Source organism: Bufo gargarizans, chromosome 1 (assembly GCF_014858855.1).
Source record: "Bufo gargarizans isolate SCDJY-AF-19 chromosome 1, ASM1485885v1, whole genome shotgun sequence".
Taxonomy (NCBI): Eukaryota; Metazoa; Chordata; class Amphibia; order Anura; family Bufonidae; genus Bufo; species Bufo gargarizans.
The window spans coordinates 31,726,366-31,870,544 of record NC_058080.1 but is presented as its reverse complement, the minus strand read 5'-3'; the positions used below and the strand labels follow the sequence as shown (position 1 = coordinate 31,870,544).

The following is a 144,179-nucleotide window of genomic DNA, read 5'->3' as shown; positions in this document are numbered from 1 at the left end:
AGGCAGCAGGGGGCAGACCCCCCCCTGCCCAGTTTGAATATCATTGGTGGCCAGTGCGGCCCCCCCCCCCTTCCTCCCTCTATTGTAATTATTCATTGGTGGCACAGTGTGCGCCCCCCCTGCCCCCCCCCTTCCTCCCTCTATTGTAATTATTTGTTGGTGGCACAGTGTGCGCCCCCCATCAGCCCCCCTCCCTCTATAGCATTAACAACATTGGTGGCCAGTGTGCGGCCTCCCATCTCCCCCCCCCCCCCCGATCATTGGTGGCAGCGGAGTTCCGATCGGAGTCCCAGTTTAATCGCTGGGGCTCCGATCGGTAACCATGGCAACCAGGGCGCTACTGCAGCCCTGGTTGCCATGGTTACTTAGCAATAGTACAATAGTAGAAGATTCATACTTACCTGCTAGCTGCTGCGATGTCTGTGACCGGCCGGGAGCTCCTCCTACTGGTAAGTGACAGTTCATTAAGCAATGTGCCGCACAGACCTGTCACTTACCAGTAGGTGGAGCTCCCGGCCGGACACGAACATCGCAGCAGCCAGCAGATAAGTATGAATCTTCTACTATTGTACTATTGCTAAGTAACCATGGCAACCAGGGCTGCAGTAGCGCCCTGGTTGCCATGGCTACCGATCGGACCCCCAGCGATTAAACTGGGACTCCGATCGGAACTCCGCTGCCACCAATGATCGGGGGGGGCGGGGTAGATGGGAGGTCGCACACTGCCACCAATGTTGTTAATGCTATAGAGGGAGGGGGGCCGATGGGGGGCGCACACTGTGCCACCAACGAATAATTACAATAGAGGGAGGAAGGGGGGGGGCGCACACTGTGCCACCAACGAATAATTACAATAGAGGGAGGAGGGGGGGGCGGGGGGGCGCACACTGTGCCACCAACCTATTATTACAATAGAGGGAGGGAGGGGGGGGCCACACTGGCCACCAATGATATTCAAACTGGGGAGGGGGGGGTCTGCCCCCTGCTGCCTGGCAGCCCTGATCTCTTACAGGGGGATATGATAGTACAATTAACCCCTTCAGGTGCCGCACCTGATGGGGTTAATTGTACTATCATATCCCCCTGTAAGAGATCGGGTGGTGCCAGGCAGCAGGGGGCAGTCTTGTACACAGTTTGTAGTGTATTCTAACTAGAAGCGTCCCATCACCATGGGAACGCCTCTGTGTTAGAATATACTGTCGGATCTGAGTTTTCACGAAGTGAAAACTTAGATCTGAAAAAGCTTTTATGCAGACGGATCTTCGGATCCGTCTGTATGAAACTAACCTACGGCCACGGATCACGGACACGGATGCCAATCTTGTGTGCATCCGTGTTCTTTCACGGACCCATTGACTTGAATGGGTCCGTGAACCGTTGTCCGTCAAAAAATTAGGACAGGTCATATTTTTTTGATGGACAGGATACACGGATCATGGTCTCGGCTGCAAAACGGTGCACTTTCCGATTTTTCCACGGACCCATTGAAAGTCAATGGGTCCGTGAAAAAAAACGGAAAACGACACAACGGCCACGGATGCACACAACGGTCGTGTGCATGAGGCCTTAGATTGTGAAAAGCCTCTCAAATTCAGGCTTGGTTAATTTTTTTAAAAAGTGTTGTTTTGGAAACTGCTGGAGGACAATTTGGTCTGTTTGGATGTCACCGCGTCCCCTGCTGTGCTGACAACTTATTCAGGCCACTGTTTTGGTCTAGCTGCCCAGAAATCTATGGGGTCAGGGAAAAGAGTATGCGCCAGAAACTCGCCAGAGTGTAGGTAGGCCTGAACCTGGGCATTGAGGCAAGAGCTGTTTGTTTGCTGAGTGGCCTAAGCCTGGCGTGGCACATGGAAAAACTGCTCCATCATGTTGAGGAGACTAAACTGTCTGCTGCTACTGCTTCTGTGGCTTAAGCTGCTTGTGGCAGCAGGAGGGGGTGACTCTGTAGGGGGTGAGGAGAGACCTCCCTATCAGACATACTGGTGGCAGGCATCTGCTCGGTGAAAGCTGTGGCAAGCTGCTGACAAAGTGTTTCCGGGTAATAACGTCGTTTGGTCTCCCAAAAAATTGTATTCCTAGGAGACTGGAGTTTATACACCAATTTCCAGGGCAATTGGAGCCAATCTAGTTCCGCCCAAATCTGTTCAGGTCAGAATTTAACTTTTTGAAAAATGCGGTGAACCTGAACTGAACATTGACAGGTTCGCTCATCTCTGAACTCGCCTGCACCTGGACTGCACTTTGGGTCCCTTGTGAGAAAGCGCATTTTGTTATTTGCAGCTGTTGCTCGAACACTGCTGCTTGCTTTCTTGTATCCAGAGAACCCGAGTCCATGGTTTGTTATACCCAGTCTTGTTCTATTGTCCGCAGTGCATTACTTTACATCTATGAACACTAGTATTAGGCTAATTTCACACTAGCGTTAATGTTTTCCGGTATTGAGGTCCGTCATAGGGTCTTAATACTGGAAAAAAAACGCTTCAGTTTTGTCCTCATTCATTGTTAATGGGGACAAAATGTAACTGAATGAAACGGAATGCGTAAAAATGCTTTACGTTCCATTTGGTTCCGTTCTCATATCGGAGAGCAGCATACTGCGGTTTGCTTTCCATCATGTGATGCGGAGCAAGACGGATCCGTAATGACCCACAATGCAAGTCAATGGGGACGGATCCGTTTTCTCTGACACAAAAGAAAACGGACTTTCAATGGCGTTCATGACGGATCCGTCTTGGCAATGTTATGGATAATACAACCAGATCCCTTCATAACGGAGGCAGAGGGTTGTGTTATCAGTAACGGAAGCGTTTTTGCTGAACCCTGCCGGATCCAGTTAAAGGCGCTAGTGTGAAAGTAATTGCCAATATCTTCCCCCGGCTGCAGTTTATTGATATCTTTCTGTAATATTTGACAACTAAGCTGTTTTTTCAGTCTCCTACACAGTTTTGTGCCATCAGCATAGTCTAGCTGCAGTGTGTCACTGCTGTGCGCCATTGTCTAGGTATTATATCTGCGATTTTCCTGGCCATGATACGGTTTTTTATTTGTGTGTAGAGCTTTCATCCTTCCCTGTCATTCTATAAATCCCCAGGTTTCATCAGCCTCAGGTCAGACTCACCTTGCTGTAGCCATATAATTGTAAAACGTGTTCCATTTCAAAGGAATATCCCACAAATCCAGCAACTTCCTCATGTTTCCTACAGGAATAGTTTGGAGCGTCTATAAGCACACCAGACAGAATCTGTAGGACGCTTTGTGCAGATCTCATCTCATCCCCAGAAGCTTCAAACATATGATAACCCAGAGTGATATTCGGGAGAAGTTTTGGATCCTGATTAATTTTCCCAACAGCAAAATGAAAAGCCAATGCAGCAGCATAGCTCCTGAGAAGAGGCCTGTGAAAGCAGCACACACATGTTTCAGGTCAGTTATCACGTCTACAGTGGTCACTATTAGATAATGCAGCTTCCTCTGTAGAGATTAGCTGTTTACTTGGGGATCTGGACCTGCAGAACCAGAACCCCCAACATCCAGGAGCTGTAACATACTTGTCCGGTCCTGCACAGTTCATCAGTATGAATACATTCCCCCTCTACCCTCTTTAGATGTATGACCTTCAACAAGAATCAAACATAGACAACTGCCTTCTCAAAGACACCACAGCCTTCAAAACTGGAAGATCTAAAACTATAAGAAGATGAATTTATAGAGAATTTATAGGGATTTCATGCTTCCAGTGACAGCTCGGCAGATCCTCAGCTCTCCGGCCGCACTATATAGAGACCATCAGCACAGAGCTCCAGGTGCAGAGGAACGTCACCAGGATAATTCCAGATTCTCTTCTCTAATAATTCTCTTCTTCTCTTTATTTCAGGATCTTATTTTATTAAATTATGAAAATGGCAAAAATCCCTAAAAGAATTTAGAAGAAATCTGTTCATCCTGCTGTGTACCATCCATTGTGGCAGCTGACCCCCTCTTTATTGCTGTTAGCATTATTTGTTATGGTAATTAGTTGACAAGTGCCCTAAAGTAAAGAGTGGTCAGATCCTTAAGGCCCCTTTCACACGGGCAAGTTTTCCGTGCGGGTGCGATCCGTGCGGCGAACGTATGGCACCCGCACTAAATCCTGACCCATTCATTTCTATGGGGCTGTGCACATGAGCGTTGTTTTTAACGCATCACTTGTGCGTTCAGTTGAAATCGCAGCATGCTCTATATTGTCCGATTTCGACGTGACGCAGGCCCCATAGAAATGAATGGGGTGTGTGAAAATCGGATGGCATCCGCAAGCAAGTACGGATGCCATGCGATTTGCACGCACGGTTGCTAGGAGACGATCGGGATGGAGACCCGATCATTATTATTTTCCCTTATAACATGGTTATAAGGAAAAATAATAGCATTCTGAATACAGAATGCATAGTAAACCAGCGCTAGAGGGGTTAAAAAAAAATAAAAAAAATTTAACTCATCTTAGTCCACTTGCTCGCGAAGCCCGGCATCTCCTTGTGCCTCCTCTGCTGATGAACAGGACCTGGGGTGAGCTGCTCCATTAAATAGAGCTTAAGGACCTTCGATGACGTCACTCCGGTCATCACATGGTCTTTTACCATGGTGAATCACCATGGTAAAAGATCATGTGACGTACCATGTGATGACCGGAGTGACGTCATCGAAGGTCCTTAACCTGTATTTAATGGAACAGCTCACCCCAGGTCCTGTTCAACTTCAGCGCAGAGGAGACACAAGGAGATGCCGGTGTAGCGTTATACTACCCTACCTCGTGAGATTTCCCTACCCTCTGACTTCCTGTCGCATGAGCGATGACGTCGGGGGGCGTGTCTCACTTTTCTCCATCTGCGCATGCCCAAAAGGACACTCTAGTGAAAAGCTCAAGGCTGAACTTAGCAGCACGCCGGGAACCTGCGCATGCGTCTGGGAGCCGAGGTAGGGAAAAATCACGGGTCAGTGCGCAAGCGCAGTTAACTCATTAAAATCCACCCGATATACGCGCCTGCGCAATGTGATGGTAGGGAAAAATTACGTCCCAGTGCGCAAGCGCCGAGGGTAAGCATGAATATCCATGCCAAAAGCACTTTTAACCCTTTGCAGGAGCTATTCTCATATTGGTTCTTGACTGATTGTCCTCCTATATATAGGTTCTATTATATAGGGGGTCTGTCTGCACAGTATATGGGGGGGTCTGTCTGCGCAGTATATTTGGGGGGCTGTCTGCGCAGTATATTTGGGGGGCTGTCTGCGCAGTATATTTGGGGGGCTGTCTGCGCAGTATATTTGGGAGTCTGTCTGCGCAGTATATAGGGGGCTGTCTGCACATTAAATGGGGGGGCTGTCTGCGCATTAAATGGGGGGGCTGTCTGCGCAGTATATGGGGGGCTGTCTGCGCAGTATATGGGGGGGCTGTGTGCGCAGTATATGGGGGGGCTGTGTGCGCAGTATATGGGGGGGCTGTCTGCGCAGTATATGGGGGGCTGTCTGAGCAGTGTATTGGGGGGCTGTCGCACAGTATATGGGGGGGGTCTGTCGCACAGTATATGGGGGGCTGTCTGCGCAGTATATGGGGGGGCTGTCTGCGCAGTATATGGGGGGGCTGTCTGCGCAGTATATGGGGGGCTGTCTGCGCAGTGTATTGGGGGCTGTCGCACAGTATATGGGGGGGTCTGTCTGCGCATTATACGGGTGGTCTGTCTGTGCAGTATACGGGGGGTCTGTCTGCGCAGTATATGGGGGTCTGTCTGCGCAGTATATGGGGGGGCTGTCTGCGCATTAAATGGGGGGCTGTCTGCGCAGTATATGGGGGAGCTGTCTGCGCAGTATATGAGGTGCTGTCTGCGCATTATATGGGGGGGCTGTCTGCGCAGTATATGAGGTGCTGTCTGCGCAGTATATGGGGGGTCTGTCTGCGCAGTATATGTGGTGCTGTCTGCGCATTATAAGGGGGGGCTGTCTGCGCAGTATATGGGGGGGCTGTCTGCGCATTATATGGGGGGACTGTCTGCGTAGTATATGGGGGGGCTGTCTGCGTAGTATATGGGGGGGCTGTCTGCGTAGTATATGGGGGGCTGTCTGCGTAGTATATGGGGGGGCTGTCTGCTCAGTATATGGGGGGCTGTCTGCTCAGTATATGGGGGGCTGTCTGCACAGTATATGGGGGGCTGTCTGTGCAGTATATAGGGGGCTGTCTGCGTAGTATATGGGGGGGCTGTCTGCTCAGTATATGGGGGGCTGTCTGCTCAGTATATGGGGGGCTGTCTGCGCAGTATATGGGGGGGCTGTCTGTGCGGTACGGTATATTGGGGGATGTATGTGCAGCATATTTGGGGGGGCAGTGTATTATATTTGTGGCCTGTGTGTTAGATGTGTACAACCCTATTTTAACAAAAAAATAAATAAAAATTCCCTATATCTCCTATGCCATGGCATGTTTTTTGCTACGAAACTGCAGTCATCTCGTCACTTGGAGAAGGATGAGAAGCGGCCCCCCATCCAGAAGGACACACCTGCCACCAAATCCGTCTCTCACTGGATTCTGTAATCCCTGTCTGCTGTGTATATGTGCACTGTCCGTCTGCTGCACTGCGTCTGTTCTGCCATTTACTCTGACCAGCATGTTCTCCTATGGAACACAAAGTACCTGAAGTGGTAAGAAGAAGCCCATGTGTGAGGCCCGCACCCTGGCGGGAGCATTAAAGGGGCATCTGACACGTGACGAGCTGCTCCTGTGTACTGTGATCACCACGAGTTCAGAGGTCGGCACCCATAGGCTGTCCACATGCTGTGAATTACATCTCCCATCATGCTGGTAAAGTATTATAGGAGGTGTAGTCCAAAACATCTGGAATACCAAATGCGTATGAATGAAAAGCATGGTGTGTGACTGGTCAGTAACAAGGGTTGAAGCCTTGACGTGGCGTTACTGCTCACATGTGTATCCATGTGCCAATTCAACCAATGTGAGTGACTGTAATACTGGTTAGGTAACTATAAATACTGTGACAATGGATAATTAAACGACTGTATCTCCTACACACTGCTTACACTGTGACCGTATCTCCTACACACCGCTTACACCATGACCGTATCTCCTACACACTGCTTACACCGTGACCGTATCACCTACACACTGCTTACACCGTGACCGTATCTCCTACACACTGCTTACACCGTGACCGTATCACCTACACACTGCTTACACCGTGACCGTATCACCTACACACCGCTTACACCGTGACCGTATCTCCTACACACTGCTTACACCGTGACCGTATCTCCTACACACTGCTTACACCGTGACCGTATCACCTACACACTGCTTACACCGTGACCGTATCTCCTACACACTGCTTACACTGTGACCGTATCTCCTACACACCGCTTACACCGTGACCGTATCTCCTACACACTGCTTACACCGTGACCGTATCTCCTACACACTGCTTACACCGTGACCGTATCTCCTACACACTGCTTACACCGTGACCGTATCTCCTACACACTGCTTACACCGAGACCGTATATCCTACACACCCCTTACACTGTGACCGTATCTCCTGCACACCGCTTACACCGTGACCGTATCTCCTACACACTGCTTACACCGTGACCGTATCTCCTACACACTGCTTACACTGTGACCGTATCTCCTACACACTGCTTACACCGTGACCGTATCTCCTACACACTGCTTACACCGTGACCGTATCTCCTACACACTGCTTACACTGTGACCGTATCTCCTACACACTGCTTACACCGTGACCGTATCTCCTACACACTGCTTACACCGTGACCGTATCTCCTACACACCACTTACACCGTGACCGTATCTCCTACACACCGCTTACACCGTGACCGTATCTCCTACACACTGCTTACACTGTGACCGTATCTCCTACACACCGCTTACACCGTGACCGTATCTCCTACACACTGCTTACACAGTGACCGTATCTCCTACACACTGCTTACACTGTGACCGTATCTCCTACACACCGCTTACACCGTGACCGTATCTCCTACACACTGCTTACACAGTGACCGTATCTCCTACACACTGCTTACACCGTGACCGTATCTCCTACACACTGCTTACACTGTGACCGTATCTCCTACACACTGCTTACACTGTGACCGTATCTCCTACACACCGCTTACACTGTGACCGTATCACCTACACACTGCTTACACTGTGACCGTATCTCCTACACACTGCTTACACTGTGACCGTATCTCCTACACACTGCTTACACCGTGACCGTATCTCCTACACACTGCTTACACCGTGACCGTATCACCTACACACTGCTTACACCGTGACCGTATCTCCTACACACTGCTTACACCGTGACCGTATCTCCTACACACCGCTTACACCGTGACCGTATCACCTACACACTGCTTACACTGTGACCGTATCTCCTACACACTGCTTACACCGTGACCGTATCTCCTACACACCGCTTACACCGTGACCGTATCTCCTACACAATGCTTACACTGTGACCGTATCTCCTACACACCGCTTACACTGTGACCGTATCTCCTACACACCACTTACACCGTGACCGTATCTCCTACACACTGCTTACACCGTGACCGTATCTCCTACACACTGCTTACACCGTGACCGTATCTCCTACACACTGCTTACACCGTGACTGTATCTCCTACACACCGCTTACACCTGTGACCGTATCTCCTACACACTGCTTACACTGTGACCGTATCTCCTACACACTGCTTACGCCGTGACCGTATCACCTACACACCGCTTACACCGTGACCGTATCTCCTACACACTGCTTACACCGTGACCGTATCACTTACACACTGCTTACACCGTGACCGTATCTCCTACACACTGCTTACACCGTGACCGTATCTTCTACACACTGCTTACACCGTGACCGTATCTCCTACACACTGCTTACACCGTGACCGTATCACCTACACACTGCTTACACCGTGACCGTATCTCCTACACACTGCTTACACCGTGACCGTATCTCACCTTTTGGACTCTTGTACACGACTATATGCACTAAAACATGTATAGTGTTAGTTAACGGGCCATATTGATCATGCGTACAGGAGCACATGGCATCTTGATGTTGTTCATGTTGTGCCTCACAATGGGCTATTGTCCCGCATTCATATGATCTATTCTCTATTCGTGCTAAGCAATAGTCCCACCTGAAGCTCGACTTGCGCAGCATCATTGTAATCTAGGATTGTGTGTACTCCTGTTGGCACGATCAATGCCAGTGCGGGACATATGGCCCTCTTGTAGGGAATACAGTCGTGTGAAAGAGGCCTTAAAATGAGTTTTATCATCTCAGACAATAGGGGCATATCGCTTGGATATGCCCCCATTGTCTTATAGCTGCTGTTCCCCGCACCTATATTGAGAACTGGTCCCCGAAATTGGAGTATGGCGCAATGCGCATGCTCTGCCGCCCTCCATTCTTCTCTATGTGAGAGTTGTGGATTAGCAAACAGTGGTCGACGGACCCCATTAAATCTGGTGCCCTCCAGCCACAGCGCTACCTGCTCCGTTCTCAATATAGGTGCGTGTCCCATCGGTGGTACCCACACCTATCAGACAATGGTTGCATATTCAAGTGATATGCCACCATTGATTGGGATACCCCTTTAACAGCAGTTAGTCCCTTGTGTGTCCCTTGTGGTAATCACACTAGTTATGTCATAGCGTCATAGGGAAATCATTAATCAAACTGTTAAATTACAATTTATTAATGAATTCCTGATGATGCTGATGGACCGTGACTCCCACAAGGGCTCAAATGAAAAGGGGCAAGATTGAACAACGAACAAGCCCTTGCTGTTCATGTGCCAATCATAGGGTCTACGATCAATAAAGAGCCAACAGATCGCTCATTACTGATGGTATTGTTCATGGTTCACCTTTGGCAATAATGTCGTTTAGGGGAAAAAAAAATACCAAGGGCTTTTCAATAAACGTACAGTAGTGACCCTATGGTAGTTGTAATGTCACCACAGCGGTAGTGCCAAAGGGTACTGTTACCCTGTACCGGCCAATGAAAACACAAATACATCGAAGTTAACTATACATTTTTTTATTTTTGTATAAATTACAATATATCCATAAAAAAAATAATAATATGTGGTAGGCAATTAAAGAGTGCCGTGTTTGTGTGAGGGGAGGCGGGGCTTTAATTATTTAAACCTGGCTCTCCTGCCCCCACTTGTCGGTTCGAATGCTTTCGAATCGGCTCGTGGGTTGGTGCCAGAGAAGTGCGTGCGTCACTGGAGAATCGGATGGTCGGCTGCGTCGGGCTCGTCGCTTCGGTGATTAGGTAGGCAGGGTGGCTGCACACCCGTCTCGCTATGTATAACATGGGGGGCTGCCGAGCGTGCCGCCGGCCCCCAGCCACGCTGGCGACTGCCCGCACTCCCGATCGCTTCCGGCACCCCGCTCCAGGCACCCCGCTCCAGGCACCCCGATACAGGCACCCCGATCCGCTCCAGGCCCCGCGCCAAGCACCCCCGCTCCCACGTGCAGCGTCCCCCAGGCGGGCACCCCTCATCTGTGGCTCAGCAGCGACGGGTCACACGTCCTTCACATACCCAGAGCAGCGGTCACGCCGGCCGTCGGCTCCTCAGCGCAGCTCACTGGCTTGCTGCGCTCCAGCAGGCCCTGGCTTGATAGAGGGCGACACCTACAGGCCCATACTGGTACTGCAGTCCAGGTGCAGGGCTCCTTGCTCAGGCACAGTGGCTAGATACTAAGGCAGGACAAAAAAAATAAAAAAAATAAAAAATATATATATATTATATATTTCGGATATGTTTTAAGGATCAAATATAAAGAGGGCTCCAAAGAGGGGGGCTGGCCACGTCACTTTGCGCACGCAGCCGGGCCGCCCGCAAGCCCATACGGCGAGTCAGGGGGTTGGTTCGGGCGCAGTCGCAATAATCCGGTGGACAGCAAAGGAGCGGTGGCAGGAGTGGAGGGTCACCCAGCCACCGTGCGCTCACTCACATGTCTGTCCTTGTTTATTCAGGTCCACAGGCGGTTGGCTAACTTACGATACTGTGGGGTTTGTGGCTGTCATGGGCGCCAGGTGAGTCAGGTGTGGTGCAGGCGTGGGCCAACCCCCTCCTTTTCTCCTGCATAGGCTTGGGGGACGGGGGATGGTGGACTATTATGGCCAGGCCTCTGGCGCATCTCTTACAGGGTGGCGCCTACAGTCGTGCCTTTGGCGGGGGGGAAAGAATTAAAAAAAAAAAAAAAAAAAGGTATAGATAGGAATGTTGCTTTGCCAGGTCTGTCACGACTACAGACTCCTTATAAAGCCCTGCCACGACTGCAGGCAACAGTCTGTCACGACTACAGACCCGTTATAAAGCCCTGCCACGACTGCAGGCATCAGTCTGTCACGACTACAGACCCGTTATAAAGCCCTGCCACGACTGCAGGCATCAGTCTGTCACGACTACAGACTCGTTATAAAGTCCTGCCACGACTGCAGGCATCAGTCTGTCACGACTACAGACCCGTTATAAAGCCCTGCCACGACTGCAGGCATCAGTCTGTCACGACTACAGACCCGCTCTAAAGCCCTGCCACGACTGCAGGCACAAATCCGTTACGACTACAGACTCGTTATAAAGCCCTGCCACGACTGCAGGCATTAGTCTCATGTCAACAGACTCGTGAGGTAATACTACCACGTCTACAGGCGATGGTCCGTTACCGCTACTCCCGAGGTAGGGTCCCCTCACGACTACAGGGGCCAGTCGGTCACATCCACAGACTCGGTCGCACTCCCGTTGACTACAGGCACTGGGTGGGCATCTACAGGTAGTTGCGTCACGTCTACGCACGCGGGTCAGCCACGGCCTGGGGGGTCAGCCTTCACGGTCATAGGTAGGTCCGGTCAGGCCTCAGTCTCCCAGCGGGTTCCAGTCACAATAACCAGCCCCTAGGTGGGGGCACTCCCGCGCCGGCGCATAATGCCAGGGAGCTATGCGGCTCCCCACGCGGCACACGATTCAAACCGGCGGGGGCCGGGGCTCACGGTAAAGGAAGGGCTCCCTCTGATCCGGTGCACATTGCCAGGGAGCGGCGATGCTCCCCACGCGGTACGAGTGTCCAGCCGGCGGTGGGTCGGCCCTGGCTGAGGGGGGGGGGCTCCCCCGCACTGGTGCACTCTGCCAGGGAGCAGCGTGAGCTCCCCACGCGGCTGGGGGTAAAGGTGCAGGACACCGTTTCCCCGCTCCTCATCTTCAATAAAGTCTGGCACGGGCCGCCGTGCCGTTAGGTAGGCAGGGATCGGGGGAAGGAGTACCAGGCTCGGTCAGGGGGAGCAGATCATAGGCGGTGGCTGGCTTCCTGCTGCCGGCCGTACAGAAGGTTCCAAGGGGGTCATTTAGGCACAGGATGTTAGTTAGTCCGTGCAGGTGACCTGCGTTATACCATGCTCTTCGTGCTCGTACTCAGAGCTGTGCCCATACTGGAGCTGCGTAAGTGGTTTATAGTTTAAAAAAAAACAAAAAAAAAAACAACCACAATTAGAGTCTTTCACGCATGGCTTCTCCGTTTTAGGTGTACACATATGACTCCACCATTAGAGTCTCTCACACATGGCTTCTCCATTTTAGGTTTACACATATGACTCTGCCATTAGAGTCTTTCACGCATGGCTTCTCCGTTTTAGGTTTACACATATGACTCCGCCGTTAGAGGCTCTCACGCATGGCTTCTCCGTTTTAGGTTTACACATATGACTCCGCCGTTAGAGGCTCTCACGCATGGCTTCTCCATTTAGGTTACACATATGACTCCGCCATTAGAGTCTCTCATGCATGGCTTCTCCGTTTTAGGTGTACACATATGACTCCGCCATTAGAGTCTCTACGCATGGCTTCTCCGTTTTAGGTGTACACATATGACTCCACCATTAGAGTCTCTCACGCATGGCTTCTCCGTTTTAGGTGTACACATATGACTCCACCATTAGAGTCTCTCACACATGGCTTCTCCGTTTTAGGTTTACACATACGACTCCGCCATTAGAGTCTCTCACACATGGCTTCTCCATTTTAGGTTTACACATATGACTCTGCCATTAGAGTCTTTCACGCATGGCTTCTCCGTTTTAGGTTTACACATATGACTCCGCCGTTAGAGGCTCTCACGCATGGCTTCTCCGTTTAGGTTACACATATGACTCCGCCATTAGAGTCTCTCATGCATGGCTTCTCCGTTTTAGGTGTACACATATGACTCCACCATTAGAGTCTCTCACGCATGGCTTCTCCGTTTTAGGTTTACACATATGACTCCGCCATTAGAGTCTCTACGCATGGCTTCTCCGTTTTAGGTTTACACATATGACTCCGCCATTAGAGTCTCTCACGCATGGCTTCTCCGTTTTAGGTTTACACATACGACTCCTCCATTAGAGTCTCTCACGCATGGCTTCTCCGTTTTAGGTTTACACATATGACTCCGCCGTTAGAGGCTCTCACGCATGGCTTCTCCGTTTTAGGTTTACACATATGACTCTGCCACCTGAGTCTCACGCATGGCTTCTCCGTTTTAGTTTTACACATATGACTCCGCCATTAGAGTCTCTCGCGCATGGCTTCTCCGTTTTAGGTTTACACAGATGACTCTGCCATTAGAGTCTCTCACGCACGACTTCTCCGTTTAGGTTTACACATATGACTCCGCCATTAGTCTCTCATGCATGGCTTCTCCGTTTAGGTTACACATATGACTCCGCCATTAGAGTCTCTCGCGCATGGCTTCTCAGTTTTAGGTTTACACATATGACTCCGCAATTAGAGTCTCTCGCGCATAGCTCCGCAATTAGTCTATCGCGCATGGCTTCTCCGCGTTAGGTTTACACATATGACTCCGTCATTAGAGTCTCTCACGCACGACTTCTCCGTTTAGGTTTACACATATGACTCCGCCATTAGTCTCTCATGCATGGCTTCTCCGTTTAGGTTACACATATGACTCCGCCATTAGAGTCTCACGCACAAAAAATAATAATAATAATAATAATAATAAATAAATACATTTTTCCACTTTTTCTTTCAGGTTTGTCCAGGGGCAGATCGGTGTCCAATGCCAATTCCTCACCAGGCCCAGCTGCGCTGGGACTAGTCTCTCATCTCACCATAGCTAACAGACTGATGGCCAATTCCTTGGCCAGTAATACCCTGAGGGCTTACAAGACAGCGTGGCGCCTGTTTCAAATACACCTACCCGGCTGCTGGCCGGGGGGACTATCACTCACCTATTGGGCTTCGTCGGGTTTTTGACACTCTCAATTAAACCTGTCCTATAGCACTGTTAACTATACCTGGCAGGTATTCAGCACATTCGGGTTTAGTTAACAGGTTCAGGGGTCGATCCTCTCTCGATCACAGGACATTCCTTCCACAGGGGCTCAGCAGCTGCGGCGTCTATGCATAAGGTACCAGTACATGTAATCAAACGGTTGGGTCGTTGGAGTTCCGCGTGTTCCATGCGTTATATCCCAGATCCTTAATACAAAATGTCACTGGCTTTCTGAGTTTTGCTTTTGTAGTTTCTGTTATCAAAGTCTTTCAAAACTCCTATGCATGGTTCTTTTGGCCCCTTTAGGCTACCCTTCGATAAGCAGTTCCGGCATAACTCTGCTGCTTCTAGGTAGGGGGGGGGAGTATAGGCTTAGGTAGGGGACACTCTCGTAATGAGCCGATCCGAGCACAAGTGGTAGGCAATTAAAGAGTGCCGTGTTTGTGTGAGGGGAGGCGGGGCTTTAATTATTTAAACCTGGCTCTCCTGCCCCCACTTGTCGGTTCGAATGCTTTCGACCCACCCAGAAGCCCTCCCTTCTTCTCAGGGCTCATCATTGGTGTGGCCCCCTTTAGGCTACCCTTCGATAAGCAGTTCCGGCATAACTCTGCTGCTTCTAGGTAGGGGGGGGAGTATAGGCTTAGGTAGGGGACACTCTCGTAATGAGCCGATCCGAGCACAAATATATATATACATACTATACAAAAAATAAAATTTTTTAGTGGAGTAGGACTGTCGTGTAGGTGGTTTGAGGTTGGCAATGGTAGCCCCCCTGTCCTCTTTATTCTCTGAGCTAAAAATACAGTCCACAGGAAAGGATGCGGGTTGAAATTGTGGGTTGTATAAGGGTCTGAGGAGGATGGTACCCGAGCATGTGTAGAGGTGGTGGGGAAAATAGTGGGACGGAGAAGTAGAAAAGAGACAGAAGGGAACACATGCCCGGGGGCTGGGAATGGGAAGGTTGTCGGTAATGGTCACTGGTGTGGGATGGGGTTGTGGGGGCCGTGGCCAATTTCTGTGACACATTCTCTAAGCATGATATTAAACTCATGCAACTGCTCGGGCGTCATTGAGTCCACCAAATTGATTATGCTTACCCCATAATGGTAGTTAGGGCTGCATTGGATCGCCGACTCTGCTCCCTCCCAGCGGCGAATCAAGGCAGCACTAAACTCCTTCTGATGTTCGTCCAAACTTTCTACAGTGTTGGAAACAACCTCTACACGGTCCACATAATCATTTTGCTTTGGCCTACCGGATCTCTGCCTGCTCAGCAGGGCTCTTAAATTTTGATGTCAACCTAAGAGCCTCTGTTGAGCAGAGGGATCCGGTAGGGGACCCGGATTCTCCCGAGCAGATGCATGAGGGACAGGAGGTCTGGCGTTGGCGATCCATTCATTTTCCGCATCAGGAGGTTGTTCAGTCTCCAGAGCGCTGCTCTTAGTTCTGTATGAAAAAAATGAAATAAAAATTTACCTTTAAAAACACCATCCATGTCCGATGCTACGTCTACATTACACCATAAGTTGGCTGTCCAAAATAGGGTAGCCAAACGCTCTGCTGTTACAGACAGTCCCTTAAAGGGAACCTGTCACCGGGATTTTGTGTATAGAGCTGAGGGCATGGGCTGTTAGATGGCCGCTAGCACATCCTCAATACCCAGTCCCCATAGCTCTGTGTGCTTTTATTGTGTAAGAAAACAGATTTGATACATATGCAAATTAACCTGAGATGAGTCCTGTCCCTGACTCATCTCACATACAGGACTCATCTCAGGTTAATTTGCATATGTATCAAATTGATTTTTTTAAGCAATAAAAGCACACAGAGCTATGGGGACTGGGTATTGCGGATGTGCTAGCAGCCATCTAGCAACCCATGTCCTCAGCGCTATACCCCAAATCCCGGTGACAGGTTCCCTTTAAATTACATTTCATTTACATTTCTTTAAAAAAAAATATATAATTTACCTTCTTTGTGCCATTGTGCGTCGTCGTAAACCAAGGCCGCTGTATATGTACTCCCTGAGGTTGCGCCGGACCCAATCGGGACTGAACCTCCTTCTTATAGTCCATCCTGAAGCCGTCCTGGATAGATCAGCAACGCGTTGTGTAACCTGTTTAAATGTTGGAAAAAAAAAACATAACATGATGTAAGGTTAAGAACAATATGAATGTTTAAAAAAAAAAATTGCTGTTCTTACAACATATCTTCTGAGACACCGCATTTAAATCCCCCCAGGTCTCAGAAAGGTCCGAACATATGTCCCTCTATGGCCGTGTAAGCAGTGTGTAGGTGATACGGTCACGGTGTAAGCAGTGTGTAGGTGATACGGTCACGGTGTAAGCAGTGTGTAGGAGATACGGTCACGGTGTAAGCAGTGTGTAGGAGATACGGTCACGGTGTAAGCGGTGTGTAGGTGATACGGTCACGGTGTAAGCGGTGTGTAGGAGATACGGTCACGGTGTAAGCAGTGTGTAGGTGATACGGTCACGGTGTAAGCGGTGTGTAGGAGATACGGTCACGGTGTAAGCGGTGTGTAGGAGATACGGTCACGGTGTAAGCGGTGTGTAGGAGATACAGTCACAGTGTAAGCAGTGTGTAGGTGATACGGTCACGGTGTAAGCGGTGTGTAGGTGATACGGTCACAGTGTAAGCAGTGTGTAGGAGATACGGTCACGTTGTAAGCGGTGTGTAGGAGATACGGTCACGGTGTAAGCAGTGTGTAGGAGATACGGTCACGGTGTAAACGGTGTGTAGGAGATACGGTCACGGTGTAAGCAGTGTGTAGGTGATACGGTCACGGTGTAAGCGGTGTTTAGGTGATACGGTCACAGTGTAAGCGGTGTGTAGGAGATACGGTCACGGTGTAAGCAGTGTGTATGAGATATGGTCACGGTGTAAGCGGTGTGTAGGAGATACGGTCACAGTGTAAGCGGTGTGTAGGAGATACGGTCACAGTGTAAGCAGTGTGTAGGAGATACGGTCACGGTGTAAGCAGTGTGTATGAGATACGGTCACGGTGTAAGCGGTGTGTAGGAGATACGGTCACAGTGTAAGCAGTGTGTAGGAGATACGGTCACGGTGTAAGCAGTGTGTAGGTGATACGGTCACGGTGTAAGCGGTGTGTAGGAGATACGGTCACAGTGTAAGCAGTGTGTAGGAGATACGGTCACGGTGTAAGCAGTGTGTATGAGATACGGTCACGGTGTAAGCGGTGTGTAGGAGATACGGTCACAGTGTAAGCAGTGTGTAGGAGATACGGTCACGGTGTAAGCAGTGTGTAGGTGATACGGTCACGGTGTAAGCGGTGTGTAGGTGATACGGTCACAGTGTAAGCGGTGTGTAGGAGATACGGTCACGGTGTAAGCGGTGTGTAGGAGATACGGTCACAGTGTAAGCAGTGTGTAGGAGATACGGTCACGGTGTAAGCAGTGTGTAGGTGATACGGTCACGGTGTAAGCAGTGTGTAGGAGATACGGTCACGGTGTAAGCGGTGTGTAGGAGATACGGTCACGGTGTAAGCAGTGTGTAGGAGATACGGTCACGATGTAAGCAGTGTGTAGGTGATACGGTCACGGTGTAAGCAGTGTGTAGGAGATACGGTCACGGTGTAAGCGGTGTGTAGGTGATACGGTCACGGTGTAAGCGGTGTGTAGGTGATACGGTCACAGTGTAAGCAGTGTGTAGGAGATACGGTCACGGTGTAAGCGGTGTGTAGGAGATACGGTCACAGTGTAAGCAGTGTGTAGGAGATACGGTCACAGTGTAAGCAGTGTGTAGGAGATACGGTCACGTTGTAAGCGGTGTGTAGGAGATACGGTCACGGTGTAAGCAGTGTGTAGGAGATACGGTCACGGTGTAAACGGTGTGTAGGAGATACGGTCACGGTGTAAGCAGTGTGTAGGTGATACGGTCACGGTGTAAGCGGTGTGTAGGTGATACGGTCACAGTGTAAGCGGTGTGTAGGAGATACGGTCACGGTGTAAGCAGTGTGTAGGAGATACGGTGTAAGCAGTGTGTAGGTGATACGGTCACGGTGTAAGCGGTGTGTAGGTGATACGGTCACGGTGTAAGCGGTGTGTAGGAGATACGGTCACGGTGTAAGCGGTGTGTAGGAGATACAATCACGGTGTAAGCAGTGTGTAGGAGATACGGTCACGGTGTAAGCGGTGTGTAGGAGATACGGTCACAGTGTAAGCAGTGTGTAGGAGATACGGTCACGGTGTAAGCAGTGTGTAGGTGATACGGTCACGGTGTAAGCAGTGTGTAGGAGATACGGTCACGGTGTAAGCGGTGTGTAGGTGATACGGTCACGGTGTAAGCAGTGTGTAGGTGATACGGTCACAGTGTAAGCAGTGTGTAGGAGATACGGTCACAGTGTAAGCAGTGTGTAGGAGATACGGTGTAAGCAGTGTGTAGAAGATACATTCACAGTGTAAGCGGTGTGTAGGAGATACGGTCACGGTGTAAGCAGTGTGTAGAAGATACAGTCACAGTGTAAGCGGTGTGTAGGAGATACGGTCACAGTGTAAGCGGTGTGTAGGAGATACGGTCACGGTGTAAGCGGTGTGTAGGAGATACGGTCACGGTGTAAGCGGTGTGTAGGAGATACAGTCACGGTGTAAGCAGTGTGTAGGAGATACGGTCACGGTGTAAGCAGTGTGTAGGTGATACGGTCACGGTGTAAGCAGTGTGTAGGAGATACGGTCACGGTGTAAGCGGTGTGTAGGTGATACGGTCACGGTGTAAGCAGTGTGTAGGTGATACGGTCACAGTGTAAGCAGTGTGTAGGAGATACGGTCACACTGTGAGCAGTGTGTAGGAGATACGGTGTAAGCAGTGTGTAGAAGATACAGTCACAGTGTAAGCGGTGTGTAGGAGATACGGTCACGGTGTAAGCAGTGTGTAGAAGATACAGTCACAGTGTAAGCGGTGTGTAGGAGATACGGTCACAGTGTAAGCGGTGTGTAGGAGATACGGTCACGGTGTAAGCGGTGTGTAGGAGATACAGTCACGGTGTAAGCAGTGTGTAGGAGATACGGTCACGGTGTAAGCAGTGTGTAGGTGATACGGTCACGGTGTAAGCAGTGTGTAGGAGATACGGTCACAGTGTAAGCGGTGTGTAGGAGATACGGTCACGGTGTAAGCAGTGTGTAGGTGATACAGTCACAGTGTAAGCAGTGTGTAGGAGATACGGTCACAGTGTAAGCGGTGTGTAGGAGATACGGTCACGGTGTAAGCGGTGTGTAGGAGATACGGTCACGGTGTAAGCGGTGTGTAGGAGATACAGTCACGGTGTAAGCAGTGTGTAGGAGATACGGTCACGGTGTAATCAGTGTGTAGGTGATACGGTCACGGTGTAAGCAGTGTGTAGGAGATACGGTCACAGTGTAAGCAGTGTGTAGGTGATACGGTCACAGTGTAAGCAGTGTGTAGGAGATACGGTCACTGTGTAAGCAGTGTGTAGGAGATACGGTCACGGTGTAAGCAGTGTGTAGGAGATACGGTCACGGTGTAAGCAGTGTGTAGGAGATACGGTCACGGTGTAAGCGGTGTGTAGGAGATACGGTCACAGTGTAAGCAGTGTGTAGGTGATACAGTCACAGTGTAAGCAGTGTGTAGGAGATACGGTCACGGTGTAAGCGGTGTGTAGGAGATACGGTCACAGTGTAAGCAGTGTGTAGGTGATACGGTCACGGTGTAAGCAGTGTGTAGGAGATACGGTCACGGTGTAAGCAGTGTGTAGGTGATACGGTCACGGTGTAAGCAGTGTGTAGGAGATACGGTCACGGTGTAAGCGGTGTGTAGGAGATACGGTCACGGTGTAAGCGGTGTGTAGGAGATACTGTCACGGTGTAAGCAGTGTGTAGGAGATACGGTCACGGTGTAAGCAGTGTGTAGGTGATACGGTCACGGTGTAAGCAGTGTGTAGGTGATACGGTCACGGTGTAAGCAGTGTGTAGGAGATACGGTCACAGTGTAAGCAGTGTGTAGGTGATACGGTCACAGTGTAAGCAGTGTGTAGGAGATACGGTCACTGTGTAAGCGGTGTGTAGGAGATACGGTCACGGTGTAAGCAGTGTGTAGGTGATACGGTCACGGTGTAAGCAGTGTGTAGGTGATACGGTCACGGTGTAAGCAGTGTGTAGGAGATACGGTCACAGTGTAAGCAGTGTGTAGGTGATACGGTCACAGTGTAAGCAGTGTGTAGGAGATACGGTAACTGTGTAAGCAGTGTGTAGGAGATACGGTCACGGTGTAAGCAGTGTGTAGGTGATACGGTCACGGTGTAAGCAGTGTGTAGGAGATACGGTCACAGTGTAAGCAGTGTGTAGGAGATACAGTCTTTTAATTCTCCATTGTCACAGTATTTATAGTTACCTAATCAGTATTAGTTACAGTCACTCACATTGGTTGAATTGGCACATGGATACACATGTGAGCAGTAACGCCACGTCAAGGCTTCAACCCTTGTTACTGACCAGTCACACACCATGCTTTTCATTCATACGCATTTGGTATTCCAGATGTTTTGGACTACACCTCCCATAATACTTTACCAGCATGATGGGAGATGTAATTCACAGCATGTGGACGGCCTATGGGTGCCGACCTCTGAACTCGCGGTGATCACAGTACACAGGAGCAGCTCGTCACGTGTCAGATGCCCCTTCAATGCTCCCGCCAGGGCGCAGGCCTCAAACATGGGCTTCTTCATTCCACTTCAGGTACTTCGTGTTCCATAGGAGAACATGCTGGTCAGAGTTGTGACACAAAAAAATAAATTAAAATTGTTAGAGCAAATGGCAGAACAGACGCAGTGCAGCAGACGGACGGTGCACACATACACAGCAGACTGACGGTGCACACACATACACAGCAGACGGACGGTGCACACACATACACAGCAGACGGACGGTGCACACATACACAGCAGACTGACGGTGCACACACATACACAGCAGACTGACGGTGCACACACATACACAGCAGACTGACGGTGCACACACATACACAGCAGACTGACGGTGCACACATACACAGCAGGCTGACGGTGCACACACATACACAGCAGACTGACGGTGCACACACATACACAGCAGACGGACGGTGCACACACATACACAGCAGACTGACGGTGCACACATACACAGCAGACTGACGGTGCACACATACACAGCAGACTGACTGTGCACACATACACAGCAGACTGACGGTGCACACACATACACAGCAGACTGACGGTGCACACACATACACAGCAGACTGACGGTGCACACATACACAGCAGACTGACTGTGCACACATACACAGCAGACTGACGGTGCACACACATACACAGCAGACTGACGGTGCACACACATACACAGCAGACGGACGGTGCACACATACACAGCAGACTGACGGTGCACACACATGCACAGCAGACGGACGGTGCACACATACACAGCAGACTGACGGTGCACACACATACACAGCAGACGGACGGTGCACACATACACAGCAGACTGACGGTGCACACACATACACAGCAGACGGACGGTGCACACATACACAGCAGACTGACGGTGCACACACATACACAGCAGACTGACGGTGCACACACATACACAGCAGACGGACGGTGCACACATACACAGCAGACTGACGGTGCACACACATACACAGCAGACTGACGGTGCACACACATACACAGCAGACGGACGGTGCACACATACACAGCAGACGGACGGTGCACACACATACACAGCAGACGGACGGTGCACACATACACAGCAGACGGACGGTGCACACATACACAGCAGACTGACGGTGCACACACATACACAGCAGACGGACGGTGCACACATACACAGCAGACTGACGGCGCACACATACACAGCAGACTGACGGTGCACACATACACAGCAGACTGACGGTGCACACACATACACAGCAGACTGACGGTGCACACACATACACAGCAGACTGACGGTGCACACACATACACAGCAGACTGACGGTGCACACATACACAGCAGACTGACGGTGCACACATACACAGCAGACTGACGGTGCACACACATACACAGCAGACTGACGGTGCACACACATACACAGCAGACTGACGGTGCACACATACACAGCAGACTGACGGTGCACACATACACAGCAGACTGACGGTGCACACATACACAGGAGGCTGACGGTGCACACACATACACAGCAGACTGACGGTGCACACACATACACAGCAGACTGACGGTGCACACACATACACAGCAGACGGACGGTGCACACACATACACAGCAGACTGACGGTGCACACATACACAGCAAACTGACGGTGCACACACATACACAGCAGACTGACGGTGCACACATACACAGCAGACGGACGGTGCACACATACACAGCAGACTGACGGTGCACACATACACAGCAAACTGACGGTGCACACACATACACAGCAGACTGACGGTGCACACACATACACAGCAGACTGACGGTGCACACATACACAGCAGACTGACGGTGCACACATACACAGCAGACTGACGGTGCACACACATACACAGCAGACTGATGGTGCACACATACACAGCAGACTGACGGTGCACACACATACACAGCAGACGGACGGTGCACACATACACAGCAGACTGACGGTGCACACATACACAGCAGACTGACGGTGCACACATACACAGGAGGCTGACGGTGCGCACACATACACAGCAGACTGACGGTGCACACACATACACAGCAGACTGACGGTGCACACACATACACAGCAGACTGACGGTGCACACACATACACAGCAGACTGACGGTGCACACACATACACAGCAGACTGACGGTGCACACACATACACAGCAGACGGACGGTGCACACATACACAGCAGACTGACGGTGCACACATACACAGCAGACGGACGGTGCACACACATACACAGCAGACTGACGGTGCACACACATACACAGCAGACGGACGGTGCACACATACACAGCAGACTGACGGTGCACACACACACAGCAGACTGACGGTGCACACATATACACAGCAGACTGACGGTGCACACATACACAGCAGACTGACGGTGCACACATACACAGCAGACGTTGATTACAGAATCCAGTGAGCGACGGATCTGGTGGCAGATGTGTGCCTCTGGATGGGGGCCGCTTCTCATCCTTCTCCAAGTGACGAGATGGCTGCAGTTTTGTAGTATTTGTTAAATTAGGGTTGTACACATCTAACACACAGGCCACACGTGGTGCACAGCTCCACATCTAACGCACAGCCCACAAATATAATACACTGCCCCCACAAATATGCTGCACATACAGCCCCCAATATACTGTACCGCACAGACAGCCCCCCCATATACTGCGCAGACAGCCCCCCCATATACTGCGCAGACAGCCCCCCCATATACTGCGCAGACAGCCCCCCCATATACTGCGCAGACAGCCCCCCATATACTGCGCAGACAGCCCCCCAATACACTGCACAGACAGCCCCCCCATATACTGCGCAGACAGACCCCAATATACTGCGCAGACAGACCCCCCCATATACTGCGCAGACAGCCCCCCATATACTGCGCAGACAGCCCCCCCATATACTGCGCAGACAGCCCCCCCATATACTGCGCAGACAACCCCAATATACTGCGCAGACAGACCCCCCCATATACTGCGCAGACAGCTCCCCCATTTAATGCGCAGACAGACCCCCAAATATACTGTGCAGACAGACCCCCCCATATACTGCGCAGACAGCCCCCCAAATATACTGCGCAGACAGCCCCCTAAATATACTGCGCAGACAGCCCCCCAAATATACTGCGCAGACAGACCCCCCCATATACTGTGCAGACAGACCCCCTATATAATAGAACCTATATATAGGAGGACAATCAGTCAAGAACCAATATGAGAATAGCTCCTGCAAAGGGTTAAAAGTGCTTTTGGCATGGATATTCATGCTTACCCTCGGCGCTTGCGCACTGGGACGTAATTTTTCCCTACCATCACATTGCGCAGGCGCGTATATCGGGTGGATTTCAATGAGTTAACTGCGCTTGCGCACTGACCCGTGATTTTTCCCTACCTCGGCTCCCAGACGCATGCGCAGGTTCCCGGCGTGCTGCTAAGTTCAGCCTTGAGCTTTTCACTAGAGTGTCCTTTTGGGCATGCGCAGATGGAGAAAAGTGAGACACGCCCCCCGACGTCATCGCTCATGCGACAGGAAGTCAGAGGGTAGGGAAATCTCACGAGGTAGGGTAGTATAACGCTACACCGGGCTTCGCGAGCAAGTGGACTAAGGTGAGTTAAATTATTTTTTATTTTTTTTTAACCCCTCTAGCGCTATTGTACTAAGCATTCTGTATTCAGAATGCTATTATTTTCCCTTATAACCATGTTATAAGGGAAAATAATACAATCTTCAGAACATCAATCCCAAGCCCGAACTTCTATGAAGAAGTTCGGGTTTGGGTACCAAACATGCGCGATTTTTCTCACGCGAGTGCAACGCATGACAATGTTTTGCACTTGCGCAGAAAAAATCGCGCATTTTCCCGCAACGCACCCGGCTCTTATCCGGGCAAAAAAACTCACGCCCGTGTGAAAGAGGCCTAAAGCTGTATTAGACTGGCAGATAACTGGGCAGATCATCGCTAATGAGCGTTTGTAGGAATGCTCATTAGTAGAGTTGAACGGACACCTAGATGTTCGGGTTCGACGAGTTCGGCCAAACTTGCTTTATAGCCTGGCAACTATTCTGCAAACAAATGTGGATAGGGAAATGACTTAAAATAACATAAAATACAGAAAAATTAAAAATAACAATCTGGATCTAGGAGTAGCAGGTTGAGGAGGCGGTGGATGGGTGGATGTGGCGGTGTAGGTTGACGTGGTGGTGTAGGTGGAAGCGGCGGTGAAGGAGGAATCGGTAGCCAACACTGATTTGTGTTATTTTTTTTTTTTAAATTGGGGTATCCCCCAAAATATTGGGACATATAACAAAATAAAACAAAGAATAAGTGCACTTGAGTACAAGAATGGATGGCTGAGGCCGGTATAAATGTCTATTCTGCACAAGGTACAGACAAGTCCCGTGGGATCCATGCCTGGTTCATTTTAATAAACATGAGCTTGTCCACATTGGCTGCGGCCTGTGATAATGCTCTCTGCCGGCTAAACACACGTTCACACTATACACTGGCTGCAGGGCAGGTCAGCTCCTCCAAGGCTGACAAAGCTATCCCACATGTGGGCCATGCTAACCCTGCCTTCTCAGGTGCTGGCGGTGCCCCAGCTGCGTTGGCGACCTCTTCCTCCTCCTCTGCCTTCGCCTTGTGCTCCCACTGTGCCCCCGCTGTCAGGTGGGAATGCCATAAGCAGCGCGCGCTTGTAGTCACGCATCTTCCCATCAGTAACAGATGTTTTCACTAAATGTAGTTCCCTGTCAGCAATGCAGAGCCGGGGTTCATTCACGGCAAAAGGGGGTTCATGTCACCCAGCAATACAACAGAGGATTTTGAGAGATTTAGGCCCCTGTCACCCAGGCACAGCAGGGGTTTGTATACGCCATAAATGGTAAAATGTCACCCAACAATTGAAAATAAGATTTTTTTCAATTTAGGGCACTAAAATTTGCACTTTTTTGCATTAAAATGGCTCTAAAATAGTCCTTGAAAAGGCTAGAGGGATGTAAACGGCGGTAAAATGTGCTTTCGAGCCTGGCAACTGCTCTGCAAACAAATGTGGATAGTGAAATAACTTAAAATAAAGTAAAATAACTAAAAATTACAAATTATTAACCTGCAACTCAGAGAAGGATGTGGATATGGAGTCGGAGGTTGAGGAGGCGGTGAATGTGGTGTTGTAGGTGGAGGCAGAAATGGAGTTGTAGGAGGTCGCCAACAATGTTTTTTTTATTTTTTTTATTGGGGTAGGTAGCCCCCAAAATATTGGGACAAATAAAAATAAAAAAAATCAACGAATCATTGCACTTGACTTGGGTACAAGAATGTATGTTTGATGGTGGTATAAATGTCTATTCTGCACAAGGTACGGACAAGTCCTGTGGGGTCCATGCCTGGTCCATTTTAATGAACGTGAGCTTGTCCACATTGGCTGTGGACAGGCGGCTGCGCTTGTCTGTGATGACGCCCCCTGCCGTGCTAAACACACGTTCAGATAATACACTGGCTGCAGGGCAGGACGGCACCTCCAAGGCGTAAAGGGCAAGCTCTGGCCATGTGGACAATTTGGAGACCCAGAAGTTGAAGGGGGCAGACCCTTCATTCAGTATGTGTAGCCGTGTGCACACATACTGCTCCACCATGTTGCTGAAATGCTGCCTCCTGCTAAGACGTTCCATATCAGCTGGTGGTGCTGGTTGTTGTGCTGACAAAGCTTTTCCACATTTCGGCCTTGCTAACCCTGCCTTCTGAGGTGTCGGCGGTTCCCCAGCTGCGTTGGCGACCTCTTCCTCCTCCTCTGCCTTCGCCTTGTGCTTCCACTGTGCCCCTGATGAAAAATATTTTTAAACCTGGGGTGCCTCCCCACCAAAGAGAAAAAAGTAATTGAGAAAAAAAAAACACCCAAACTATAACTCCTGGAACCATTTCTACAATCTAGGCGCCATGTTTCCCTAAGGCCTTTTTCACACGGGCGTCGCGTGTGAGGGCCTGATAGGATGCATGTACGTTCAGGGAAAATGGTGCGAGTAGATATGCAATTGCAGTCAGTTTTGACTGCGATTGCGTGCCGTTGTTCAGTTTTTTTCCGCGCAAGTGCAATGCGTTTTGCACGCACGTGAGAAAAAACTGTATGTGGTACCAAAAACCCAAACTTCTTCACTGAAGTTCGGGTTTGGGATCGAAGGTGAGCGCGATGATGTCACCGAAGGTCCTTTTCTAGTCACGTACTGCAAGAACAAGAAAGAAAGAAGACGAGCCCCGCTGCGCGATCAAGTGAATGAGGTGAGTTACATTTTTATTTTTTTTTTTTAACCCCACAATGGACCTTGTACTAAGCATTCTGAATAAAAGAATGCTATTATTTTCTATTATAACCATGTTATAATGGAAAATAATAAAATACATGGGGTCCTGGGTAACTCATCCCTCGTCTCCATGCGTGAAAAATCACACTATATCTGCACTTGCTTGCGATTTTTACGCATCCCCATTCATTTCTATGGGGCCTGCGTTGCGTGAAAACCGCAGAATATAGAACATGCTGCAATTTTCACGCAACGCACAAATGATGCGTGACTTGATTTATAATCTAAGCTCTTGACATAACTTATGGATCTGATCCACCCTTAATTCCATAGGGGCATTTTGGGGTAACAACAATAAACACATATCGGTGAATGTATTTGTTAAATAACTTTCACGCAAGCCTTTTATTCTGATGTTGCTTTGTAACGCCCCAGAGGTGCATTACCACCTTTTACACCCCCTTTGCTATCTCATATGGTTAACTCCAGGTCATCACATGCACTTATTTCCAGATCCTGCAAAATGTGTATATTTATTTCTATGTAACTGTTGTGTTCATGTAATGTGCCTGGTTCACCAGCAGATGGCAGCGAGCTTGGCAGAGCTAGTTTACCTGGAATGGGGCCTTTCTTTCCATTCTAGCCCTCTTTAGAGAGGGAGGAGTTTTAGTAGATGAAGGTCAGATGAGAGTACCCCCTCTAAGGGGAAGGAAGCAGGCCCTCATCCCTGCTGGACGGACCCTGCTAAAGCCAGCAGAGCACCATCAGCTCTGCTGCACCTGGAGGCCCATGCTAGAAGCCTCAAGAAGCCAGGGAGAGACCGTTCCTTTGGATAAAGAAAGTTAGAGACAGACCAGATAACAAAGTTAAGTTGCAGCATACAGCAAAGGAAGAGTTCCTAATTAATCCTGTCAGCACAGCAGAGCCAGAGAGTAGCAGATGTAGTAGAGCCGAGTGTGTTTGCCTGCCAGGATTAAGCTAAAGCTTGCTGGTGACCAAGATAAAGTTGTAAGATTGTTGCCTGATGAAAGTTTATTCAAGTAAAGCTGTTGTCAAGTTCACCACAAGGTCTGGACTCCATTTATTTCATCATCTTCTTAATCAACTACCCCTTTTGCTGCAATGGACGGCCACGCCTGGGCTTCCAGTGTATCCAGGTAGGAGCACCATGACAAGTGCAACACCTTTAAGGGACATTAGGCCACCCTACACCACTTTGACATTCCTACACCTGTGGACCACCATATCACTAAAAGGGGGCCCTGTGCCCTCGTTGCTGCAATGCAACTGGCGTCACAACAAACACTTATACCAGGCATGGCCAACCTGCGGCTTTCCAGCTGTTGTAAAACTACAACACCCACCATGCCCTGCTGTAGGCTGCTAGCTGTAGGCAGTCTGGGCATGCTTAAAGTTGTAGTTTTGAAACAGCTGGAGAGCCTCAGGTTGGCCATCCCTGACTTATACCATCTTAAAAGGGACCCCTTGCGGACCGCGGTTGCTGCAGCTTCTCCTAGATCTGTTCTCAAGGTCTCCTGTTTTTATCCTGAATGACCTTATGACATCCCTCTGCCCTGCACGTTATACACTGTATATGTATGTAGAGTCTTGTGATAAAACAATTCATCTTTTTTAAATTTATTTGTATATTTGAAAATCCCTTACCCAGACAAAGAAAGACAATTACAAAGCCCCCGTAACCTCAAGGGACTGATATTTTTGGTCCGATGTCTTTGACTCCATGGCAGATGTATGACTTCATTAGCTATAGCAAGGAGCAGTAATTCCTGTGTATCTCCTACATATCAGCAGGTAGACATGGGGAGATCCTCTCCGTCTCCTCCTAATAAATGCACTGCTGAGACAATGTAATGATTGGAATCTAATTATATGTTATCATTTCTTTCTAGTATAAGATGATATCTACAAGTTGTTATTTCAGAGTTAATCACTATTATCGGGGTGACCATTTTGCCGTCAGTTCTTTCTTGTCCCCAGCAGGTCAGCTTTTCTGTTCATTTCAGATTTAAACAAAATGATAAAACATTTTGGGAAAAACACACAACCTAAAAGTCCAGCACTGGAAGCCATTACTGCAAATATCTCCACAGTCACCATGTTCTTTCCTCTGGTGCTCAGATAAGCCGGGATCATGGAGATCCAGACGCTGCAGAACACCAGCATGCTGAAGGTGATGTACTTGGCCTCATTAAAACTGTCCGGTAATGTCCTCACCATGAAAGCCAGAACAAGGCTCACAGCTGCCAGGAGCCCCAGATAACCCAACATGGAGTAGAACCAGATATCTGAGCCTTCATTACACTGAATGATGATCTTCCCAGGATAAGAGTCAGTGTCCAGGTCCTGGAATGGAGGAGAAATAGACAACCAGATAACACAGATTACAGCTTGAAAGGATGAACACAATGACACTATGGTATATGGTAGTTTCACACTGAGCCATTTTCTCCAAGGGCTTCCAGGCTTGGTGGACTTAAAAGCAACACAAACCATCACAGTCTTGGCGAGAAGTGAAGAGACGGCTATTGAGAAGAAAATTCCAAAACTGGTTTCACGTACTCTACAAGTCACATCATTGGGACGACCCAGAAACAAGAAGACAGAGAGGAAGCTGAGGATGATGGAGATCAGGAGGAGGTAACTCAGGTTCCGGTTATTGGCTTTAACAATAGGAGTGTCTCGATAGGAAATAAATATTCCAAATACGAAGCCGGTCACAAGACATCCGAAGACCGAGACACAGGAGAAGACAGAAGCAATGGTGTCATTCTGGTAAGAGATGAATTCCACTACTTTGGGCCGGCATTGGTCTCTCTTCTCATTAGGCCATTCATCACTTTGGCATTTAATGCAGCTGTCAGAATCTGTAGGAAAATGTCACAACATCTTATATCTATCTCCCCATCTCATACACAGTAGTAGCGATGCTAAACAGCACGGTTTATTACATCATCCACATAATATGCCTACGATGGTTGTTTAGTGACTCCTATTAACGTTATATTAGAAAACCAAAATTACTCAAATAGCAAATACAACTACATGGTGTCGTTTCTGAAGAAACCACCAGATGTTGGCTTAAAAATGCTAGAGATACTGTATAAGCAAAGTCTGTTTAACCTGGTTTATTAAAATTTGAACCCAAGTCACCCAATGACTGACTGTGCCAAATTTGAGAACGGCATTAACAGTCTAAGAGCGACGGCAATTTATATTTTCCCATATAAAACAAATTACTGAAATGTGATTGGCCTCTGGCTTTAAAACTTTGAGAATGGAAGTATTTGAAAGTTTGGCATTGAAGTCAATAGGTGAAATATGATTGTCTGTTTTAGGCTCCACCCACTTTTCCTAAATTTTGACCGCAGTCACCCAGTGAGTAATTGACACTTGGCATTTAAAGAGGACCTTTCATCGGTCCAAACATTGTGAACTAAGTATCATGATCTGTACAGTGGCTCTCAGGGATCTCACTGCACTTACTATTATCCCTGGGCGCAGCTCCGTTCTCCTGCTATGCCCTTCGGTCACTTGGTTATAGTAGGCGGAGTCTGCCCTTGTTCTCCTGGATGTGAGCTCTGCACTGCGATTGGCCAGCGCTACAGCCTGGGAGAAGAAGACACCCAGGAGAACAAGGGCAGACTCCGCCTACTATAACCAAGTGACCGAAGATACCGGAGGGCATAGCAGGAGAATAGAGCAGTGCCCAGGGATAATAGTAAGTGCAGTGAGATTCCTGGGCGCCGCTGAACAGATCATGATACTTAGTTCACAATGTTTGGATCGATGAAAAGTCCTCTTTAAACTGTGATAATAGCAGCAGTTTCTGTTTTTCATTAAGGTCAATGGATGAAATCTGATTGGATGTTGTTGCCCCGCCCCTTTCCCCCCCTAATTTTGAACCACAGTCACCCACTGATCAACACTTTAAGGTTTGGGAATTATGGCATTTAACGTGTAAAAATGGCAGCAGTTTTATTTTTTTCTATTGAAAAATCAATGAGTGAAATTTGATTGGTCGTTGGTTCCTCTGCCCACTTTTTCTAACTTTGAAGTGGAACCATTCAATGACCACTTTTGTGATATCTGGGGTCCATGACATCAATAATGTGAGAATTGCAGCATTTTTAATGTTTCCCATTTAAATCAATCAAATAAATATGATTTGTGGTTTGTGGCTCGGCCCACTTTTTGGAGTCTCCGAAATGTGACTCAGGTTGACCCCATGACTAAGTGACCCAAGTTTGGTGAGTTTAACTTCAAAGCTGTACGAGTGGCAAAAGTTTACAATTTTCCATTGAAAGTCTATGACAAAAAGTGGGGTCTTCAGGGGCCGCCCCAGGGGCCCAGAGGGTGGTATCGGTTAACAAACTACAAGCAATCTATTTGGGTATGTGCCGAACAAGTGTGCAAAATTTGGTAATTGTACTCCTACAACTGTGGGAGGAGTAGCGTATAGAAAATAGCTAAATTTTCATTGCCCGTTGCTAGCTCCGCCCACTTTGGGGTGTCCCCTCAAAAATTACCCTTTTATTCGGGTTGACACCAACAATATGTGGTCTGAGTTTGGGGAGTGTAGCTTCAAAACTGTGTGAGTGGGAGCGATTTGAAAATTTTCCCTGTCAAAGTCAATGGCAAAAAAGGGGTCTTCGGTGGTCCGCCGCAGGTGCCCGGAGGGTGGGATCGCTTATTAAAGCACAAGAAACTTACCTCACTATAGGTCGAAGAAGTGTGAAAAGTTTGGCGTATGCACCCCCAAAACTGTAGGAGGAGTAGCGTATAGAAAAAGGGGGGGCGGAGAAGAATAATAAGTAGATGGTGTCGTTTCTGAAGAAACTACAGGATGTTGGCTTGAAATCTGATTAGCTGTTTGTGGCTCCACCCACTTTTTAAAATTTGAACCCAAGTCACACAATGAATGACTGTGCCAAATTTGAGGACCCTGCCACTAACAGTCAAAGAGCGGCAGTAATTAAAATTTTCCGATATAAAACGAATGGCTGAAATGTGATTGGCTGTTAAAGGCTCCACCCACTTTTCCTAAATTCTAACCACACTCACCCAGTGACCCATAGTGCCAGTTTGGGGACTCTGGATTTTATATTGTAAGAATAACAGCTTTTTACATTTTCTCATTGAAGTCCATATGGAAAATGTGATTGGTTGTTGGTGGCTCCACCCACTTTTAAAATTCAAATTCCCATCACCCAGTAACCGAATGTACCAAGTTTGAAGACCCTGCCATAAACAGTGTAAGAATGGGAGCAATTTAAATATTCTCATCGAATAGCACAAGGTAATATTTGATCGGCAATTTTAAGCTACGCCCAGTTTTCCAAATTTTAAGCCCAGTCACCCAGTCATGGTCTGTGCCAAGATTGGGGTTGCTGGCTTTAAAACTGTGAGAATGGAAGGGGGCGGAGCTAGCGCCGGACTAAGATGGCAGCTTAGTTCCCTGCTCTGTGAATGTGACCGTCCCTAGCACTAGCAATCACTTGCCCATTTGAGCGAAAATGGTAAAAATCGGGAATCCCAAGTCTGCTGAATACGCTGGGACCCTCAAAAGCCAAATTCCGAGTGGCGACATGGACAAGTTCCTGAAAAAGGCAGCCGCTACAGTCGCGGCCCGGGAACCTAAGATGGCGCCGTCCGCATCACCCAAGACTATGAAGCGCGCCTCCATGCAATCTAAAGGAGACAGCGACTCAGACGACGATCAGCCCTGCTCTGACCTTCCGCTAACCTGCAGACAGGAGGTGAGACAAATCGGCGATCGGGTGGAATCACTTGAATCGCACCAGGCCGCTTCCATTGATCATCACACCGCGGTTGCCACTTCCCTCCACCGCTGCGCAAAATACTTAAATGAGCTGCACGACTCCCTGGAAGACCAGGAAAATAGGGGACGCCGCAACAATTTGAGATTTCGGGGCCTACCAGAGTCGATCTTGCCGTGCGACATCCCATCCACTATCATCTCGATCTGCAGCTCTCTGCTGGGCCCTGACAACCTGCAGGAAATAACTATCGAACGTGCACATAGGGCATTACGCCCCAAGCCCAAACCGACCGAACCTCCACGTGATGTCATATGCAGGTTCCTTAATTTTCCAGTTAAAGCGGCCATACTGGATGCCGCACGAAATAGGCCTGATTTGTCATATGAAGACGCCAAGCTGGAAGTTTACCAAGACCTTGCTCCTTCCACCCTTAAGAAGCGGAGAGCCCTGAAGCCCCTGACGGATTGGTTGAGGTCTCACAAAGTGCTTTATCGCTGGTCCTTCCCGTTTGGACTTTCGTTTTCAACATCTGGCAAGCGATACAACATCACCTCATTTGCAGACATCGCGCCCATCCTGGAGGAACTGGACATTCCTGCCCTGCGAGTCGAAAATTGGGATCTCTATCAAGACCTTGGAGATCTACCTGATCTCCCCAAGATCGTGCCGTTTGAACTTCAGCGCACTCCAAAATCTTCCAGATCCAAGAAAAAAGGACACCATCTCACGCCCAGGAGCCTTTCCCGTGACACATGAAGGGCCTAACGTATCTGCTCTATATATTTTTCTAATCTCCTTTGTTTTTTTTTGTCTTTCTTCAATATGCTCTCAATTATCCCTCTTTTCCTGTGCTATTTCTCTCTCTCTCCTTTTTTACCCTGCATCTTAATCGAGACAACTGTACTGTATTGTCGCTCATTACCCCCTAGCTTTATTTATGGTGCTATACGGTCACCATACAGGTCGCATGACCTATTACCCCCTCATGCAAATAGTGTACTCATGTATGCTTGTTTCTCACCTTTTTGTTCTTTTAAAAGTTAATGGTTTTGTTACCCTTTCCCCTCCACTTTCAAGGTACTCGTCACGCCTGTCAAAATACCACAAGTTCACTGCTTTTCTACCTCGCATCCGGATCCTGCCTGATGTTTCTTTGGAATGGGCCGCGTTCTCCTGGAGGAATCACCATTGCTCAAGAGGTACCCCAAACCACATAGCACAATATGGCTGACCTTTACATTGCCTCATATAATGTCAAAGGCTTTCAATCACCCTCAAAACGCAGCCAAATTTTCTCTATACTCGGGAAAGCCGGGGCTAATGTGGTGTTCCTCCAGGAGACGCACTTCCGTTTTAACTGCTACCCCAACATGCAATATTCCCACTATTCTCAGTGGTATCACTGCGGGGGAGGCTCCTCGGCATCCTGTGGAGTTAGCATTGGTTTCCAAAGAAAGACCCCCTTCTCATACACTTGTCACCTACAGGATCCGGATGGGAGATACATTCTAGTGAAGGGCACCATTGGCCAGCACACTTATACTTTCGTAAACCTATATGCCCCTAACCTCAATCAGTTTAGCTGGTATTTAAACATTCTCCCCATAATTGACTCCTTCAAAGAGGGAATAGTGGTCCTGGGAGGAGACCTGAATGTAGCTTTGCAGCCAGCACTAGACACTTCTGCTAAGAAGTCCCAACATTCCCCTAGTTCCCTTAAAAGTCTCAGGGATAGTCTCTGGAACCTCCACCTAGTTGATGCTTGGAGGCTACTCCATCCTAACACCCTAGATTATTCTTTCTTCTCCCCAGTACATGGTTCTTATCACCGCCTGGATTACCTCTTTATATCAAAGGAACATATTCAGTTATGCAATCAGGCGTCCATAGGTTCCATGCACCTCTCTGACCATGCCCCAATTTTTCTTTCTGTCCTAGCCCCTAATAGTACACCCTTATGTTTCAATTGGAGGCTGAATTAATCCTTACTGGGACATCAGCCCACGATTGATCTGGTCTCCAATCATATAAAGGAATACTTTTCAATAAACAAGAGTCCCGACCTTTCTGCTAATTCGCTCTGGGACGCTCATAAACCCTATATCAGGGGCCACTTCATTAGCATTGGCTCTCACCAAAAAAAGATGAGGGAAAAAGCCATAGACCATGCCTTAAAAAATATCCACAAGCTTGAAGCCCATCATAAAAGCAACCCCTCAGATGCCCTTCTCCAGGAACTTTCAAAAACAAGAGCTGAGCTCAAGACCCTCCTCCAGGCTAAATCGGCCAAATACTATTTGAACTCACAACATAAATTTTTCGCCCATGGCGACAAGGCCACTAAATTTTTAATGTCCAGGATTAAAAACAGGAGAGCTGCAAATTATATCCACCAACTTAACTCCCCGGAGGGCAAGCCCACTTTCTCGGCTACCCAGATTGCCGACCAATTTCGAACTTTTTATGAAAACCTCTATAATCTTCCTTCTAAGGCTACCCCTGAAACTCAAACCACCCTTATATCTTCCTTCCTCAACTCCTCCAAGGTTCCCACCATAACGCTGGAACAAAAAATGCTCCTAGAAGCTCCTTTTACCCTAGTAGAACTTAATAAAGCTCTAAATCAAATGCCAAAAGGTAAGAGCCCTGGTCCAGACGGCCTGCCTGTACAGTACTATAAGACCTTTAGAGAGACCCTCTTACCATACCTTCTTGAGGTTTGTAACCTTGCCCTTAAAGGGGTCCCATTGTCTAGAGACATGACAACTGCTCACATTTCGCTTATACCTAAAGAGGGTAAAGACCCCAAACAGTGCTCTAATTACAGGCCTATCTCCCTCCTGAACATAGACCTCAAACTCCTGGCCAAAATGCTGGCCAACAGACTAGCCGCTCTTTTTCCCTCTATTGTTCATAGGGATCAGGTGGGCTTTATCTGCAACAGGGAGGGTAAGGATAACACTGCTAGAGTGATCAATGCTCTTTGCCATGCCAACCGCTACTCCTCTCCCCTGCTTCTTCTCAGCACAGATGCCGAGAAGGCATTTGACAGGGTTAACTGGTTATATTTAAGACATGCCTTGACCAGATTTGGCCTCCCTGATCCCTTTGTTCAAGCTACCTTCGCCATGTATGATCAAGCATCTGCTCGAGTCATGGTTAATGGGAATCTCTCCCCCTCCTTTGCCATAAAGAACGGGACAAGGCAGGGATGCCCTCTGTCTCCACTCTTGTTCATATTGGCCCTGGAACCGCTATTGTCTACCATCAGGCTGGACAGGAGAATTGAGGGTCTGTGTTTGGGAGGCAGAGAACAAAAACTTGCTGCATTTGCAGATGATGTGTTGATGATGACGGTTAACCCCTCAGTCGCTCTCCCTTGTATTCAGTCACATCTCAACCTTTATAGCGAGGTCTCTGACTTCAAGATCAATGCCAGCAAGTCCCTAGTTCTTTGCTCAGGTATCAGCTCTGCTACTAAACGGCGCCTCGAGGAAAACTCACCCTTTAATTGGTCCTCTCCCACCATCTCCTATTTAGGGGTGACACTCAGTTCCAATATAAAAGACTTATTCTCTCTCAATTATGTCCCTCTTAGAGCCTCAATCTTCAAATCCATTGATAGTCTAGCTCAATCCAACCCTACTTTGTCCTGGTTCGGCCGAAAAAATTTACTTTCTTCCTTATTCCTCCCACGCCTAACTTACCTACAACAGGTCCTCCCAATCCCTGTACCGAAACAATATTATACAGCTTTTCATAAAAAGTTTAGAGCCTTTATCTGGAACGGGAGGAAGGCCAGACTTGCTTTCTCCCTTCTCACTAGGTCTAAGGAAGATGGGGGTATTGGCTTGCCTAACCCAGAACTATATGGCAAAGCCATCCTTTTAGCTCGTGCAGTAGCATGGCTACATCCAAATGCGCACTCCTCAGTGGTGGAAATGGAGTTGGAGATCCTGGGGACGCCTCCTAGAGCCCTCCTGTTAGGACACCAAAACTTAATAGTTGGTCCGCTTTCCTACTACCCTATTGTCAAGGCCACCCTTGAGGCTTGGAAGTGGCTTTCTACATCTCATTGCTCTATACCCTTCCCCTCACCACTTCTCACAGTTAGGGATATTCTCGGAACTGCCTCCCCAGCTCTGAGAGCAACTACCTCTGGTGGGCTGTCATCCTCAAACATAGCCATCTCATCTTTACTGGACTCCGTTGGCAAACCCCTTAGCATGGAAGACATGAAAAGCCTCCTTAACCCTAGCTCTTGTGACATGTTTTCATTACTCTATCTCAGAGCTTACCTAAACCAACACATCCACTTAGGCACCCTCCAACGTCCTATTGTTTGGCTTGAGTCTGTGATCTCCCTTTCCTTTTTCCCCAAGAAACCAGTATCGCAAATTTACAGTAGGCTTCGTTCAGCGCCTATGTTGGCTAAACCAGCCTTTGTGAAACAATGGGAAACAGATCTTAACATAACTATCCCTTTCACATCCCTACCCAAACTTCTTGAATCTCCTCATAAGACTTCCCGTTGTGTTCGTATCCAAGAAAATGGATACAAGATTCTCACAAGATGGTACCGTACTCCCGATAAAACAGCTCTTTATTCCCCCACCGCCACAAACACTTGTTGGAGGTGCCTACAGGAAAAGGGAGACTTCATTCATGTCTGGTGGTCATGCCCCTCAATATCCAAATGGTGGTCAGAAATATTCTCGGTAGCAAATAACATATGCAACACCGCTATCCAACCCTCTCCCCAACTGGCCTTACTATCAATATATTCGGGAACGAACCCTTCACGACTTCCTTTTGTTTTCTCCCAACTGCTACTGGCCGCTCGCCTTGTTCTTCCATGCTACTGGCTGCAAACCCAGATTCCCTCCATAGATAGGTTGGTCCTTAAAGTAGATCAAATACACAGATTTGAAGAAATGTCATCATGGGAAGACCGCACACACACTACATTTCTCAAAAGGTGGCTCCCATGGTCGAGTTATAGATCTCCCAATAGGGTCATCCCCCCAAATCCACCACCTCCGACTTATGGACAAGTCTCTTCTGGCCATTAGCCTCACCCGTACTGATTCTCCTACTGAAACTGCTACACTACCATTCTGCTGCCACCTCCAACCATGATTAGGACCTGTTATTTGTACCCCCCCCACACTACTTGCTCACCTCACAGTGATAAGTGACTTTCAGTCTAACGTGGGCCACATACCCACCATCCCCTTTTTCTTAACATATCTTTTACCCATAGGCCGCTACTCTTACCATCGAAATCCCGGTCTATCTGGCTATCACCACTACTCATGCCTAACAATGTCATGTACTTGTATGCACTTGTACTCTCTCTATGTACTTGCTTGGCCTGCGTGCCTGTACCTGTAACCCTGTTACTCCTTGTTCTTTATTGAAAACTAATAAAAAGTTTAAATAAAAAAAAAAATAAAAAAAAAAAAAAAACCTGTGAGAATGGCAGTATTTGAAAGTTTTACATTGAAGTCAATGGGTGAAATCTGATTGGCTGTTTTAGGCTCCACCCACTTTTCCTAAGTTTTGACTGCAGTCACCCAGTGAGTGATTGTGCTAAGTTTGGGACACTTAAATCACAGAAAAAATGCACCAAACGGATATGCCACTGACTATACTGGCTAGTCATAAATGCAGATATTAAAAGCTGAGACTTTTGCCAATATATTCCTGTCAAGAAAATATCAGAGCCCATCATAAGTTTGGGACACTTGGCATTTAAACTGTGATAATAGCAGCAGATTATCTGCTTTTCATTAAGATCAAAGGCTGAAATCTGATTGGCTGTTGTTGCCCTGTCCCTTTTTTTCCTAATTATAAACCACAGTCACCCAGTGACTAACACTTTAAGGGGGTTTTCTCATATCAGCCAATGGGGGCATATCGCTAGGCCCACTGGGACCCGCACCTATATCGAGAACGGAGCCCCGAAAGTGAAGGAGAGCGCACTGCGCATGCCCATCCACCCTCCATTCATTTCTATGGGGCCACCGAAAATAGCCGAGCACTGGCTCACTTCTATGGGAGAGGTGGGGATTAGCACTTGGTGGTGGATGGACCCTGAGAAATCTGGGGTCCTCCAGCCACAGCGCTTCCTGCTCTGTTCTCAATATAAGTGTGGATCCCAGCGGTGGGACCTACACTTTTCAGATAATGGGGGCATATCCTAGCCATTGTAGACTCCACCCACTTTTTATAAATTTTAACCCCAGTCACCCAGTGACCCACGGTGCCAAGTTTTGGTATTCTGGCTTAAATACTGTGAGAATTACAGCTTTTTAAATTTTCTTATTGAAGTCAATAGGGAAAATTGTACTCCTAAAACTGTGGGAGGAGTAGCGTATAGAAAATAGCTAAATTTATATTGGCCATTGCTAGCTCCGCCCACTTTGGGGTGTCCTCTCAAAATTTACCATTTTATTCAGGTTGACACCAACAATATGTGGTCCGAGATTGGTGATTGTAGCTTCTAAACTGTGCGAGTGGGAGCGATTAGAAAATTTTCCCAGTCAAAGTCAATGGCAAAAAAGGGTCTTTGGTGGTCCGCCGCAGGGGCCCGGAGGGTGGGATCGCTTATTAAAGCACAAGCAACTAACTTCGCTATAGGTCAAAGAAGTGTGGAAAGTTTGGCATTTGTAACCCCAAGACTGTAGGAGGAGTAGCGTATAGAAAATGGGGGGGCGGAGAAGAAGAATAAAACGGAATAATAATAAGCTGAAACTATCGAAAAATAGGACGTTACAGAAGATCAGGATGTTACAGATGATCAAGATGTTACAGAAGAACAGGACGTTACAGAAGAACAGGACGTTACAGAAGAACAGGATGTTACAGGAGAACAGGATATTACAGGAGAACAGGATATTACAGGAGAACAGGATACTACAGGAGAACAGGATGTTACAGAAGAGCAGGACATTACAGGATAACATGATGTTACAGGATAACATGATGTTACAGGAGAACAGGATGTTACAGAAGAACAGGATGCTACAGAAGAACAGGATGTTACAGAAGATCAGGATGTTACAGGATAACAGGACGTTACAGGAGAACAAGACGTTACAGAAGAACAGGACGTTACAGAAGAACAGGATGTTACAGGAGAACAGGATATTACAGAAGAGCAGGACGTTACAGGATAACATGATGTTACAGAAGAACAGGAAGTTACAGAAGAACAGGACGTTGCAGGATAATAGGACGTTGCAGAAGAACAGGAAGTTACAGAAGAACAGGACGTTGCAGAAGAACAGGACGTTGCAGAAGAACAGGATGTTGCAGAAGAACAGGATGTTACAGAAGATCAGGATGTTACAGGATAACAGGACGTTACAGGAGAACAGGATGTTACAGAAGAACAGGACGTTACAGAAGAACAGGATGTTACAGGAGAACAGGATATTTGTCATGGAACCATGAACCGGACGTACAACAGAGATAAGTGGAAATAAGAAGGCTTTATTAAAAATTAAGCTGTAAGGCGAAAGTCCAAACGGATGGCTAAACCGAAGCAGGGTCTTGCGAAGCCAGAGGTCAGGAACCAGAAGGGTGGTCAGACGAAGCCTGGATCAGGAACCAGCAGGGTAGTCAGACGAAGCCAGGATCAGGAACCAGAAGGGTAGTCAGACGAAGCCAGGATCAGGAACCAGAAGCAGCAGCAGTCTTAGAAGCATGTGAACACAGGAGGACCAAGCAAGGAACTGAAGCCACAGGCCTCCTATATATATGAGCTGGGCATCCAGCTCCTCCCAGTGGGAAGGAGAAGCCGCAGGGTGGGAGGCTACAAGAAACCCAGAAACCAAGATGGCCGCCAGCACATGTCAAACGAAGGGGAACAGCAAGAAGGTAAGACCATGACAATATTACAGGAGAACAGGATATTACAGGAGAACAGGATACTACAGGAGAACAGGATGTTACAGAAGAGCAGGACATTACAGGATAACATGATGTTACAGGAGAACAGGATGTTACAGAAGAACAGGATGTTACAGAAGAACAGGATGTTACAGAAGATCAGGATGTTACAGGATAACAGGACGTTACAGGAGAACAGGACGTTACAGAAGAACAGGACGTTACAGAAGAACAGGACGTTACAGGAGAACAGGATATTACAGAAGAGCAGGACGTTACAGGATAACATGATGTTACAGAAGAACAGGACGTTACAGAAGAACAGGACGTTACAGGAGAACAGGATGTTACAGAAGAGCAGGACGTTACAGGATAACATGATGTTACAGAAGAACAGGAAGTTACAGAAGAACAGGACGTTGCAGGATAATAGGACGTTGCAGAAGAACAGGAAGTTACAGAAGAACAGGACGTTGCAGAAGAACAGGACGTTGCAGAAGAACAGGATGTTGCAGAAGAACAGGATGTTGCAGAAGAACAGGACGTTACAGGCTTTTTCAAGCAACATAATACAAATCATTGCATTCTGTATAATGTGGGCATCGTACGGAGTCCAGACATCCCACCCCTGACAGCCAACATTCCCACATAACAAGTATCTCAACTTCTGGGACCCCTAGACCGGTCATATGTGGTATCAAAACAATCAGCCTGATAATATATGCATTTTTAAAACATGTCGGGCCCGAAAACCTATTAGTGTGGACGGGAAGCCGTGTTTTATTAATATTTCATGTCTGCCAGCTGAGTAAGAGAGGTGGAGCGTGCACAGGTAATGAGGACCTTCCCAGAAGGCTTGGACGAGAATAGGAAGGAGACTCCTCTCAGCTCCACCCTCTGCCCAATGGGGATAAAAATTTACGATTGAGAACATTTCATTGACACAATTTGGAGATCCTATCAGCATTGGGTTGTGTTTCATGTCTTCCTCTCCCCAGAAATCGGAACAGACTCTGATCACGCAATTCTTTGAGTAGTAACAACCTTTCTGGTTTTATCCTACCATTTTTATAACTGTTTTGTGGACGTTTATGTATGTCTCTTATTTCTTGTAATTTGTAGAACTAAGTCCTTTACACTTTTATTACATTGAAGCTACATCTTTTATTTGTTTTGCCTTGTGCCCTGAATGAGTCCAGTTACCTCCATTTTTAAGTGTATAAGTGCGGTTTGTGTTACCACGTATCTGCTGAAAGTGTGGCCTGTGCTACTGAGCGCTGCTTGCGAGTGGGGGCGCCGTGGGGTTTTCTATGAGCTCCTATTTCATTGGTGTATTAATTTAAATGTCATAGATGGTGGCAGCGTGCATGACAGGTTGTGTCGGGGTGTGATCTAGGTTTAATCTGAGGCCTGTGTGTAGGGAGCGAGACATTGAGTGCGTGAAATAGATCGACCCTTGGCAGTCGCACCCAGGTCACGTGACAGGGCGGTTCCTGTACGTGACACTAGTGTTCAGCGAATTGAAGTGAAACAAATTAAATTTAATCTGAATTTCAGTAAAAATTTGATTCACCATGAATCCGAATTTCCTCACACTCCGTGGTGCTTTTTTCCTAAAATGATGGCTACACATGATACAAAGTAAAAGTAAGAAGCCCGTGAAAGCGTTATGACCAATAATGCTGTGCAGCCAGCCAATCAGCAGATAGCCATCCCCTGTAATGTCATAGCCTATAAAAGCCTCAACCAGCACGGTCACCGCCATCTTACTGTGCATAACATAGCGAGAGAAGTGGAAGGCACTAAGGACAGTGTTTTAGAAAGCTTTCAATTGTAAAATATTGGATAGGGACAGTGTTGGGAGATCGTAGAGAGTGTTTGTAGACAATGTAGGTAAGGAATAGGGAGAGCGTAGGAAGACTGCAGGGACAGAGCCGGCTCAGAGTAATCGCCCTGTGCGTCTTGGTCATCTGCTGCTGTGCCATCCATTCTTAATCTGTTATGTTACACGTAGACTGACTCTGCATCCCACTCATTGTCAACAAGCAGTCTAATATATAGGCACATTTATCTAGTTCACCTGCTGCTCCATTCATACTTAGTTGCATTACTGATTCAGTTACTGTACACTATAGTCAACAGACAGTTGCCTGGGCCCTCAAAAGGAACTGGCAGTGGCAAAAATCTTGCTGAAGCTGGCACAAGCAGCAGCAGAAGAAAGGTTGGTGGTAGCAGCTTCTGCAGCAACTAGCCACAGCTGCAACTGTCATCCAGCGGTCGTGTATTGAGCAACAATCTAGCTGTACTGATCATTAAACCCTCTGATAAAGGGGGTAATGTGGTTATTTGGCCAGTTACACTTTATGAGAGGGAGGCCTTCCGCCAGTTAAAGAATACTGTTTGCTACAAAAAATTAACTTTTAACCCTCTAAATTCCTTCCAGGATGCCCTAGGCAAAATATTGCGTTCAGCCCATGATCGTGGTACTATCAGTCAAAAGGAATCCAATTGTCTACTTGTGACCCATCCTACGATACCCACATTTTATCTGCTCCCCAAAATTCACAAGCAGCTATCTACGCCTCCTGGCAGTCCGATCGTGGCAGGTAACAACAACATGTGTGAACCTATATGTAGACTAGTGGATCATGTTTTACGACCTTTGGTTGAGAACCTTCCTTCTTGCTAGAGTTGAGCGAACACCTGGATGTTCGGGTTCGAGAAGTTCGGCCGAACATCCTGGAAATGTTCGGGTTCGGGATCCGAACCCGATCCGAACTTCGTCCCGAACCCCATTGAAGTCAATGGGGACCCGAACTTTTCGGCACTAAAAAGGCTGTAAAACAGCCCAGGAAAGAGCTAGAGGGCTGCAAAAGGCAGCAACATGTAGGTAAATCCCCTGCAAACAAATGTGGATAGGGAAATGAATAAAAATAAAAATAAAATAAATTAAAATTAACCAATATCAATTGGAGAGAGGTCCCATAGCAGAGAATCTGGCTTCACGTCACCCACCACTGGAACATCGCAGGGATGTAGATCAAAAAGGATGATTTATTTAGTCACATATTAAAGTGGCATAGTGACGCGTTTCAGCACTGGTGTGCTTTCATCAGACTGCAATGAAACATCTTACACTCAAGCTATTTATACACAAATGAAACACTAAGGAACTGACATCAGAGAAACTCCGCCTCCCTCATTAAACATAAAATTCGCATGTCGAATATATCGCAATGAAAATTTCGCAATGAAAAATTTGCATCCACTCTGCAGTGGCGAAGATTTTCAATCAAATATAGTCCATTTTTGCAGTGATTAGTCACGCTGAAGAAAGAAAGAAATATATTTATCAAACTCCATAAGGCCGAATGCCTAATTTTTCATTGCAAATTTTTCATTGCGATATATTCGCCATGCGAATTTTATGTTTAATGAGGGAGGCGGAGTTTCTCTGATGATGTCAGTTCCTTAGTGTTTCATTTGTGTATAAATAGCTTGAGTGTAAGATGTTTCATTGCAGTCTGATGAAAGCACACCAGTGCTGAAACGCGTCACTATGCCACTTTAATATGTGACTAAATAAATCATCCTTTTTGATCTACATCCCTGCGAAGTGCCGGTCTTCTTCTCTGCAACGTTTGTTTGGACGCGATTCCACGGACACGTGCACCGCTAACTAAGGTAGTGCCGCCCTGTCTTCTACTAGAACCACCACTGGAACAGTCCATTCTCAGATATTTAGGCCCCGGCACCCAGGCAGAGGAGAGGGGTCCCATAACAGAGAATCTGGCTTCATGTCAGCAGAGAATCAGTCTTCATATCATAGCAGAGAATCAGGCTTCACGTCACCCACCACTGTAACAGTCCATTGTCATAAATTTAGGTCCTGGCACCCAGGCAGAGGAGAGGTTTGTTCAACTTTGGGTTGTCCTGCAATATAATGGTAAAATGAAAATAAAAATAGGATTGAATGAGGAAGTGCCCTGGAGTACAATAATATATGGTTAAGGGAAGGTAGTTAATGTCTAATCTGCACAAGGGATGGACAGGTCCTGTGGGATCCATGCCTGGTTCATTTTTATGAACGTCAGCTTGTCCACATTGGCTGTAGACAGGCGGCTGCGTTTGTCTGTAATGACGCCCCCGGCCGTGCTGAATACACGTTCAGACAAAACGCTGGCCGCCGGGCAGGCCAGCACCTCCAAGGCATAAAAGGCTAGCTCTGGCCACGTGGACAATTTAGAGACCCAGAAGTTGAATGGGGCCGAACCATCAGTCAGTACGTGGAGGGGTGTGCACGCGTACTGTTCCACCATGTTAGTGAAATGTTGCCTCCTGCTAACACGTTGCGTATCAGGTGGTGGTGCAGTTAGCTGTGGCGTGTTGACAAAACTTTTCCACATCTCTGCCATGCTAACCCTGCCCTCATAGGAGCTGGGCGTGACACAGCTGCCTTGGCGACCTCTTGCTCCTCCTCTGCCTTGGCCTTGGGCTTCCACTTGTTCCCCTGTGACATTTGGGAATGCTCTCAGTAGCGCGTCTACCAACGTGCGCTTGTACTCGCGCATCTTCCTATCACGCTCCAGTGCAGGAAGTAAGGTGGGCACATTGTCTTTGTAGCGTGGATCCAGCAGGGTGGCAACCCAGTAGTCCGCACACGTTAAAATGTGGGCAACTCTGCTGTCGTTGCGCAGGCACTGCAGCATGTAGTCGCTCATGTGTGCCAGGCTGCCCAGAGGTAAGGACAAGCTGTCCTCTGTGGGAGGCGTATCGTCATCGTCCTGCGTTTCCCCCCAGCCACGCACAAGTGATGGGCCCGAGCTGCGTTGGGTGCCACCCCGCTGTGACCATGCTTCATCCTCATCCTCCTCCACCTCCTCCTCATCCTCCTCGTCCTCCAGTAGTGGGCCCTGGCTGGCCACATTTGTACCTGGCCTCTGCTGTTGCAAAAAACCTCCCTCTGAGTCACGTCTAAGAGACTGGCCTGAAAGTGCTAAAAATGACCCTTCTACCTCCTCCTCCTCCTCCTCCTCCTGGGCCACCTCCTCTTCCATCATCACCCTAAGTGTTTTCTCAAGGAGACATAGAAGTGGTATTGTAGCGCTGATAACGGCGTCATCGCCACTGGCCATGTTGGTGAAGTACTCGAAACAGCGGAACAGGGCACACAGGTCTCGCATGGAGGCCCAGTCATTGGTGGTGAAGTGGTGCTGTTCCGCAGTGCGACTGACCCGTGCGTGCTGCAGCTAAAACTCCACTATGGCCTGCTGCTGCTCGCACAGTCTGTCCAGCATGTGCAAGGTGGAGTTCCACCTGGTGGGCACGTCGCATATGAGGCGGTGAGCGGGAAGGCCGAAGTTACGCTGTAGCGCAGACAGGCGAGCAGCGGCAGGATGTGAACGCCGGAAGCGCGAACAGACGGCCCGCACTTTATGCAGCAGCTCTGACATGTCGGTGTAGTTGTGAATGAACTTCTGCACCACCAAATTCAGCACATGCGCCAGGCAAGGGATGTGCGTCAAACCGGCTATTCCCAGAGCTGCAACGAGATTTTGCCCATTATCGCACACCACCAGGCCGGGCTTGAGGCTCACCGGCAGCAACCACTCGTCGGTCTGTTGTTCTATACCCCGCCACAACTCCTGTGCGGTGTGGGGCCTGTCCCCCAAACATATGAGTTTCAGAATGGCCTGCTGACGTTTATCCCGGGCTGTGCTGATGTTGGTGGTGAAGGTGTGTTGCTGACTGGATGAGCAGGTGGAAGAAGAGGAGGAGAAAGCCGAGTAGGAGGAGGAGGCAACAGGAGGCAAAGAATGTTGCCCTGAGATCCTTGGCGGCGGAAGGACTTGCATTAAACAGCTCTCCGCCTGGGGCCCAGCCGCCACTACATTTACCCAGTGTGCAGTTAGGGAGATATAGCGTCCCTGGCCGTGCTTACTGGTCCACGTATCTGTGGTTAGGTGGACCTTGCCACAGATGGCGTTGCGCAGTGCACACTTGATTTTATCGGATACTTGGTTGTGCAGGGAAGGCACGGCTCTCTTGGAGAAGTAGTGGCGGCTGGGAACAACATACTGTGGGACAGCAAGCGACATGAGCTGTTTGAAGCTGTCTGTGTCCACCAGCCTAAATGACAGCATTTCATAGGCCAGTAGTTTAGAAATGCTGGCATTCAGGGCCAGGGATCGAGGGTGGCTAGGTGGGAATTTACGCTTTCTCTCAAATGTTTGTAAGATGGAGAGCTGAACGCTGGCGTGTGACATGGTTGAGATGCTTGGTGACAGAGGTGGTGGTGTTGGTGGTACATCCCCTGTTTGCTGGGCGGCAGGTGCCAACGTACCTCCAGAGGCGGAGGAAGAGGCCGAGGCGGCAGCAGCAGAAGAAGTAGCAGGGGGAGCCTGAGTGAGTTCCTTGTTTTTAAGGTGTTTACTCCACTGCAGTTCATGCTTTGCAGGCAGATGCCTGGTCATGCAGGTTGTGCTAAGGTTCAGAACGTTAATACTTCGCTTCAGGCTCTGATGGCACAGCGTGCAAACCACTCGGGTCTTGTCGTCAGCACGTTGTTTGAAGTAGTGCCATGCCAGGGAACTCCTTGAAGCTGCCTTTGGGGTGCTCTGTCCCAGATGGCGGCGGTCTGAAGCAGGCGGAGTTTCTTGGCGGCGGGTGTTCTGCTTTTGCCCACTGCTCCCTCTTTTGCTACGCTGTTGGCTCGGTCTCACCACTGCCTCTTCCTCCAAACTGTGAAAGTGGCACGACCTTCATTCCATGTGGGGTCTAGGACCTCATCGTCCCCTTCATCGTCTTCCACCCAGTCTTCCTCCCTGACCTCCTGTTCAGTCTGCACACTGCAGAAAGAAGCAGCAGTTGGCACCTGTGTTTCGTCATCATCAGAGACGTGCTGAGGTGGTATTCCGTTGTCCTCATCCTCAGGAAACATAAGTGGTTGTGCGTCAGTGCATTCTATGTCTTCCACCGCTGGGGAAGGGCTAGGTGGATGCCCTTGGGAAACCCTGCCAGCAGAGTCTTCAAACAGCATAAGAGACTGCTGCATAACTTGAGGCTCAGACAGTTTCCCTTGTATGCATGGGGGTGATGTGACAGACTGATGGGCTTGGTTTTCAGGCGCCATCTGTGCGCTTTCTGCAGAAGACTGGGTGGGAGATAATGTGAACGTGCTGGATCCACTGTCCGCCACCCAATTGACTAATGCCTGTACCTGCTCAGGCCTTACTATCCTTACAACGGCATTGGGCCCCACCAAATATCGCTGTAAATTATGGCGGCTACTGGGACCTGAGGTAGTTGGTATACTAGGACGTGTGGCTGTGGCAATTATTTGGCCCAATGTATTGAATTCAAATTCAGGCCTTTTTTTACAGACACCTAACACTATCTGGCTATCTATTTAGGTACCGTATTACACTAATACAGGCACAGCAGTAACGACAGATTTAGCTGAATATAAATTGTAGGCCTAGTATTTAGGCGCTGGATGACAGGTATACGTTTACAGACAGAATTAGACTTGGAAATGCACGGTAGCATGTGAAGTTATTGTGGATGACACTATCCGCACCTTCAATCTAATATACCCTTTTATGGATAGATTTAAAGTTGGCCTGATACAGCAGAAACCACAAATTTAGGGAATTGCTAAGTTGGGAATTGTATTTCAACCCAGAACAAAAACTGTGCTTTGACGGACACCAAATAACTTGACCAGCCACAGCAATAACCACAGATTTAGCTGAATATAAATTTGCAGCCTATTATTTATGCGCTGGATGACAGGTATACGTTTACGGACAGAATTAAACTTGGAAATTCACAGTAGCGTGTGAAGTTATTGAGGATGACACTATCTGCACCTTCAATCTAATATACCCTTTTATGGATAGATTTAAAGTAGGCCTGATACAGCAGAAACCACTGATTTAGGGAATTGCTAAGTTGGGAATTGTATTTCAACCCAGAACAAAAATATATCCTTTGCCAGACAGCAGACAGTATTACAATTGGCTGGCCACAGCTGAAACACCAGATTTAGGGTACTGCTATTTTGGCAATTGTATTTCACCCCTCAATAAAATAGCAAGCACAGCCAAGCACCTGATGTAGGATATAGCAAAAAAATAACCACACTATTGATGGTTAAATGGACTTGGTGGCAGCTTGTGCTGGCGCACCACAACACACAAAATGGCCACCGATCACCCCAGAAAAAAGTGACATAAAAACGCTCTGGGCAGCCTAAAAACAGTGAGCAATTAAATAGCAGCAGTTCAATCATCCACAGCTGCAGATCGATCACTGAATGAAGTCTTTTGGATGAGTTAATCACTGCCTAATCTCGCCCTAACAGCAGCTGCAACCTCTCCCTACACTGATCAGAGCAGAGTGACGGGCGGCGCTACGTGACTCCAGCTTAAATAGAGGCTGGGTCACATGGTGCTCTGGCCAATCACAGCCATGCCAATAGTAGGCATGGCTGTGATGGCCTCTTGGGGCAAGTAGTATGACGCTTGTTGATTGGCTGCTTTGCAGCCTTTCAAAAAGCGCCAAGAAAGCGACGAACACCGAACCTGAACCCGGACTTTTACGAAAATGTTCGGGTTCGGGTCCGTGTCACGGACACCCCAAAATTCGGTATGAACCCGAACTATACAGTTCGGGTTCGCTCATCCCTACTTGTAAGGTTTTGCCAATGGGCAGGGCTTTTTGTTTGCGTTTATCGTTTGCCACGCGACACGCTCATCATTTTATACGTCTTACAAGAACCTTGAAGGAGGATCTGTTGGTGTGGCAATCCTTTTTACATTATTTTAACAGACGGGTGATTTATCAGGAATTGAAGGTGTCTAATGTTGATTTGTGTCTGTATACGGATGCAGCTGGGGTGATGGTTTTGGGGCAATTCTCGGATCTCGTTGGTGCCTGGGATCATTGGCCAGTTAGTTCGAGTGCCTTGGGTTTGACACGTAATTTGACTCTGCTAGAAGTATTCCCAATAGTGGTGTCAGTGGACCTATGGGTAAGGGAGATGGCCAATAAGAAGATCTGTTTTTGGACAGAAAATATGGCAGTGGTGCAGGTAATCAACAAAGAATCGTTTTAATCTTTGCCTGTCTTAGTGCTTCTCAGACATTTGATTCTTTGTTGCCTTTGTTTGAATATTTGGTTTAGGGCAAAACATGTCCCGGGTAGACAAAATGTTTTAGCTGATGCTTTATCCCGTTCACAGATGACTCAATTATGGGAACTTCACCCACTGGCGGACGAGGAGGGGGCTTCCTGCCTGGAATGCTTATGGAACCTAATAGAGAGGAACTTGTAACGCTGATTCGGGCTTCAGTATCAGAAAGCACTTGGCAGAGTCATCAAAAATTCTGGTTTGCGTTTAATTACAATTTTGGAAGTGGTGTGCTTCGATTCCTGGGAGCTTGCCTTATTTCGTGCTGCTTTTGCTTTATCCTTTTTTGCTGCTTTCCACATCTGCAAGTATCAGCTAGCCAGCGCAAGCCAGGCAGTTTGTTTTCCAAGGATGTGTGCTTCATAGGGGATCGCATACGGATATGTGTCCTTATGTCAAAGACAGATCAGATGGGTTGTGGTCATTGGATATCCATTGGCCCATTGGGGTCGGCAGGTTGCCCGGTTGTATTAGTTTCTGATGTTGCAAGTTTGCACTCAGGGGAGGGCTCCTTTTTAGTTCACCAGTCTGGTCTCTCTCTATCAAGATTTCAGTTTGCTTCCATTTTTAAAACCTGTTTACGGGAATTGGGTTTGCCCCCTGGTGAATTTGAGAATCTTTCTGGATAGGGGCCGCTGCTATGGCTGATTTGTATGGGCTTGACGAACAGGGTATGAAAAAGTTAGGTAGGTGGAGATCCACTTCTTTCAGATAGTATGTTAGACCAGATTTGTTAACTATGTGCGGTGAGGGCAATATGTCAATAATTCCCTGTTTCTTTCGTCTATTCCAGGTTCAGAGCATGTTCAAGTTTGGTTGGTCGGTCACTCCTTCATCTTTTGGGCTGAACAGAGGGCCAAAATTCGTCCTGTTGGTTTATCTCTAGGATTCCGAATGTGGAGGTACATTGGAGAGGAATTATGGTGGTAGACATTAGCCGTCAAGGTGTAGATAACTTAGTGTTGATCATCCACGCAGGTGGAAACGACTTAGGTAAGGTTAAGATAGGGGATCTGATTTCGTTGATTAGACAGGATTTGGGTAGTTTTACTAGATTTTTTAGTAAAGTGATTATGGTCTGGTCGGAGATTATTCTGAGGCGCCGCTGGCAAGGGACTCAGAACGTGCCGGCTATTGAAAGCGTTGGCTTTGTTGGGTGGGGTTGGCCGGAATTCAGAGTAGGTCTACCCTGCCTTCTTCGTGGTGGTAGTCTGTGACCGAAGAAAAAAGCGAGGTCCTCATGTTTGCTGTCCAACAGCTTGCATTCGGATGAGATAGAGAACATTGATGGTATTCGGTATTTGACTTAAAGGGCATAGACTTAAGGATGGTTTAATTTGATAAAGCTGTGGCAAATCCCACTTAACCCAAAACATTGGTGTATAGTCGTTATTTGTATGGAAGGTGGAGAGTTGAGTTAAAAGCGGAAAAAAAGGGTGTTTGTTTCAGAGGGCTTGTTATGTGTGATGATCCCTGCAGTCTCTGCAGTTATATGTGGTGAAGGCGTTTAGTGGCATTTTTTAGTACAAAAAGAAAAATATATATGCAGTCCACTTCAGCAGCTATATGTGTTGTAAGGGTTTACTGGCGTATTTTATTACAAAAAGAAAAATATATTCTCAGTTCACTTCTGCAGCTATATGTGGTGAAAACATTTAGTGGCGTATCTCATTACAAAAAGAAAAATATATACGCAGTTCTCTTCTGCAGTTATATGTGGTGAAAGCGTTTAGTGACGTATTTCAGTACTAGTGATGGACGAACATCTGCCGGGACGGTGCGCGAACGCGATCAAATGTTTGCGAACCACAAATTTGTGGCGGGCCCCATTCATTTTAATGGCAGGCGAACCTGAAAAACCGGTCATAATTGCAGCTACCAAATACTTAGTAGAAGTGCACAAATCGTCCCACAACATGGACAGTGACATACTAGAGGGTGATCAGTGAAAAAAATTCCAACCAAAAATATGTTAACCTAATCAGGGGATATTTTTATGCATCTTAAAGGGAAATTCTCTGAAATGTGCCCTGTCGGAGTCTAGAAATTTTTTATTTTAGGCCACAGGAGTACGGCCCTTAAAAATTAGGCATTCACCTAACATAGAAGAAATTCTGATTATGTGGCTCGATGTACATTATGCGGTCAATGGATAAAAATTTTACTGTAGGTCACTGGACTACAGGCCCCAAACATTAGGCATTCACTGGACAGAAAAGATCAAGTGATTATGTGGCCGGAGGTATATTACACGGTCAATGGATATCAATTTTACTGCAGGCCAAATATAGGTCAAATACATATGTTTAAAAGAACAAAAAATATAAAATTGGATTAAATACATGGCTAACGAAATCCCCCCTCTTGTAAAAAAAACCCCTAATGATAATAGTTAAAATTCGATAACACTTGGTCGTCACTGGTGTTGAATTCCTCCGAGGCCCCAACAATTATTTATTCACCGTACAGAAAAGAACATGTATGTATGTGGCTGGAGGTAGATTACACGGTCATTAGATATCAATTTTGCAGCAGGCCAGTGGACTACAGACCCTGAAAATTATGCATTCAGCGTACAGAAAAGAACAAGTAAGTATGTGGCTTGAGGTCTATTACACGGTCATTGGATATCAATTTTACAGCAGGCCAGTGGACTATAGGCCCCAAAAATTTGATTTTGTGGCTGTAGGTCTATTAGACGGTCCATGGATATCAATTTTCCTGAAGGCCAATACAAATATAGGTCAAATATATATGTTTAAAAGAACTAAAAATATAAAATTGGATATAAAATTGGATTAAAAACATGGCTAAAGAAATCCCCCCTCTTGAAAAAAACCCTAATGATAATAGTTGCAACACGTGGTCATCACAGGTGTCGAATTCCCCCGGGGCATTTTATACCGCTGTATTTACCTAAGACAGGGACCATTTTTTGTTCTGGGTGGTGGCGGATATTTGTGGGATGTCATGAGTAAATTCAATTAAACGTGGTCGTCACTTGTGTAGAATTCCTCTGAGATCCATGCCTCATTCATTTTAAGAAATGTGAGGTAGTCCACACTGTAGTGAGCTAGGTGAGTGCGCTGCCCTGAACGTCCCCTGCTGCCCTGAATGTCCTTTCGGACAGGACACTCGACGAGGAGCAGACCAAAAGTTCCATGGCAAATTGTGCCAGCTCTGGCCACAGGTCAAGCCTGCACACCCAGTAGTCCAGGGGTTCCTCACTTCTCAGAGCGTCCACATTGGGCGTTAACCCGATGTAGTCGGATACCTGTCGGTCTAGGCGTTCCCTGAGGCTGGATCCGGAGGGCTGCTGTCGATGGGTTGGCTGCAAGAATGATCTCATATCCGAAGTGACCAACACATTTTCAAACCGCCCTCTTCTTCCATGCGCTGTTGGATTGGTAGCCGCAACTGTTTCTCTGTGAGTGGAAATTCCTCTGCCAGCGCCCGCAACAGCAGAATGCAGCATTTCTCACAGCAAGACCTGGAAGTGCTGCATTCTGACAGCCCACTGTGATGCTGGTAACATGTCCGCCATTTTGTGTTTGCACCGGGGGTCTAAGTACGTTGCCACCCAGTACTGGCCTTTATGCTTTCTATACGTGGGTCCCTCTTCAAACACTGGAGCATGAAGGCCCCCATTTGCACTAAACTGGAAGTGGTGTAGTGGCCTGGCTCCTGCTCATCGTCCGGGATACTGTCGTCCTCGGTCTCCTCCCCCCAGCAACGGACAACACCAGGGATCCCAGAAACGTTTAAAGCATGGTCTTCTTGCTCCTCTTCCGCCCTGGCACCATCCTCCTCTGACTCCTCTTCATACTCCTGTTGACTTGTCTCAGATGGAGTAGCCCCCCCTGGGAATTCATCCAGCATTGCGACTTCCTCATCTTCCTGCTCTTGCTCCTCGATGGCTTGATCAATGACACAACGCAATGCACGCTCCAGAAAGAAGGCATAAGGTACAATGTCACTGATGGCACCCTGTCTGCGACTGACCAGTTTGGTGATCTCATCAAATGGCCGCAGAAGTCTGCAAGCAGCCACTTGCACGGTGAAAAGAAACCAGGCTCTCCAGAACCTGTCCTGCCGCAGAGTTCGTACAGGTAGTCGTTAAGTGCACGTTTCTGCTGGAGGTGGAGTTCCAGCGCGTCGTGCAGTCACAAATCAGACGTCTGACGGGCAGGTGGTGTCGCCGCTGAAGGTCAGCAAGGCGAGCCATGGCTGTGTAAAATCTTCTAAAATGGCCAGAGATTTTCCTTTGGGGGTGCACACAGCAGAGAGTGAAGAGGGTGCAGATAGAGAGGATGATGAGGGTGCAGAAGCGGAAGGCTGAGTGAGCCACTCAACCAACTCTGGTGCTTCCTTTGACATAATCGCACACACCTTCTGCAACTTCCCACTTAAGCTCGGGCCTGGTGCACCTGTCCGACCTCTACCACCCCTGCGGAACGGCCTGCCTCTAACTCTGCCTGTCATTCTTAAAATGACCCAGTAACAAAAGTCCCTATAGAAGAGCAGTATTTGTGGAAGAAGGTATATCACACCCCTGCCTCAATCAGGGTTTTTGGGGGGCAACTGGTATATCACACCAGTAGAAATTATTTGTTCCAATAGCGTTTGTCACTCTGTGTAGCTGCGGTAACGCAGCATCACCGCAAACAAATGCTGCACTACCCAAATGCACTATATAGAAAGTATATTATTGGTACATAACATCCCTGCTTCAATCAGTTTTTTGGGGGGACAACTGGTATATCACACCAGTAGAAATGATTTGTTCTAATAGCATTTGTCACTCTGTGTAGCTGCGGTAACGCAGCAAAACTGCAAACAAATGCTGCACTACCCAAATGCACTATATAGAAAGTATATTATTGGTATATAACACCCCTGCTTCATTCACTTTTTGGGGGGACAACTGGTAAATCACACTAGTAGAAATTATTGGTATATAACACCCCTGCTTCAATCACTTTTTTGGGGGGACAACTGGTATATCAGACCAGTAGAAATTATTTGTTCCAAGAGCGTTTGCCCCTCTGCATAGCTGCACTATCGCAGCAGAACCGCACACAACTGCTGCACAATACAAATGCACTATAATATACTTTCTATGTTAGAAAGTATATTATAAGTATATCACACCCCTCAGTAAGTCACACCTATCGATAACACACCTATACCAGTCCTTAAAAGGACTTTTGTGTCCCTATTAGCTGGCTTTTGGTGTCCCTAACAGTCTGCCCTTGCTCCACACAGCAACTTCTCCCTACACTGGCCAAAGACTGAATATAAAATGGCAGCCAGATCAAGTTTATTTATAAGGTAGGGGGTGTGTCCATGTGCTGAAACTTCTCAATTGGATGTCCTGTACCACCTGATGGATGTGTCATGGGTCAAAGGTCTTCACAATGTAAAAGAATATAGTGCAAAAGGCAGTTATTTGTGGTGAAAGCGTTTAGTGGCGTATTTCAGTACAAAAATAAAAATTTATTCTCAGTTCACTTCTGCAGTTATATGTGTTTAAAAGCATTTAGTGGCCTATTTCAATACAGAAAGAAAAATATATACGCATTTCACTGTTGCAGTTATTTGTGGTGAAAGCATTTAGTAGATTATTTCAGTACAAAAATAAAAATATCTCAGTTCACTGCTGCAGTTATATGTGTGTAAAGCGTTTAGTGGCCTATTTCAATACAGAAATAAAAATATATATGCATTTCACTGTTGCAGTTATTTGTGGTGAAAGCGTTCAGTGGCCTATTTCAGTAAAAAAAGACAAATATATACGCACTACACTGTTGCAGTTATGTGTTGGTGAAAGCATTTAGTACAGAGCTTTGTTAATCTTGAAATATCAGTGGGACTGTTGTCACTAATAGTCTCAATCAGATGAAAGCATTTAGTAGCTTATTTCAGTACAAAAATAAAAATATATACGCATTTCACTGTTGCAGTTATTTGTGGTGAACGCGTTTAGTGGCCTATTCCAGTACAAAAATAAAAATATATTCTCAGTTCCCTTCTGCAGTTGTATGTGTTGAAAGCGTTTAGTGGCCTATTTCAGTGTTAGCCCAGCTGTCCGTGCTGGCGCCCGGCTCCCTCTTTCCCTCCTGTGCGCCTTGCTGACAAGCGCGGGCAGCAGGTAACTTAACTATGGTATCTGTGTTCTATGCCAGAGTTTCCTTCCAGCTGGAGACTTGTACTGGTGTTTGAGCTTGCATAGGTGTGTCTCTCTTCACCTATGAAGCAGCATATACACGCGCTCTGTCTCACCAGCCTATGGCTGGATTGCAGCAGGTATTTAAAGGGACACTGACAGGCCCAATAACCATAATTTGCTGTACATATGTATGCACAGGTCTTCTAATGTGCATTAAGAACATATAAGTATAACCCCTGTCCACATTATGAATACAGTAAACTCACGTTTTATAACCTGAAGTAATCGCTGTGATTTCTGCCCAAGGGGTGGGGTTTCAGCTCCACTTGCGCCCAACCAGCCTCAGCCCAACCGCCGTTTTGAAGCGCCGCCCAGCTCATCAATATTCACTTAGCTGGGCGGCTTCTGCTTTCCCCGACCTTCTGAGTCCGGCGCATGCCCAATAGAAAGCTATGGGCATCGGACTCGATTTCAGCTTCTGCGCAATCGCCCGGCACCCATAGCTTTCCAAGGGAGCGTGACATTAGGTGTCACAGCGAGAGGCCTGAGCTTCCGATGTCATCTAGCGGTTGTGTCTTGACCAGCAACCCAGCGGGTCTTGATTGGTTAACTCGGTCATCCACTTCATCCCAAGTGACATCAGATACCCCCAGCCAACAGTCAGTGAGTTCCTCAGACACAACTCTTAGTTGGCATGGCCCGGGAGCAGGCCCTGTGCCCTCACCTGTCCTAAACCTGCCTCTTTCCTTTGCTGTTCCGTCAGCCACAGAAGTATTGTATGCTGTGGGCTCAGCTCTACTATACAGCGAGGACAAGCTACTAGAGGACAGTCAGCAGCTACTGTCCTGCCAAGATCTGGAGGAGACATTCGCTGCTTCCTCCATTAGGCGGGCAAGTAGTGATGAGTAGAGTGGCGTGGGAGGTGGTATTGCGAGCGGTAAGGATCCTGACCCAGAGACCGTTGAGGAGGACATCAGTGACGTGCAGACACTTCTCGATGATGATGAAGCCGATCACACTTGGGAGCTGGGTGCAGAAGGGGCTCCATCATCATCGGGAGAAGAGGGTGGCAGCTTGCCCGTGAAGCATCGGCTAAGCCAGCAAGATGGTAGCATGGCTGGGGGTCAGCGGGTGGCAGCAGTGGGAGGTCGGGAGCCAAACGTGCCCGGGGTAGACCACCTGCTTCGCAGCAGCCTACCTGCCCGGTTCACGGAGGCTGCGGCAGTAGCAGTCAGTCAGTGCAGACTGTTGGGAGGAAAATCACCTACTCGGCAGTGTGGCAGTTTTTTGTTAACATAGAGGTTAACATGGCCATATGTCGAATCTGTGGGCAGAAGGTGAAGCGTGGCCAGCATAGGCATCGCTACAGGGGGGCAATTGCACCCCCCTAGGTTATTCCTTGCCCCCCGTTTGCCACCCCTTCCCCGCTGATTCCCCGGGTCTGTATTAATCAGTGGCGGATTATAATTGGGGCTGGGGCATTTGAGTCTGCAGCCCCGGGCCCGGCACAAACTACGGCAGGGCACGGGAGCTTATAGTTAACTTCACCGCCCCGCCGATCACCGCTATAGCTTTCAGGCCTACTAGGCCTGAAGACTATGCGGTAGTAAAAACCCGGCGCAGGCGGGCATGATCACGTCATTGCGCGCCTGTGCCGAGAGGCAGCACAGTGATGTGTGCGCCTGCATACCATCTACGAGTGAGTGCCAGGAGTCTGGGACGTAGGTAAGTATTAGCTTTTATTAATTTTTTTGTGTGCCAATTTTGGGGGACAAATTACTACATGGGGAGCAAACTACTACATGGGGTAAAAAATACAATGCAACAGCACTCTGCAAACCAAATAAAGTACAAAAAAGTATTCTAATGTTAATGCTATGCTTATTATGTAAATTAGAGATGCTTGGCAAATACATTTTGTACAAAATTATTTGGGCCCGTCTGCGAAACGTCAAGGCAATCTTTGTAAGACGGGAACCTAACACTAAATTCTACCTGTTATGTGCCATGACAGCTACTACACAATTCAGGGAATGTAGATTCCACATGCTGGGCCCACCTTAATTTTTGTAGTCTTTGGTGCCAAAATGGCCTCCATTAAATCCAGGGAATGCAGGTACCAACATGCATGGGGAAGTGTGGGGGACAATTAATACTGTGGGGGCAGTGTGGGGGACAATTACTACTGTGGGGGGCAATTACTACTGTGGGGGCAGTGTAGGGGACAATTGCTACTGTGGGGGACAATTACTGCTGTGGGGGCAGTGTGGGGGACAATTACTACTGTGGGGGCAGTGTGGGGGACAATTACTACTGTGGGGGCAGTGTGGGGGACAATTACTACTGTGGGGGGCAGTCTGGGGGAAAATTACTACTGTGGGGGCAGTGTGGGGGAAAATTACTACTGTGGGGGCAGTGTGGGGGGAAATCACTACTGTGGGGGCAGTGTGGGGGACAATTACTACTGTGGGGGCAGTGTTGGGGACAATTACTACTGTGGGGGCAGTGTGGGGGACAATTACTACTGTGGTGGCAGTGTGGGGGACAATTACTACTGTGGGGGCAGTGTGGGGGACAATTACTACTGTGGGGGCAGTGTGGGGGACAATTACTACTGTGGGGGCAGTGTGGGGGACAATTACTACTGTGGGGGCAGTGTGGGGGACAATTACTACTGTGGGGGCAGTGTGGGGGACAATTACTACTGTGGGGGCAGTGTGGGGGACAATTACTACTGTGGGGGCAGTGTGGGGGACAATTACTACTGTGGGGGCAGTGTGGTGGACAATTGCTACAGTGTCATCCACAGATGCCCCCATAACAGTGTGTCATCCACAGATCCTCCATGAAAGTGTGTCATCCACTGATTCCCCATAACAGTGTGTCATCCACAGGTCCACCATAACAGTGTGTCATCATCCACAGATGCCCATACCAGTGCCATCCACAGATGCCCCTATAACAGTGTGTCATCCACAGATCCCCAATAACAATACGTCATCCACAGATACCCCATAACAGTGTCATCCACCGATGCCCCCATAACAGTGTGTCATCCACCGATGCCCCCATAACAGTGTGTCATCCACAGATCCCCCATAACCGTGTAATAGCAAGCGATCAAAAAGTCATACGCACCCCAAAATAGTGCCAATCAAACCGCCATCTCATCCGGCAAAAATCATACCCTACCCAAGATATTTGCCCAAAAACTGAAAAAAATTATGGCTCTCAGACTATGGAGACACTAAAACATGATTTTTTTTGTTTCAAAAATGAAATCATTGTGTAAAACTTACATAAGTAAAAAAAATAGTATACATATTGGGTATCGCCGCATCCGTGACAACCTGCTCTATAAAAATATTACATGATCTAACCTGTATGATGAAGGTTGTAAATAACAAAAAATAAAAACGGTGCCAAAACAGCTATTTCTTGTTACCTTGCTTCACAAAAAGTGTAATATAGAGCAACTAAAAATCATATGTACCCTAAACTAGTACCAACAATACTGCCATCCTATCCCGTAGTTTCTAAAATGGGGTCACTTTTTTGAAGTTTCTACTCTAGGGGTGCATCAGGGGGGCTTCAAATGGGACATGGTGTCAAAAAACCGGTCCAGCAAAATATGCCTTCCAAAACCGTATGGCCTTCCTTTCCTTCTGCGCCCTGCCGTGTGCCCGTACAGCAGTTTACGACCACATATGGGTGTTTCTGTAAACTACAGAATCACAGCCATAAATATTGAGTTTTGTTTGGCTTTGTAACTGGAAAAAAATTATTAAAATGGAAAATCTGCCAAAAAAGTGAAATTTTGAAATTGTATCTCTATTTTCCATTAAATCTTGTGGAACACCTAAAGGGTTAACAGAGTTTGTAAAATCAGTTTTGAATACCTTGAGGGGTGTAGTTTCTTAGATGGGGTCACTTTTATGGAGTTTCTACTCTAGGGGTGCATCGGGGGGCTTCAAATGGGACATGGTGTCAAAAAACCAGTCCAGCACAATCTGCCTTCCAAAAACCATACGTCGCACCTTTCCCTCACACACTTACTGCTGACCTCCTCTCCACTCTGTCGGGGGGCGATACTTGGATAAGGGGTTAATAGAACAGGTTTTGTAGGCATCTATGTGGAATCAGCTGACGACGGTGTAAAAGGAGTGCGCTTCTTCTTGATGCTGACATCAACCTGTAAGGCTGAGTTCACACTTGAGTTTTTTGGTCAGTTTTGGCCCCGTGACTGCCCCAATAAGTGAAGTGCGCAGTGATTCTAGGAGCGACGCCTGTCATCTGCATGTCATACTGACTCACAGTATTGTTTCACTACCACAGCAGACTCCCGATGTGTGTTACTGCAAGCAGGTCCAGAGTTAGAACCCGGCATACACGGGCAAGTGCCGGGGCCCACTGTAAGTTAGGGGGCCCACTCATTTCCGCGGCGCGCCCCTTTAACATTTTTACATACTTCAGTTAGTAGATAGTTCATGCTGCGCAGCTCTCACATGATCTGACTCCAGGCAGAGCGTTTGTGCGCCGCACGGCGGGAGTACATTTTCCACAGCGCACAGACTGTACAGTGTAAGCCGGCCCTCAGCCAGCAGCAGGACTCGTCTCGGCGCAGCTGCAGAAGATTCAGACAGGAAGCATAGCCGAGCCCAGAGAAAGCCTGGCCAAGCCGACTGCCGAGCCCAGAGGAAACCTGGCTGAAGCTCAAGCTGAATGCTGCTGGACTCGTTTTAAATTTAGAATTCAGGTGAACTACAACAGACAGACCAAGACCAGTCCATGTAGTATGTTCCCTGGGGGCCTGCTGCCTGGGGCTATCTACAGTGTCAGTGTACACCAATATAAATGCTCAAAGGAGCCAATAATTGAATAGAGGACAGTTACCATGTGTTGCTTTGCTCGGCAGCACATATGCCAAAACACAATATAAACTCCTATAAGAAAATACCAGAACGCATGAAATCAATTATACAGTTTATTGGCAAAAATTCATAAGAGGAAATTTTCCTCTTATGAATTTTTGCCAATAAAGTGTATAATTGATTATTATCTTCTTATAGGAGTTTATGTTTTAGGCCTCATGCACACGGCCGTTGTGTGCCCACTGCCCATGGCGGTATTGAGGCCCGCATACGGCAGGTCCGCAACGCAATACTCAGGCACCGGCCCATGTGCACTCTGCATCACAGATGCAGATCACTTGAATGGGTTCGCAATCACAGAGATGCAGAACAAACGCATGGATCGGAACCCCATGGAAGCACTATGGAGTGCTTCCGTGGTGTTTCTGGCCGTGCCTCCGCACCCCAATAAAATAGAACTTATTCAATTTTTTTGCGGGGGGCGGACGGTTAATGGACCCATTCAAGTTGAATGGGTCCGGATCCGTCCCGGCCGCTGCATGGACGTTGCTCGTGCATTGGGGACCGCAATGGATGCCCAACGGCCGTGTGCATGAGGCCTAAAGGCTCTTTCATACGAGCAGATGCCGTGAGGGTAATCTGCTGTGTAAAAGAGTGCCAAGCCCCGCTCCGGACGGCAGAGACACGGAGCATTAACATGATTGATAATGCTCCGTGCCTCTCTGACATTTTTACTACACAATCACAGTGAGATACAGTTGTCACCATGATTTTGTAGCAAAAAGATCACAGAGAGGAGGCAAAGAGCATTATCAATCATGTTAATGCTCCGTGTCTCTGCTGTCCGGGACGGGGCTTGGCACTCTTTCACGCAGCGGATTACCCGCACGGCATCTGCTCATGTGAAAGAGTCCTTAGGCCCCTTGCAGACTAGCGTTCCTCCCGCAGAGTCCGCATCGCAGCACCCGGCCTGACCTCCCAGCGCTGCCGGAGGTCACATAGCATTATATTGATTGATCTAACCCATAAAGTTCTGGAATGTATTGGATAACACTGGCATAATGCTGTTAGCGTCATCTAATACATTCCAGGACTGTAAGGGTTACATAGCATCATAAATCAATATAATGCTATGTGAATCCCGTCAGTGCTGGGAGGTCAGGCCGGGTGCTGCGATGCGGACTTGCTGCGGGAGGAACGCTCGTCTGCAAGGGGCCTTAGCACAGGAAAATAGCCGTTTTTTAACGTACATAATTTGCACGTTAAAAATTTTTTAAAAAAAATTCTATCATCTCTAGGTGCAATACACCTCATTTGCACCAATGACACAGAAATACAATACTAAATCGGGCTGTTAATTCTGTGGTTTACCTATAGCCATTTTTGGGGTTCCCAAAGTACACCACTGCATCCATCTTACCGTCATAGGAGTGTTAATCAGTCTGTTAATTGTGTCGGTGACAAATACATTTTATTGTGGTTCAAAAGTTCACAATTGCATCCGACTTACTGTAATACAATAGTTAATCAGTCTGTTAATTCTGTCCGTGACATATTTTTTGGGTTGCAAAACTCCTCATTTGCGCCAGTGACACAGAAATACAATTGTTCGTGGTGCTGCTGGTGCTGGTGGAGCTCCTGCTGCAGGGAGAGGATGTTGTTGATTGGTGACAGCTACGCTCAAAAATAAAACACCTTTCTTTGGTGCACGCAGGCGACAGGACAATTGTGTCATTTGTAGGCCCAAATACCACTTTACGAACGGTAAGGCCAGAACAAGTAGAGACGGTAGCAGATTGGATGGCTGATAGTGCCTCCAGTTCCTTCACATTGTCTCCCAGCCGGTACACTGCTGAAAGTGCAGAGTTGGCATCTACGGCCCATGGGCATCTGTCTTGAACATCAGCCAAGCAGTCTGAGCCCCAAGTCATGCAGCAGTCATTTATGCTTTTTGATGACTCTGCTGGCAGGGTTTCCATGGGCCATCCACCTAGCCCTGCCCCAGAAGTGGAAGAGATTGAGTGTACCGATGCCCAACCACTTATGTTTGAGGATGTAGGAGAACCACTGCAACACGTCTCAGGTGATGATAATGAAACACAGGTGCATTGTGCAGACCAGCAAGGACAGCAGGGGTGAGGAGTGGGTGGAAGATGATGATGTGGAGGATGATGAGGTTCTAGACCTCACATGGCATCCGGTCATCTGAGTCACGTGTGCAGTTCTGAGGAAGAGGTGGAGGTCACCAGCGCCAGCTGCACAGCAAAAGAGGGGGCAGAGTGCAAAACCACAACTGCCAGCCCCCAGCCAGTACACCTGCTACTGCCCAACGCGCCGAGGAACAGAGCACACAAAAGCCAGCGCAAATGAGTTCCCAGATGCTACAGTTCTTCAGGCAATGTGCTGACGACAAGACAGTGGTTTGCACACTGCGCAGTCACAGCCTGAAGCAAGGCATAAATGTTCTAAACCTGAGCACCACCTGCATAACCTGGCATCTTACTGGAAAGCACAACCTGCAGTGGAGTAGACACCTCAAGAACCCCCCTACCCACCCATGAGCCCTTGCCCTGAATGCCAGCATTTCAAAAATCTTGGCCTTTGAAATGCTGTCATTCCGTCTGGTGGAGATGGACAGTTTTGAAAGCGTACTGACGGTGGCTGTCCCACAGTATGTGGTTCCCAGTCACCACTACTCTTCCAGGTGGGCCATCCCTGTTCTTCACGAACAAGTGGTGGAAAAAATCAGGTGTGCACTGCGCAACGCCATTAGTGGCAATGTCTACATAACTACTGATACGTGGAGCAGTAAGCACAGACAGGGACATTATATCTCCCAAACTGTCCACTGGGTAAATGTAGTGGTGGCTGGGTCTGAAGCGGAAAGCGGTTTGGCGCATGTTCTACTGCCACCGAAGATTGCTGGATGTTTCTTGGTGCCTCCACCTCCTACTCCGTTTCCTCATCTCCTCATTACAAATAGTATTGCGCAATACTTAGGGTGCACCCCAACGAGGAACTCGCCCAGGAACATACAAGTGCAGCTAGGCTGCTTAGGGTACTTTCACACTAGCGTTATTATTTTCCGGCATTGAGTTCCGTCCTAGGGGCTTAATACCGGAAAAGAACTGACCAGTTTTATCCTAATGCATTCTGAATGGAGAGCATTCTATTCAGGATGCATCAGGATGTCTTCAGTTCAGTATTTTTGCCTTTTCAGGACGGAGATAATAGAGCAGCATGCTGCGGTTTTATCTCCGGCCAAAATTCCGGAACACTTGCCAGAATGCCGGATCCGGCATTTTTTCCCATTGAAATGCATTAATGCCGGATCCGGCCCCGAGTGTTGCGGCAAAATGGATCTGGCATTGCGGTCTGCGCATGCTCAGACCGCAAAAAATTTGAAAAAAAATGAATGCCGGATCCGTTTTTTCCGGATGACACCTGAGAGACGGATCCGGCATTTCAATGCATTTGTCAGGCGGATCAGGATCCTGATCCGTCTGACAAATGCCATCGGTTTGCATACATTTTGACGGATCCAACAGGCAGTTCCGGCGATGGAACTGCCTGCCGGAATCCTCTGCTGCAAGTGTGAAAGTACCCTTAATGGACTTTTGAGGAAAACATCACATTTACTGGTATATTGTTAGACTGTGTTACATTTACTGTTGGTTTATTCTTTGTTACCAATCTGTTTTATATATTCTCAGCTTCTTGTTCACTACATTGTTCAGTAAACTCAACTGCTGGGAAAGAACTGTTGTCTGTGTGGCATCGTGTACCCTCTGTACCTGTGGGCCCAGCCCTCGGCCTTCTTTCACAGCCAGGGCACAGTTTTGGAGGATGAGGAGGATGATGAGGATGAGGAGGAGGAGGAACAGTGTTCACATCAGGGTGGAACCCAAATCAGCTCACGGAAATCAATGGAGAATGGCTGGTGGTATACACAGGACACAGACAATACACCTCCCACCGAGGACAGCCTGGCACACATGAGCGACTAAATGCTGCAGTGCCTGCGCAATGACCGCAGAGTTGTCCTCATTGTTACCAGTGCTAATTACTTGGTAGCCACCCTGCTGCATCCCCACTACAAGGACAATGTGCCTTCCTTACTTCCGTCGCTGGAGCATGATCGAAAGATGCGCGAGTACAAGAACACGCTGGTAGACTCGCTACTGACGGTTTTCCTGTCTGACAGCGGGGGCTCAGTGGAAGTGCAACATGCCGCCCCCCAGGGACAATCGTGTCTCAGGTTTTTAGGAATGCCGAATGGTGTGGTTCGGCCTTAATAGTTTCTGTGTGTGTTATGGTGCTCCTACCTGGATACCGTCTCTCCCCAGAGTTAGGCTCCAAAGCAATAAAGGAGGTAGGAGGTGGAGAATCACCTTTACTTGAATAAATTTGCATCCAGACAATGTTCTGTCTTTCTCTTGGTTCCAGCAGGTTTTAGAGTAAACTGGCAATCAGACTTGAATATTCCTTTTTATCTCTCTCTGCTGTGCTAAACTCAGGCTTTATTCTGGACTGGGTAGTGGGTCCGGTACTGTCATGGTGGGGAGTGGAGGAAACCCCCACCGTACAATGTTGGGAATTTGGAAAAGCAACTAGGCCTGGAAACAAGGAAAGGGGAGCTGGTCACCTCCCATAGCGTCCCTAATCTACGTCCTAACTCCTCACTATATGAGTGGACCTGGATGGTAGGACGGCTTATACCCAGGAAACTTAGGACCCTGAGTCGCCCTGATAATCCCTCACATAGGAGCAGGGGAGAGACGACCTGTTCTTCCAAGACACAGATGAAAAGGAGTCTCAACCGGCCTAGTTGCGAGAAAAGCCAAGTGAAATGGCAGGTAAGTATCCAGTGGCGGGAATAACCACTTATCCAAGAACCACCAGAATGCATGGTAACTTACCTGCCACAGCTGCTGGACAGCACAACAGAATACCACACCAATGTGAACTGGAACCCATGCAAATGTACTGCAATCCGAACACAATACCTGACTCAGTATGTACTGACACACATAGGAACCAGCACTCCAGCAACAGCTCGCTGGCTTGACTTTTGGTTCACCCTCCGGGGAACCTTGAGACCCACTTCCGGAGGTACAAAAGACAGGGAAATGCCTTGCATTCATGCCCGACATAATACACCAACTGACCAGACATGAAACAACAACAAGACGTACACCACACCCTGAACGTAAACCTACACCAAACATCAACAAAGGTAAGGTAGGGAACATGGAAGATACATAAGGAAGACATCGCTGGATACATCAATGTCCCACTAGGTGGCCCACAAGGACTGGACAGATTGAACACGCTGGACTACAGCAGAGCTCCAGCACAAACGACAGCTGAAGCACAACTCCCCAGCCAGGGAGCCACAGGAGATAAAACCCTAGTGGCCACTAGTGATGAGCGGGAGGTGCCATATTCAATTTCGCGATATTTAGATTGAATATTCGTATTATATTCGTCGAAATCGAATATTCGTATTTATTTTATTTATCGTGAATAATATGCGATTAAATTAATAGTGCGATTTTTATTTATTTTTTCTGTATAAGGCAACGTTCGTATGACTATGGCTAGGCTAAAATGTGTATTTTACGAATATTCTAAAAGACGAAGTTAGAGCAGTATTACGAATATTCGTAAAATACACATATAGACTGTAATTTAGCTAATATAGTGCTATAGTCTTTTTTTTTTTTTAGTCTAATTTTTTTTGCCTCTTCTGAACTTCAGTTTTGGAAAATATATACACTATTAAAAAAATTACTATAGCAGTATATTAGCTAAATTGCAGTCTATATGTGTATTTTACGAATTTTCGTAATATTGCTCTAACTTCGTCTTTTAGAATATTACGAATATTCGTAAAAAACACATATAGACTGTAATTTATGTGTACTGTTATTCCACTTTGGCATACTGCTCCCCGACAAGCGTCCCCGTAACCATGGGAACGCCCGTGCGTTAGAATATACCATCGGATCTGAGCTTTCACGATCTCAGGGAAAACTCAGATCCGATGGTATTTTCTAACCCACAAGCGTTCCCATGGTGACGGGGACGCTTGTCGGGGAGGAGTATGCGAACAACTGTACAGATAGGAAAAAAATAATGCCAAAATTCTAAATGACGAATATATTCACTATATTGCTATGTATTCGTTTTTTAGAATATTGGTCATTTTCTTTTCCATCTGAAAACATAATCCCCCCCCCCCCTGCTTAAGTTGCTTGTGGGTCAATGGCTTATTGACCCACAAGCAAGAAGCAGGGAGAAATCATATTTTCAGATGAAAAAAAAAAAAAAAGAATATTCGATTTTGCGAATATATAGTACTATATTCTAAATATTCGCAAAATCTCGAAGTTACGATATTCGAGAAAAAAATTTGCAATTCGAATATTCGAGCTCATCACTAGTGGCCACACCCAGCCAGGAAGTTAACCCCTTATGCACCAGACAGGGGAGGAACCAGGAGAAGGGGGAAAAGCACATTCAAGCCGACATCAATGTGTTGCCCCTGGCAACCGGCATGCACGGCAATGTGTCAAGCACACAACACCAAAGCCGTGACAGGTACCGTGGAGTGGGGTGCCTTTGACTGTTGACCCTCTTGTGATATCCTGTAGCTTATTCTGTAAAGGTCAGGGTGCTCCATGAGTTGCCTCTCTAGGAGACTCCTGCTGTAGGAGGGGGACCCTTCCCCTCACTGCTACATTTTGACTCGTCTTCTCCACTCGCTTGACTAGAACTAACTAGAACTTCCTGCAACCCTTCCCTTGGTAGGAAGCAAACTAGCCCACTTCTGCCCAAAAGGAGGAGAATAGAATGGTAAGTTCCATTATATCTAAAGATCTCTCTGGCATATATGCTGGTAACACAGGCACAATACATGAACATAACAGTTTCAGAGCAATATTATCAATGCACAATGTAAGAGGACCTGGAATAAATACACAAATTACATTTATGTTAGCCTATTTGAGAGAGGGTGTAAGAATGGTAGTGCCACTCTGGGGTACTACAGAAGCACAAGACAGAGGAGGAAGTCGCCAACACAGCTTGGGCACTGCCACCACCTCATAAGGGAAGGTTAGCTTGGCTGAAATGTGGCAAAGCTTTGTCTGCACACTACAATATCCAGAATCACCATCTGATACGGACCGTCTTAACAAGAGGCAGCATTTCAGCAACATGGTGGAACAGTACATGTGCACACGTCTGCACATACTGACTGATGGGTCTGCCCCGTTTAACTTATGGGTCTCCAAATTGGGCACATGGCCTGAGCTTGCCCTTTACGCCTTGGAGGTGTTGGCCTGCCCTATAGTAAGTATATTGTCCAAACATGTGTTTAGCACGTCAAGTGGGTTGATCATGGACCGGCACATCCGCCAGTCCACATCCAACGTGGACAAGCTCACATTCATTAAAATGAACCACGCATGGATCCCAGAGGACTTGTCAGTACCTTGGGCAGAGTAGAGAAGTATACCGGCCGCACCCAACCATTGTTATACTGCAGTACAGTTTGTGCATTCTCTTTGCTATTTCCCAATGTTTTGGGGCCTCCACAAACCAAAAAAATTAAATCAAAAATGAAAGAGACAAAAAAAATAAAATTAAGGAAAAAAAAAAACATTGCCTACCTCTTCCATCTTCTCCGCCTCTTCCACCTACACCGCAAAGTCAACCTCCACTCGGAGCTCCACCTCCACCTCCTGTCTCAAGATTATTATTTCTTATATTAGCAGAGTAGAGGAGTATGCCGGCAATGTTTTGGGGCTTCCACAAAACAAAACTAAAAAATTAAACAAAGAAAGAAAGAAAAATGTTGGCTACCTCCTCTGCCTCTTCCACCTACACCGCCACATCCACCTCCTCCTCCACTCGGACCTCCACCATCTGGATAAAGATTATTTTTAAGCTAATTACCTGTGAAAGGGCCCTGTGACCATATCCTGTGCACGCTGCAATTGGCGTCACGAACAAACTATAGACCATTATACCCACATCCTGACCCACTGCATTAAAGTGGCGTCAGTATACCTGCATCCTGATCACTGCAGAGACAAGGGGAACACACAGCAGTTCCAACAGAGGCAGGGCAACAGTCTCCAAAGCCTGGGACAGTTTCATGACACTCTGCCAACACCCTCACCCTGATGTGCGGCCTACTGCCACAAGGAGAGAAAGGTTTTGGAAGATGGTGAAGGAGTACATAGCACACCGTGTCAGCGTCCTCAATGATCCCTCAGTGCCTTACAACTATTGGGTGTCCAAGCTGGACACGTGGCACGAACTTGCGCTCTACGCTTTGGAGGTGCTGACCTGCCCTGCCGCCAGTGTTTTGTCTGAGCGGGTATTTAGTGCTGCTAGTGGCATTATAACACATGAGCGTATCTGCCTGTCAACTGAAAATGCTGACAGGTTGACTCTAAAAAAATAAATAACGCCTGGATTGACCATGACTTCTCGACTCCACCAGAGAAATGCTGATGAACATAAAGGCACTTTACATGTGTTGTTTTTAATGTAGTTAATAGACTGTATTCCCATGTACTCCTTCCACCACAAACAAGGGTATATGGTTGAATCTTCCTTTTCTCATCCTCCTCCTCCTCTTCTGCCATATCAACATGCATTGCTTATTCATCACATATAATGCCCTCGCATATATGGCCTTCGAATATAATTTTTTAGAGGGTCCGCTCACCAGCAGGCCCTCACATCTAATTTTTTAGAGGGTCCCCTCACCAACATGCCCTCACATCTAATTTTTGACAGGGTCCGGTCACCAACAGGCCCGCAACTCATATCTTTTACAGGGTCACTCACCTGCAGGCCCAAATCTAAAATCTTTTACAGGGTCAGCTCACCTGCAGACCCGCAACTCAATGTGAATGAGGCCATCCTTTATGTTATATACAGGTTGTATTGGAGTGCCTCTTCCTGTTAATGTTTGGCAGCACTTATATATAATTAAATATACAGGAAAGAATGTTTTCAATAAATTTTTCCTATAAAATCGATTTTTTACTTTGGTTTTTTACTTTGGTGATCACTTTAAGCCCTTTTAAGCAGGAGCAGCAGCAGCATGGTGAGAAAAATGAGTGGCAAGGTGACATGGTGTGGAGATGGCAGCATGAGGAGGCCACATAGTGGCACAATGACTGAGTCAGTATAAAAGACTAAGGCCACAGATTGTTTAGAAAGAGGCACATGGAAACAAATCTGTGGAGCTGTATGACGGTCACCTGCAGATTAATGTAGACCAGGGCCGTAGCTATAGGGGAAGTAGGGGAAGATTCAGCTTTGGGGCCCTGACCCAGAAGGGGCCCATCCAGGAGGAGGAGGATTAAAGGATTTGGTCAGGGCCCCCTCAACAGTATTACACAATGAAATTATATACAGTGTCATTATAGACAGTGTATAAAACTGATGGAACAGCTGCCGGCCCTGGTCTGAGTGAGCGATCTTTACTAGCCACAGAAATGGAGGCGGCATAAAAGGAAGGGGTAGCTAAAAAATTACTGTGGGATGGAGCCACATTCAAAAATTTGCTGTGGGGCCCACTCATTTCTAGCTACACCACTGATACAGCACACAAAAGCAAGTTGGGTTTATCGATTACAAAACCATAATTAGATTGTGGGCCTGGTGATCAAGGTATTTTAAGCAGCAGCAGCATGGGGATAAAAATGAGTGGCAAGGTGACATGGTGTGGAGATAACAGCATGAGGAGGCCACATAGTGGCACAATGACAGAGTCTGGATAAAAGACTGAGGCCACAGATTGTTGAGAAAGATGCAGATGGGAAGAATCTGTAGAGCTGTATGATGGTCACCTGAAGATTAATGCAGCCATCAAAATCAAGTTGGGTTTGTCGGTTCCACCTCAGCTCACCAGCAGGCCCGAACCTAAAATCTTTTACAGGGTCAGCTCACCTGCAGGCCCGCAACTCATGCTGCCTTGTTTTGAAGTAGTTGCCATAGCCGTTTATCAGGCTCCCTCTCTGAAATCAAAAAATGATTCCCTGTTACCGGTGGTCACCATGTTAGGCGCATAAAGTAACATTGAAAGTTGATAGGGAAGATATCCAAATGGATCGTGGACGTCACGGGGACGTGCGATCAGGCAGAAAATATCTAGAGTCAACAAAGCGGCAGCAGGGCCTCTCCTGTCTAACATTTCCTCATCCAAAATACTGCAGTGATATTCCCTGTAATTTTTTATTACTCATTCCAATTACAGGGCCTCGAAAGAGTCCTGTATCGTTATTTATCGTCACTACCTCCACGAGTCGGGAGTGTGTGATTTGCGTGACACCCGCTTGCCTTCCTTGGATGTGTTAGCTGTTTCTCAGGCTCCCTCTCCGGCATCGAAACCTGGTTCCCCGATACCCGTGATCACCATGGTAGGCGCGGAAAAGAACATCGAAAGTTGATAGGGCAGACATCCAAATGGATTGCTGCCATCACGGGGACGTGCAATTGCCCAGAGGTTATCTAGAGTCACCAATGCGGCAGCAGGCCCTCGCCCCTAAGGTTTTAGATGGTCAGATCAGCAGGCTGTTTCGGAGTGCCTCTTGCTTGTAATTTTTTGCAGCACTTGCACTTTATATACAATTGAATATACAGGAAAGAATGTTTCCTAACAATTTTGCATGTAAAATTTATTTTTGGGGGGTTTTGTGCGTATTTTTGTCAGTCTGTAAAAGTGGCATACGACTCGGACAACATGGTTCCCAGCAGTGACCTGGGAGTCCAAGATGCATCCAGATATGGTCCGCATGCTGTTCCTGATCCATTTTGGTGGTGTTTCTGTCACTTTCTGACCTTTTCCAATGGACCAGGCACCCTCACCTCTTCAGAGCAGGGGGTGCCTGGTTGTCTCCCATTGACTTCCATTATACTTGGGTGCTCGGCCGAGCACACGAATATAGCAATGTGTTCGGGCCGAACACCCGAATACTTTGGTGCTCGATCATCACTAGTCTGCATGAGATTACAGTGCAGAGAAGCTGGGAGAGGACTTCAGGATGAGGGGAGGTGTGGGGCTCAGCCAGAAGGGGTGCAGTTGGACACTAGGACCACTAGGACAGCCCATTGGGCTCTTTTCATAGTTAATTAGCATAAATATTAATTTTAGGGCAAACAACAGCATTTATATGTGACACACAAGTATATTTCTAACATACTCAAGGAGACCTCACTGAACATGTTGGCAGCTTAATATGATAAATTGTGCAGAATCCCATGAAGTGGCTAACTGGAAATATGGTCCTTAATATGCTAAAAAAAAAGATAAAAGTGAACAAGACTCCGAGTCCAGATAGATTGCACCCTAGAGTAATTCGCTATTCGAATGTGGTGCCCAGTTTTAAAAAGGGTACTAGGTCTTCACCGGGTAATTATAGACCAGTCAGCTTAACATCCATGGTGGGAAAAAATGTTTGAGGGCCTTGAGGATGACATACATGATTATGTAACTGTCAATAAAATCATAAGTTATAGCCAACATGGTTTTACTACGGATAGAAGCTGTCAGATTAACCGAGGCAAATAGAAACCTGGACAGAGGGACGGCTGTCGATATTGTGTTATTGGACTTTGCAGAGGTATTCAATACTATCCCACATGGACGACTAATGGGTAAATTGAGGTCTATTAGTTTAGAAAATATAATTTGTAATTGGATAGAATATTGGCTTCACGATCGTATCCAAAGAGTTGTGGTCAATGATTTCTACTCTAAATGGTCCCCGGTTATAAGTGGTGTACCGCAAGGTTCTGTGCTGGGTCCGCTATTATTTAACTTATTCATTTATGATAGAGATGCACACATTTTTCAAAAAATTGATTTCGGCTGGTTCGCCGAATTTTCTGAAAGAATTTGGTTCAATCCGAATTTATTTGCGGCGAATCGCGTTAAAAAACAGCTATTTCCTGTCTCCATGGAGCCAAAGTTCTTCTTGCCTGAAGTCACATTAAACTTTGGTTAATTCTTACTGTATGCATATCTGCGTATTGAGAAACAATTAAAAATAGCTATCCGATCTGGGCTTTGCTACCGAGGCACCAGCCAGTACCAAAGCCCAATTCGGATTCCTATTTTAAATTATGCAGATATGTATACAGTAGAAATTCACAGACGTCTTGTGCGTGTTCGGGTGAAACAAAGTTTGGCTCCACAGAGGCAATACATTTTAATGCTGTAGGTAAACAGCTTTAAAATGGAATTATTTTAACAAATCAAGTTTGGATCTATGATCAGAAGGTACATTTGCTCAAGTCTAGTAACTATGGTTGCCAGTTGCCATGTTTACCTCCACTACCACCAACACAGATACTGTATGCATGGGGTTCCCCACCCCCTGGACCTCATTCTCGTGGTAGTCCAAATGTTTACTGTACTCACACAACTCATCAACAGGGAGACTCTCCTGAGTATCTTCCATAGCATGTGGTGTGGTTTTCTGCCTCTTCTTAGAAAAAACTAAGGTGCTCCACAAGGATATGGGGCAGTGATAACAGAGATGATTCAACTCAAAGGCTTTACTGGGGTTCCAAGGAGCAGGAGTAATGTTGTGACCCCTGGCTCCAAGGCACGGTGTCAGACACATGGGTGTCCATAACATCATCCTGCTGTGACTGAGAGGAAGAGTGAGGCATCCAGTCCACAATCCCATCCTCTTTGGCCTCAATAATAGTGGTGTGTCTTTTGGAAGCCAGGGAGTACTGTAGCCCACTACTACTACTACCACTACTACTACTACTACTACCACTACTACCACTACTACCACTACTACTAGATGGATGGCTGGTGCTGCTACCCACGTTTTGATTCTGATAGGATGAGTCTTTTGCTTTGCACTCTTCCATTTTCCAGGCATTTTATTATGAGGCTTATAAGGGAAAAGCCACTTGTTTTGCACACACAGATTATTACATTGCACAATTATAAGTATTTTTTTCTGTTATTTAAAGACAGAGGTAGAAATAAGTGTACCTCCCCCTCCAGAAGCACACTGCACACTGGTATTGACAATTTATAATGCCTTCACTATCCTCATTATATTTTGCCTTTCTGATGTGAAATGTACTGCCGTATCTACCGGTTATCTGGCAGTAAAGTACAACGTGTTCAGTAACATGGTTATGAGAATGACTTTATGATTGCTGTATTTTAATTGCTATAAAATTATTGAACTTTTCTTTTCAAAGAATAACACGCATTCACAGAAACTTGTGTGTGACAATGCAATATTTTAGCAGAGATGACAGACGTCTTTTCAACTAGATGCCATGATGCAGTAATGCCTTCACTAACACGGCTATGAGGCACAGCGATGCCCAATTACAAATGGTAAACTGGTTTCTAAAAAAAAAAATCGTGATGTGCGGGCAATTCATCAGTGCTTGCAAGAATGTAAATTGTATGGAAGTGTAGAAAGAAAATGAAAAACAGGCTGTTTAGGAATCTGATTACACAGCTTAATATGCACCAAATTCTCATCTTTATCTTCTTATACGGTTCCTAGTCTACAGAGGCGGAACCACTCAGGTCACAAGTACAATAAAGTTCTGCTCATTCTGCACAGACAGCCAATCAGGAAACAACCCCCCCCCCCCCCCCCATTTCCTGCTATTGTCAAGGGAACATCCTTCTTCCTCTCATGGTTTTTTCCACCAATTCTCATGATAGAATGGTGCAGAGCTCCATTTTATGCGATTTGTCTGAAACAAATCAGAAAAGCTTTCGATTTATTTAGCAAATTAATTTTGGTTAAATTTATAATGAGTTTGGTTCCTTTAGAATGGATTCACTCATCCTTAGTCTGAATACTTATGTCAATGCAAGATTTTCTTTTTTCTTTTCAATGAATGAGCAAAGATTTTAAACATTTTGTTTTCACTTTCTCAGTCTAGTGCAGACTGATAGGAAACACTTCATATTTTTATTTATTTATAGCAAGATCGTAACAGCAGAATGTGGAAAAAGTGAAAAAGTCTGAAAACTTTCCAAATGCATTGCATATACTTTATTGTGACCATCTGTAATTACATTGAATTTACTTTTTTACTAATTGGTTTCGGCAGTTCAGCTCAGGTTTCATTATTAGGATATAACATTTAGGACAGAATATACAGGCTAATATTCCAGCAGATGAGGACAATATGGCGAATATCTCCACAGCCACCATGTTCTTTTCTCTGGTGCTCAGATAAGGTGGGATCATGGAGAACCAGACGATGCAGAACACCAGCATGCTGAAGGTGATGTACTTCTCCTCATTAAAACTGTCCGGTAATGTCCTCACCATGAAGAAGGCTCACAGCTGCCAGGAGCTCCAGATAACCCAACATGGAGTAGAACAAGATATCTGAGCCTTCATTACACTGAATGATGATCTTCCCAGTATAAGACTGGTGGTCAAACTCCTGATATGGAGGAGACACTGACAACCAAATTACACATATCAGCACTTGTATGAAGGAACATTTCACCACCACATCATAGGACACTCTTACCTTCAATAATTTTCTCCAATAACTGCCTGGTCTTGTGGCTTTAAAAAGCGATGCAGACCATGATAGTCTTGGCCAAAACTGAAGAGAGTGCAACTGAGAAGAAAATCCCAAAGGATGTTTGTCTCATCTTACAGGTTATGTCTTCTGGACGACCAAGGAACAAGAGGACACAGAGGAAGCTCAACAAGATGGAAACCAGGAGGATGAAGCTCATTGTCCGGTTATTGGCCTTTACTAGAGGAGTGTCCCAATGTAAGATGAACTTTCTTGTGATATAGCAGGTTATAGCGCAGCAGAGAATCACTGGTATAGAGAAGACTGAAGCCACGGTATCTTCTTTATAGGAGAGATATTCATAGACTTTAGGAAGACATCTAGTTTTTCCTAAATCTGACCACTTATCCTCAGGACATGTCTGGAAGATGTCACTGTCTAATAAACAAGAAAATATTTCGATTTGTGAAATCTCTTTTTGCCTAAATACATCTCTGTGGGTTCTATCAAGCTCTCTGATAATCTCCACAGTATGAGGAGGAGTGATGCTAATGCCATCGCTCGTCCTCATACAGACTGATTGCTTGCCAGCAACAGATGCTGTTTACGCAGCTCGATCTCCTGCCAGCATACGATAATTTATGTGCCTTCACAAACAATCAAGTTACCAGATGAACAAGCATTTAGCTCGTTCATCGGGTAACTGGTAGCACCATTACACCGCCAGATAATCGTTAACCAGCATTTCTATAAACTATCGCTAAATAGTTATCATCTGGCCGAAAATTGGACCAAAAAGGGCCCAAATGCTTTTTCCTGCTTATATAATAAAAGAGGATAAATGTAATGTGAACAGAGGTTTAGCTGCAGATATGGGATTTATGGGGCAGGTTTTACTTAGTATAGATAATGATTTCCTGAAGACTGATCTTCTGCTGAGACCTCCAGGAATAGTAGCTATGACCTTGGAGTATCATGTGCAGTCAGTGCTGACTGTGGCATAGAAAGTGTTAGCACTGGTAATACACTAAAGCTCCATGTAAAAAAGCGCCCTTTTCCCATAACTAAGTCATATATAATTGTAAAAAATAGGAAAAAAGAAAAATAGACATGTTAGGTATTGCCACATCCGTACTGACCAGCTCTATAAAAATATTATATGATCCACCCTGTCAGGTGAATGCTGTAAAAATAAATAAATAAAACTGTGCCAAAACAGCCATTTTTTGGTCACCTTGCCTCATAAAAAGTGTAATAGCAAACAATCAAAAAGTCTAATTTACCCCAAAATGGTACTATTTAAACCGTCATCTAATCCCACAAAAAATGAGCCCCTACAAAGAACAATCACCCAAAAAATAATAAAATAAGGCTCTCAATATAAGGCAACGCAAAAACAAGATGTTTTCTTTTTTTGTTTTAGTTGGTTAAACTGTGTAAAATTTGACAATTGCCCCCAAAAATATGGCTTTCAGAAAATGATGAAGCACAAAAATGATTTTTATTTATAAAAATGCTTTGTGTAAAAGTGGTAAAATGTAAAAAATATATATATAAACTTGGTATCTCTATAATCGTACTGACCAGAATGCCTTATTTCTCCTGCACGGTGTACGCAGCAACAACAAAACCCAAAAATCAATGACAGAATTACTGCATTTTTTTATCCCAAAAAGCTAAATAAAAAGTGATCCAAAAGTTGTATGTGCCCGAAAACAGAACAAAATATGATGGCAACTCATCCTGCAAAAAATAAGTTGTATGGTTGTCAGAAAATACCTATACTGGTACCCCAGATACTGTGCAATACCAACATGGTGAGTAGTGCTGGCAAGCATGCTTGGCCGAACACTAATTTTACTCCAGCCGAATACCGCATGTGACCGAGCGAGATGCTCGAGTCTCCTCCCCGCACGTTTGTTGGCTGCTACGCAACCAATAAACATGCAGGTAAGTACTGCCGTTCACTGTTGGCTACTGGCATTACAGGGATTGGCTGGCCGGAAGGCGTCATCAGGTGCTATATAGCACCCGATGACACGTGTTCGGCTCAGTCTTAGTCAGGGAGAGCTGGAGAGCAGACGGGAGAAATAGTGTAGGGAGTGAAATTGGAATATTTTAGCTTTTATACTTGTTATAGACCCAAAAGTCCTTTTAAGGACTATTGTTGTTTGTGGCAGCAAAATATATTTTTAGTGCAACCTGCACTAAATTGCTAAAACTTGTTAGAGACCCAACAGTCCTTTTAAGGACTATAGTTGTATCTGGCAGTAATATATATTTTAGCACAACCTGCGCTGAATAGCTTGCAATTGTTTGGCTGCTGCAGACAGCGACAGTACCTGCGCTATATCTCCAGTATAACGTTAGCGCATCCGAAATATCAGTGACATTCGGTATAATTTCTTTCGCCACTGGTGACAGTGACATTATCTGCGCTACATCTCCTGTCTAACGTGTGCGCTGCCTAAAAATATCTGTGACATCCAGTGTACTTTTTCTCTAGACGGTGTCCGCTGCGGACAGTTACATTACCTGCGCTACATCTCCTGTATAACGTTAGCACATCCGAAATATCAGTGACATTCAGTCCAATTATTTTTGCTGCTGGTGGCAGTGACATTACTTGCGCTACATCTCCAGTATAAAGTTAATGCATCCTAAATATCAGTGGCATTAATTTAGTGTAATTTTTTATTAACCGCTGGTGACAGCGACATTACCTGCGCTATACCTCCTGTATAACGTTTGTGCATCCTAAATATCAGTGACATTAATTCAGTGTAATTTTTTATTAGGCGGTGGTGACAGCGACATTACTTGCGTTATACCTCCTGTTTAACATGTGCGCATCCTAAAAATATCTGTGACGTTCTGTGTACTTTATTTATGCATAAACTTAAAAATCCTGCGCTACTGTACATGTGACAGACTTATACTTGCAAGCATATATACCATTTAATATGCGCAAGGCGAGCAGTAAGGGAGGGGGAAGTGGCCGTGCTGCTGATGGTGCATGCAGAGGCCGTGGCCCTGGGCGCGGTGAAACTGTGCCTGCTGTCAGAGCACAAGAAACACACTCATCCGTGATACCTTGATTCATGTCCCAGTTTGCAGGGCGGTGCAGGACAACACTCTCTAAGTCAGACCAGGGCGACCAGGTGGTCGGTTGTATTGCAGCAGATAATGCTTCCAGTTGGTTAAGCACCACCCTGTCTTCCACAAAGTCCAGTCTCAGTAGCCAAGAGTCTGCTCGACAGAATCCTCACCCTGATACTCCTTCCACTCACCATGTAGAGTCTTAGCAACACACTCAGATATTCGGAGGAACTGTTTTTATCGCCATTCCTTAATTTTGGCCTCTCGCTAAGCCCGTTTGAAGAGGGACATGAGGAGATCTTGTGCCCTGATTCCCAAACTCTGGAGCATCCACAGTCAGAAGAAGATGACTGTGGGGAACGGCAATTAGTGTTTCACGAGGTGGATGATGATGATGAGACACAGTTGCCAATAAGTCAACCGCAATTAGTGTCTCAAGAGGTTCATGATGATGACAGTTGTCAATAACTGAGGTTGTTGTTAGGTCAACAAGTCAGGAGGATGACCAGAGTGAGGAAGTATAAGAAGAGGTGGTGGACGATGAAGTCACTGACCCAACCTAGGATGTTGGCAAGCCGAGCGAGGACAGCAGTACAAAGGGGGAGGGATCCGCAGCACCACAACAGGCTGGAAGAGGCAGTAGGGTGGCAAAAGGGAGAAGGCAAGCCACACCAAACAGGCCTGCAACTGTTCCCCGGAGCACGCCCTTGCGGCAATCTCCCTTGCCAAGTGGTAGGTGTTCCGTAGTCTGGAGCTTTTTTGAGGAAAGTGCGGACGATAAAAGAATTGTTATTTGCAACCTGTGCCGTACCAAAATGAGCAGGGGCGTGAACACTAGCAACCTCACCACCACCAGGATGATCCGCCACATGGCATCAAAGCACCCTAATAGGTGGGCAAAATGCCTGGGTTCACAACCAGTGTCTGCAGGTCACACCACTGCCTCCTCTTCCCCTGTGTTACTTGCTGGCCAATCCCCTGTCCAAGACGCAGACCCAGATGCCTCCCGCCATGCACCTGGACCTTCGCAAGCACCATCAGCTAGCACATCCACTTCTGTGTCCCAGCGCAGCGTACAAATATCTATACCACAGGCCTTTGAACGAAAGCGCAAATACCCAGCCACTCACCCACAGACCATAGCACTAAATGCGCACCTTTCCAAATTTCTGGCCCTGGAAATGTTGCCATTTAGGCTTGTGGACACTGAGGCTTTCAGCAGCCTGATGGCGGCGGCTGTCCTGGGGTACTCTGTCCCTAGCCGCCAACATTTTTCACGGTGTACAGTCCCAGCCTTACACCAGCATGTGTCCCGTAACATCATCCGTGCCCTGACCAACGCAGATACTGGGAAGGTCCACTTAATGACTGACACGTGGACAAGTGCTTTTGGCCAGGGATGCTACAGCACACTGGGTGAACGTTGTGGAGTCCAGGAGCAAGTCATACCCTGGGATGGCACAGGTTCTACCGACACCAAGGATTGTGGGTCCTACTTCCATCAGGGTTTCCGCCACCACCTACGTTAGTTGTTGCAACCCCCACTTCTCCTCCTCCACCTCCTCCTCCACTTCCACCTCTGAATTATCATCTTGCAGCACCAGTCAGCCATCAGTCAGTAGCTGGAAGCAGTGTAGAACTGCAGTAGGGAAGCGGCAACATGCTGTGCTTAAATTGATCTGTTTAGGTGACAAACAGCACACTGCTGCAGAGCTGTGGCAGGGGATAGGGGACCAGACTGAGCTGTGGCTTTCACCACTCAACCTAAAAATAGGCATGGTTGTGTCTGATAATGGCAGTAACTTGGTGGCGACTTTGGAGCTTGGCAAGCTCACACACATCCCATTCCTAGTCCACGTCTGCAACGCTGCAGCAGCGCTTGAAATTGTCAGCTCACTGACTGTTGTGCGACGTGAGCACGCGCTGGAACCCCACATTCCACATGTTGGCCAGGCTTTGTGAGCAGCAGAGGACCTTAGTGGAATACCAGCTGCAACATGGTTGTTGCCTTTCCAGTCATCTTCCGCTATTCTCAAGCGAGGAGTGGGCATGGATGTCTTACCTCTCTGAGGTTTTACGCAACTTTGAGGAATCAACATAGATGGTGAGCGGCGATAACGCTATTATCAGCGTAACCATCCCACTTCTGTGTCTTCTCAAACGCTCGCTGCTCACAATTAAGTCAGACGCTTTGCATGTGGAATAGGTGGAAATAGGGGAAGACATTACACAGGGTGATAGCCAGACCACCCTCAGTTTGTCTTCTCAGTGCAAATTGGATGATGAGGAGGAGAAGCAGGAGACGGTTGCCTCCGCTACAGAGGGTAGTACCCATGGAAGTTTTATTCCATCTGTTCAGCATGGAGGGGTAGAAAAGGAGTAAGAGGATGAGGAGATTGAGAGTCATCCTCCTGATGAGGACAGAGAAGTCTTGTCTTTTGGGACTCTGGCACACATGGCTGACTTTATGTTAGACTGCCTTTCCCGTGACCCTCGCGTTGTTCACAATTTGGCCAACACCGATTACTGTTGTTCACCCTTCTCGACCCCCGCTACAAAGAGAACTTCTCATCTCTCATTTCTGTGGTGGAGAGGACTAGCAAAATGGTGCAATACCAGAAGGTCCTTGTGGAAAAATTGCTCCAAAGATTTCTAGCTGACAATGCTGGCTACAGAGTCCGTAGTTCCTTTGGCAACCGAGGAGTGGAGACAAGGGGAACACACAGAAGTTCCAACAGAGGCAGGGCAACACTCTCCAAGGCCTAGAACAGTTTCATGACACCCTGCCAGCACCCTCACCCTGATGCGCGGCCTAGTGTGGGAAAAGTTTTGGAAGATGGTGAAGTAGTACATAGCAGACCGTGTCAGCGTCCTCAGTGATCCCTCTGTGCCTTACAACTACTGGGTGTCCAAGCTGGACACGTGGCACAAACTGGCGCTCTACACCTTGGAGGTGCTGGCCTACACCGCCACCAGCATTTTGTCAGAGCAGGTATTTAGTGCTGCTGAGGGCATAATAACTGATAAGCGCATCCGCCTGTCAACTGAAAATGCCTACCGGTTGACTCTTATAAAAATGAACAAGGCCTGGAGTGCCCTTGACTTCTCTACTCCACCAGAGGAAAGCGGCTGAACATAAAGGCACTCTAAATGTGGCTTTTATGGTGTATTGAATACACTGTATTCCCATGCACCCCTTCCACCACTAAAAAGGGTATATGGTTCAATCTTCCTTTTCTCGTCCTCCTCCTCCTCCATCATATCAACATGCTTATTAGGCTGCCATCGCTCCTAATGTTTTAGAGAGTCAGCTCAGCAGCGGGCCCTCACTCATAATGTTTTGGAGGGTCAGCTCAGCAGCAAACCCTCACCCCTAATGTTTTAGATGGTCTTCTCAGCAGCAGGCCCTCACCCCTAATGTTTTAGATGGTCAGATCAGCAGCAGGCACTCGCCCCTAATGTCCTTTATGTGTAATAAAGGGTGTATTGGAGCGCTGGTTCCTTGTCATTTTTGTCAGCCCTTTCACTTAGTGCATAGGCTTCATGAGTGTAGGAGTCCCACTACCTGAACAATTGTACCACAATGTGAATGAGGTCCTCCTTTATGTGATATACAGGTTGTATCGGAGTGCCTCTTCCTTGTAATTTTTGGCAGCACTTGCACTTTATATACAAGTAAATATACAAGAAAGAATGTTTCCTAACAATTTTTCCTCTAAAATCGATTTTATCTTTGGTTTGGTGCGGATTATTGTCAGTCTGTAAAAGTGGCGTACTACTCGGACAACATGGTTCCCAGCAGCGACCTGGGAGTCCAAGATGCATCCAGAAATCCTCCCCATGCTGTTCCCGAATCATTTTAGTGGTGTTTCCATAAATTTCTGACCTTTACCTGTGAACCAGACACCCTCCCCTCTTCAAAGCAAGGGGTGCCTGGTTTAATACTTGGGTTCTCCCATTGACTTCCACTGTGCTCGGGTGCTCGGTGCTCAGTCAAAGTGCTCAGTACACCCCTTGCTAAATTCCTTAAGGGGTGTAGTTTCCAAAATGGGGTCACTTTTTGAGGATTCCACTGTAGGGGTACCTCATAGTCTCCTTAAATACAACATGGCGCCCAAAAACCATTTCAACAAAATCTGACCTCCAAAAACCATTTCAACAAAATCTGACCTCCAAAAACCATATGGCGCTCCTTCCCTTCTGACCACTGCAATGTGCCCGACAACAGATTATGACCACATATGGAGTGTTTCAGATTATTTTGCTGTTAACCCTTGCTGTGTTGCGAGAAAAAAAATTATTAACCTAACCAATCTGCAAAAAATTTTAATTTTGAAATTTTACCTCCATTTTCCTTGAATTCTTGTGGAACACCTCAAGGGTTAACAAGGTTTGTAACATCAATTTTAAATAATTTGAGGGGTGTAGTTTCTAAAATAGTGTCATTTATGGGTGGTTTCTATTAGGGATCGACCAATTATCGGAAGTACCGATATTATCGGCAACCTTGCTGATATGCCGATAATGCGTATAAAGCGAATACTAGTCAGCGCTTATGGAAGCGCTCACTAGTCTGCATCGGGTGCCGGGAGCATGGAAGAAGCGCAGCAAGCTCTTCCGATACTCACCCTCCCTGGTCTTCTTTGATGGGGCCCGCGCTGCACTGTCCTGACCCCGTACAGCGTCAGGACGTAGTATGTGCACTATGACCTGACGCTGCACGCTGTCAGGTGGCAGCGCAGGCCGGAAAACACAGGGGAGCGCGACACCGGACCCGGAGATGAAGAGGAGCCGCAGCGCAGGTGAGGTGAGGAGTTTTTTTCATTTTATTCATCTGAGGTCTGATAGGGGTTAAATACAGTCTGATGTGAGGTCTGATAGGGGTTAAATAAAGTCTGATCTGAGGTCTGATAGGGGATAAATAAACTCTGATCTGAGGTCTGACAGGGGTTAATAAAGTCAGTGAGAAGGGGGGATGGTGTGGAAATTGGCATTTGACACTAGTATATTATAAATATAAATTATAAATTGACTACCAACTAAGGGCTTTATTAATTTATAATTTACCGTACATTTATAATATATTAGTGCCAAATGCAAATTTCCACCACCTCAGTGACAACCAACTAATATAATATATATTATAATATCTAAAATATCGGTATAAATTATCGACTATCGGCCTGAAAGTTCACCGATTATCGGTATCGGCTCTAAAAAATCAATATCGGTCGATCCCTAGTTTCTATTGTGTAGGCCCCTCAAAATCACTCTATAACTGACTCGGTGCTTAAAAAATCTTTTTTGGGGAAATTAACTTAAAATTTTGCTACTAAAATCTGAAGCCTTCTAACGTGCTTTATAGTGAATGTTGATTGATAACTATTTTTATGAGGTATTATTATTTGTCTTAAAAGCAGATAAACTCTAATTTAGAAAATTGTGAATTTTTCCACATTTTCTGTAAATTTAGATATTTTGTTGTAAACAAGTTTACAGCTATGAAGTGCAACGTATAACCAGAAAACAATCTCAGAATCGGTTAGATAAGTAAAACCATTAAAGTTATTACCACATAAAGTGACACATAGATGGGCAAAATATGCCTGGGCAGGAAGGGGAAAACTGGCCTGGGGTAGAAGGGGTTAATACTGAAGTCACTTCTGACTAGTTTATTTTCTAATGGTGAGATTTCTCATGAACACAATCAAGGGTTTTTGAGCAGTGAATTTTTCTAAAGCTCCACCAATATGTGCCGGGTTTTCAATATAGTTCTGCGCATAAGGTCCACGGCAGGACTGTACTCATAGAAAATACACACCTATTGTTTTCTCTTTGTTTTTTTCTTTGCCCAAAAAGTAAATCTCATTGTTTTATTTTACTGGCCCTGTCTAGAGTTGAGCAAATCAAAGTTGACAAAATGGATTTCAATCTGAATTTCATGAAAAATTCAATTCTTCATGCAGTCGACTTTCCTTGTGCTTTGTGGTAATGAATCACAATTTTTCTAAAATGGCTGCTGCACATGTTAGAATGAGGAAGTAATAAGCCAAGGGAAGAGGGATCACCCATAATACCATGCAGCCAGTCATCAGATAGCCAGTCCCTGTGATGTCAACAGTAACATAGTAACATAGAACATAAGGCAGAAAAAAGACATCTGTCCATCCAGTCCGGCCTGTCATCCTACAAGTTGATCCAAAGGAAGGCAAAAAAAAAACTCTGAGGTAGAAGCCAATTTTCCCCACTTTAGGGGAATATAAAATTCCTTCCCGACTCCAATCAGGCATCAGAATAACTCCCTGGATCAATGACCCCTCTCTAGTAGCTATAGCCTGTAATATTATTACGCTCCAGAAATACATCCAGGCCCCTCCTGAACTCCTTTATTGTACTCACCATCACCACCTCCTCAGGCAGAGAGCTCCATAGTCTCACTGCTCTTACCGTAAAGAGTCCATAGTCTCACTGCTCTTACAGTACAGAGTCCATAGTCTCACTGCTCTTACCGTAAAGAATCCTCTTCTATGTTTGTGTACAAACCTTCTTTCCTCCAGACGCAGAGGATGCCCCCTCGTCACAGTCACAGTCCTGGGGATAAATAGATGATGGGAGTGATCTCTGTACTGACCCCTGATATATTTATACATATTAATTAGATCTCCCCTCAGTCGTCTTTTACTAAAGTGAATAACCCTAATTTTGATAATCTTTCAGGGTACTGTAGTCCCCCCATTCCAGTTATTACTTTAGTTGCCGTCCTCTGAACACTCTCCAGCTCTTCTATGTCTGCCTTGTTCACAGGAGCCCAGAACTGTACACAGTACTCCATGTGTGGCCTGACTAGTGATGTGTAAAGTGGCAGGACTATGTTATCATCACCGCCATCTAGCAGCTGCCTGACACTGGTTTCTACAGCTTAGTTTGCTGTTCACTAAAATTCCTAGGTCCTTTTCCATGTCAGTGTTACCCAGTGTTTTACCATTTAGTATGTACGGGTGACTTGCATTATTCCTTCCCATGTGCATAACCTTACATTTGTCAGTGTTAAACCACATCTGCCACTTCTCTGCCTAAGCCTCCAATCTCCCCAGATCCATCTGTAGCTGTATATTGTCCTTTTCAGTGTTAATTACTTTACACAATTTAGTGTCATATGCAAAAATTGATACTTTACTATGCAAGCCTTCTACAAGATCATTAATAAATATATTGGAGAATAGGGCCCAATACTAACCCCTGAGGTACTCCACTAGTGACAGTGACCCAATCTGAGTGTGTACCATTAATAACCACCCTCTGTTTTCTATTACTGAGCCAGTTACTTACCCACATACAGACGTTTTCTCCCAGTCCGAGCATTCTCATTTTATATACTAACCGTTTATGCAATACAGTGTCAAATGCTTTGGAGGAGTCCAGATATACGACATACATTGATTCACCACTGACAATCCTAGAACTTACCTCCTCATAGAAACTAATTAAATTAGTTGGACAGCCCTAAAATAAGAATCCTCCTGCCTGGGCACTAGGGACAGTGTTTAGGAAAGACTTTATTCACAAAAAATTACCATTGAGCAGTTCAGGGACAGCTTAGAGATAGTGTAGGGATATAATAAGGAGACTTTATTCACACTATAGGGAGAGAGCAGGGACAGCTTAGAGATGTGCAGGGATATAAAAGGGATTTCTTGATGATACAGGTGGACAGGAGCACTCCCCTTTGTAACTTTAACATTAGCCAGTGGCAGCTCATGAGTGACACCTGCCGTTTGTTCAGGCGCTTTGAGGAGGACACTTTATTTGTTAGTCGCCAGGACTACGGGATGACAACACCATTTCACTCCTTCACATATTGAGCAGACGCTAATAAATATGGTTCGCCAAGGGACATGAGACGCGGCACCTACATCTCATGGCCACCTGAGCCCTGTGGGGGCTGAAAATCCGGAGGAGCAGGAGAACATTCAAGCACAAGCAATGTATACAGAAATGGGTGTTTTTTCTGCTCAAGTGACAGGAGAGCAGCAGCAGAAGCAGGAGGAGTTAGAGGGCAATGAGTATGACCAGGAAAATACCCAGTCGCAGTATGCAGTGGAGATGAAAGCAGGGAGTCCCTCCTAGTCGCTTGCGCAAATGGCCGGATGCATGCTGAGTTCCTTGCTTAGGTGACAGCTGAGTTATTACCATTCGGTGACTACTAGCTCACCACCATATTAGACCCCTGCTACTACTCCAAAATGGGGGCCTTTTTTTCACCCGCTGAGAGGGAGGATAAACTCAACTACTATCAAGACATCCTATGTAGTCAGTTGGCCGCTGCCTATGTGCAACATCTCCCATCCTCACAAAGGTCTGACCTAGGGGTCCCTCTGTGCTCACACTCCACTGCCATGACTGTGGGCGATGGAGGGTCGGAAGCAAGAGCAGCATTAGTTCCATTATTATTATTATTTTTAAAGCACCATTCATTCTATAGCGCTGTACATATGAAAAGGGGTATACATACATAATACAGACAATTGCACTAAGCATGAACAAGACGAGTTAAAAACTGGTACAGAAGGAGAGAGGGACCTGCCCTTGAGGGCTTACAATATACATGGAATGGGAGAAGCACAGTTGGAAATGGTAAAGCTGGTCATGGTGGTATAGAGGTAGCAGGGTCACTAGTTGTAGGCTTGTCTGAAGAAGTGGGTTTTTAGGTTTATTTTGAAGGATTCCACTGTAGGTGAGAGTCTGATGTGTTAGGGTAGCGAGTACCAGGGATGCACAGGAGAAATCTTGGAGGCGATTGTGTGAAGAGGTGATAAGAGGAAAGGAGAGAAGGGGGTCTTGTGAGGATCGGAGATTACATGTGGGGATGTATCGGGAAAATAGCTCAGAGATGTAGGGAGGGGACAGGTTGTGGCCAGTCTTGTATGTATTTGTTAGTATTTTGAACTGTATTTGCTGGGCAATGAATGGATTGGCAGAGGGGAGAGGCAGAGGAATAACAGGGTGAGATGTGGATTAGTCGGGCAGCAGAGTTGAGGATAGATTGGAGGAGTGCGAGAGTGCTAGATGGAAGGCCACAGAGGAGGATGTTGCAGTAGTCTAGGCGGGAGATGTACAAGCATTTTCGCAGACTCAAAGTTGAGGAAAGCACGGATCCGGGAGATGTTTTTGAGTTGGAGTCAGCAGGTGGTGGAAAGGGCTTGAATGTGTGGTCGGAAGGAGAGGGCAGAATCCAAGGTCACTCCAAGGCAGCGGACTTGGTTGACTGGGGAGAGTGTGCAGCCATTAATCGTGATAGATAGGTCTGTTGGGGGGAGTTGAGCAAGATAGGGGAAATATGATAAATTCTGTTTTATCCATGTTAAGTTTTAGAAAGCGAGAGGAGAAGAAGGAGGATATGGAAGATAGGCATTGTGGGATTCTGGATAATAAGGTGGTGATGTCTGGACCAGAGAGGTAGATTTGTTTGTCGTCAGCATAAGTGTGATACTGAAAGCCATAGGACTCTAGTAGCTGTCCCATGCCAAAAGTGTGGATAGAAAAGAGCAGGCGTCCTAGGACAGAGCCTTGCGGGACACCAACAGAGAGGGAATGAGATGAGGAGATGGTGTGAGAGAGGGAGAAGCTAAATGTTCAGTCTGTAAGGTATCATGTGATCCAGGAGAGGACCAGTTCAGTGATGCCAAGAGATGAGAGAGTTTGTAACTGTAGGGAGCCAGTATAGTCAGTGGCATATCCGTTTGGTGCATTTTCTCTGTGATTTATATTATATTTTCATCCGCACAATGCTCTGTTTAGTGTAGGATGCCTTTGTGGTGCATGTGGACCACGCCGGCATCCTCCATTGTACGCATTTTTTGCTGGGGATGGTCGTTTGCTGCGGTCCACATGCGGTGGGACTGCTCCCCCAATGAAAAACACGCTACAGTGTTTGGGGTTAGAGCAGTTCCCCCAAATTTGCCACTATATTTCTGTGATTTTGTTTTATATGTATTGAATGTGCCTCTACCTGGCATTTAAACATTCTTTTGCACCTGTAGCCTCCATCACACGGTCTGATATGGGTGAGGCTTACAGTCCCGCTTTGTTCACATTGCATTAGTTGTCCTGCTATGCGGTTGTGTGGAAGCTTGGCTGTGAGCTGGATTACATCACCTTCAGACCGTGTTCACACCATAGGTAGCGCAGTGGTAGGACCCTTGCCATGCTGAGAGACCGTGACGTGGTGCATGATGGGCTCCGATATGTTCCTGACAGGAATATATTGGCAAAAGTCTCAGCTTTTAATATCTGCTTGTATGGCTAGCTAGTATAGTCAGTGGCATATCCGTTTGGTGCATTTTCTCTGTGATTTATATTATATTTTCATCCGCACAATGCTCCGTTTTGTGTAGGATGCCTTTGTGGTGCATGTGGACCCCGCCGGCATCCTGCATTGTACGCATTTTTTGCTGGGGATGGTCGTTTGCTGCGGACCACATGCGGTGGGACTGCTACACGCTACAGTGTTTGGGGTTTGAGCAGTTCCCCCATATTTGCCACTATATTTCTGTAACTGTAGGGAGTGGTTGACAGTAGAGATGGCCTTGCGGTTCACCCAGCGGTCATTTTGCGGCGAACTTTGCTTGTTCGCGATTCGCCGAACATGCAAACATATGGCAATATTCGCACACGCCATTTTTTTTGCATAGCGCTGAACTTTGATGACACAACTATCAGGAAGGGCAGGACATCCAATTGAGACGTTTCAGCACATGGACAGACCTCCTACCCTATAAATAAACTCGATCTGACTGCCATTTTAAATTCAGTCTTTTGCCAGTGTAGGGAGAGGTTGCTGTGTGGAGCAGGGACAGGCTGTTAGTAACATCAATTGCTAGCTAATAAGGCCACAAAAGTCATTTTAAGGACTGGTATAGGTGTGCTATTGATAGCTGTGACATACTGAGGGGTGTGATATACTTATAATATAGTTTCTAACATAGAAAGCAAATTATAGTGCATTTGTATTATGCAGCATTTGTGTGCGGTTCTGCTGCGATACCGCAGCTAGATAGAGGGACAAACACTATTGGAATAACTAATTGCAACTGGTGTGATATACCAGTTGCCCCCCAAAAAAACTGATTGAGGCAGAGGTGTGATATACCTATAATAAACCTTCTATATAGAGCATTTGTATTGTGCAGCAGTTGTGTGCGGTTCTACTGAGATACTGCAGCTATACAGAGGGACAAACGCTTTTGGAACAACTAATTGCAACTGATGTGATATACCAGTTGCCCCCCAAAAAAACTGATTGAGGCAGAGGTGTGATATACCTATAATAAACCTTCTATATAGAGCATTTGTATTGTGCAGCAGTTGTGTGCGGTTCTACTGAGATACTGCAGCTATACAGAGGGACAAACGCTTTTGGAACAACTAATTGCAACTGATGTGATATAACAGTTTCCCCCCCAAAAAAAACTAATTGATGTGATATACCTATAATATACTTTTCATATAGTGCATTTGTATTGTGCAGCAGTTGTGTGCGGTTCTGCTACGATACCGCAGCTATACAGAGGTTCAAATGCTATTGGAACAATAATTGCAACTGTGTAATATAAATGTTGCCCCAAAATAAACTGATTAAGGGGTTTGATATACCCGCTTCCAGCAAATAATCATTAAGGGGTTCTATATAACTGCTTCAACAAATATTGCTTTTCTATAGGGAATTTGTCACAGGGCCATTTTGAAAATGACAGGCAGAGGAAGAGGCACGCCATTCCAAAGGGAAGGGTAGGGTAGGGGTCGGGCAGGTGCACCAGGCCGGAGCCTAAGTGGGAAGTTGGAGAAGGTGCATGCGATTACGTCAAAGGACGCACTAGAGTTGGTTGAGTGGCTCACTCAGCCTTCCGCTTCTGCACCCTCCTCACTCTCTGCTGTGTGCACCCCCAAAGACACCACCTCCACTCGAGTCAGAGGAATTATTTTCCCATCCATTCCCATACCTTACCGATGCGCAGCCATTCTTGGCATCGGATGAGGAATAGGAGGTAGCAATGGCCGCCACCCAGCAGTCTGACGATAGTACCCAGATCAGCCCAAGGAGGGTTTTCCCAGCTGTTGCTGCCTACTCCGAGATCTCTAATGTCAGTGGTGGTGAAGCTGACGATGATGTGTCGATGGACGTCACGTGGGTGCTCACAAGAGAGGAAGAGGAGGGGAGTTCAGAGGGAGAGATGGAGCAGCAGATAGGGAGGAGAAGCAGGCAGAACTCGCAGTGCACAGGAGGCAAAAAGCAGACTGCAAATGTATCTGGAGCGAGCCATCCCCCATGCACGGTCACATCTGGCGCTCCCAGGACGCCGGCACATGGCTCCGCAGTGTGGGCTTTTTTTAACGTGTCAGCTGCTGACGATAGTGTTGCCACCCGCAGCCTGTGCTGTCAACGTATAAGTGGCGGTGCGCCCAACACTCATCTAGGGACGACCGCCTTAAGAAGGCACCTGGGCTCCCATAACTAAGCCCAGTGGGAGCAACACCGTCAGAACCCACAAAGCCACACTCCCGGCACTCCACGTCCTGCCTCTTCTCCTTTTCCTCTCTCCTCCCACTTGTCCTGCACTCCACCTTCCACCATGCCATTGTCACGTTCATTTGGCAAAAGGCAGGCATCCGTGGCCCAAATGTTCAAACGTAAAAAGTTGATGATGCCGAATAACCCTCTTGCCTAACGTCTGACCGCCGGCTTGTTGGAACTACTAGCCGGCCAACTACTGCCATATAAACTGGTGGACTCAGAAGATTTTAGAATATTTGTGGCCATTGGCACACCACAATGGAAGGTCCCCGGAAGGAAATATTTCTCCCAGAAGGGCATCCCAGAGCTATATGGCCATGTTCAGCAGCAAGTGAATGTATCTGTGGCACACAGTGTCGGTGCCAAAATACATCGGACTACAGACCCGCAGTCTAGCAAACACGGGCAGGGAAGGTACATAACTTTTACTGCCGACTTGGTAGGCTGTCAAGCATGCAACCCGTGGCACCCATGTGAATCTTACCGCCACGGAGTGCATGCAGGCCTGCCTCTTCTTCTCCTCCTCCTACTCCATCCTCTGTCTCCTCCTCGGTTGACTCCTCCTTTTCCACTGCTACCGCCTCTTCCGCTGCACTCCCCCAGCTCCCCAGAACCTAACGTGCCGTTAACGACTACCTGTACAAACTCTGCAGCAGGACAGATTCTGGGAGCTTGTTTTTTTTTTCACCATGCCAGTGGCTGCTCATGCGCGTCGCATAGAGATGAGATCACCAAGCTGGTCAGTCACAGTCAGGGCGCAATCAGTGACATCGTACCTTATGCCTTCTTTCTGTAGCGTGCATTGTGTAGTGTCTTTGATCAAGCCGTCGAGGAGCAGGAACAGGAAGATGAGGAAGTTGCAATGCTGAATGAATGCCAAGGGGGGGCTACTCCATCTGAGACAAGTCAGCAGGAGTCTGAAGAGGAGGAGGAGGAGGATGGTGCCTTGAGGGAGGAGGAGGAGGAGCAAGAAGAGCAGGCTTTAAAATTTTCTGGGATCCCTGGTGTTGTCCGTGGATGGGGGGAGTTGACCGTTGACGACATTATCCTGGGCGATGAGCAGGAGCCAGGCCCTCCACCACTTCCAATTTAGTACAAATGGGGGCCTTCATGCTCCAGTGTTTGAAGAGGGACCCCCATATATAAAGGATAAAGGGCAAGGACCAGTACTGGGTGGCAACGTACTTAGACCCCTGGTACAAACACAAAATGGCGGACATGTTACCAGCATCACAGAGGTCTGTCAGAATGTAGCATTTCCAGGCCTTGCTTAGAGAGATGCTGAGTTCTGAATTCTGCTGTTGCGGGCGCTGGCAGAGGAATTTCCACCCACAGAAAAACTGTTACGAGTACCAATCCTACTCCACATGCAAAAAGAGGGCGGTTTGAAGATGTGTTGGTGACTTTGGATATGAGATCATTCTTGCAGCCAACCCATCCACAGCCGCCCTCGGATCCAGCCTCAGGGAACGCCTAGACCGACAGGTGTCCGGGTTAATGGATGATGTGGACACTCTGAGAAGCAAGGAACCCCTTGACTACTGGGTGTGCAGGCTTGACCTGTGGCCAGAGCTGGCACAATTTGCCATGGAACTCTTGGCTTGCCCCTCGTCGAGTGTCCTGTCCGAAAGGACGTTCAGTGCAGCAGGGGAGATCGTGACCGATAAGCGCACTCGCCTAGCTCACAACAGTGTGGTCTATTTCACATTTCTAAAAATGAATGAGGCATGGATCTCTGAGGAATTCAACACCTGTAACGACCACGTTTAATTGAATTTCCTCATGCCCGCATACACATATCCGCCACCACCCAGAACAAATAATGGTTCCTGTCATAAAAGACCTTTTCTGTCCGGTGAATGTCACAAATTCAACAAATGTGACGACCACGTGTTATCGAATTTCAACTATTATCATTCGGGCTTTTATTCAAGAGGGGAGATTTCTTTAACCATGTTTTTAATCCAATTTTATATTTTTTGTTCTTTTAAACATATATATTTGACATATGTACTGTAGCTAGGAGGAGCTATATGTTTAGTTGATGACTTGATCACCAATATTTTTGAAACTTATGTTGGTAGAATGGGAGTGGTGATTTTTAGTTAAAACTTAACTTTTAATTATTTTATATAGAATAAAGTCCCTAGATTTTCCTATTGGTGATCAAGTCATCAACTAAACATATAGCTCCTCCTAGCTATAATTAACTCCCCCTGTGGCATGGCAGGGTTTCTGGCGGGAGGTCTAAACACGGATGCATGGCTTGCAGAAGCCAAGGAAGTGTTTTCAGATAAAACATATACCCAGAAATAATTCACTTCATCATTCAAATCCGCCTTTAAGGAACTAAATAAATTATACCGTGAACACATCTCCAGCTGGTGGGAGGTACAAAGCCTAGACAATTATATTAAACACAGAATCGTCCCAAGAGGTCTAAGAATTCCCATTGTTCCAGTACCTAAACCAAGGAGCGCAGGATTCAACGGTAGATGGGAACAACTAGCTACATCAAGCTCTTTACAATTTATGACCCTACTGCTCGAGGAAGAAAAAATCCAACTGGAGAGCTACGGCGAGAAACTGAAAGAACAAATTGAGATAACAAAAACATTCTCACAAGATCCGGAATTCAGCAACGCCGAAAAACGACTACAGACGTCGGTTGAAAAATTCCAGTTCTTCCTACAAGACAGAAAACATTGACAATTCAATCACGATTTGGCGTAGTTTAAAGAATATAAGGCTTAATGCGTCCTTCGCGAGAAACCAACAGCGAGAGAGGCAGCTTCCGACCTTTCCACCACAGAAACGGATATCTCAGACAGTGAGCGGGAACAGCCCAAAAGAAAAAAAAAAAGAAACTCATACAGAAGAGGAAGAGGTAGGGGAAGTAGGGGAAGAGGCCAATCTGGTGGTGCTCCATCTAATTTTTTAGACTAGGGCATCTCCTACCCCCTGAGGAACCGCTCCAGACAACGGGAGCAATAGGGCCCGAAATAATCAACCTGTCCAAAAGGCCGCTATTATCCTCAGAAATGGCGGTATTGAGTAAGGGACTCTCATTTGTCCCTACACAGCGCTTTAATGAGTTCTCATGGGTAAAAGACCTAAATTTATTTATCTGGAAATTGAGATGGCATAAATGCTTTAAATCAGGAGACAAGCGCCAGTGCTGTGAACTGGGAATTCCTGTTGATATGCTGGAAGATGTGAGACTACTAAATAGTCTATCCGACACCAACGATCAGGATGAAGGAAAAGGACCCTTCACCTCTCTAAGGGCAAAAAGCAAAAAAATGCCCCCGGTAGGAGACATTTCATGTCTGGATGTGTTCCTCCAATTAGTGACCACAGATCTGTGCGAACTAGCAGCCTCAGGCCTATCGGGCAATCTCTCTAGCAGAGAACAGAAAATCATTTCAAACTTACAAAAGGATGAAACAGTTACGATCAAACCCTCGGATAAAGGGGGCAACTATGGATACGGAGGATTACTGTAGGATGTGCCTACAACTTCTGAGAGATAAACAGAACTATGGCACACTCACCTGCAATCCGACAGCCCCCTTCCTGGCCAAGTTACGTGATATCCTAATAGAGGCTAAACTGAATAGGATCATTTCAGAGACCGAATTTGATTTCCTATACCCCAAGTTCCCAATAACGGCAACATTTTATAGTCTCCCTAAAATACACAAAGGGACAAATCCCCTGAAAAAACAACCTATAGTATCAGGGATAGGGAGCATATGTCAAAATCTAGGCAAATATGTTGACCAGAAACTTCTACCCTTCGTCAACTCCCTGCCCTCCTATACATGAGATAGCATGGACCTTCTCAAAAGAATAGATGGCATCACACTAGACCAACAATCGATCCTAGCAAGTATAGATGTAGAGGCCCTGTACTCATCTATACCTCACGAGGCAGGCCTCAGAGCAATGGAATACTATCTCAGTATGAGGGGCCAACAGTTTGGGGAGCACAACCGGTTTGTCCTCAGACTTCTTAGATTAATCCTGACTAGAGTTGAGCGAACACCTGGATGTTCGGGTTCGAGAATTTCGGCCGAACTTCCCGGAAATGTTCGGGTTCGGGATCCAAACCCGACCCGAACTTCGTCCCGAACCCGAACCCAATTGAAGTCAATGGGGACCCGAACTTTTCGGCACTAAAAAGGCTGTAAAACAGCCCAGGAAAGGGCTAGAGGGCTGCAAAAGGCAGAAACATGTAGGTAAATCCCCTGCAAACAAATGTGGATATGGAAATGAATTAAAATAAAAATAAAATAAATAAAAATTAACCAAAATCAATTGGAGAGAGGTCCCATAGCAGAGAATCTGGCTTTATGTCAGCAGAGAATCAGTCTGCATGTCATAGCTAGGGATGAGCGAACCCAAACTGTGTAGTTCGGGTTCGTACCGTGACACGGACCCGAACCCGGACATTTTCGTAAAAGTCCGGGTTCTGGTTCGGTGTTCGTCGCTTTCTTGGCGCTTTTTGAAAGGCTGCAAAGCAGCCAATCAACAAGCGTCATACTACTTGCCCCAAGAGGCCATCACAGCCATGCCTACTATTGGCATGGCTGTGATTGGTCAGAGCACCATGTGACCCAGCCTCTGTTTAAGCTGGAGTCACATAGCGCCGCCCGTCACTCTGCTCTGATTAGCGTAGGGAGAGGTTGCGGCTGCGACAGTAGGGCGAGATTAGGCAGATTAACTCCTCCAAAGGACTTGATTAATTGATCGATCTGCAGCTGTGGATCATTGAGCTGCTGATACTCAATTGCTCACTGTTTTTAGGCTGCCCAGACCGTTTGTCAGTCACTTTTTTCTGGGGTGATCGGCGGACATTTTGTGTCTTGTGGTGCGCCAGCACAAGCTGCGACTAAGTGCATTTAACCCTCAATGGTGTGGTTGTTTTTTGGCTAAAGCCTACATCAGGGTGAAGCTGTCACACCAAGTGCATTTAACCAGCAATAGTCTGTTTATTTTTTGGCCATATACTACATCAGGGGCAAGCTGTCACCAAGTGCATTTAACCCTCAATGGTGTGGTTGTTTTTTGGCTAAATCCTACATCAGGGTGAAGCTGTCACACCAAGTGCATTTAACCAGCAATAGTCAGTTTATTTTTTGGCCATATCCCAGTCTAATTCTGTCAGTAATTGTATACCTGTCACCCAGCGCCTAAATACCAGGCCTCAAATTTATATCCAGCTAAATCTGTGGTTATTGCTGTGGCTGGTCAAGTTATTTAGTGTCCGTTAAAGCACAGTTTTTGTTCTGGGTTGAAATACAATTCCTAATTTAGCAATTTCCCAATTTAGTGGTTTCTGCTATATCAGAGCTATTTGAAATCTATCCCTAAAAGGGTATATAATATTCAAGGTGCACATAGGGTCATTCAGAATAACTTCACACACACGCTACTGTGCATTTCCAAGTCTAATTCTGTCACTAAACCCATACCTGTCACCCAGCGCCTAAATACTAGGCCTCAAATTTATATCCAGCTAAATCTGTGGTTACTGCTGTGCCTGTATTAGTGTAATACGGTACCTAAATAGATAGCCAGATAGTGTTAGGTGTCTGTAAAAAAAGGCCTGTATTTGAATTCAATACATTGGGTCAAATAATATTTTTGTTGTTGTGGTGAACGATAACAATGAGGAAAACATCTAGTAAAGGACGCGGACGCGGACATGGTCGTGGTGGTATTAGTGGACCCTCTGGTGCTGGGAGAGGACACACGTCCTAGTAGTTGCCACAGCCACACGTCCTAGTGTACCAACTACCTCAGGTCCCAGTAGCCGCCATAATCTACAGCGATATTTGGTGGGGCCCAATGCCGTTCTAAGGATGGTAAGGCCTGAGCAGGTACAGGCATTAGTCAATTGGGTGGCCGACAGTGGATCCAGCACGTTCACATTATCTCCCACCCAGTCTTCTGCAGAAAGCGCACAGATGGCGCCTGAAAACCAAGCCCATCAGTCTGTCACATCACCCCCATGCATATCAGGGAAACTGTCTGAGCCTCAAGTCATGCAGCAGTCTCTTATGCTGTTTGAAGACTCCGCTGGCAGGGTTTCCCAAGGGCATCCACCCAGCCCTTCCCCAGCGGTGGAAGACATAGAATGCACTGACGCACAACCACTTATGTTTCCTGATGATGAGGACATGGGAATACCACCTCAGCACGTCTCTGATGATGACAAAACACAGGTGCCAACTGCTGCGTCTTTCTGCAGTGTGCAGACTGAACAGGAGGTCAGGGAGGAGAACTGGGTGGAAGACGATGCAGGGGACGATGAGGTCCTAGACCCCACATGGAATGAAGGTCGTGCCACTGACTTTCACAGTTCGGAGGAAGAGGCAGTGGTGAGACCGAGCCAACAGCGTAGCAAAAGAGGGAGCAGTGGGCAAAAGCAGAACACCCGCCGCCAAGAGACTCCGCCTGCTACTGACCGCCGCCATCTGAGACCGAGCACCCCAAAGGCAGCTTCAAGGAGTTCCCTGGCATGGCACTTCTTCAAACAATGTGCTGACGACAAGACCCGAGTGGTTTGCAGGCTGTGCCATCAGAGCCTGAAGCGAGGCATTAACGTTCTGAACCTGAGCACAACCCGCATGACCAGGCACCTGCATGCAAAGCATGAACTGCAGTGGAGTAAACACCACCTCCGTCACCAAGCATCTCAACCATGTCACACGGCAGCGTTCAGCTCTCCATCTCACAAACATTTGAGAGAAAGAGTAAATTCCCACCTAGCCACCCTCGATCCCTGGCCCTGAATGCCAGCATTTCTAAACTACTGGCCTATGAAATGCTGTCATTCAGGCTGGTGGACACAGACAGCTTCAAACAGCTCATGTCGCTTGCTGTCCCACAGTATGTTGTTCCCAGCCGCCACTACTTCTCCAAGAGAGCCGTGCCTTCCCTGCACAACCAAGTATCCGATAAAATCAAGTGTGCACTGCGCAACGCCATCTGTTTTACAGACTTTTTAGTGCCGAAAAGTTCGGGTCCCCATTGACTTCAATGGGGTTCGGGTTCGGGACGAAGTTCGGATCGGGTTCGGATGCCGAACTCGAACATTTCCGGGATGTTCGGCCGAACTTCTCGAACCCGAACATCCAGGTGTTCGCTCAACTCTAGTCATAGCAGAGAATCAGGCTTCATGTCACCCAACACTGGAACAGTCCATTGTCATATATTTAGGTCCCGGCACCCAGACAGAGGAGAGAGGTCCCATAACAGAGATTCAGGCTTCATGTCAGCAGATAATCAGTCTTCATATCATAGCAGAGAATCAGGCTTCATGTCACCCAACACTGGAACAGTCCATTTTCATATATTTAGGCCCCGGCACCCAGGCAGAGGAGAGGGGTCCCATAGCAGAGAATCTGGCTTCATGTCAGCAGAGAATCAGTCTTCATGTCATAGCAGAGTATCAGGCTTCACGTCACCCACCACTGGAACAGTCCATTGTCAGATATTTAGGCCCCGGCACCCAGACAAAGGAGAGAGGTCCCATAACAGAGATTCAGGCTTCATGTCAGCAGAGAATCAGTCTTCATGTCATAGCAGAGAATCAGGCTTCACGTCACCCACCACTGGAACAGTCCATTGTTATATATTTAGGCCCCGGCACCCAGACAGAGGAGAGAGGTCCCATAACAGAGATTCAGGCTTCATGTCAGCAGAGAATCAGTCTTCATGTCATAGCAGAGAATCAGGCTTCACGTCACCCAACACTGGAACAGTCCATTGTCATATATTTAGGCCCCGGCACCCAGACAGAGGAGAGAGGTCCCATAACAGAGATTCAGGCTTCATGTCAGAAGAGAATCAGTCTTCATGTCATAGCAGAGAATAAGGCTTCAAGTCACCCACCACTGGAACAGTCCATTGTCATATATTTAGGCCCCGGCACCCAGACAGAGGAGAGAGGTCCCATAACAGAGATTCAGGCTTCATGTCAGCAGAGAATCAGTCTTCATGTCATAGCAGAGAATCAGGCTTCACGTCACCCAACACTGGAACAGTCCATTGTCATATATTTAGGCCCCGGCACCCAGACAGAGGAGAGAGGTCCCATAACAGAGATTCAGGCTTCATGTCAGCAGAGAATCAGTCTTCATGTCATAGCAGAGAATCAGGCTTCACGTCACCCACCACTGGAACAGTCCGTTGTCATATATTTAGGCCCCGGCACCCAGACAGAGGAGAGAGGTCCCATAACAGAAATTCAGGCTTCATGTCAGCAGAGAATCAGTCTTCATGTCATAGCAGAGAATCATGCTTCACGTCACCCAACACTGGAACAGTCTATTGTCATATATTTAGGCCCCGGCACCCAGGCAGAGGAGAGAGGTCCCATAACAGAGATTCAGGCTTCATGTCAGCAGAGAATCAGTCTTCATGTCATAGCAGAGAATCAGGCTTCACGTCACCCAACACTGGAACAGTCCATTGTCAGATATTTTTAGACCCCGACACCCAGACAGAGGAGAGGTTCATTCAACTTTGGGTTGCCCCGCAATAGGGAAGTGCCCTGGAGTACAATAATATATGGTTAAGGGGAGGTAGTTAATGTCTAATCTGCACAAGGGATTGACAGGTCCTGTGGGATCCATGCCTGGTTCATTTTTATGAACGTCAGTTTGTCCACATTGGCTGTAGACAGACGGCTGCGTTTGTCTGTAATGACGCCCCCTGCCGTGCTGAATACACGTTCAGACAAAACGCTGGCTGCCGGGCAGGCCTGCACCTCCAAGGCATAAAAGGCTAGCTCTGGCCACGTGGACAATTTGGAGACCCAGAAGTTGAATGGGGCCGAACCATCAGTCAGTACGTGGAGGAGTGTGCACACGTACTGTTCCACCATGTTAGTGAAATGTTGCCTCCTGCTGACACGTTCCGTATCAGGTGGTGGTGCAGTTAGCTGTGGCGTGTTGACAAAACTTTTCCACATCTCTGCCATGCTAACCCTGCTCCCAGAGGAGCTGGCTGTGACACAGCTGCGTTGGCGACCTCTTGCTTCTCCTCTGCCTTCGCCTTGGGCTTCCACTTGTTCCCCTGTGACATTTGGGAATGCTCTCAGTAGCGCGTCTACCAACGTGCGCTTGTACTCGCGCAACTTCCTATCACGCTCTATTGCAGGAAGTAAGGTGGACACATTGTCTTTGTACCGTGGATCCAGCAGGGTGGCAACCCAGTAGTCCGCACACGTTAAAATGTGGGCAACTCTGCTGTCGTTGCGCAGGCACTGCAGCATGTAGTCGCTCATGTGTGCCAGGCTGCCTAGAGGTAAGGACAAGCTGTCCTCTGTGGGAGGGCGTATCGTCATCGTCCTGCGTTTCCCCCCAGCCACGCACCAGTGATGGGCCCGAGCTGCGTTGGGTGCCACCCCGCTGTGAACATGCTTCATCCTCATCCTCCTCCACCTCCTCGTCATCCTCGTCCTCCTCGTCCTCCAGTAGTGGGCCCTGGCTTGCCACATTTGTACCTGGCCTCTGCTGTTGCAAAAAACCTCCCTCTGAGTCACTTCGAAGAGACTGGCCTGAAAGTGATAAAAATGACCCCTCTTCCTCCTCCTCCTCCTCCTCCTGGGCCACCTCCTCTTCCATCATCGCCCTAAGTGTTTTCTCAAGGAGACATAGAAGTGGTATTGCAACGCTGATAACGGCGTCATCGCCACTGGCCATGTTGGTGGAGTACTGGAAACAGCGCAACAGGGCACACAGGTCTCGCATGGAGGCCCAGTCATTCCTGGTGAAGTGGTGCTGTTCCGCAGTGCGACTGACCCGTTTGTGCTGCAGCTGAAACTCCACTATGGCCTGCTGCTGCTCGCACAGTCTGTCCAGCATGTGCAAGGTGGAGTTCCACCTGGTGGGCACGTCGCATATGAGGCGGTGAGCGGGAAGGCCGAAGTTACGCTGTAGCGCAGACAGGCGAGCAGCGGCATGATGTGAACGCCGGAAGCGTGCACAGACGGCCCGCACTTTATGCAGCAGCTCTGACATGTCGGGGTAGTTTTGAATGAACTTCTGCACCACCAAATTCAGCACATGCGCCAAGCAAGGGATGTGCGTCAAACTGGCTAGTCCCAGAGCTGCAATGAGATTTTCCCCATTATCGCACCAGGCCGGGCTTGAGGCTCACCGGCAGCAACCACTCGTCGGTCTGTTGTTCTATACCCCGCCACAACTCCTGTGCGGTGTGGGGCCTGTCCCCCAAACATATGAGTTTCGGAATGGCCTGCTGACGTTTACCCCGGGCTGTGCTGAAGTTGGTGGTGAAGGTGTGTGGCTGACTGGATGAGCAGGTGGAAGAAGAGGAGGAGGAAGCCGAGTAGGAGGAGGAGGCAACAGGGGGCAAAGAATGTTGCCCTGCGATCCTTGGCGGCGGAAGGACGTGCGCCAAACAGCTCTCCGCCTGGGGCCCAGCCGCCACTACATTTACCCAGTGTGCAGTTAGGGAGATATAGCGTCCCTGGCCGTGCTTACTGGTCCACGTATCTGTGGTTAGGTGGACCTTGCCACAGATGGCGTTGCGCAATGCACACTTGATTTTATCGGATACTTGGTTGTGCAGGGAAGGCACGGCTCTCTTGGAGAAGTAGTGGCGGCTGGGAAAAACATACTGTGGGACAGCAAGCGACATGAGCTGTTTGAAGCTGTCTGTGTCCACCAGCCTAAATGACAGCATTTCATAGTCCAGTAGTTTAGAAATGCTGGCATTCAGGACCAGGGATCGAGGGTGGCTAGGTGGGAATTTACGCTTTCTCTCAAATGTTTGTGAGATGGAGAGCTGAACGCTGGCGTGTGACATGGTTGAGATGCTTGGTGACGGAGGTGGTGGTGTTGGTGGTACATCCCCTGTTTGCTGGGCGGCAGGTGCCAACGTTCCTCCAGAGGCGGAGGAAGAGGCCGAGGCGGCAGCAGCAGAAGAGGCCGAGGCGACAGCAGCAGAAGAGGTAGCAGGGGAAGCCTGAGTGAGTTCCTTGTTTTTAAGGTGTTTACTCCACTGCAGTTCATGCTTTGCATGCAGTTGCCTGGTCATGCAGGTTGTGCTAAGGTTCAGAACGTTAATGCCTCGCTTCAGGCTCTGATGGCACAGCAAGCAAACCACTCGGGTCTTGTCGTCAGCACATTGTTTGAAGAAGTGCCATGCCAGGGAACTCCTTGAAGCTGCCTTTGGGGTGCTCGGTCCCAGATGGCGGCGTTCAGTAGCAGGCAGAGTCTCTTGGCGGCAGGTGTTCTGCTTTTGCCCACTGCTCCCTCTTTTGCTACGCTGTTGGCTCGGTCTCACCACTGCCTCTTCCTCCGAACTCTGAAAGTCAGTGGCACGACCTTCATTCCATGTGGGGTCTAGGACCTCATCGTCCCCTGCATCGTCTTCCACCCAGTCTTCCTCCCTGACCTCCTGTTCAGTCTGCACACTGAAGAAAGAAGCAGCAGTTGGCACCTGTGTTTTGTCATCATCAGAGACGTGCTGAGGTGGTATTCCCATGTCCTCATCATCAGGAAACATAAGTGGTTGTGCATCAGTGCATTCTATGTCTTCCACCACTGGGGAAGGGCTAGGTGGATGCCCTTGGGAAACCCTGCCATCAGAGTCTTCAAACAGCATAAGAGACTGCTGCATGACTTGAGGCTCAGACAGTTTCCCTGATATGCATGGGGGTGATGTGACAGACTGATGGGCTTGGTTTTCAGGCGCCATCTGTGAGCTTTCTGCAGAAGACTGGGTGGGAGATAATGTGAACGTGCTGGATCCACTGTCGGCCACCCAATTGACTAATGCCTGTACCTGCTCAGGCCTTACCATCCTTACAACGGCATTGGGCCCCACCATATATCGCTGTCAATTCTGGCGGCTACTGGGACCCGAGGTAGTTGGTACACTAGGACGTGTGGCTGTGGCAGAATGGCCACGTCCTCTCCCAGCACCAGAGGGTCCACTAACACCACCACGACCATGTCCGCGTCCTTGTCCCTTACTAGATGTTTTCCTCATTGTTACCGTTCACCACAATAAGAAAAAAATTATTTGGCCCAATGTATTGAATTCAAATTCAGGCCTTTTTTTATAGACACCTAACACTATCTGGCATCTATTTAGGTACCGTATTACACTAATACAGGCACAGCAGTAACGACAGATTTAGCTGAATATAAATTGTAGGCCTAGTATTTAGGCGCTGGATGACAGGTATACGTTTACGGACAGAATTAAACTTGGAAATGCACAGTAGCGTGTGAAGTTTTCGAGGATGACACTATCCGCACCTTCAATCTAATATACCCTTTTATGGATAGATTTAAAGTAGGCCTGATACAGCAGAAACCACTAAATTAGTGAATTGCTAAATTGGGAATTGTATTTCAACCCAGAACAAAAACTGTGCTTTGACGGACACTAAATGAATTGACCAGCCACAGCAATAAACACAGATTTAGCTGAATATAAATTTGCGGCCTATTATTTAGGCGCTGGATGACAGGTATACGTTTACAGACAGAATTAGACTTGGAAATGCACGGTAGCGTGTGTGTGAAGTTATTGAGGATGACCCTATCAGCACCTTCAATCTAATATACCCTTTTATGGATCGTTTTAAAGTAGGCCTGATACAGCAGAAACCACTAATTTAGGGAATTGCTAAGTTGGGAATTGTATTTCAACCCAGAACAAAAATATATCCTTTGCCAGACAGCAGACAGTATTACAATTGGCTAGCCGCAGCTGAAACACCAGATTTAGGGTACTGCTATTTTGGCAATTGTATTTTACCCCTCAATAATATAGCAAGCACAGCCAAGCCCCTGATGTAGGATATAGCAAAAAAATAACCACACTATTGATGGTTAAATGGACTTGGTGGCAGCTTGTGCTGGCGCACCACAAGACACAAAATGGCCGCCGATCACCCCAGAAAAAAGTGACCGTAAAACGCTCTGGGCAGCCTAAAAACAGTGAGCAATTAAATAGCAGCAGTTCAATGATCCACAGCTGCAGATCGATCACTGACTTAAGTCTTTTGGAGGAGTTAATCACTGCCTAATCTCGCCCTAACAGTCGCAGCTGCAACCTCTCCCTACACTGATCAGAGCAGAGTGACATGCGGCGCTACGTGACTCCAGCTTAAATAGAGGCTGGGTCATATGCTGCTCTGGCCAATCACAGCCATGCCAATAGTAGGCATGGCTGTGATGGCCTCTTGGGGCAAGTAGTATGACGCTTGTTGATTGGCTGCTTTGCAGCCTTTCAAAAAGCGCCAAGAGAGCAACGAACACCGAACCCGAACCCGAACCCGGACTTTTACGAAAATGTTCGGGTTCGGGTCCATGTCACGGACACCCCAAAATTCGGTACGAACCCGAACTATACAGTTCGGGTTCGCTCATCACTAATTCTGACACATAATTTTTTTCTCTTTGACGGTAAATGGTACCACCAGCTCAGGGGCACCGCGATGGGATGCTCTTGTGCACCATTGTATGCAAATTTGCTCCTGGGCTGGTGGGAGACCAACAACGTTTTCAGTGAAGTGATGTCGTTATGGACCGGGCCCATTGTACTGTGGGCCCGGTACATTGACGACATATTCATCATCTGGAACGCATCTGTACCAGCCTTCACAACGTTCGTGGGCAAAGTAAATGAAAATGTGTTAGGCCTACATTTCACCTACGAGACAAATAAAAACACGTTACCCTTTCTGGACATATTGATCCAGAGAAGTGATTCGGATGAGTTGGCCACCACAATATTCCATAAACCCACAGCAACAAATTCCGTGCTACATTGGAGCAGCAGCCACCCTCTACCCCTCAAGAGGGGAATACCACGAGGGCAATATCCGCGTCTAAGACGTAACTGCTCCAACGAAATGGAATTTGTTAAACAGGCCGAGATTCTGAGGAACAGATTCCTCTCCAGGGGTTATCCCGACTCAGTACTGAGGTCGGCATACTAACTGGCACTAACATCATCACGCACTGAACTACTGGTACCCAGAATCAAACCTCCAGATACCAGACAAAAGATCTGGGTAATTGGCACATTCGATGAGGCTGCCAGTGATGTAAGAAACATTTTCCAGAAGCACTGGCCCATCCTAATGATGGATCCAGACATTAAGGAGAGGATTTTTGATTATCCTTAGATCACCTTCAGGAGGGGAAACAGCCTCAAAGACATGTTGGTGCATAGCCACCACAAGCCAGCTGCAAAAGGAACCTGGTTAGATCGAAGACCACTAGGGTGCTTCAGGTGCAGCGGATGCATCACATGCAATACGATACAAACAGGCAAAGAGTTTTCTTTTAAAATTAAGGACTTTGTAAACTGCCGCACTAGGGGAGTCATCTATAGAATCACCTGCGAATGCCCCTTAGAATACATTGGCAAAACAAAGCGAGAATTGCGCAGACGTATTGGCGAACACCTGGGGGACATCATCAATAGAAGAGACACAGCTGTATCGCGTCACGTACATGAATACCACCATGGAGACCCGCGGAGTATTAAAGCTATGGGCATTGAGGTAGTCACCCCCCCTGCGAGGAGGTGACTGGGACCGCACGCTCTTACAACATGAAGCACGCTGGATCCATACCCTGCGCACTGCAGCCCCCCAAGGTCTAAATGAGCAACTTTGCTTTGGCTGCTTTATCTGACGGCCATCAGATGAGTCAAGAACACAGCAAGGGATATGTACCCCCATATATGACTCAAAGAGGCTCATTTAAGCTGACCTGAAGGGCATGCGCTATAAAGATGGCACATGTCATTTCAGAGACACATCATATCAACAATCATGCTGGTGGTATCCCCTTAATATGATTACACCTACCATGTGTCACCCGAGACACTTAACATATCAAGAACCCTATTGTACACATCCTTGTGATGTAAGAAATACCCCGAGCTGTGAGAAAGAAAGCAAAAGCTAATAAGGATGTTAATCCCTGTCCCCGATCTCGGACAGGCACATCCTAACATACATGAGAATTTACTCATTAAATATTACTCCCTTTGTACCCGTGTTTGGACCAAACCGACCAGAATACCTTAATTTAAATCGCACTGCAAAAAATGCCACTTTAATATACACCGCACTTGCTATAGACGGTGTTATAATAATGGTTGCCACACAGAGTCCCGGTTACTAGGCAACCCACCAAACAATGGCCGCTGGAAACTATCTGTCCCGGGCTGATGACTTAATCCCCGGCCAGTTGTAATGACGTGTGTCTGCATGACTACGCCAGTATGCTTGCTGCCTATCTCCAGCATAGACAGCGCATGCGCGGCTGCGTCGGCTGGCCCGCTGACGTCACCGCGCTGCGCTTCAAGCCTTCTTCTGAGGTCTAACAGTGTCTATCTCCCGGCACTGACAGCGCATGCGCGAGCTCGTCGATTGCGCCGCTGACGTCATCGCGCTGCGCTTCAAGCCTCCTTCTGAGGCCGAATGATGTTCAAATAGAAGCGAGCGATCTCCTGCAAGCAGGCTACACCACGGCCTCTGGACACATTGCTGCGCTTCATGAGAAGGATCTGACCACCACCAGGCCACCCTCTTAACATTGCCTTTATATCGTGAGGCAAGTACCGCGCCCTGATACATAAGTGGAGCCTGGACTAAAGGTTACTACTTTAAGGTATCAATTGTGTCATCTACTGTTCATTATAACTGTGCATAACTGTAAGTGTTGACAACCAAACTTAAGACCAACACTATATGTTATTATACTGCATTGCCCCATTGTGTGTGCCTAAATTCCCCTGATGAGTTTTTTACGAAACATGCGTGTAGGGATTAGCTACACTAGGGCACAATAGGGCCAAGTAGCAAAAGGGCAAGGTTCCGGACGGGGTCATTCTTATTAGAACGGGTGCTCCGTGAATAGGATGCTAGGGCCGAGATAGCACTCATATACTAGTATTTTCTAGGTACCTTCAACCCACTCATACCCCTGCCCAGCCTTAATTGCTCTTTTCCACAGCAAACTGAATTCGACTGAACATCGACGGTGACCAGAGGATCCTGGCCTAAACGGTAGGACCACTGGTTATTCAAGGTGCCGCCGTGCACTAACTTTTTTGTATCTAAGGTGCGGTCGTGCACCAATTTATTTTCGCATCCCTTGTGTTATCATGCACTTATTTTGTATCTAAACGGAACATCTAGGGACTTTATTCTATATAAAATAATTAAAAGTTAAGTTTTAACTAAAAATCACCACTCCCATTCTACCTACATGTATTTGTACTGGCCTGCAGTAAAATTGATATCCATTGATCGTATAATATACCTCCAGCCACATAATCACTTGATGTTTTCTGTCCGGTGAATGAATAATTTTCGGGGCCTATAGTCCACTGGCCTGCAGTAAAATTGATATCCATTGACCGCCTAATCTACCTCCAGCCACATTATCACTTGTTCTTTTCTGTACGGTGAATGAATAATTTTCGGGGCCTATAGTCCACTGGCCTGCAGTAAAATTAGTATCCATTGACCGCCTAATATACCTCCAGCCACATAATCACTTGATCTTTTCTGTACGATGAATGCCTAATTGTTGGGGCCTCGTAGGAATTCAACACCTGTGATGACCATGTGTTATCGAATTTTACCTATTATCATTTGGGGTTTATTCAAGAGGGGGGATTCCGTTAGCCATGTTTTTAATCCAATTTTATATTTTTAGTTCTTTTAAACATATGTATTTGACCTGTATTTGTACTGGACTGCAGTAAAATTGATATCCATTGACTGTCTAATATACCTCCAGCCACATAATCACTTGTTCTTTTCTGTACATTGAATTAATTATTTTTGGGGCCTGTACTCCACTGGCCTGCAGTAAAATTGTGGCAAGACTTGAAAATGGCTGTTCACGGACACTCTCCATCCAAACTGACCAAGTGCAAGCTGTTTTGCAAAGAAGAATGGGCAAAAGGTTGGTAGAGACATACCCCAAAAGACTAGCAGCTGTAATTGCAGCAAAAGGTGGTCCTACAAAATATTGACTCAAGGGGGCTGAATACAAATTTGAGCCACACTTTCCAGATTTTCATTTCTTAAAAATTTAGAAAACCTTGTATCATTACCTATTTACTTCCCACAGACTTGTACTTTGTGTAAAATCCCAATAAAATACTTTTAGGCTTGTAGGTGTAACATGGAAAAATTTGGGAAAGTGCAAACGGTATGAATACTACAATATATATTTTAGTTTGTCATATAAAACTCCCTTTAATAAGTTTGGTCTTGTGTTTCTGAACGACTCCATGTGCTAAGCTCGAAACACTTAAGGCTACCTGTCCAGATAATGGTTTGGGAGGAAATAATAGTATTTAGGTAGCATAAACTGGGATTATGTGGCGATTAGAGGGACTAACTGAAGGCTTCCAGTAAGAGTGTGAGCTCTTAAAACAAGGCTAAGTGTTGGCATCAGAAAGACATGAGAGGAAATGGTCAGTGCCTTGTTTCTTCTCACCGGTTATATTGGACATTTCTCCCTCAGAACAGGGGACACAGTCATAACAGCAGGAGTGATATTCTCCATTAGGAGCTTTCCTGGACCCGGGGGGACATCTCTCATTGCAGCGAGATTGTGGCATCTAGAGGAAACAGATATCATGTATGAAAGGTCTATGTAAAACATACTGCAGTGCCCAAAGTATATAATTTGCCCCTTCCTCACAGTGCCCTCTGGACATCTCATGGCCCCCATAGTGCCCCCAGTATAAATAATAGTTCCTTAGATTCCCCCAGAATGAATAATTGCCCCATAGTCCCCTTTCAGTATAAATAATGTCCCTCTTAGAGTCATTATATAATATTAATATAATTAGAATTACACACAGTCTCCCCAGCCCTGGTAGTGTGGACAGGTCCCTTTTTAAAATTAAAATAAATAAATAAATAAATAAATGAATACCTCATCCACTTGAAGGCATGAGGACACTCACTCCTCTCTGGACGCTGTATGACCTGTGCTCCCACCATGATCATGTGAGGTCCTGCTGCAGACAATTAGTAGTGAGGGTTTGAGAGGCGAGTGTCCATGCACATTCAAGTGCACGAAGTGAGTATTTTTTATTTTATTTGAACTCATTAAAGCCCTTGTAGCTGTAATTAATAGCGGCTAGATGAGTGTGCAGCGTGCCCCTGAAGAGCCGGAGCAGATGATCGGAGTCATAACGGCTCCGATGAGATGCTGTGTCACAGTGTAATCCCTGAGGCCGTTGGTCCCTGGGGATCAGAACAGTGGAAAGGTGGTTTGAAGAATCCTTCCAGAAGGGAAAGTATAAAAGTCTGTCTTAGTGCAAAATATACCTTATGGCACTTCCAGCAGTATATAGAGCAGTTTCTGGCACCAGATGAGAAGGTATGGTGGCTGTTTGCATCATAATTTACTGGCACTTGTGGATATGGGTGTCCACTGTGTGACACAGGCTTGAAGTTAGTCAGGCCTGGTTGTTAGCTAGGTGATGGGTGTCCAAGCCATAATTCCTCACCTGCTGTCTTGGCACACTGATGTATCCTGGCAGCAATGTTATGGATTCTGAAGATCTCACTGGAGTGATGGTCTCACAGGAGAATGGAGAAGGTATCTTGGAGTAGGAGCTCTGACATGCACTTCCTATCACCTCTCTGTCTGTACTTCAACTCCCTATCCTGGCAGGAAGCAGGATCACTCATACTAAGAGGGTAGAAACAGGTTGGCTAGACCTGTTCCTGCCAACCATACCTCTTCTGCTAGAACACACAGCCTAAACATGAGATAACGTAACAATACATAATAAAACATTTGCCGATAACCCTAGGACTGGGGTATTGCAGGTGCACGTCTGTCGATACGGACTTTAAAAATGGGCCCTTTGACTTAAATGGGGTCCATCTAGCTGTGACAATGGTCAAAAATAGAATGTCCTATTTTTTTTACGTCATATTAAAAAAACAACAACATGTGAATTCCCCCATAGACTTTAATTGGTTGGAGTTAACCATTTGAGATAGACCTATGAAAAAAAAAGATTGAAAGGGTTGACCACCATCTACTACCAGCTACACATGTACAGGGAACAGCACATGAATGCTAATATTCTTTATCAGCTCTGATGTCCAATGGTTTCATATGCTTATGTTTATTTGTTGGGCCACAAACCTGTTTCCCGGACCTGAACTCCCAAAATGGCTGCAGATAGTGGGTCATTTGTCTAGTCCTGTCTATCAGTGGCCTCCATTCACTTAAATAGACAGACTGAGCATGTGCTAGTTCCTGAATGGAGGCTGATGGGAGGTTGACAAGTGGATTTATACAGTTTAATCAAAATGTGGACTAAGCCCCTCATGTTTCTGTCTGCAACATTCGGAGCAGATCAGTGTGCAGCATGGGGATGACGTCCAGGGCTTTATCTACAGTTGTGTCCCCTGTTAGTTGATATCTCTATAGATGCCTCATGAGCAGGAGACACCTACATGTATCCCAGTGGTGGCAGCAAACAGCTGAGATTTTTATAGCTATGTCGATCAAGGACATAAGGAGAGAAGCTGCAATGTGCTGAAGATCAGCAGAGCAGTATCACAGATTTATGAGGAAAGGCTCCACATCATTTCTGTGATGGCTTCATGTATTGGGTCATTCAGTTCATCACAGGTGACATTTCCATGTGTCCTGTACCATTGAACACTTACAACATTTCCAGAATCCACATTACTTACCTTTCCGGCTTTCCATGTTATTGCGCTGTCATTTACATGCAGCCACTGATCTTCTGGTATCAAGTCATCCGGCAAGAAGTAACTTTTACTATCAGTACTAAAAGTACCAATACTTTCATTTACATGAAATACCCAGTTTCTTAACCGCAGAAGAGGCAGAGAGGAAAGTCGTCTTCTCTCATCGAATGCCACAATGTCTCCGGTATAATCCTGGAATCGCACTCGGCTGATGAAGTACTGCAGCTTTAAAAAAAGAGTCACACCATTACTGTAATGCATCATAAATATATACCCCCTTAGATGTTCTCCTGATTTCTGGTGTAACTAGATGGGGTCGTTTCTGAAGAAACCACATGATGTTGGCTTGAAAATGCTAGAGCCCCAGAGGCACGGAGGGTGGGATTGCTTAACAAAGCACAAGCAACCTTCTCGGCTATGGGCTTAAGAAGTGTGCAAAGTTACAAAATTGTACTCGTAAAACTGTGGGAGGAGTAGCATCGAAAATCAACGAGAGAAATTTGATTGGTTGTTGGTGGCTCCACCCACTTTTTCTAACCTTGAAATGGAAACATCTAATGACCACACATATTTGAGGTCCTTGACATCAATAATGTGAGAATTGCAGCATTTTTAGTTTTGCCAATTAAATCAATCAAAAAAACTACTGATTGGATGTTTTGGCTCCGCCCACTTTTTAAATGTGCATTCCAGTCACCCAGTGACCGAATGTACCAAGTTTAAAGAACCTGCCATTAACAGTGTAAGAATGGCAGCAATTGAAATATTCCCATTAAATAGCACTAGGTAATATTTGATTGGCTGTTTTAAGCTCCGCCCAGTTTTCCAAATTTTAACCCCAGTCACCCAGTCATGGTCTGTAACACCTACAACAAGTAGACAGTCTACCAAACTATGTGTGCTACAGCACATCAACGACAACCAAAAAAAAAAAAAACTAACACATATAAATGATGAATAAATATATCTTTATTATTACAAAATAATTCATTAAAGTATCAAGTATAAAAACAGCAATGTTGGAGATCCTGATCAACACAGGTGTGTCACAGCGAAATTCCCAGTACAAAGTATGACCTACCCAAGAGACACTAGGCACTGATAGCTCATGGTATGGCATCACATATTACCCATTATAATCTAGGCCATTTTGTCCCATAGATAGCTACCACACCATGTCACTAATTGCATCTAATGTCATGCAAGTTAGTTGCACTTCTGTAAGCATATGCACAGGGAACAAACGTCCTCAATATGTCCTCCACAAAACAAGTGGAATCCACAGGGCAATGTTTATAACATATGCAATATGGCTACGGGCCACTTTGTCCCACAGGTAACTCCCACACCATGTCACTAATTACATATAATGGCATGTAATCTCATGCAGGTTGGTTGCACTGCTGTAAGCATATGCACAGGGAACAAACGTCCTCCATATGCAATCCACAGTGCAAGTCCAATCTACAAGGCCATACCCTTAACATAAATGCATGTGCAAAATAGCTAATACTGTCATACAGACCGGGAGAGTCGCAGGGCACACCAACCCCAACGCACGTTTCGCCTAAGCTTCTTCCTGGGGGCGTGTCTACACATCCCACCCATCTCTCCCTATATCCTACCTAAGATTAAGCCAAACAGGTCCATCATTATCCATTTCACCTGGAGGTGGGCTGAGCAATCCGGCTGTGCAGCATGCCCAACTCCTAAGTTAAGGGTATGGCCTTGTAGATTGGACTTGCACATGGAGGACATTTGTTCCCTATTAGAGTTGAGCGAACACCTGGATGTTCGGGTCCGAGAAGTTCGGCCGAACTTCCCGGAAATGTTCGGGTTCGGGATCCGAACCCGACCCGAACTTCGTCCCGAACCCCATTGAAGTCACTGGGGACCCAAACTTTTCGGCACTAAAAAGGCTGTAAAACAGCCCAGAAAAGGGCTAGAGGGCTGCAAAAGGCAGCAACATGTAGGTAAATCCCCTGCAAACAAATGTGGATAGGGAAATGAATAAAAATAAAATAAATAAAAATTAACCAATATCAATTGGAGAGAGGTCCCATAGCAGAGAATCAGGCTTCATGTCACCCACTACTGGAACAGGCCACTGTCAGATATTTAGACCCCGGCACCCAGACAGAGGAGAGAGGTCCGATAACAGAGATTCAGGCTTCATGTCAGCAGAGAATCAGTCTTCATGTCATAGCAGAGAATCAGGCTTCACGTCAGCCAAAACTGGAACAGTCCATTGTCATATATTTAGGCCCCGGCACCCAGACAGAGGAGAGAGGTCCCATAAAAGAGATTCAGGCTTCATGTCAGCAGAGAATCAGTCCTCATGTCATAGCAGAGAATCAGGCTTCACGTCAGCCAAAACTGGAACAGTCCATTGTCATATATTTAGGCCCCGGCACCCAGACAGAGGAGAGGTTCATTCAACTTTGGGTTGCCCCGCAATATAATGGTAAAATGAAAATAAAAATAGGATTGAATGAGGAAGTGCCCTGGAGTACAATAATATATGGTTAAGGGGAGGTAGTTAATGTCTAATCTGCACAAGGGATGGACAGGTCCTGTGGGATCCATGCCTGGTTCATTTTTATGAACGTCAGCTTGTCCACATTGACTGTAGACAGGCGGCTGTGTTTGTCTGTAATGACGCCCCCTGCCGTGCTGAATACACGTTCAGACAAAACGCTGGCCACCGGGCAGGCCAGCACCTCCAAGGCATAAAAGGCTAGCTCTGGCCGGGTGGACAATTTGGATACCCAGAAGTTGAATGGGGCCGAACCATCAGTCAGTACGTGGAGGGGTGTGCACACGTACTGTTCCACCATGTTAGTGAAATGTTGCCCCCTGCTAACACGTTGCGTATCAGGTGGTGGTGCAGTTAGCTGTGGCGTGTTGACAAAACTTTTCCACATCTCTGCGATGCTAACCCTGCCCTAAGAGGAGCTGGCCGTGACACAGCTGCGTTGGCGACCTCTTACTCCTCCTCTACCTACGCCTTGGGCTTCCACTTGTTCCCCTGTGACATTTGGGAATGCTCTCAGTAGCGCGTCTACCAACGTGCACTTGTACTCGCGCATCTTCCTATCACGCTCCAGTGCAGGAAGTAAGGTGGGCACATTGTCTTTGTACCGTGGATCCAGCAGGGTGGCAACCCAGTAGTCCGCACACGTTAAAATGTGGGCAACTCTGCTGTCGTTGCGCAGGCACTGCAGCATGTAGTCGCTCATGTGTGCCAGGCTGCCCAGAGGTAAGGACAAGCTGTCCTCTGTGGGAGGCGTATCGTCATCGTCCTGCGTTTCCCCCCAGCCACGCACCAGTGATGGGCCCGAGCTGCGTTGGGTGCCACCCCGCTGTGAACATGCTTCATCCTCCTCCACCTCCTCCTCATCCTCGTCCTCCTTGTCCTCCAGTAGTGGGCCCTGTCTGGCCACATTTGTACCTGGCCTCTGCTGCTGCAAAAAAACTCCCTCTGAGTCACATTGAAGAGACTGGCCTGAAAGTGCTAAAAATAACCCCTCTTCCTCCTCCTCCTGGGCCACCTCCTCTTCCACCATCGCCCTAAGTGTTTTCTCAAGGAGACATAGAAGTGGTATTGTAACGCTGATAACGGCGTCATCGCCACTGGCCATGTTGGTGGAGTACTGGAAACAGCGCAACAGGGCACACAGGTCTCGCATGGAGGCCCATTCATTGGTGGTGAAGTGGTGCTGTTCCGCAGTGCGACTGACCCGTGCGTGCTGCAGCTGAAACTCCACTATGGCCTGCTGCTGCTCGCACAGTCTGTCCAGCATGTGCAAGGTGGAGCGGGAAGGCCGAAGTTACGCTGTAGCGCAGACAGGCGAGCAGCGGCAGGATGTGAATGCCGGAAGCGCGCACAGACGGCCCGCACTTTATGCAGCAGCTCTGACATGTCGGGGTAGTTTTGAATGAACTTCTGCACCACCAAATTCAGCACATGCGCCAAGCAAGGGATGTGCGTCAAACCGGCTAGTCCCAGAGCTGCAACGAGATTTCGCCCATTATCGCACACCACCAGGCCGGGCTTGAGGCTCACCGGCAGAAACCACTCATCGGTCTGTTGTTCAATACCCCGCCACAACTCCTGTGCGGTGTGGGGCCTGTCCCCCAAACATATGAGTTTCAGAATGGCCTGCTGATGTTTACCCCGAGTTGTGCTGAAGTTGGTGGTGAAGGTGTGTGGCTGACTGGATGAGCAGGTGGAAGAAGACGAGGAGGAAGCCGAGTAGGAGGAGGAGGCAACAGGAGGCAAAGAATGTTGCACTGCGATCCTTGGCGGCGGAAGGACGTGCGCCAAACAGCTCTCCGCTTGGGGCTCAGCCGCCACTACATTGGCCCTGCTTACTGGTCCACGTATCTGTGGTTAGGTGGACCTTGCCACAGATGGCGTTGCGCAGTGCACACTTGATTTTATCGGATACTTGGTTGTGCAGGGAAGGCACGGCTCTCTTGGAGAAGTAGTGCCGACTGGGAACAACATACTGTAAGACAGCAAGCGACATGAGCTGTTTGAAGCTGTCTGTGTCCACCAGCCTAAATGACAGCATTTCATAGGCCAGTAGTTTAGAAATGCTGGCATTCAGGGCCAGGCCAGGTGGGAATTTACGCTTTCTCTCAAATGTTTGTGAGATGGAGAGCTGAACGCTGCCGTGTGGCAAGGTTGAGATGCTTGGTGACGGAGGTGGTGGTGTTGGTGGTAAATCCCATGTTTGCTGGGCGGCAGGTGCCAACGTTCCTCCAGAGGCGGAGGAAGAGGCCGAGGCGGCTGCAGCAGAAGATGCCGAGGCGGCAGCAGCAGAAGAGGTAACAGGGGGAGCCTGAGTGACTTCCTTGTTTTTAAGGTGTTTACTCCACTGCAGTTCATGCTTTGCATGCAGGTGCCTGGTCATGCAGGTTGTGCTAAGGTTCAGAACGTTAATGCCTCGCTTCAGGCTCTGATGGCACAGCTTGCAAACCACTCGGGTCTTGTCGTCAGTACATTGTTTGAAGAAGTGCCATGCCAGGGAACTCCTTGAAGCTGCCTTTGGGGTGCTCGGTCCCAGATGGCGGCGATCAGTAGCAGGCGGAGTCTCTTGGCGGCGGGTGTTCTGCTTTTGCCCACTGCTCCCTCTTTTGCTACGCTGTTGGCTCGGTCTCACCACTGCCTCTTCCTCCGAACTGTGAAAGTCAGTGGCACGACCTTCATTCCATGTGGGGTCTAGGACCTCATCGTCCCCTGCATCGTCTTCCACACAGTCTTCCTCCCTGACCTCCTGTTCAGTCTGCACACTGCAGAAAGACGCAGCAGTTGGCACCTGTGTTTCGTCATCATCAGAGACGTGCTGAGGTGGTATTCCCATGTCCTCATCATCAGGAAACATAAGTAGTTGTGCGTCAGTGCATTCTATGTCTTCCACCGCTGGGGAAGGGCTAGGTGGATCTCACTCTGGGTTCGTAGAGAAGGAGAAGAGTGGGATCTCAAGAATTATAAAGTATTGAGGCATGCGCATAGGTATCATTACCTGTGAACTAATTTTAGCTTCAGGAATAAAGTCGGTGGACAAGCGCAGTAGGGATAACCCATGAGTAAAGTATATGGAGTTTAGTGCGCAGGTGCCTTGACTTAGTGGTTCCTGTGATTAATTCATTCCGTTAGGACATGCGCAAAAATTGGAGAAGGCAGACGGGATAAAAGTATAAGTCGCTGTAAGCATATGCACAGGGAACAAACGTCCTCCATATGCAATCCACAGTGCAAGTCCAATCTACAAGGCCATACCCTTAACATAAATGCATGTGCAAAATAGCTAATACTGTCATACAGACCGGGAGAGTCGCAGGGCACACCAACCCCAACGCACGTTTCGCCTAAGCTTCTTCCTGGGGGCGTGTCTACACATCCCACCCATCTCTCCCTATATCCTACCTAAGATTAAGCCAAACAGGTCCATCATTATCCATTTCACCTGGAGGTGGGCTGAGCAATCCGGCTGTGCAGCATGCCCAACTCCTAAGTTAAGGGTATGGCCTTGTAGATTGGACTTGCACATGGAGGACATTTGTTCCCTATTAGAGTTGAGCGAACACCTGGATGTTCGGGTCCGAGAAGTTCGGCCGAACTTCCCGGAAATGTTCGGGTTCGGGATCCGAACCCGACCCGAACTTCGTCCCGAACCCCATTGAAGTCACTGGGGACCCAAACTTTTCGGCACTAAAAAGGCTGTAAAACAGCCCAGAAAAGGGCTAGAGGGCTGCAAAAGGCAGCAACATGTAGGTAAATCCCCTGCAAACAAATGTGGATAGGGAAATGAATAAAAATAAAATAAATAAAAATTAACCAATATCAATTGGAGAGAGGTCCCATAGCAGAGAATCAGGCTTCATGTCACCCACTACTGGAACAGGCCACTGTCAGATATTTAGACCCCGGCACCCAGACAGAGGAGAGAGGTCCGATAACAGAGATTCAGGCTTCATGTCAGCAGAGAATCAGTCTTCATGTCATAGCAGAGAATCAGGCTTCACGTCAGCCAAAACTGGAACAGTCCATTGTCATATATTTAGGCCCCGGCACCCAGACAGAGGAGAGAGGTCCCATAAAAGAGATTCAGGCTTCATGTCAGCAGAGAATCAGTCCTCATGTCATAGCAGAGAATCAGGCTTCACGTCAGCCAAAACTGGAACAGTCCATTGTCATATATTTAGGCCCCGGCACCCAGACAGAGGAGAGGTTCATTCAACTTTGGGTTGCCCCGCAATATAATGGTAAAATGAAAATAAAAATAGGATTGAATGAGGAAGTGCCCTGGAGTACAATAATATATGGTTAAGGGGAGGTAGTTAATGTCTAATCTGCACAAGGGATGGACAGGTCCTGTGGGATCCATGCCTGGTTCATTTTTATGAACGTCAGCTTGTCCACATTGACTGTAGACAGGCGGCTGTGTTTGTCTGTAATGACGCCCCCTGCCGTGCTGAATACACGTTCAGACAAAACGCTGGCCACCGGGCAGGCCAGCACCTCCAAGGCATAAAAGGCTAGCTCTGGCCGGGTGGACAATTTGGATACCCAGAAGTTGAATGGGGCCGAACCATCAGTCAGTACGTGGAGGGGTGTGCACACGTACTGTTCCACCATGTTAGTGAAATGTTGCCCCCTGCTAACACGTTGCGTATCAGGTGGTGGTGCAGTTAGCTGTGGCGTGTTGACAAAACTTTTCCACATCTCTGCGATGCTAACCCTGCCCTAAGAGGAGCTGGCCGTGACACAGCTGCGTTGGCGACCTCTTACTCCTCCTCTACCTACGCCTTGGGCTTCCACTTGTTCCCCTGTGACATTTGGGAATGCTCTCAGTAGCGCGTCTACCAACGTGCACTTGTACTCGCGCATCTTCCTATCACGCTCCAGTGCAGGAAGTAAGGTGGGCACATTGTCTTTGTACCGTGGATCCAGCAGGGTGGCAACCCAGTAGTCCGCACACGTTAAAATGTGGGCAACTCTGCTGTCGTTGCGCAGGCACTGCAGCATGTAGTCGCTCATGTGTGCCAGGCTGCCCAGAGGTAAGGACAAGCTGTCCTCTGTGGGAGGCGTATCGTCATCGTCCTGCGTTTCCCCCCAGCCACGCACCAGTGATGGGCCCGAGCTGCGTTGGGTGCCACCCCGCTGTGAACATGCTTCATCCTCCTCCACCTCCTCCTCATCCTCGTCCTCCTTGTCCTCCAGTAGTGGGCCCTGTCTGGCCACATTTGTACCTGGCCTCTGCTGCTGCAAAAAAACTCCCTCTGAGTCACATTGAAGAGACTGGCCTGAAAGTGCTAAAAATAACCCCTCTTCCTCCTCCTCCTGGGCCACCTCCTCTTCCACCATCGCCCTAAGTGTTTTCTCAAGGAGACATAGAAGTGGTATTGTAACGCTGATAACGGCGTCATCGCCACTGGCCATGTTGGTGGAGTACTGGAAACAGCGCAACAGGGCACACAGGTCTCGCATGGAGGCCCATTCATTGGTGGTGAAGTGGTGCTGTTCCGCAGTGCGACTGACCCGTGCGTGCTGCAGCTGAAACTCCACTATGGCCTGCTGCTGCTCGCACAGTCTGTCCAGCATGTGCAAGGTGGAGCGGGAAGGCCGAAGTTACGCTGTAGCGCAGACAGGCGAGCAGCGGCAGGATGTGAATGCCGGAAGCGCGCACAGACGGCCCGCACTTTATGCAGCAGCTCTGACATGTCGGGGTAGTTTTGAATGAACTTCTGCACCACCAAATTCAGCACATGCGCCAAGCAAGGGATGTGCGTCAAACCGGCTAGTCCCAGAGCTGCAACGAGATTTCGCCCATTATCGCACACCACCAGGCCGGGCTTGAGGCTCACCGGCAGAAACCACTCATCGGTCTGTTGTTCAATACCCCGCCACAACTCCTGTGCGGTGTGGGGCCTGTCCCCCAAACATATGAGTTTCAGAATGGCCTGCTGATGTTTACCCCGAGTTGTGCTGAAGTTGGTGGTGAAGGTGTGTGGCTGACTGGATGAGCAGGTGGAAGAAGACGAGGAGGAAGCCGAGTAGGAGGAGGAGGCAACAGGAGGCAAAGAATGTTGCACTGCGATCCTTGGCGGCGGAAGGACGTGCGCCAAACAGCTCTCCGCTTGGGGCTCAGCCGCCACTACATTGGCCCTGCTTACTGGTCCACGTATCTGTGGTTAGGTGGACCTTGCCACAGATGGCGTTGCGCAGTGCACACTTGATTTTATCGGATACTTGGTTGTGCAGGGAAGGCACGGCTCTCTTGGAGAAGTAGTGCCGACTGGGAACAACATACTGTAAGACAGCAAGCGACATGAGCTGTTTGAAGCTGTCTGTGTCCACCAGCCTAAATGACAGCATTTCATAGGCCAGTAGTTTAGAAATGCTGGCATTCAGGGCCAGGCCAGGTGGGAATTTACGCTTTCTCTCAAATGTTTGTGAGATGGAGAGCTGAACGCTGCCGTGTGGCAAGGTTGAGATGCTTGGTGACGGAGGTGGTGGTGTTGGTGGTAAATCCCATGTTTGCTGGGCGGCAGGTGCCAACGTTCCTCCAGAGGCGGAGGAAGAGGCCGAGGCGGCTGCAGCAGAAGATGCCGAGGCGGCAGCAGCAGAAGAGGTAACAGGGGGAGCCTGAGTGACTTCCTTGTTTTTAAGGTGTTTACTCCACTGCAGTTCATGCTTTGCATGCAGGTGCCTGGTCATGCAGGTTGTGCTAAGGTTCAGAACGTTAATGCCTCGCTTCAGGCTCTGATGGCACAGCTTGCAAACCACTCGGGTCTTGTCGTCAGTACATTGTTTGAAGAAGTGCCATGCCAGGGAACTCCTTGAAGCTGCCTTTGGGGTGCTCGGTCCCAGATGGCGGCGATCAGTAGCAGGCGGAGTCTCTTGGCGGCGGGTGTTCTGCTTTTGCCCACTGCTCCCTCTTTTGCTACGCTGTTGGCTCGGTCTCACCACTGCCTCTTCCTCCGAACTGTGAAAGTCAGTGGCACGACCTTCATTCCATGTGGGGTCTAGGACCTCATCGTCCCCTGCATCGTCTTCCACACAGTCTTCCTCCCTGACCTCCTGTTCAGTCTGCACACTGCAGAAAGACGCAGCAGTTGGCACCTGTGTTTCGTCATCATCAGAGACGTGCTGAGGTGGTATTCCCATGTCCTCATCATCAGGAAACATAAGTAGTTGTGCGTCAGTGCATTCTATGTCTTCCACCGCTGGGGAAGGGCTAGGTGGATCTCACTCTGGGTTCGTAGAGAAGGAGAAGAGTGGGATCTCAAGAATTATAAAGTATTGAGGCATGCGCATAGGTATCATTACCTGTGAACTAATTTTAGCTTCAGGAATAAAGTCGGTGGACAAGCGCAGTAGGGATAACCCATGAGTAAAGTATATGGAGTTTAGTGCGCAGGTGCCTTGACTTAGTGGTTCCTGTGATTAATTCATTCCGTTAGGACATGCGCAAAAATTGGAGAAGGCAGACGGGATAAAAGTATAAGTCGCCACGCAGGCGCATACCCTCTATAGACATTGGTGCGTCTTTCTGACTGACCAGACATAAAAGCGAATTCATTGGCCCAACAATGTGACTATCACACGCACGCCGGCAAGTCTATTGGTAAATTGGGAAGGAAGTACCCACCCATACCACATTTAAACATCAATTGATATGGCGATCGTGTTGTTAGTAGCTCCATCGCCCCTGAAGACGCCACATCTGTGGCGAAACATGTCGGGGGAGCTGCCATTTAGGTTTTAATTTAGTAAGGTTGTGCTTGGTATTCGGCTCTCGGTGCACTGCAGACACCGAGTAAGCCGATACAAACAGCAACACTCTATCCATTAAGAGTAATCAAAGGTTAGAGGCATATATACCCTAGCTACTCTGGTGTTAGATTGATAGAGAGAAGTTATCTCGTCACACTTCCATTAAACCAGAGTAGGGAATCTGAAAAGGAGTAATTATATAGGATAGAGTGGTAGAGAAAATAGACTGCAAATAAAAGCAGTAACTACTGTAAAAGAAAATATTACTGCTGCCAGCACAACAGTACCTTAATTTTAAAATATTCTTTTTCTTTTTTCTTTTTTGCCTTCCCGTATATATTTTTAAAGAAAATGTAATAAACGTTATATTTTAAATTAGACCGAAAACGGGAATCTACTGTTCTACCAGTCTGCGCGACCCAGTACCACCACCACCAGCAGCAGCAGCAGCATCAGTCACCACCAGCGGCTGGCCCGCATGGTGGCAGACTACATGGGGTCCGTTGGTGCTTCCGACAGCATGAGCACCGACGACCCCATGGAGTTCTGGGTTGCCAGGCTGGACACCTGCCGTGAGCTGGCTCAGTATGCGCTGGAGTTACTATCTTGCCCCCCCCCTCCAGCGTACTGTCTGAGCGGACTTTCAGCGTGGCAGGTGGGGTGGTCACCGACAAGAGGACCCGTCTGTCCACTGACTCTGTGGACAGACTCACATTCATTAAAATGAATGAGTCCTGGATCGGCAGTGACTTCTTGGCCCCCGCTGTCGGTTCAGGGCGCTGAAAGGTCCCTTGTTCATCCCTCTCCTTTGCTCTCCCTCCAATTCTCCGTTGTTTTTTAATGTTTCTTAATGACATGGACACTAACACAACTGGCCCAGGCCAAGCAACGTCTTCACTGACTTCTGGGCTCTGTTTGATCTCAGGACGGTGTGGACGTGCACATGTTGTTAGCGCTGGATGTGAGCAGCGACAATCGTGTATGGGTCTGGCGACCTGCGTTACATATCCCTCCTCACAGACAAACGGAGGACAACAGAGACACTACTAAACCTTTGCAGTCCTTTATCCCTCTGGCTCAGAGGAATCAGAACACGTTGAGTCATGCTGCGTTAACACAGTGGTCTGCTACAGAATTGATGCGCCTTATATTGAAAATTATAGATGAATGTTGCTGGCATAAAGTATACCTGATTGATTAATTGAAAATAGAGTGTGTTCAAAATGTCAAATTAATTTAGTAAAAACATTTTTTCAATGTAAATATTTAATTTATTATATATGTTACGACATTACTGTTTTAGACTATTAAATTAAAAATATAACTTGTTTTTATTTCATTTTGGGTTGTGTTCATGGTCTGATGGGTGGTCCATTCATGAATTCACATTCATGCTGCTTAGTTAGAAAATGATACAATGTAAGGTGTATTATTTTAGTGTTGGTGCTGCCCCTTTTTGTTGGTGAGGCCATTCATGGTAATATGTTCCGGATGCACATTTAGCTGCTCCTGCCGCCTGTCCTGCTGATTTGGGCCTAGCCATATGCAGGCCTCATTCAATACCATTTTCAAATATCCTCTGTTCGATGCTGTCTTCTGTCAGGACTCCGGATATATATGAGTCGTCTAGGGGCCTAAAAACACTCTTTCTACTGCTGCTGCTGCTACATGTCCTGCTGATTTGAGCCTAGCTATATGCGGGCCTCATTCAATACCATTTTCAGATATCCTCTGGTGGATGCAGCTGACTGTCCTGATCTATATGAGTCATGTAGGGGCCTAATAAGACTACAATTTGTGCTTTGATGTGTATACTATTTTTCTATTAATTTAACTACATAGTTTACATTTCAATGCTGATGTCTTACAGGTTTACAGTTTATTTTGGCCTTAAATTGTAGCTTTGATACTATCTCTTTAGTACACTTACAAAATTAAATACATTATTTTTATTAGATATTATTGGAGCAACCAAGTTGAAAATTAAGTAATGTGTTTATATATTTTTCTGCTCCGTATTCTTTTTTCTTTTAATTTCATAAACAACAATGCAGAAATATATATTTTCTGCTTCTGTAAAAATTATGTTTGTAATTTACAGAAAAGTCATAACAGTGTCAAGTATCAAACAAAGAGCGAAATATTCATAGATTGACCTGAGTCCTAAAATGTGTGTAATAAATGTTATAAACACTTAAAAAAAATTTAAGTGTAGAACTGATAAGTAAAAGGTTGATATTTTAGATATATGTAAATATAAACTTTATTATCCTGACTGGCAATAACTTAAATTTTTTTTGGGAAAAAAATCTTACTAAAAACACAATCAAGTACTTCCGGTTCCGGCGCCGCCATGTGAGGGAGTCGAGCGCGTGAGCTCCGCAGCACATGAGACGAAAATCACTCATATTGCCTGTGTGAAGTTGGAGGCGGAACGCAGAAAGTCGACCGAGTGTTCTGCTAAACGTATGGATCGTTTCCTGACTAGCATGGGCAAGAAAACCAGAGGTAGACCAACTTCTCCCGTGAGATTGGAGATCCCAGCCCCCCCAGAGATGGCGCCTAGCATGCTTGAAACGGAGATGCCTACTAAATCGCCGAATGCAGATAAGGATGGCGTAGAGGCAAAGGACTCCGGAACGCAGTCCCACCGGATCGACTATAAAGAACTGGCGCTGGAGGTGGCAGCGCAGTTGGCCCCGGATTTGAGGGAGACACTGGCGGCGTCTGTGGCCAATGTGATGCGCCAGTTACAAGAGACAGTCCAGCAGCATGAGGGCAGGCTAGACGAGGCGGAAGGGCGCATACAAGTTATGGAAGACACCACGGAGTCGATTTTACAAAAGCTGCAAACAGCCTTAGCTGACAACAAGCGTCTGTGGGATAAACTGGAGGATCTTGAGAATAGATCCAGGCGTAATAACCTGTGACTTGTGGGTCTTCAGGAAGCCATTCTGCCTGGAGACCTGATTAAGATTTGTGAAACTGAGCTGCCTCAAGCCCTGGGCATATCACGGCCGTGTAAGGTTGAACGTGCGCATCGAGTGGGACCATCTTATTCGTTTTCTCCTTCACAGGAATCTGGCTTGTGACGTACTGGGGACTGAATCTGACTACCAAGGCCGTTGTTGTGTTCTGCACATCAAAGTTTGGTCAGAAGAAATTATGATTTATAATGTCTATGGACCTAATGGGGACAATAAGCAATTTTTTGCTGATTTGGCCAGTAAAATTAATAGAGACCCTGTCCCGAAGCGTATTGTTGGGGGAGACCTGAACACTGTATTCAACACTGTGGAAGATAGGAAAAAGTCAAACACCCGCGTTGAGGCGACACAAACGCGCGATAGGGTGCTAGAACCCTTCCTACAGGATACTGCCCTACTTGACGCCTGGAGGTATGCGAATCCAGAGGGTAGAGAGTTTACCTTCTATTCTTCACCACATGACTCATGGTCCAGGATAGATTATTTCCTAGTGTCGGAAGCCCTGAAGCCTAGGGTAGCGGAACCAAAAATACATGACATGGTGCTCTCGGATCACACTACAATTTATATAGGTTTTTTAGAGCAGCAGCCTAAAGGCCAGGATATTCTGTGGAGGTTCCCCTCTTACTTGTATAACGATGATAACTTTAGAGATATTGTCCGAGGCTGGTATCTAGAGTACAGAGGAGATAATGTTTCTAGTCTATCTAACCCCTCGCTGTTCTGGGATGCTGCCAAGGCTGTCCTTAGAGGGAGGATAATGGCTTATGTTAGGGGTCTTAAAAAAAAGATCACTCAACAACTGCAAGATCTCAGTTTCTCCCTTCGTACCGCTTTTACCACTTAGATCTCCCCTAATAAAAATACCAAGAAGGCCTGGCATCTGGCTAAAGGGGATTATGAACTGTGGTACGAGAGGAAGATGAGATGCGACATGTCTGGAATTGATAATAAGTTCTTTAGAGGTGGTAACAAATCAGGAAGGATGTTGGCCAACCTTGTCAAAAACTCCAGGCGACAATCCCTCATCTCGAAATTGTCAGATAACAGTGGGGCTATACCGTATTTTTCGCCCTATAGGACGCACCGGCCCATAAGACGCACCTAGGTTTTTGGGGAGGAAAATAAGAAAAAAAATATTTTTAACCAAAAGGTGTGCTTTTGGTGGGTTTGGAACTAATGGTGGTCTGTGGGTGGCACTATTACTGGGGATCTGTGAAGGACACTGTTATGGGGGATCTGTGGATGACGGACACTGTTATGGGGGGATCTGTGGATGACGGACACTGTTATGGGGGGATCTGTGGATGACGGACACTGTTATGGGGGGGGATCTGTGGATGACGGACACTGTTATGGGGGGGATCTGTGGATGACGGACACTGTTATGGGGGGATCTGTGGATGACGGACACTGTTATGGGGGGATCTGTGGATGACGGACACTTATGGGGGGATCTGTGGATGACGGACACTGTTATGGGGGGATCTGTGGATGACGAACACTGTTATGGGGGGATCTGTGGATGACGGACACTGTTACGGGGGGGATCTGTGGATGACGGACACTGTTATGGGGGGATCTGTGGATGACGGACACTGTTATGGGGGATCTGTGGATGACGGACACTGTTATGGGGGGGATCTGTGGATGACTGACACTGTTATGGGGGGATCTGTGGATGACTGACACTGTTATGGGGGGGATCTGTGGATGACTGACACACTGTTACAGGGGGGGGATCTGTGGATGGCACTGTTACAGGGGGGGGGGTATCTGTGGATAGCACTGTTACAGGGGGGATCTGTGGATGGCACTGTTACAGGGGGGATCTGTGGGTGGCACTGTTACATATGTGCCATCCACAGACCCCCCACCCCATAACAGTGCCATCCACAGCCCCCCAGCCCATAACAGTGCCATCCACAGCCCCCCAGCCCATAACAGTGCCATCCACAGCCCCCCAGCCCATAACAGTGCCATCCACAGACCCCCCCCCCTTAACTGTGCCATCCGCGGATCAGCTCGATCATCCAATATCCATACCCCCATCACCCCCACCGCCGCCGCTGCCGCTTCTATACTAATATTAATTGTCTTATTCAATTAAATTGCATTAGATATGCCCCCTCGCTCCTATATTGCTAATCGAACCTTAAATCCTCATCCTAGGTGCTGTAATGCAGGCCGGGCGGCCGGCGCGTCACTCGCTGACGTCACTTGCCTGCGCCGCCTGCTTCATTCATAAAGTAGGCGGCGCAGGCAGGTGACATCAGGGAGTTACGCTGCCGCCCGCCCAGCCTGCATTACAGCACCTAGGATGAGGATTTAAGGTACGATTCGCAATATAGGAGTGAGGGGGCATATATAATACATTTTAATCGACTAAGGCTACTTTCACACTAGCGTTCGGGCGGATCCGTTCTGAACGGATCCGCCCATAATAATGCAGACGGAGGCTCCGTTCAGTACGGATCCGTCTGCATTATTTTAGCAAAAAAAAGCTAAGTGTGAAAATAGCCTCGTACGGATCCGTCCAGACTTTCAATGTAAAGTCAATGGGGGACGGATCCGCTTGAAGATTGAGCCACATTGTGGCATCTTCAAACGGATCCGTCCCCATTGACTTACATTGGAAGTCTGGACGGATCCGCACGGATCCGCACGCCTCCGCACGGCCAGGCGGACACCCGAACGCTGCAAGCAGCGTTCAGCTGTCCGCCTGTCCGTGCGGAGGCGAGCGGAGCGGAGGCTGAACGCCACCAGACTGATGCAGTCTGAGCGGATCCGCCTCCATTCAGACTGCATCAGGGCTGGACGGCTGCGTTCGGGTCCGCTCGTGAGCTCCTTCAAACGGAGCTCACGAACGGAAACCCGAACGCTAGTGTGAAAGTAGCCTAAGACATTTAATATTAGTATACCGGAGCGGCGGGGCGGTGCTATACTACACTGATTGCACCGCCCCGCCGCTATTCCCGGCCCCCAGCTCCTCCTCCCAGTCCCTCCCCCGGCCCCAGCTCACGCTACATCGCATCCAGCGATGTTAAATTGTCAGCATTCGCCCCATAAGACGCAGGGGCATTTCCCCCCGATTTTTTGGGGGGGAAAAGTGCGTCTTATGGGGCGAAAAATACAGTACATGACAATCCTGGCAAAATCGCCTCTATTTTAGGGGATTATTATAAAGAGTTATATAAGGACCCGTGACTTAAGACTACCCTGTCGTCCTTTCTTTCTAAGTGTGTGGCGCTTCCGTCCCTCTCTGTTACCCAGCTGGATTCGCTGAACTCCCCGATATCTGAGGATGAGGTGTTATCAGCGATTAAAGGCCTGCACTTACATAAAGCCCCTGGTCCGGACGGGTTCACAGGAGAATTTTTTAAGATGTTAGGTGAGGACTTTAAAACCCCTCTGGCGGCTGTGTTTAATGGCATACTGGTGGGCAATCCGTTGTCCGGAAAAGACAACTTAGCTTACATTAAACTGATTCCTAAACCGGGGAAAGATAGTCTTAATCCCGCCTCGTATCGCCCAATTTTGCTGATCAACGTAGATCTTAAGTTAGGGGCGAAGATCATGGCTGACAGACTCTCACTTGTCCTGCCAGCTCTGGTTTTGCGGCCTCAGTCAGGGTTCGTCAAAAGGAAGGCCAGCGGTTTCTAACATTGTGAAAGTTTTGACAGTGTTGGATGCAGTGCAGGGAAACCTCAGCTCTTCTCCGCGGCCGTCCTTGATAGCAATTGACGCGGAGAGGGCGTTTGATAACGTTTGCTGGGACTGGCTAGACGAAGTGTTGAGTAGAATGCATTTTGATGGACCAATTAGAACTTTTATAACAGCTTTGTACACTGCCCCTAGTGCCCTCATAGCTATTCAAGGTTTTTTGTCAGCCCCTTTCCCACTTTACAGGGGGACACGTCAGGGGTGTCCGCTTTCCCCACTATTGTTTAACCTGGCACTTGAACCATAGTGATGTCGCGAACATAAAATTTTCGGTTCGCGAACGGAGAACGCAAATTTCCGCAAATGTTCGCGAACGTGCGAACCGGGCGAACCGCAATAGACATCAATAGGAAGGCGAATTTGAAAACCCACAGGTTCTCTTTGTGGCCACAATAGTGATGGAAATTTGTTTCAAGGGGACTAACACCTGGACTGTGGCATGCCGGAGGGGGATCCATGGCAAAACCCCATGGAAAATTACGTAGTTGACGTAGAGTGTGGTAAGTTGAAATCACAATGTGATTTATAGAACTTGAATTAATCACATTGCGATTTCAACTTTCTCAAATCCGACAGTACATTCTAGCATGGAGTCGTTCCCATGGTGATGGGGACGCTCCATGAGCACGGAAGTCAGCAGAAGTTCTGTTGAAATCGCAATGCGATTTATAGAACTTGAATTAATCGCATTGCGATTTCTACTTAGAGCTTCTGCCGACTTCCGTGCTCATGGAGCGTCCCCATCACCATGGGAACAGCTTCATGCTAGAATGTACTATCGGATTTGAGAAAGTTGTAATCGCAATGCGATTAATGCAGGTTATATTAATCGCATTACGAATTCAACTTAGAGCTGCTGGGTTCCTAATGGTTGTATTGCTAGAATATAACGACGATTGAGAATATAGCGCTATATCCGTTATATTCCTTGTCAATTCTAGCAATACAACCATTAGGAACTTAGCTCTAAGTTGAACTCGCAATGCGATTAATATAACCTGCATTATTCACATTGCAATTACAACTTAGATCTGAGTTCCTAATGGTTGTATTGCTAGAATTGACAAGGAATATAGCACTATATTCTCAATCTTCGTTATATTCTATCAATACAACCATTAGGAACCCAGCAGCTCTAAGTTGTAATCGCAATGCGAATAATATAACCTGTATTAATCGCATTGCGATTACAACTTTGTGACACTGCAGCTTCAGAATTAATCTAAGATGGATGCTGTCCTTGCTTTTTGATAGGCGGTGGGAGGGTCTGGGAGGGAGGGTCTACTGCTAATTGGCTGGAATGTGTCTGCTGACTGTGAGGTACAGGGTCAAAGTTTGCTCAATGATGATAGGAGGCGGACCGAACATCGCATATGTTCGCCCGCAGCGGCGAACGCGAACAAGCTATGTTCGCCGGGAACTATTCGCCGGCGAATAGTTCGGAACATCTCTATTGAACCATTGGCCCGCATGCTTGAGGGAGGGGACGTCTTCAGGGGAATAAAAGTAGGCCATAAAGAAATCTATACTTCCTTATTTGCGGACGACATCCTATGTTCATGGCGGACCCAGTTGAGGACCTTGAGAAAGTCTTTCAACTCCTGGACTCATTTGGTCCAGTCTCGGGTTTTAAAATAAATCTGGATAAGTCTGTGATATTGCCATTAACATCCCTGAAGTTGAAGGAATTACTCCCGGGGTCATGTAGCAACATAGTGGTGAGTAACTCTCACATTACCTATCTGAGAATAAAAATAGGAAAATCTTCATCATGCCTTTATAATCTAAATTACCCGCCCCTATTTAAAGCTATTTCCGCCGATCTTAAAAGATGGCAGAATCTTCCCCTGTCCCTAACGGGTAGAAGTCATATTCTGAAAATGCTATGTTTTCCCAAATTGCTGTATCCCCTGCAGACGATTCCATTACTCCTGAAGCATGCGGATGTCACGGGCCTTCATTCGGTCTTTACTAGATTTTTATGGTCAGGTAGAAAGCCTCGCATTGCATTGACAAAACTGATGTTACCAAGAGATAAGGGGGGTTTGAACGTACCGAATATTAGAATGTACAACTTAGCGTGCCTTTTCAGACACTGCCTGGACTGGATACAGGGGACTAGCCACTTCTCCAACTTCGACCTGTAAACCCACTTGTCCCATCCATGGCCATTAGTTAACTTGCTTCATACGAGAAGGCAGTTCCTGACGCCAGGTTTGAAACAATCTGCTTTCATACGTGATACGATTGTGGCGTGGAAGGAAGCACGTAAGCTGGCAAAAAGGCCAATTCCTTGCGTCTAGGGTCTTGAAGTTGTGGCAGCATCCAGAATTCCCACAGGGGAGTACAAATAAGATGTTCAAGGTCTGGAGGGCTAAGGGCATTGGGACTTTGCTTGATCTCCTTCATATCCCTGATAAAAGATACCTAACCTTTGCAGAGTTCTGTCAGAAGTATGGCCTGGGGGGTTCGCACGGTCTTCCCTTCCAACAAGTCTACCTATTTTGTAGGGAGAGATTGCGTAATGTCACGAGGAGTGTTTAGGGAACTCTTCGGTTTTCTCGCTGGGTGGTGGAAAATATATAATTTCCTTCTCTCACATCTACCAAGTGATGCGTGACTCAAACAATAAAGCCTCTGCACAAACTCTTTTTAAGAGGTGGGAAAAGGTGCTTCATGTCACAGCTGATGCTGAACAGATCCTGCAGGAATGGATTAGGGTATGCAAAGCAGTGCCATGTGAAGTATGGAGGGAAAGGCATCTTCGGCTAATACAAGCGGCCATTTATGCTTTTACCTTTCCCAAAAAAATTAACAATATGGCTTTTCTAACTGCTTGTCCGAAATGTGGGTTGGATAAGGCAGATCTGGTGCATTGTGTTTGGGTATGCCCACAGGTTCAACGTTTCTGGGAGCATGTCAGATGCTGGATTAAGTCTACACTGGGATGCACCTTGACTCAGAAACCAGAGGTTCTTCTCTTTCATGTCTATGGAGAGACTACCCCTCCCCCCCAGGCTGTAGTAGATACAGCCCTACTGGTATCATTGCGCTGTTTACTGCAAAACTGGTTGAAGGCAGAGGTGCCCCAGATGCATGAGGTCATGTCGCAGGTGAGGCGTTTTATGTACCTAGATAAAACTGAGGCAGAGCAAAACAAAGATAAAAAGACCAAATGGTTTTTCAAGAGGGGGAGGATCTTTATTACAAACAGTTTTCCCCAGGATGAAATTAAAAACATAATGCAAACGTTAAAAATCACAGATTGGTATATTTTGGAGGCACTTCACGGCACGTTAGGGGTGCTATCTCTTGAGGAATCAGCTGCGTAGGGTGAAAGGTATATGACACACTATAGGGTAACTTCTATTAAGATGTAAGAGCTCAATTATGGAAATGGTGATTATCGTCATGATGATTTGGGGGGGGGGGGATGGGGGCTTTTGGGAAATGTTTTTACTGTTATAAAAACTGGAAATTATGTATCACTGACTGTATTTGACCTGTATTCAAAAGTCTGTACTTTTCTTGCTTACACAATCAAAATCCTTTAAAATGTTTAACAGTGAAAGTAGGTGTTTTTTAAAAAAAAGCACAATGAAAAGGGAACTCAAGACATTGGTACTGAACATTTGTTTTCAATACCCTTATGAAAAAACATATAATATTTATTTAATTTTGATCTAAGAAAAATGTATATGCCAGGGAGCTTATAGATTGGACTCTGGAGCAATTTCATAATTTTATGTTGACGGATGATTCAGGATTTAACATGTTCCAGAGTGATACGCTCAACTAAAAAAGCCCATCATGCCTAGTGCCTACTGTACAAGCCGGTGGGTCCAGTGCTATATTCTAGCGTTGCTACAGTTGTTCAAGTGTATGTTCAGCATTGAGCAACAGTATGTTTTGAAAGAATTAGGTCACAGGAATAATTCAACAGATCAAGTGACCCGGTTAATAATACATTAATTAATGTTTTCTGCCGTGATGCCATGAGCAGTCTTCAAGAAGACAATGCCATCATGCATCTTGTATCAAATGTGAACTAGTGGTCCAGGGAGCATTAGACCTAATTTACAAACCAGATATTTGAGACCTTTACGACAGTATATATTTATTTTTTTACCGGGTACTAGGGATGTCCCGATACCGATACCAGTATCGGTACCGATACCAGACATTTGCACGAGTACTTGTACTCATGCAAATGTCCCCGATACCACTGCCGATACCTGTGCGCCGCCGCGGTATATTTCGTGAAGTCATAGCTGCCCTCCCCCATCATTATCTATATCTACCAGCGGCTCCTCCTGCTTGATCGGAATGTGCTGTGACTGTCTCCGCCCACCGACCGACGTCTAATGTCGGAATCAGGTGACGCCCCCAGGCTGAGACTAGAGCAGCACAGTTCATACATACTACAGCAGCGAGTGGCGGGAAAGTCAGTCAGAGAATAACCCACACTCCGTCCGACTCCGACCGACCCCCACCCCCTGTGGAGAGAAGAGAGTCTCGACCCGATATATCACAGGCACAGCTGCCGGACCGGCAGCTATTAAAAGGAAATGGTGTAATGTCACTCCAGTCCACTCTGCCTATTACCCCAGTTATATGTCTTGGCCCACAGCCCACTCAGTCCTTCATGCCTGCCAGTGGCTGCATGCTCCGCCCCAAGTGAGCCATTATGCGTCCCTCGACTCCCTCCAGTACCTCCCGGCTCCCCCATGACATGAGCATGAAAAACAAGAAGGAATTATGGTGGTGGCAGGTGACAAGTCAGTCACACAGGTGGCCATAAGACAGCTCCATACTCTGCAGCTGCCCCCCAGCTCCATACTCTAACTAAGTAATGTCTCCTTTTGTGGCTGCTTGTGGCATACAGTATAACGTCTACTTGTGGCTGCCCCCATACAGTATAATGTCTCTTTGTGGCACCCATTCAGTGTAATGTCTCCTTGTGGACCTCATACAGTATAATGTCTCCTTGTGACTGCCACCATACAGTGTAACGTCTCCTTGTGGCTGCCCCCATACAGTGTAACGTCTCCTTGTGGCTGCCCCCATACAGTATAACGTCTCCTTGTGGATGCCCCCATACAGTATAGCGTCTCCTTGTGGCTGCCCCCATACAGTGTAACATCTCCTTGTGGCTGCCCCCATACAGTGTAACGTCTCCTTGTGGCTGCCCCCATACAGTGTAACGTCTCCTTGTGGCTGCCCCCATACAGTGTAATGTCTCCTTGTGGCTGCCCCCATACAGTGTAACGCCTCCTTGTGGCTGCCTGGCAGGCAGGTGACAAGTCAGTCACACAGGTGGCCATAAGACATGGGGGGCAGCTGCTGCCCCCCAGCTCCATACTCTGCAGCTGCCCCCCAGCTCCATACTCTAACTAAGTAATGTCTCCTTTTGTGGCTGATTGTGGCATACAGTATAACGTCTACTTGTGGCTGACCCCATACAGTATAATGTCTCTTTGTGGCACCCATTCAGTGTAATGTCTCCTTGTGGACCTCATACAGTGTAACGTCTCCTTGTGGCTGCCCCCATACAGTGTAACGTCTCCTTGTGGCTGCCCCCATACAGTATAGCGTCGCCTTGTGGCTGCCCCCATACAGTGTAACGTCTCCTAGTGGCTGCCCCCATACAGTGTAACGTCTCCTTGTGGCTGCCCCCATACAGTGTAACGTCTCCTTGTGGCTGCCCCCATACAGTGTAACGTCTCCTTGTGGCTGCCCCCCATACAGTATAGCGTCTCCTTGTGGCTGCCTCCATACAGTGTAACGTCTCCTTGTGGCTGCCCCCATACAGTGTAACGTCTCCTTGTGGCTGCCCCCATACATTGTAAGGTCTCATTGTGGCTGCCCCCATACAGTGTAACTTCTCCTTGTGGCTGCCCCCATACAGTATAGCGTCTCCTTGTGGCTGCCCCCATACAGTGTAATGTCTCCTTGTGGCTGCCCCCATACAGTATAGCGTCTCCTTGTGGCTGCCCCAACACAGTATAATGTCTCCTTGTGGCTGCCCCCATACAGTGTAACGTCTCCTTGTGGCTGCCCCCATACAGTGTAACGCCTCCTTGTGGCTGCCCCCATACAGTATAGCGTCTCCTTGTGGCTGCCCCCATACAGTGTAACGTCTCCTTGTGGCTGCCCCCATACAGTGTAACGTCTCCTTGTGGCTGCCCCATACAGTGTAACGTCTCCTTGTGGCTGCCCCCATACAGTGTAACGTCTCCTTGTGGCTGCCCCCATACAGTGTAACTTCTCCTTGTGGCTGCCCCCATACAGTATAGCGTCTCCTTGTGGCTGCCCCCATACAGTGTAATGTCTCCTTGTGGCTGCCCCCATACAGTATAGCGTCTCCTTGTGGCTGCCCCAACACAGTATAACGTCTCCTTGTGGCTGCCCCCATACAGTGTAACGTCTCCTTGTGGCTGCCCCCATACAGTGTAACGACTCCTTGTGGCTGCCCCCATACAGTATAGCGTCTCCTTGTGGCTGCCCCCATACAGTGTAACGTCTCCTTGTGGCTGCCCCCATACAGTGTAACGTCTCCTTGTGGCTGCCCCATACAGTGTAACGTCTCCTTGTGGCTGCCCCCATACAGTGTAACGTCTCCTTGTGGCTGCCCCCATACAGTGTAACATCTCCTTGTGGCTGCCCCCATACAGTGTAGCGTCTCCTTGTGGCTGCCCCCATACAGTGTAACGTCTCCTTGTGGCTGCCCCCATACAGTGTAACGTCTCCTTGTGGCTGCCCCCATACCGTATAGCGTCTCCTTGTGGCTGCCCCCATACAGTGTAATGTCTCCTTGTGGCTGCCCCCATACAGTATAGCGTCTCCTTTTGGCTGCCCCCACACAGTATAACGTCTCCTTGTGGCTGCCCCCATACAGTGTAACGTCTCCTTGTGGCTGCCCCCATACAGTATAACGTCTCCTTGTGGCTGCCCCCATACAGTGTAACGTCTCCTTGTGGCTTCCCCCATACAGTGTAACGTCTCCTTGTGGCTGCCCCATACAGTGTAATGTCTCCTTGTGGCTGCCCCCATACAGTATAGCGTCTCCTTGTGGCTGCCCCCATACAGTATAGCGTCTCCTTGTGGCTGCCCCCATACAGTATAGCGTCTCCTTGTGGCTGCCCCCATACAGTGTAACGTCTCCTTGTGGCTGCCCCCATACAGTGTAGCGTCTCCTTGTGGCTGCCCCATACAGTGTAACGTCTCCTTGTGGCTGCCCCCATACAGTATAACGTCTCCTTGTGGCTGCCCCCATACAGTGTAACGTCTCCTTGTGGCTGCCCCCATACAGTGTAACGTCTCCTTGTGGCTGCCCCCATACAGTGTAGCGTCTCCTTGTGGCTGCCCCCATACAGTGTAACGTCTCCTTGTGGCTGCCCCCATACAGTGTAACGTCTCCTTGTGGCTGCCCCCATACCGTTTAGCGTCTCCTTGTGGCTGCCCCCATACAGTGTAATGTCTCCTTGTGGCTGCCCCCATACAGTATAGCGTCTCCTTTTGGCTGCCCCCACACAGTATAACGTCTCCTTGTGGCTGCCCCCATACAGTGTAACGTCTCCTTGTGGCTGCCCCCATACAGTATAACGTCTCCTTGTGGCTGCCCCCATACAGTGTAACGTCTCCTTGTGGCTGCCCCCATACAGTGTAACGTCTCCTTGTGGCTGCCCCCATACAGTGTAATGTCTCCTTGTGGCTGCCCCCATACAGTATAGCATCTCCTTGTGGCTGCCCCCATACAGTATAGCGTCTCCTTGTGGCTGCCCCCATACAGTATAGCGTCTCCTTGTGGCTGCCCCCATACAGTGTAACGTCTCCTTGTGGCTGCCCCCATACAGTGTAGCGTCTCCTTGTGGCTGCCCCCATACAGTGTAACGTCTCCTTGTGGCTGCCCCCATACAGTATAACGTCTCCTTGTGGCTGCCCCCATACAGTGTAACGTCTCCTTGTGGCTGCCCCCATACAGTGTAACGTCTCCTTGTGGCTGCCCCCATACAGTATAGCGTCTCCTTGTGGCTGCCCCCATACAGTGTAACGTCTCCTTGTGGCTGCCCCCATACAGTGTAACGTCTTCTTGTGGCTGCCCCCATACAGTGTAACGTCTCCTTGTGGCTGCCCCCATACAGTGTAATGTCTCCTTGTGGCTGCCCCCATACAGTATAGCGTCTCCTTGTGGCTGCCCCCATACAGTATAGCGTCTCCTTGTGGCTGCCCCCATACAGTGTAACGTCTCCTTGTGGCTGCCCCCATACAGTATAACGTCTCCTTGTGGCTGCCCCCATACAGTATAACGTCTCCTTGTGGCTGCCCCCATACAGTATAACGTCTCCTTGTGGCTGCCCCCATACAGTGTATTGTCTCCTTGTGGCTGCCCCCATACAGTATAACGTCTCCTTGTGGCTGCCCCCATACAGTGTAACGTCTCCTTGTGGCTGCCCCCATACAGTGTAACGTCTCCTTGTGGCTGCCCTCATACAGTGTAGCGTCTCCTTGTGGCTGCCCCCATACAGTGTAACGTCTCCTTGTGGCTGCCCCCATACAGTGTAACGTCTCCTTGTGGCTGCCCCCATACAGTATAGCATCTCCTTGTGGCTGCCCCCATACAGTATAGCGTCTCCTTGTGGCTGCCCCCATACAGTATAGCGTCTCCTTGTGGCTGCCCCCATACAGTTTAACGTCTCCTTGTGGCTGCCCCCATACAGTGTAGCGTCTCCTTGTGGCTGCCCCCATACAGTGTAACGTCTCCTTGTGGCTGCCCCCATACAGTATAACGTCTCCTTGTGGCTGCCCCCATACAGTGTAACGTCTCCTTGTGGCTGCCCCCATACAGTGTAACGTCTCCTTGTGGCTGCCCCCATACAGTATAGCGTCTCCTTGTGGCTGCCCCCATACAGTGTAACGTCTCCTTGTGGCTGCCCCCATACAGTGTAACGTCTTCTTGTGGCTGCCCCCATACAGTGTAACGTCTCCTTGTGGCTGCCCCCATACAGTGTAATGTCTCCTTGTGGCTGCCCCCATACAGTATAGCGTCTCCTTGTGGCTGCCCCCATACAGTATAGCGTCTCCTTGTGGCTGCCCCCATACAGTGTAACGTCTCCTTGTGGCTGCCCCCATACAGTATAACGTCTCCTTGTGGCTGCCCCCATACAGTATAACGTCTCCTTGTGGCTGCCCCCATACAGTATAACGTCTCCTTGTGGCTGCCCCCATACAGTGTAACGTCTCCTTGTGGCTGCCCCCATACAGTATAACGTCTCCTTGTGGCTGCCCCCATACAGTGTAACGTCTCCTTGTGGCTGCCCCCATACAGTGTAACGTCTCCTTGTGGCTGCCCCCATACAGTGTAGCGTCTCCTTGTGGCTGCCCCCATACAGTGTAACGTCTCCTTGTGGCTGCCCCCATACAGTGTAACGTCTCCTTGTGGCTGCCCCCATACCGTATAGCGTCTCCTTGTGGCTGCCCCCATACAGTGTAATGTCTCCTTGTGGCTGCCGCCATACAGTATAGCGTCTCCTTTTGGCTGCCCCCACACAGTATAACGTCTCCTTGTGGCTGCCCCCATACAGTGTAACGTCTCCTTGTGGCTGCCCCCATACAGTATAACGTCTCCTTGTGGCTGCCCCCATACAGTGTAACGTCTCCTTGTGGCTGCCCCCATACAGTGTAACGTCTCCTTGTGGCTGCCCCCATACAGTGTAATGTCTCCTTGTGGCTGCCCCCATACAGTATAGCATCTCCTTGTGGCTGCCCCCATACAGTATAGCGTCTCCTTGTGGCTGCCCCCATACAGTATAGCGTCTCCTTGTGGCTGCCCCCATACAGTGTAACGTCTCCTTGTGGCTGCCCCCATACAGTGTAGCGTCTCCTTGTGGCTGCCCCCATACAGTGTAACGTCTCCTTGTGGCTGCCCCCATACAGTATAACGTCTCCTTGTGGCTGCCCCCATACAGTGTAACGTCTCCTTGTGGCTGCCCCCATACAGTGTAACGTCTCCTTGTGGCTGCCCCCATACAGTATAGCGTCTCCTTGTGGCTGCCCCCATACAGTGTAACGTCTCCTTGTGGCTGCCCCCATACAGTGTAACGTCTTCTTGTGGCTGCCCCCATACAGTGTAACGTCTCCTTGTGGCTGCCCCCATACAGTATAGCGTCTCCTTGTGGCTGCCCCCATACAGTGTAACGTCTCCTTGTGGCTGCCCCCATACAGTATAACGTCTCCTTGTGGCTGCCCCCATACAGTATAACGTCTCCTTGTGGCTGCCCCCATACAGTGTAACGTCTCCTTGTTGCTGCCCCATACAGTATAACCTCTCCTTGTGGCTGCCCCCATACAGTGTAACGTCTCCTTGTGGCTGCCCCCATACAGTATAGCGTCTCCTTGTGGCTGCCCCCATACAGTATAACGTCTCCTTGTGGCTCCCCCATACAGTGTAACGTCTCCTTGTGGCTGCCCCCATACAGTGTAACGTCTCCTTGTGGCTGCCCCCATACAGTATAACGTCTCCTTGTGGCTGCCCCCATACAGTGTAACGTCTCCTTGTGGCTGCCCCCATACAGTATAGCGTCTCCTTGTGGCTGCCCCCATACAGTGTAACGTCTCCTTGTGGCTGCCCCCATACAGTATAGCGTCTCCTTGTGGCTGCCCCCATACAGTATAACGTCTCCTTGTGGCTGCCCCCATACAGTGTAACATCTCCTTGTGGCTGCCCCCATACAGTGTAACGTCTCCTTGTGGCTGCCCCCATACAGTGCAATGTCTCCTTGTGGCTGCCCCCATACAGTATAGCGTCTCCTTGTGGCTGCCCCCATACAGTATAGTGTCTCCTTGTGGCTGCCCCATACAGTATAACGTCTCCTTGTGGCTGCCCCCATACAGTGTAATGTCTCCTTGTGTCTGCCCCCATACAGTGTAACGTCTCCTTGTGGCTGCCCCATACAGTGTAACGTCTCCTTGTGGCTGCCCCCATACAGTGTAATGTCTCCTTGTGGCTGCCCCCATACAGTATAGCGTCTCCTTGTGGCTGCCCCCATACAGTATAGCGTCTCCTTGTGGCTCCCCCATACAGTGTAACGTCTCCTTGTGGCTGCCCCCATACAGTGTAACGTCTCCTTGTGGCTGCCCCCATACAGTATAACGTCTCCTTGTGGCTGCCCCCATACAGTGTAACGTCTCCTTGTGGCTGCCCCCATACAGTATAGCGTCTCCTTGTGGCTGCCCCCATACAGTGTAACGTCTCCTTGTGGCTGCCCCCATACAGTATAGCGTCTCCTTGTGGCTGCCCCCATACAGTATAACGTCTCCTTGTGGCTGCCCCCATACAGTGTAACGTCTCCTTGTGGCTGCCCCCATACAGTATAGCGTCTCCTTGTGGCTGCCCCCATACAGTATAACGTCTCCTTGTGGCTGCCCCCATACAGTGTAACGTCTCCTTGTGGCTGCCCCCATACAGTGTAACGTCTCCTTGTGGCTGCCCCCATACAGTGTAACATCTCCTTGTGGCTGCCCCCATACAGTGTAACGTCTCCTTGTGGCTGCCCCCATACAGTGCAATGTCTCCTTGTGGCTGCCCCCATACAGTATAGCGTCTCCTTGTGGCTGCCCCCATACAGTATAGTGTCTCCTTGTGGCTGCCCCATACAGTATAACGTCTCCTTGTGGCTGCCCCCATACAGTGTAATGTCTCCTTGTGTCTGCCCCCATACAGTGTAACGTCTCCTTGTGGCTGCCCCCATACAGTGTAACGTCTCCTTGTGGCTGCCCCCATACAGTGTAATGTCTCCTTGTGGCTGCCCCCATACAGTATAGCGTCTCCTTGTGGCTGCCCCCATACAGTATAGCGTCTCCTTGTGGCTGCCCCCATACAGTGTAACGTCTCCTTGTGGCTGCCCCCATACAGTGTAACGTCTCCTAACTCTCCTTGGAACCTCAAGTGTTTTCTTTTATTCATGTTGCCCGTGACTTTGCCAACAGACATCTGATCTCCGAATTGGAGCACAGGAGCAGCCAGCCACGGGAAAAGCCTCTCCAGAGTCCAGACACCCTCCTCACACAGAGTTTTCCTGCCAGGAACCGACCCTAGTAAATAATAAGCTTAGGAGAAATTCAGTAAAAAGAGAATATAAAATCGGGTGGAGGGGGGAGGAAATGGGCATATAACAGTGTTTCCCAATCCCAACCAGTGTGCCTCCATCAGTTGCAAAACTACACCTCCCAGCATGCAAAGTCAGACCAGGCATTCTGGGAGATGTAGTTTTGCAACTGCTGGAGGCACATTGGTTGTGAAACATGGTTATATGCCCATTTATTAACCCTTGTACAAAGGAAAAGTAAACATTGCTATCAGCAACTGCGCCGCTGTTTCTTTGTACAAGGTTTGATAAATCTCCCCTATGACTAAATTAAATTGAAATTTGCTGTAACATCACTACTACCAAAAAGGTGAAGAAACTTGTTTATTGCATCCCTTCAGTGCACCGAGCCGCCAGCAAAATGTCAGCAGTGTGGAAGCACTTTGTGAAGACAACCCACACAGGGCAGAATGCAATCTTTGTTCTACAAAGATATCAAGAGGAGGTGCAAAAGTTAGCTCATATAATACTAGCAATCTTATAAAACACCTAAAAATAAAACATAAAAATGAGCATGGAGAATTTGCGGCTGTTTCTACCAGCAGTGCTCGGCAGCCAACACTGGAGGAAACCCTAGCAAGACGAGAAAAACCCAAGAGCTGTACAAATAACAGAGGCGCTTACTCAGTTTATTATTCTCGATGATCAACCACTGTCAATAGTGGATAACATGGGTTTTAGAAGATTTGTTAATGTTTTAGAGCCAAAGTACGAGATTCCCAGTCGCCACTATGTCACTGATGTAATCTTACCACAAATACATGACACCGCTAAAAAGCATGTCACCAGCATGTTGCAGGTGCAGAAGAATGCCATCAGCTTCACTACTGACATATGGAGCTGCAGTGGGAGTAACTGTGCAGAGGGTAGAGGAGGATTCTTCTCTAAAACAAGTTATGCTCCATGCAAAGGCATTTCACGGCTCTCACACTGGTCAAGCAATAGCAAACATGCTTCATGAAATGCTTGAGACTTGGGCAATTCCTGAAAGTTCTGTTCATGTTGTGGTCCGTGACCGTGCCAAAAATATGATAAAAGGCATGGATGAAGCTGGACTTTGCAGTATTTCCTGTGTGGCACATGCACGGCAGCTGGCTGTCTCAGAGGGCCTGTTAGAGCAGCGCAGCGTTGCTGATGCTCTGGGAATTGGGCGCAAAATAGTCGGCCACTTCAAACATTCAAACCTGGCATACTCTCACTTACAAGATATTCAAAAGCAGCTTGGTCAACCAATCAAAAGGCTTCAACAAGACGTGCAGCCTCGGTGGAACAGCACCTTTTACATGCTGCAGAGACGGGCACTGGGAGTATATATGTCTGAGCATGAGCTTCCGGCCACTTTCTCTGCAAACCACTGGAATCTAATGGAGAAAGTGTTACACGACTTGGCTCCCTCTGAAGAGCTGACCAGTGAGTTCTGCGGATGCTTCTGCGTCAGAGGTTATTCCTGCTGTGACTGTGCTGCAGAGACTGCTATCAGAAGAGGATGATGACCATGGTATTAAAACAATGAAGGGCACTTTGCCTGCTGCTTTGCAGAAACGCTTTTCGGATACAGAGCGCAATCCACTATACTACATAGCAACAATAACTGATCCAAGGTAATGCAGCACCATGACAAGCCGAGTACCAGCCTGGACTGTGTTTTTCAGGAAATAGCAGATGAACATCCCTCTACATCTGTGGGCATCACTCCAAAAGCTGCTACTGTGCAGCTGTTCAGGTACCTAGAGGAGAACACTGTCTCACGCTCAGAGAGTCCACTTAAATACTGGGCATTAAATAAAATACGTTTTCAAACTTTGGCTGTAATGGCGCAAAAGTATCTTTCAGCCCCATGCAGTAGTGTGGAAAGTGAACGACTGTTCAGCTCAGTGTCTCACGTTCTGACCGAAGGCAGAAACAGACTTCTAGCTGACCGTGCAGAAATGCTTATATTACATAAATGGTTGATACACTGCCTCTTGTACTTACAATGTATGTTATAGTTCTGTTTTGGGCCTTTTGGTTGGTCAGTGGTCACAAAATACATGTGTGTGTATTTTATTGTTAAAATTGGTATCGGTAATTGGTATCGGTCAGTACTTAAATAAAAGTATTGGTACTCATACTCAGTCTTAAAAAAATGGTATCGGGACATCCCTACCGGGTACTTAACGGTTATTTAATTCCCTTATTCGGAATAGTTATGAATCAGAACTTTGGAGTCTACATTTTACTACAGTGTTAACGGTTAAACATGAAGGGTATTAATCCTGCGCAGGCAACCAGCATGGATCACTTCTTCTACTTTGCACTATAACAAGTCTAGAGTGTAGGATTCTAAAAACATGTTTTGGATTGTTCATATTCATGTATGTGCTGTGTTACTTATGTATTGTCAATATTTATACAAAGAAATATGTATCTAAATAAAAATATTTTAAAAAAGAATCCTGTGTTGTTAGGTTTCATTTACAAAATTAATTTATTTTACTTTATTTTATTATGTTTTATTTTTTTTAAAATTGGGTTTGGGGCGCCAGTGTTGTGGTTCACGATGTAGCAAGTTGTGGACCGCATGTGGCCTTCCCTTGTCAAAAGGTCTTGTGCACTAAAAATTGTACTGGACTTATTGATGAACCTAATGAAAAAAAATGTATTTTATTATTTTTATGTTTTTTTTTTTTTTTTTTGCTACGGATTAAGGTTCGAACATGGTGTTGTCTGTTGTCCTGGGAGGGATGGCTTGACTTCCGTGTTGACCTATCTACATGGTTGGGTGTGACTGGCGTTATACTCATCCGTGTGACAATCCGGTTTTGTTAATGAAGCCTGAATGACACATGTATATAGGGACAGTTACTTTTATATATTTTTCAAAAATAAATGCTGATATTATCCAATTGCTTAATGATTATGTGTAGGCCATATACTCAACGATTATCAAGGACTACTGCTATTATCAATATGCATTGAAGTTCTGTGTAGGACAAATAATGCCCCTTTTATATGTACCTGCAGGTGATGTTTGTCAGTCTACTGATGAGTTTGGGATGGAGTACAGGGGCCTTACTGTAACCTAATGTTTTGAAATTAATAAGAAAACTTCAATTAATCAAATAAAAACAAACACACAATATTTTTTAACCAGGAAAATAGTATATTAATAACATTAACAAAATAAAATAAATTAACAATGTGCCTTAAGGCAAGGCCTTTAGTTGATCATGGAGGCCCATGAGCTCCCCCATGGCCTTGTTATGCTGCTCCTCCAGGACTGCCATCGTGTGGGAGTACTGCAGCCTGATCTCCCTTATTTTCCGTCAGTGCTGCTCCCGGAACTGCCTGATTAGGGTCCTGTAGTCACGTTGTATGGCACCCATTTTTTTTTTCAATGCCTTAAGTACTGTTAAAAAATAAAATAAAAAATTTTTGAAATATAGAGTCTTTACTCTTGAGTAAAAGAGCCATGTATGGCGACTGTGGCAAAGTACGACGGGGTTGGCAGGTCGTTGGCACAATAGTGTTCTTGTTATAACTTTATATTTGCCATAATTATAAAAAAATAAATTTAAACAATATTATATTGCAAAACTAAGGATTGAAGTTGCTATATGCACTGTAGTAAACCAAAGGGATGCTCGGTATGTCTCAATGGGAATGTATGCCTCAGGGAGATAATTTACGTTAATCAGTACGTCTGGAATCAGCACGCCTGTTTGGTTTCTGGGGTTTTGTCTTTAATATTGATTTTTG

At 47.4% G+C, this 144,179-nt stretch overlaps 1 protein-coding gene and 1 long non-coding RNA gene across 2 annotated transcripts; both read right to left on the bottom strand.

Moving 5' to 3' along the window:
• Window positions 1–15,748: 15,748 nt before the first annotated feature.
• LOC122924459 lies at window positions 15,749–24,371 on the bottom strand. The gene is made up of 5 exons (XR_006387404.1): window positions 24,344–24,371; window positions 23,460–23,562; window positions 20,979–21,120; window positions 16,333–16,478; window positions 15,749–15,808 (listed from the first exon to the last, which is right to left on the bottom strand). It is a non-coding gene; the product is annotated as an uncharacterized LOC122924459 (long non-coding RNA).
• A 4,973-nt stretch (window positions 24,372–29,344) lies between these two features.
• LOC122924315 (vomeronasal type-2 receptor 26-like) lies at window positions 29,345–123,993 on the bottom strand. Its single transcript, XM_044275280.1, has 4 exons — window positions 123,901–123,993; window positions 111,280–111,522; window positions 109,049–109,172; window positions 29,345–30,252 (listed from the first exon to the last, which is right to left on the bottom strand). Exons 1-4 carry the CDS (start codon window positions 123,991–123,993, stop codon window positions 29,345–29,347), a joined length of 1,368 nt encoding a protein of 455 aa, XP_044131215.1.
• Between the last annotated feature and the right edge of the window lie 20,186 nt (window positions 123,994–144,179).

Excerpts from the sequence above, each read along its gene's own strand:
- LOC122924315 (XM_044275280.1), bottom strand. The coding sequence starts at position 123,993 with ATGAGTGATTTTCGTCTCATGTGCTGCGGAGCTCACGCGCTCGACTCC. Across the intron at positions 109,173-111,279 it reads TAACATGGAAAGCCGGAAAG|ATGCCACAATCTCGCTGCAA; the intron begins GTAAGTAATGTG and ends TGTTTCCTCTAG. Across the intron at positions 30,253-109,048 it reads AGAAATGTCCAATATAACCG|ATTCTGACAGCTGCATTAAA; the intron begins GTGAGAAGAAAC and ends ATTTTCCTACAG.